Here is a 144,179-nt window from a genome sequence, read left to right on the forward strand (position 1 = left end):
CGCTCTGGGAGGGGAGCAACCTGCTGCCCTGCAGCTGGAGGGGAAGAGTCCTCATGTGTCTAAGGAACACAGTCAGGGCTGCGCTGGGAGTAGCAGGTACCCCCACAAATAAGGAAAAGTCCCATGAGCAGAGTGATAATATCACTACTCCTTGGATGCATAAGACCTGGGAGGCCAGCCCCCCTCCTTTTTTCTGCTTGCTTATGTTGCTATGCATGAAGAGATATTTCCGAATGATGAAAGTGTTTGCCAGGAGTAGACAGGTTGTTATGAATGGCATTGCTTTTGAATTCTGTTTATAATTAGCCTCCTTCCTTGTGCACTTTTCCTCTTTCTATTTTTTATTTTTAGGACCTGTATCTAGTACATTTCTTTTCTTTCCGCAGAAGACTTAATAGTCCGTTGCTTGATTTCCATGTTAATTAGGCACGTGACTTCTCTAAATAACTGCCACATGCCTATTTACTTAATATGTACTTTTGCACCCTTGACAATGATCTGATAAAGAACATTATCAGAACAAAATACATAGAACAAGAAACCATGGGGATTAGATATCAAGGAGGACACTGTGGGGACCATGTTAATTGAGCTGATCAGCAAGATTACGATAAGTCTTACTGCTTTCTCATATTGGTCTTAATGTCACAATGCAGAGCCCAAAGCACCTTACCTGGTGTACAATGTATTTAAGTTGCTTTCTTCCCTAGGGTGAGTAATCTAATCCTTTAGATAAAACACTTAGCTGAGTGAAACCAGCTGGTGTTAAAAGCTGTATTTCTAAGATACAACACTTGTGTAAGGTTTTAAAAACTACTAAAAATAGTGAGGGCTAATAAAAGTTGTAATCTGGTGCATATATGTATCATAGGTAGAGACACACATAAGTGCATGTGTGCATGAGTGTGTATGTAAGCACACCAGCTGGCCTGATCTAGCATTGGTGCTAGTCCAGCTTCAAGAGGGAGAGTTGGCTAGGTGACCACCAGCAGCCTCTCCTAAACCACAGCTCTCTGATTCAACAATACAAATCCATAGGAATAGGGGGTGCACAGGGACGTGAGGGGCTACAGTTTAACATTATTGCTTCAGAAAATGATTCCTACTTGAAGAATATTGTTTTTTTCCTTACAATGGCTGTCATCAGCAAGGAAAATGAAGATATGATTTTGCATAAATGGATTTTGAATAATGGAGCTATTTTCAAGGAAAAAAAATATATATATAGCCCCTACCCAGACCTTTCTCAAATCAATTCTTGATGGAGTTCTTCCAACAGGGATAAGCGTTGCTAGCATAATGATTTGCCACATGACCTTGCACTTGAAATACTAAGCAAGGTGAAAAACAGCACATCCAAACATAAAGTGCTGATTTTGATTCCCAAAATATTATTTTTCTAGTCTATTGGATGTTAAGATTTTTCTTCGTCAATATGTGACATTTCCCACTCAACTAGATAGCTGAGAGGCTATTTGGGCTTGCTAAAAACAGTTCTGTACATCTGGGAGCAATGTAGCTCGAAAGCAATTCAAGGGGAAGGAGAGCTTTTTGCAATTGAGGCAAAAGATTAAGCATCAGTGTTGGGTTCTGCCGAAGCCATGGCTACTTATTTTGGAATGACAGGCATCTCAGAGGCAGCAAATCTTGACTGTGTGTGGATCAGTGAGCTAGTTTATGAATTGCACTAAATTATGAAGCCAAATTAATGCGCTTTAGAGAGGTGAGATCTTTAGCACCCCAAGCTCAGGTACAGACTGATGTCCTCCTTAAGCCTCGGTCTGTGCAGCAAGGAAAATTGTGTTCTTCTGTCTGTTGAAAACAGAAAGTGCAGGTTGCCTAAGGACAGATATCATTATCTGACAACTTCTGTAACTAAAAGTAATGTATATACCTTGAACTTAAAAGTGCTGTTTTTCCAAACTGAGGAAAGTTACAAGAGAACTGAGTGTAAAAACAGAGGCAAATAGAGAAGTGTACATGAGAAAACAAAGATCGTGAAGAAGCATACATTAAATGCCCAAAAAGCTATTATTTCATAATGAAGGAGCTGAATAATATTGGTGAAAAGCTCGTTTTCTTTCAGTGGAAGAATGGAGACAGGAATAACAAATTAAAAAGCAATATGCAACATATGGGGAAAAGGGGAAAGTAATAAAAAAATCCATATAAATAAGAGCTTATGAAGTGTAGAAAATTGATAAAGGATACTAAAGACATCAGAAAAAAATCCATGGCTGTTAAGGCTATAAGAAAAAGAGTTTTTTCCAAACCATATTAGTAACAGTAGAAAAGCTATCAAAGCTGTAGTCTTATTACTAGAAGGAGAGAGCCAAGTCTTTAATAATGATGAAGAAAAAGGCAAAATTGTTCAACAATTTTTTTCGGTTCTTGATTTGGGGCAATGTATTTTCTGATATATTAATAATTAAGAAAGATATTGAAGTACTTGTAGTAGGGTTAAGCTTTTTTTTAAATCAGGCGGCCTACAAAAGTTCCCTCTCCCCTCCTCCCCCAAGAGTGATAAAAGAGTTGACTTGGGATGTTTTTAGCTTTTGAATGTAAATTTTTAATAAATCATGAAATGGTGGGGAAATTCTCACAGGCCAATGTTAATATTGTGCAAAAAATTCCAAGACAAATGAAAGCACCCAGGTAAATATAGTCCAATTAAGCTGATATCAGTCCCAGGCAGAATAATGGAGAAGTTGCCATAGGATTTAATTAATAAAGAATTAAAAGATAGGAGTATAATTAATACGGCCTTCCTGAGAAGTGGTTTGTGATTTCAGCCTGATCACTGGAGATCAGATGTTTGGTTGATAAAGGGCAAATGGCAGGTGTCGAATATTCAAAGCCGAAGGCACAAGTGTGCCAGACGCCCAAGATCTAGATATCAAAGACAAAAGCGCCATTCCCCCTTGGCTGCCAAGCCAGATGCACCTCCAGGCACCCTGCATCCCTGCAGCTGGGGGCCATGCCGTGACCAAAGGTGACACCCTGAAGTGGAAAAGCAATGCAAGAGCCAGGAGAAAAGCATATGAACTGTCTCAGGGTCGGCGTCTGGGCTGGAGGTCCATGGAAGGCAGAAGCAGCTGAGGAGCCCGGTGGTGCAGCAGAAGCCACGGCCCAGCCGACTTAGGCCACTGACTTCTGCAAGCATAGAGATATTTTGAATAGCTTTTCTGTTTTGATTTCTGGTTCTTTAACACAGTAAATTAATACAGTCAGATAAATAAATAAGGCAATTATACTGTAGCCTGCAAAGAAATATGTGAAAGGGGGGAAAGTATGGCAGTACAGGCTGCTTCAGGAAGTGAGGGGAGCAGCTAGACTGTGGGACATTCAGCTAGCAAAGGGAGAGACAAAAAGGGGCAAATGATATAGACTTTAGAGGCTTCATCAAATGCCCTTAGTGGGCTTTCATGAAATGATGAGTGTGTGACTGAACTCCCCTCCTGAAGGAGAGCTCCAGCAGATTGGCAGGGAATACAATGAAGGGTCATTTTTCTCTTGGAGCTATTGAATTCCTTCCTTTTATTGTGCCAGTGAATTGCAGATTTTGCTTATCAAAGGTCCCTGTTCCTCTGGAGCTGTTTGATGATGAGCCATATTCTTCCTTGACTTCTGTTCCAGGCATCCCCACCAACTTCAATGACATCTCGTGGAGAGTAAAGCAGGACAGACGTTAGCCTGATGTTTTTAATGGTACTGGGGCTGCTAATGAAGCATGATCTGATTTAGTACATGTTCAGAGACTGTCGTCAGTGTCTGCCATGGCATAGACTGCCTTTAATGTGAATATGGACTTGATTCATCAGTAAGTTGTGTATACAGGAAAGTAGAACAAGTATTCTCTTTCATTTGGCTTTGTTCCCATTAAAGAGTCATTCGGATAAAGGGTGCAGAAAATAGTTTGGCAATTTTTGGCAACGAAAGAATTTCCTCCCTTCCTCAGTTCCTCTGTGGCCTCTGTGGCCCCCTCCCCGCCCCCCCCCCCCCCCCCAGTAATGGAGCTGTCTTGTTTATTAGATAGCAAAGGCAAGTTTAAAGACTCCCATTATAAAATAAAGGATGAGTATGTTGCTTTTATAGGGAAGAATTGTAGAATTGGAAATGATCCATATTTGGGACATAATGCAAGCTGTTATGCAGATCAAAGTATCTATTTGGAGCTGAATTACTCAACAGCATCTATCTATGCCTCTTCAACACCTGCGGATTAGCAATGTAATCTTGTGGAGGTTGCTATAGCTACATCTCTAGAGCAGGTGGAGTTCTTCATCTCTTGGAGCACCATTATGTTCATTCCTTGCAAATAAACCATATAAGAATATACTTGAAATGTCACCCTAGTGTTGTCAGCCCCTGTCTCTGGCTGACACTGTCATGTCAAATCTGTCCTTATCCTATTAGTCCTTATTGTTTTCTCCAGAAACAATGCTACTTCCGTTTTAGCATGCTGCTACTCTGTAAGTACATGCAAACGGGCATCGGAGCCTTGCAAACCCTGCTCTAGTAAGATGCTTGAGTTTAAGCTGGGAAGGGCTGCTCAAGCTTATCTTGCATATATGTAGGCTTGCTTGAGGGCTGATGATATACAAGACAGCTGGAGCTAGGTACATGTCGCGGGGAGTGGGGGCTGGTATTATTAACTCTGAGTTTATTGCAAACAAATTTATTGAAGATGGCTATACAGTGTAGTCACAGCAAGCGAACCTTACTGCACATTTGTTATTGCCCAAGTCTCAGTTTCTTACCTCTCCAATGGTTTCTTGTCAGAGGTTCTCTTAACTCCTGGATAGTAACTTTGAGAGGCGTCGCAACTCAGGGGGAGCTTCACCGCCGTGCAGCCCACTGCCATGCGGGAGAGCTCAGTGGGCTCTAGGCTGCAGTGCTATTTATGGGCACAGAGTTTGACTGACAGTCATACAGTACTTGGTGTGGAGATGTACCTTTTTTTGCTGACCTCATGCCGAGTTGGGGAAAATATATCCCTTTTTGCTCATCTCGTGCGCGTTTCTGGCCTCACCGGTTGCAACCAGTATTGCTTAGTTCTTCCTGGTCAGCACTGGGTGCTGTCAGTTATTTGCAGTCAGCTGGGGCCTAAGATAAGGGGCGGGGGGGGGGGGGGGGGGCTGTTGCACTCCACCACACTTTTGGCCCAAGATGGGGGGGGGGGGGGTAGTTGCTCTCCAACTCAGTATGGTATACAGCAGAAGTACCAGCCTTTGGCAACACACAGCAGTGTCCAAGGTCTAAACGACTGCTCAGATTGCGGTCAGGCAGGAGGAGCACTGACTGTGATGGTTTTCAGCTAGTTGTATGCCTAAATCTCTTCCTGAATAAGAGCATCACTCAGTTTTGTATCAAATACTTCAGCCTTCCTGTTGGGGCTCCTCTGCTATTTACTATACCAAAGGGTTGGCAAGAAGACCTTCCCTTCTGGCTGTCTGGCCACAATGACTAGCACAAGCTGTTGGCCTTAACCCTCTGCCAGTCAGACTCACAACATGCTAGTCCATGTGAAAATTTAGTAACAATCCCTACACAAAAAGCTGATAGCCTAAAAGAAGAGCCCTGACAATCAAAAAAACAAAACAAAACAAAATAAAAAAAAAGAGAAGAAGCTAGGAAGAGAAGGTACCAAGGAGTAGACAATAAACAAATCAGGACACTTTGACTTGTTTAATTTTGTCATTCTCTTCGTTCGTCTTTCCCTTTTCTTCTACATCAAGTGCAAGCTTTTCATTCTCCTCACTAAGAGCAGGCAAGGAGAGATTTCCTGCTAAAACTTGTCAACAACAGCAACAACAACAGTAGAAGATGTTTTCCCTTCCTGGCAAATGTTAATTTCTTCAGTAGACAGCTGGTCCAAACCAGCAATACTTCAGCATCTTTTTTCAATAGAAAGCTCCATTTTTCCCCAGAAAAGAGACAATTTTGGAAAAGAAAGGCATTTAGTAAAAAAAATAGAAATTGCTGCCAAGCAGTGGAATGACCAGCTTTAACCTCAGCATCTCTGTCTCTACATATTCCTTTTCCCTTCAGTTTGTTTGTCCCTTATATAGTGCCCCTGCTGCACTGGCTCTTTACTGTAACTTCTTCCAAGTTGCTAAAATGAGTGTGCTCCTCAGAGCCTACTAACTTTTGCCCATTCCAGAAAGCAGTGCTGTTAAATTTATCTCCAAAAGTTCAGGCAAATAAAAAATATGCCATGTTGCTTTGAGACAAATCCATCTTCAAGTCAACTGGTGCGTTGCATGTTGTAACTGCATTTCTCTTTCTCTCTAGCTCTTTTTAGACTATTATCCTTGAGGCAGTCTCTCTATGTGGTCTCCAGACTGCTAGTACCAAAGAAAATAATGAAGATGCTACTTGTTATGAGACAGGCTGTTTAGTGACCGGTCTTCCCACTTATTTCAGAAAGGGCTGTTGAAGAGAAAGGTGAGTTGGACAAAGGCAGTCTGGAGGAAATCATGTCAGTCTTGCCTTTCCTTTCTTCTGATGCGATCTTGTTTGTAGTCTATAATCAAAAAGTTGCCAAAAGCAGTAATGTACATTCTGGCTTTGAAAAGGATATCAGCTTAAAACACAAAAATGAAGGCAGCTACAGAGCCATGTGTTGCAAAAGAAGGTTCCTCTCACTTGGATGCAGAATTCCCATTAGTACCAAGTGAGAACGAAGTGAGAATTAAGTCATAGTAAACATACAGCTTGTGGAAGGTGTGCCCAGTTGATAGCTATGAAAATGGACATGCTGTGTTTTTTTGGGCTTTGAGTCCAGAGTGAGGGGTTTTGTTTTGTGTGCTGATTTTTTTCCTCTCAACATGGCCATTTTAATTTTTAAATTGTTAATTTTGTAGTACACCAAATTAATAATAACATTTGTTCATAATTTAGCTGCCAGGAACTTGAGTTTGCTCATTGTAGTCTGCCAAACAAGCAAACAAAAGGTGCATACAAATTTACTGTATACATGCATACATTAACAGGGTTTCCAAAAGAGCAGCTAGCAGCTTGGGAGATTGTGGTTTCCCACCCTGAGGCACCTTGAGTGGGCCTGCTTTGCTGAAAGCAAGCCTTCTTTATGACACCTCCAATCAGATAAATAAAATTTGAAATACACTCCGTATCATTAGTCACTTTTGAAACAAGCAACCTTAAACATCAAAAATGAAGAACGTTATCATAATAATCGCCAGTGTGTCCTTATTACCTACACTGCTTGCAGAGGTTTTTCTAATGGCAAGAAACTCTTGCTTGGAAGTCTCCTGGATGATTTTGTTATGGCAAAAATAAAAGAAAGTCACTCTGTTTGAAGTGGTAGCAATCAGCTCTTACACTGAGGCACAGTCTTGTTTCTTACCTACGAGAAAAGACATGCAGAGGGAAGAGAAAAAAATACAAAATATCATTTTTTTAATTTTTCTTTGGAGGCGGGGGTGAGGAAGTTCATCTGCACCCTACACTACAGCACTGTGCTAGCAACCCCTTGGCCTGGCTGAGCTGGTCACACAGCTCATGAAGTGCCCTGCACAGCAATGGGCCTGGCCAGTCGGAAAATAATCCTGTACTAACCTGGCATCTCCACGCCCCACTGCTGGAGCGAGCCCCGGGCAGGCTGGCCAGCACCTCACTGCAGGCATCGACATGCCCGGCCATTCCCACAGCTCTGGGAGGCCAGAGAACCACGCCAGGTCCTCCACAATTCACAGCACAGGTGCTGTCTCCAGCTTGCTCTATTCCCATTGCTATGGAAATTGCTTCTCCAGGCAGCTCTAATTTTCCTTTCATCAATCAATTAGGGGCAGACTTTGGGTTGGTTTGCTTGTTTGCCCAGCACTGCTCTGTTTGATATTATTTTCTCCATGACAAATTAACCACAGCTCGACCTGTCTCAAATTGCTAAGGATGCTCTAATGTAAAGTGAAGAAAAAAAGCAAAAAAAAGAGCTATGAGAAATGAGAAACAGGAAGAAATTGATATTTTGAAGGGTAAGGAGTGGAAATCACAGATACCTGAGTTCCTTCCTCTGACAGTTGCCCTGAGGAAGGGGATGTCCTCTGATCATCTCTCAGGATCAGGCAGGTTTAGTGTGCTACAAAATCCATAGCTCCTGGATATATTAGTGGTGACACTCCAAAACTCCTTGTTACACAGAACTATGTTAGCAGCCAAGGGCTTTCTGGAAAAGTGCAGTAATGAGGTTTTCCCCTGTCCCATTGCCACAGCCTCAGTTAGGCCGAGACATCAGTGATCTATGTAGGAACATGTCGTTTCAGGGAATAAAAAAAAGGCAAAAAAAATTAAAATGATTCTTTTCTGCTGCTGTAACAAGCTCGTACCAAGAGCTTTAAAATTCTCACATCATGTACTCTTCTAGTTCAAATAAATTTATTTTACATTTTTCCTCTGCCTTCCCCCACCTTCATATGCTTCGTTGCAGTGGCGGTCTCCCATAACACATTAGCAGATTAAAAATAACCTTCTGCCACCCGTCATCTACGCTGGCCAGTTTAAAACTAGACAAACTACCCCAGGCACAGCAGAGTAGAGGAAGCAATGTGTGCACGTGTGTGTGCATATGGGCTCTGACTTAAAGAAAACAATACTAGTAGCAAGAGGCGAAAGGTTATTTGTATTTCTAAGATGAGTCTGATTTTGCACCCTCCTCCCCCTTTTTTTCTTTTTTTTTTTTTCTGCTAAGACAATCACCCGAAGGTCCAGCAAACTAATAATTACAGTTATTGTGTGACAGAAGCAATGATCCCTGAACAACAGGCCAAAAAAAAAGTCAATGCATTCATCTTTCCTGAAGTGATCAGATCCTAATGACTGGAGCTGAGGGAGCAGCAGGGAGAGTTATGCATAGAGAGGCAGACCTGTGTTTTGAATTGGCCCTGGGTGCAGATGTTTCTTGAAGACTTGTGTGAAAAGGGCTGTTAACTGCTGACTTGCATCCACTCTGCCTCCATATGCGGTACTTTGAGAGGACCTTTGATTCATAGGCATCTGCAAGTGAACTAGCACAGCAACGTGTGCAGAAGCAGTTATTGCCCTGGAGCAACTGCAGGCTGCACCCTGGTTGTATGTGTTTGTGGGAAAATATGTAAGGAAGCAGAGGAACACAGGGACAGGGAGTTACATCATGGGTGTTCTTGGGAAAACAAAATAACTGGAGGGGGTAGGACAGGAGTGAAAAACTGTGGGGAACTGGGGAAAGAGGAACTGTGAACATTAGCAGTGGCATAGCCTCGCTGGTACCTGGTGAAGAGCTCAGGCTGCCCGAGGTCTGGCTGTGGTGAGAGCTGAGGAGGAACTCTGGCCAAGAGCATCTCCAGAGTCCCCCGACACAAGGCCCTCCCTCATCCGCAGAAAGAGCTGTGTAGATGGGCAGCTGCCATCCCACCTGCTGGTCACTGGAGGAGAGGAAGAGCTGCCCTATCTCCACCACAGTGGAAGACCAGGAGTGCCACAAGTGGCTGCACTGTAGAGGGGAAGAGGAGGAGGCAAAGCTGTAGCTGCAACGGCAGGCGGCAGCACTGCAGCCATGCTGGGGAGCCTCTGGCCCCTGCCTCAGCTGCTGGGTGATCACTGTTTTTATTTTGTTTCTGACACAGAAGAGAGAGAGCAGGACAATCACAGACCTGCACAGAGGTGATGCCTGTCCTACCTGAGTGAGGCAATGAAGGGCACATTGGTGCTATGCTTACCTTATATCAAAGGCAAAAGCACATCTCCATGGAGGAGAGGGACTACCTGGGAGAGAAGATGACCCTGACTTTTATCACTGCTTAAATCCTTTGATTTTCCCTCTTGGATTTGCCTCCTCCAGTTTGGGCCAGTATCACTCCCCATGCCTCTGCCCAAGGCCATGGAGCTGGGAGTGGGGGTGGTCTGCAGGCTCCAGAAATTCCTGACAGAAATTCTGGCTGAGAAATTCCTAGCTGTTTTGCAAGTTTTCTTACACTTGAACACAAATGTCTTTTTCCAAGACCTTTTGACAGTCCATCAAAATGTATTTAGTGACCCACTAATTATTTTCTGCCATCTCAAGAGCCACTGTTTCCAATTTCCTAACTGTTTTACTCCTGTTAGGTATCTCAGAAACAACAGTACTCAGACAAAATGTTGTGTGTAGCAACTTAATCTACAAACACTTTCACCAAGGATTTGTAGCTGTTTTTCAAAGTTTTAATAATTTACTTCAAAAAACATCTGTGCTGATTACTAGGCAGTGTTAACCAGGTTCAATCAATCTAGGTTGGCACCTGGGCTGGATGGCAAATGACAGAAATTTCTGCATAACCTGATCTGACCCAAAAAATCTGTTTCCCCATTGTGCTTCCCTGAACACATGTGAAAATCAATAGTTCAGAAAGCCCTTCATTACCTCTGTGCCTGCACGAACTCCATTTTTTTCCAGCTGCTATTCACTTACCTACCAAGTGAGTCAGATACTTTTCTGAGGATCACTGTCAGTGTTGCACTGTCAAAGGCAGGTAAATTGATGTCAAGGCATTACAGAGTAAATGTTGAGAGACTGAGCTTATTGGGGAGCCATGGTTTATTTCTCCAGCTCTTCACACACATGTGCACATATTCACCCATACACACAATGCTAAAAGAGCAGCTCTCATGGAGAGAATCATCTCCTCAGACTACTACAGATTCGGAAATCTGACTCAGTTTTGCGTCCTGTTTGCATCCTCGCCACATCCCACACTTTCTGCCTGCCTCCCTCTTTGAGATACACCCAATTTCAGGGCAGATCAAGTAACCCTATTAATTTGGACCTATCCAAGAACAGAGCTTGAGCAGGAAGGCATCCCAGCCCAACCTGTAAAGCTCTGAGGATTTGAAGACTCGCCTTCTCCTCTGACTCACTAGACAGCTGCTCTTAGCACGTGGAAAAACATATAACATCCTGTTAGACTAGTCCTGCCACATCCCATCCTCTTTACCACTGCAGTGTTAAATCTGTCGTAAATCAAGGAGACTAAGACAATCGAATGTCCTTTTTGTTTACAAAGCAGAGTTTTTAATGGTTTATTTAGTATTATTTTTTCCCCTCATCTGAATTTGAAAACAGTTCCTGGCAACAGAGTATTGAACAAAAACTTTGAGATTGATGGATTTTGTTGGTTTTGTTTGGGGAAGTAAAGGACATTTCAGTTCTGACAGTTGCACTTTAGAATTCCTACTTAACAAAGCAGTAATTTTCTTTAAGATTTAAGTACTCTCCAGAATGGAATTAAAATTGTACTTTTCAAATTTAGTGTACATTAGGACTTGTAAATTCTCCAGTGATACACTGGCTTGTTCATTAATATCTGTTATTTTCCTACTACCAATAATTCTTAAGCCCTTCTCCACAAATACTTTGGGTAAAATGCTTAGTGGCAATTTCCTCAGAGCACTTAGTATCATTAGGGGTGGCAACATAAAATAGTTATGGCCTTGGCTTTTTTAATCTACTCTACCAAATGATTTAGCAAAAAATATCAGCATCAACATGGGTGCAGTCATCTCCCATTCCCCTGCTTTCCAGTTCTGAACCAATAACCCTTGTGTTTCCTCCATTTAGGAACCAATTATTTTGTGTTATATGTTCTTTTAAAATTAAGCCTTTCTCTCTAAAAAAAACCCCCCCACATCTAACCTTTTGTGCACAAAAATTTCGGCACAATATTTCTCAGTTTTCTGCATTCCTGAGCAACAACTACCATTCACAGCAATACCACTTTGAACAGCCATATGTGTGGGCAGAACTAGGTGAGGGAGCTCAATATTCAACACAACAAGGGGGGGAGCAGCTGTCGCAGATGAGGGGACTGGAGAAGAAATGCCCAGGCTCCCCCAGGGAGGCGCCTTACCTGAGGCCAGCTCCCTGTGTGCAGGCAAATCCCTCAGCTTCACCTGAGCTGGTGGAAACCCAATCTCCATGTCCACACAGATCATTTCACAGATCTGTAGTTTAATTTTCTTGGAATAAAACACATTTTTTTTTTCCTATTGGACACTGCCATGTTCTCTTTCCCCAGCAAGCATGAGCACAGCCTCAACTCAGTAAACTTTTCCCATTGCTGGGGTATCAGCTCACCCCAAGTACTAAAGAGCTGGATGGTGAAATGTCTGATCTGTGGCTGTCCACAATGCAATTATTTCTCTGAAATAATGCTCCAGCACTGACATTCATTTCCTTATATAAGCACGGGCTAGCATTTTGTCTGTTTTCTCTAAGCTGCTCTAGGTTTTGTTTCTAGTAGGTGTATTATTTGATTAATGATCTTTATGTTAACACTTGCTCATATTCCATATGGGATCTTCTTGAGTTATCTAAAAGATCAGATTAAAACAGTCTTCTTTCTCAATTCAGTTCTGCTTTTAATAGTGCAGTATCTTTTTTTAAATTTTTTAAAAATGAGCATTTTCTAGCTTGTCCAAACTTGACAGTTTGAATGTTACTTGTGATTCACATTGTCACCTTGTGCAGTATTCCAAGAAAACAGACCATGGACAGGCTCTGTCAGGGAGGGTTTATAATGTATTTGTCATTTCTCTTCTGTCTAAATTAAGGGCTAAATTCTGTGGTGGTAGATGAATATGTAGACCTCATCTCTCTCAAATCACACCAGCTGTTCAAAAGAGGGAGGCTGCTTTTCTTTCAACCAATGACAATAGCACATTCCTGGATGCAGGTCAAAAAAATATTTACATCAATATAAATAAGCAGCATGTAACTATAAATAAAGAACACAGATAATAAAATGTTATCATTGAACTTGAAATTAAAATTGAATCCTGCCAAACCCAAAACATAGATCATGACAGAAAAATTCGATACACCTTTTTCTTAGAGGTACTGTAATTATAGACTAAGTAAAGGAAAAAAAGATTATGCAGCAAACAATTTGTAATGATTTCAGTAACATTTCTGATGAATGCTGTAAAAAGAGTGACTATTTGTGCATGCATCGCCATGCGCATCTACCCCCCCACCCACACTAAGCAGTGCTATCTGCAACACACTTTCCTCTTAATCAGAACTATTGCCATGGGCTGTAGAGCGAGGGGCCTATTTACAGAAAGGATGAAATGCTGCTGTTTTGGTGATTTCAGCCAGGGCTCTCCCCTATCTTCATCAGTTGCAGCCCAATCCCCCTGCTTAGGGGAGCCCCTGGTGTAAGAGTCAACGACAAACTGGAAGGAAGTTCCCAAAACGGGAAAGAAGGTCCACGTAGCTGAAACTGGGTGACAGACCACAGCCTGTGATGGCATGAAGACACAAGTGTGTGGATGTCTGCGGCGGATAACAGGGACAATGTGAGAAAGTAACTTCCTAATTTTTGGCAGTTCTGTGAAGAAAAGGGGGTCAGTTTTTGAGGCTGCTAAACTAGAACTGAATTCTTTCCTTACGCTCAGCCAGAAAGCATATACTGCAGACTCCGTGTGGATGGAAAACGGAGATTTTGTTAGCAAAAAGAGCACCGACACGAGGTGGTCGCAGACGCTGGAGCAGCTGGCTGCCCTCCTCACTGTTCTTGTGGGCTGTTTCTCCATCACATAACTAACTGCTTGCTGGATAGTGATTTTACTGAGAGAGCTAAACAAAAAAGCCCTAAGGTGGAGGGATATATTGACTGCACCTAAAACTAACCCTTTAATCTCCAAGGAAGCTGATTTATCACTAGGGCTTGGTCTTAGCTCTGTGTCTTCCTCTAGCAGAACAGGAAACAGATTTGCATTTACTAGGAGTATGGATCAGCATGGAGAAGAGCAGGTGGGCCAAGAAACACCCTCAAAGCCATTCATGCCGAAGTAGAAAATATTTCTTTTATGTTACCAGGAGTGGAATCTCATGTTGCCCTTCTAGAAAGTAAGGCTTCAGGCCAAAAGCAATTTCTTCTAGTTCAATAGCAGAAAATAAAGCTTTAAAAAATAAGAAGAACATGCCATGGGATTAAATGAGAACCACAAATTTAGCAGGGCTAGTGATAGCCCAAGAGAATATTGAGAAGAAATGTATAGAAAAGGGATTTTTTTTTTGAGACATAGTTAAGTGAATTACCAGTCTCTTCCATAACATCTGTTACACTCCTGGCTGCTCAGTATTTACTTTCAAAGAAATCTACTTCCACTACTGTCTCCTGAACAATCCTAAATCAAGTGGGCAGATACAATTACTGAAAATGAATCTGTCAGAGAAAATCTTGTGTAATCAAGGAGCCCTGTTCGGGCTTGCCTCCCGACTCCACCTCTGCCTGAGAGACAGTCTAAATCAATACTCTTCAAATCCAGTGGGAATGAACAAGTTAGGTGCAAGGAAGACTTACTAAGAAGGTTAGTGAAACTCCAAAGCATTAACTGCAAGCTGGTAATGGTGTCTGGGAGTCAGCCATCCAGAGAGAAAGTCATAAGGTGTTATTTTTGGGTCTTCATAAAAAAACCAGGATTATTTTAGTGCCCAATAGAAGGTACAGCCTGGTGCCATTTCAGAAGCACCAGCAGCTCCTGATGGACAGCAAATGTCTGCAGCTTCTTACTCCTCCATGCACTCATGCATGCTTGTCTTGGCAGGGTTTCAGTGCATAGTGCATCACCAATGTTCTTTAAAGTGAGCAGACGTGGGAAATGGGCATGGGATCCTCATTTTGCTACTCTGAGTTGAGCCCACTGACTTGGGTTTGACTCAGAGCAATGAGATCTGTCTTTCTTTAACTAGACCTCTGCTTAATTCTATCTCCCTTTTCATAGTAGATGGGAACTTCCGCCCCCTCCCCACTCCTGCCCCCACTCTTGCCCTTTCTTTTTGATCAGTGCAAATTTCTGTAAGGAATTACACACAAATATTACAAAGGTTATTAACAATATCAAGAACCGAGTGTGCTAATATTCCTGTTTATTCACACATGGGTTTTGGAAGTAAAATTTCCAGGAGCATCTTGAAGTTAGAAACCAGGCGCTGAAAACTAGGGACCAATGAAGTCAACTGCAAAATTCCCTTTGATTTGCAGGAGATAAGAGCTTCAGCCGGAATTCTGCATTCAGTTTCCATCTCTTCAGCACACTTATACTGTGCTTTGAGTAAGTCACTTACAGCCAGGTACCCAGGTGCCTAAATTCAATAGCTTGAAAATTTTGCTCGGGGGAGTGCTATTCCTTGAAATTCTGCAGCATATGCTTCTTCAGTCCCTATTCAGCACAGCAAAAACACACTGAAGGCCACTGAACTGTGGCACTTGATTAACTTTAGGCAAACGTTTCAGAGCTTTCCTGAAAAAGGATGAACTGCTAATCAGAGCACTGGTTTATGCACTATCCCTTCTGTGAAATAGGCAGGAACTACAGCATTGCCCTCTCACAGCCTGTGTCAGAATTACCCAGAATACTTTTACCCCCAAAAGTATGGCTTAAATGAAAATACTCACATAAAAGTTAGGGTTTGTCAAAGATTTCCAACTCTTTTTTTTTTTTTTTTTTTTTTTTTTTTTAAGAATATATTTGGTTTTGTTTCTTTAGCTTCTTTCTCTTCCTTCAAGTTCAGGTAAGGAGGAAATTTAAATTAGAGGATTTGAATTATGAGAAAAGCTTGTATTTTTCTTGCTTCTCTAAAAATCATACTTTCAACTTTCCAATTATTAATCGAAATATTTTTATTCCCCACTGTAATCTGAACATTTGGTCTGTGTGAGACAATGCTGTGTTTAACCTTTCTGATACTGAAAACAATAAAATATAAAATAGATAGACAGAAAGGGGTGGTAAATCCCCATTGCAGAATTATCTGGCAAGTTCTGAGTCATGGGAACATATCAACAAAATGAAATTTATTTAATATTGATAAATGTGACAGTAGTGCACCTAGGGAGAAATAATAACAATCAACACAGACATAAAATGGGAGATTGCTATTTAGAAAGCATTAATATAGAAAAAGACCTTGGGGTTGTAATGGATAATAAAGTGCATAGGAGCTCACATTGCAAAACAAGCAATTGCTATCCCAGGGTGTATAGAGTAAAGAGGGATCCGTTGTATGACAAAGGAAGTGATAAGTGCAGCATTATGCAGTTGCGGTAAGGCCTGAGTGGGAATACTGCATGCATTTTCAAGCCTCCCATTCTAAAAAGAACACTGAAGAGTGGCAGAGAACTTACTTACTTAAAGAAGGGCAGCTGAAAAGATACAGGGAATTGCGGGTGCAGCATATGAAGAGAGCGATGGAATGTAATTTATACAGCAGGGGGGAAAGGAAGTTAATGTTAGAAAGAATGCTAATATTTCTGTGGTATTAGAATGGACTTCCCCTGCAGCAGAAATAGTAAAAGGGTCTCAAATTAAAAGTGGAACAATGCACTCAAGATACAAGAAAAATGACTTAATAATAACAGCTGTTACACAGACAATAGAATAAGCTGTCTGGTGAGTAACTGAACATGAGTCACCATCGATAGAAGATTTCCAAAACAAGAGTGGAAAAAGTACCAGTGGGATTACCATGGAAGAGGCTTCTCAGCATCTTTTGAGGATGGGTGATCCAAAAGGTCCTTTGCTGTCATTTTCATCTGCGATTCTGGGATCTCAAAGGCTGCAGGAAAATGACTTTACACACAGCAGAATAGATGATACATCCAGTTTATTAATTAAATCCATCTGCCGCACTCCGTAAGCCTACACTGCAATTGGGACAGAAGGTCCAGCCCTGCAAGCTTCACCCCAGCTCTCCCATCTGCTTTATAAGCATTTGCAAGATCAGATCCAGAAGCTGAAGACGCTGCATCCTGCATCAGCCGCAGAGGTGGTTTTTACCATATGCATTTTCAAAAGAAATGGCACAGCTCCTGTCTATTTTGAAACGTTTGCTTCTGGAATTTGCAATGCTTGTACCAGTTAAATACTAAATTATCATAAATGTAATTTACATGTTTCCCAAATAAGGGAATGCAAGCAGAGAAGAGGATTTCTGAACATTCATATTTCCAAATTAAAGGAATGCAAATGAGCCTGCTGTTCAATTCAGTGTATAATGTGTTATTTCATGGTTGTCTCCTTGATATTGCAGGCCCCTTTTACATTAGGCAATGTCACATCCCACCCAAATCACCATGAGATAAAGATGTTCTCCCATAATGTAATAAAGGACAATGACAATATTCCAACAGAGAAAAGAGCATGCATATTGATTTGTTACAAATACACCATCCCTTGCTGGAAATACTCCGTTATATTCCCTCTATCATGGCATGTAGCATCTTTCATGAAAGTGCGCTTCATGGACCAGCTCCTGTTCATTCCTTGTCCCTCCTTCCAAGAGCCCACGCCTTCTCCAGGAAGCTGCTGCTTCAGCTTCCCGCACAGTGATCTGCCTCTTTACAGCACACATTCAGTACCCAGGAGCCCGGCTCAGCCTAATTCCTTCCTGAGGACTTCTGCTGTGCTTGTTTTCCATGTGTCCTTATAACCATGTAGAGGAAAATTATAGGCTGGTTCAAATTTCATTCATCAGGTGCTTTGACAGCTGTCCCCTCCCACCCATGTTATCTTTAAAGGAAAAGCGAATGCTATGTGTAGTGTGGTTAAAAGACCAGTGGGAGGAGAGGAAAGGAATGATTTGTTAGACTTTAAGTCAATCATAGCTCAGTCTGGACAACCATAAAACATCTTTACTTCTACCAATAGATGAAATTTATAGTGCTGCTCACTGGAAAGTGAAATGCTCCCACAGGGCGAAAGGAAGTCTTGAGAGTTTCCTATTCATTTAAAGAGAAATGTGTTGCTCCTTGCTCTTCTCTCTCCAGCTGAACTTTCCAGCAGACAGCCCTGTAAATTTGTTTTGGTGACAGCCTTTCAGTGATATATTGAAATACACAGCAATCCCGAACACACAATGCTTTTAGGGACCAGGCAGGGGAGCGCTCTTATTGCTGTTAGTGCCTAAGTCAGTATTGCAGGGCTGACATGACCTGGGTCTGCTCTGCCATCCCTGTTGGAGTCTGAGGGTTTTGCGAGGGTTGCTGAGGGTGGCCCAGATGACCTCTCTGGGCATGGGGCAAGCAGTTAGAGGCTATTTCTTTACCTCTGCTCTGACTTGGCTGGATCTCTCGGGGTGCTTGCACACGGCTGTGCAGCCAACTTTGACATGATGCCCTCAGCACAAAGAGCATTGCAGCTGCTCTCTGCCTGCCTCTGGTACTCCCAGCTGGCTCTCTGCTGGGGTCACTGAGAGAGGTCCCCAAGAAAGCTTTTTTGCCTGAGGAAAGTGGGAGAGGAGCTTTACGGGGCATTTCTCCCTCCTGGATCCACTAGCCTCCTCCCACCCTCCGCTGCCATACACTAGGGAAAAGCCCATCAGCTGGACAAGCATGTGCATATCCTCCTTGAAGAGACTGACTCAGTACACTGATTCCCTCGGCACTCCCAGGGCCTCCATAAAAGACCACGTTTCAGGGAGGCGTTTGGCTTCCCAGCCCAGCAGGTCAGGAAGCATGATGCTTTCACCCCAGTGGGCAGAGCAAATCCCTGAATTACTTCCTTCAGCTCCCGACACAAGCGGTAAGCTGAATGGGATCTTTCCCTGCAAGGAAAGAGGTGGCATCCCGGCAGCTTCCAGCTGGAAGCTAGCCTCCCACAGTCCCTTGGACCTTTTAAATTCAGCTGGTGGAGAGTCATCCATCCAGTTTGTGGGAGCCAGGACTCCCTCATTTCTCAGCAGGCGCCACCTCAGAGTGAAGGGTTCCTGTTACTGCGGATCCCTTCCAATTTCTAACATTTGCTTTTAACTGCATAAATATAACTTTACAAGGATACCATTCCTGCATGTGATCTTCCAGCTTCCTTTGACTGTATCAACAGTGCATTTATCTAAATGACAGGGGCTCAGAGGGCACAGCCTACGAAGAGGTAAAACTACATCACACACTACAAGCCAAATTCTGACCAGGTGACCCTCGTGTGAACGTAGCCCTATGCACCTATATTCATGCTGTCTTCCAGATTCACGGCATTATCTCTGAAAATGCTCACTGCTTTTAATAGTGCTATTTTTCTCCAGAGTCAAGAGTAAGGCAATACACTGAGAGGCTGAGCACTTACGTCTTACTCCCAGTTCTGCCACTGGTTTATAACCTTGGACAAATCACTTGAGCTTATTGTGTCTTGGCCTTCCTGTCTGAGAAAATGATGCTGAGATGCTGACTTGGGAGTTGGCCGGTTGATAACATAATTTCCTCTGGCCGTAAAATGGTGATATGACAAAACTGAAGCCTTTCCTAGGAATGCTTCAGCCATAAAAATTTGTCCATGGCAGGCAAGTTTTCCTGGTCCAGAGGGAGATGTCTCATCTTGTGACAGTGTGCTTTACTTCAGTAGTGGAGGTGTAAACTGAAAACAACTGAACGGACTCACCTGTTTGCTGCTCCATGCAAGGCAACAGGGAGTTGGTAAATGTTGTAATTCTCGAAGTAGAAGCTGGTAGACAGCATCTACCCTCCACAATAACACTGTGCTGGACAGACCGGGAGCATGTCCTCTTGCAAAACATGACAGGCCCAGCTCAAACCTGCATGAGTCAAAACAGGGATTTGGAATTGCAGCTTCCACATTGCAGCCAACCACTCAGTCACAAACCCACGGAGCCCATCTCGTCCCACTTGGTGCAAACAACTAAATGTCCCTAGGCAAGAGCAAAATGACTGTATGTAATTCAGTAGTTAAGGCACTCAAGTAGAACTTGAGACATTCAAATACAAGACCTACTCTGGGCTTGAAGGCAAATTGCCCTCATCCTGGATGAGTAAAACACATAGTGCACTAATGGTCTCTGTCTGATTTTTATTAGCATTTTTGAAAGGGCACATTTGCTTCTGCTTCAGAAAGGAAAAGTAAAAACAAAAAAAGAGACTTTTTTAATGAGCCCCTGTCTGGCGATCCTTCATGTTCATCAGCATAAAATGTTTTGTGATCTACTGATAAAGAACACTACATAAGAAGTAGGTATTATTCCTCAGGCATCCTGGAAGATTTAAGCTTTACTCTGTGTACTCTACATTGCTGTTAGTTTGCAAATTTTAAATCCAAACTATTTCAGACAGAACAAAGGCAGTTCTCAGCAAGTACTAATTTCACAGGAAGTTTTAACTTCCAAGATTTATCCATATTTTAGCATAAGTCTCATTTGCAGTTATTTCATGCAGTTTTCTGCATGAAAAAACAGACTTTGCTTTAGGAGATAGTATATCTTGTCATCCTTCATAATGCAAAAATGGTTAAAGCTATTACTTGGCTTAAATGCCTGGGCAGAAAATTTCTCCCCAAAGAAGTTGTTTCATGAAACTTAAAAGAAAAATGGAAACTGAAGTTTAAAATGGAAATAATTTTGCATTCTGAACTGCCATGGAGGTGAACGATATTTGCTGGAACATAAAATCCTTATTTCTGCTATTACAATGCTGGGAGACAGATGTTATTCACCAGAAAAAGTAACATAATGAACAACATAAGCTCCAGCTAGTTTAAAAAAAAGCGGGGGGGCTGATTTCTAAAAGGAGGTTCACTTTTATAAACAGTGCCATCATGGATAAGTTATTCCGTCGCACCGATTCACTGAAGCGCTCGGTTGCTCCATTCCCTATGGCAGCATGAATGCCATTGGACAATCAAGGGAAAGTGAGCAATTGCTAGTCTAACCCAGGAGCTGCAGTCAGACGAAGCATGTTCCCACTGCAACAGAGCCACCTTGAGAGTTGTGCCTCCGAAACCTATATAGGGGGAGCAGGCCAAACCTGATTGAATCTGCTGTCCCTCATTCTTTTAACAAAATGGAAATAAAGATATCTAAATAGAAGCATGTCCCAGGGTCAATGCCTCCTGCTTTAAAAATAAACATTCCAGCTTTCCTTCTGTATTTACTGCATTTACCATTTATGCAGCAGCAGGAGACCATTATCCTGTGACAATGTTCTGCTCCACTGACATTACCTCTTAATTATACCTTCATTAAAACCAAATTAGAAAGCGGTCAGGAAAGTTAAGCCAACTGAATTGCTCATTTGACTGAACATTCTGACACCTTTTTTTTTAGAAAAGTGATGCTGGCTCATGCAACAAAATGTTTAATGATGTACCTCACTGCTGGGAAGCATCGATTTTCATTTTAAATGGTGAACTTGCTGCTCAGTCACACTGCACTCATTCCGAGAGGCCCTGCTTAGTTAAATACTAGTATGATGGTGTAACTGTTTTTGCTTGGACATTTAAGGTGATGATGTTAGACCGGATTTGCCACTGCTGTCTCTTGCCTTCATTTCTTCATTAAAGCCAAGGGCAGAAATAACCTGTACCTGATCAATGCAGAAAGAGGTAGGAAATTGTGCACCCCAGCAACAGCTCTCAACAACGGCATCAGCACCTGCCCTTCACCCTTCCCTCTCCTGCCCTGTGCTGTGAGAGAAGCAGACACAGAAGATGTGTGGCCAGACATCAGCTCACAGTCAGCTGGCTGTTGAAAACCATCCCCTTTTCCTGGAGAGCAGAGGACAGGGTTTGCTGCCAGGCTGGCTGCTGTGCCATCTCCTGTACATCTTCTGCTATTTGCTACCTGTTGAGAGCTCTCCAGAGAAGGTGCAACTTGCTGCCACTGTTGCCCACTAACATCTGACACAGGTGAGTCTGACTGCCTGCACACTTCCTGCATGCATGCTGGAGCAGGTCAAGGGGTAGTCTGGCTTCTGTGAAGTCCTTCTGGGCAACCAACATCTTCTGCACATATGGGCAACCTCTCATGCATGTCAGATACTGTGGGAGTCAAATGAGGGAGGTTCATGCTTCATGCTGAGACCAGAGAGGTCTGTGCCACCAGCATCAGGCTCAGACCTCAGGCATCCAGTCCTTCAGCTTTAGCATTTCTTGAGTACAGCCCTTCTCCCCCTGCCTGCTGCATCCTCTAATAAAGATTTCTCCATAGCCTACAACAGTCAGGTCCTTCAGGAATATGTGGCTGGATCTGAATGTATTAGCTCAGGGACTACCTGACAAGTGCACTCACAAGCCATATCACAAATATCAACAGACAGATGAACCTCTCTTGCACCAGGATGCGAGTTTGACAGAGATAACACACATCATGAATCTACAGATACTGGAAAAAGTCTGAAGATAAGAAAAGACACTAAGTGACAAGGTACTAGTATTTAACAGCATGAGGACACAGTGCTTATTATCCAGTGTTCTTGCCATCACAGTTACTTAACTTCTAGGGAACAACTAATTAGCAGTTGAAATGTAGGGAAAAATGTTTAGGGAACAGTGTGTTTTTTGAAGAGCTATTCCACATGAAGGTAGATAGGAGAGAAATATAAATAGTCCACCTTAAGCAGACAGTAGAGATTAGATTCCTTGCAGTGAGTTTTGCAAGCAGAGTTTGCAGAGTTTCAATGAGGAAAGTCAGAGGCCAAGTCTATCTGCAAACCTGGATGATTCAATATAGTTCATGCCTAGCAGCTTCAATAGCCAGTCACACAGGGAAATAGAAATATTAGAATCATGGGTTCCTCAGTTCCAGTGATCTGATATGTACTTGCCGCTGGAGTTTAAATGCAGAAAAGTTACTTTTTCATGTGTGAAAATTGGAATTGAAAGGAGGAAGGAGAAGTTAAGCACATGCCAAGCTCTCCCTTGTTAAGATTTTAGGGTAGGGGAATTATCAATGATATTACATAGATGCTACAATGCAGACCATAGAAGAAAAGAAACCTTGCCTTTAAAAAAAAAAAAAAAAAAAAAAGCATTCAGCTCCCATTACACCTTTGAAAGGCTATTTAATGTGGAACTTGCTAAAAATGATCAATGCTGGCACTAACATTGGCCATCAACAACAGCACCATGTACTTATGCCAGACATAAGCAGAAATCCCTCTGCAATTTGGAGCACCTGTTCCCATCCCATCTGGTCCCTCTGCTCCTGAGTTGCATCGCTGCAAGGAAGTGGCTCCAGCTATTGCTGAATGTGGCAGGGGAAGTCATCCTTGAAAGCTGTTGATCTGGTGTCTGCCTAGTATACACTGAATGGATTGCACTGCATCTAGGGGGGGAAATAACCAGAAGAAAAATGAGCAAATGCAGGACGATACAAATCTACCAGCCAAGGAGTTATAATGAATCTCTTTGGTTTGGGTACACTAAAGTAGAGGAGAAACACTCTGTGTTCAGCCAAGCTTCTGTTTCTGTACAGGTTGTACCTTATGCTTAGTAGCTAGGTTTTTATAGATAATCTATGATGCTTCATTTTCAGTTCAAAATGAACATAAATTAGAAGGAAAAAAAGAGAGAGAGACAGAGAAAGAGAGCAGGCAGCAAAAGTGAAGCTGATGCAAACATTTCCAGTTCCAAAGCAGGACAAGTAGGATGAGGATGTGGCTGGTTTAGTGATCACTGTAATCAGCACAACTGACTGCTTACAGACGACTAATCTTTAAGTTCGAGGGAGGTAAATTGAGACATGTATTTCAGCTTTATCCTAGCACTACAGGTAACGTAAGACACATGATCTGTGATTTCCTAATACCAAAGAGATTTGTGGATTGTAAAAGAGCACAGAATATAGACATGGGGTAAAGTTACAGAAATACAGATTTGGATTCAGATGTAATTTTTAAAAAGCCTTGAGGTGTGTTCTCTTTCATTTTAATTATTCCTCAACTCCATTCAGGCCCATCTATATTTTAATCAAAAGTGATCATAGCGGTTTCATGGGTAAATGGCAAATGGATCTTGTTAGATGCTCATTATACCTCATTTTGTTAACAGCTGAAGAACCAACAAGAGAAATGAACTTAATACAGCAAGAAATGAGGTTCTGAGAAAGAGAAATGAAGAGCAAGATAAAAGATGATTAAATTAAAGGAACTAAAGCTGTGCCGGACATCCTAATTAAAATGTATAGAGGAATGATACAGCAGGGGAGGCATGAGTATCAACAGACCTGGATAAATAGTACAGAGGAGGAGAGCGTGGGAAGATTTGAAGGTATCCTAGGAGAAGAGAGGTAAGGCAAAACATAAAGAGGAGGTGCCTGGACAGAATCTATTTCTCCTGTTTAACAAGAACAACGATGCAGGGAGCAGAAAGACATAGGAAGGGACGCAAGCCCCACATACGTGACCCTAAGAATGAAACAGTAGGTTGCCCCTTTTCCATCAAAATGAGGCAGGCTGGAGGTAGGTCTATGTACTGGCAGCTTGCAGAGTCCTCTGACCGAAATAAAACACCACAACTATTTTGCTCTCGTTCCACACTGACATCACAACCATCTAACCAGGAGAGGTTGCCACAGATTCATCCGAGTGAAAGGAAGAAATTCAGCTCTGTGTCTTGTGGAAGTACCTCACAGCAAAATATACCAATGCATTTTTCTATGCCTTTCCAGAGAAACCATGCTGTTCCAGAGGCAAACACAATTCTGCTAACAAAGAGAAACATAAGCCTCCCTGTTGGACTCTAAAGGCCCTAGTCACCATGCATCTACATTGGGTTTCTGGGTGGCCTCTGCACAAGAACATGTCAAAGAAAATTACAGACATATACTGTCATTTACAGTCTCTCCCTCACTAAGGCAATGTCTAGCCTTAAACAATGACACTTCTCAGCAGAGGTGAGATTACAACAGAAAGGGACCACCACTTCAGCCCTTACCAGGTGCTGTCTATGACTGCTCACTGGCAACAGATGGTTGGCTGGGCTTTGGCATGAAGGAGCTGCAGAAGCACACAAAATATGCCATTTCTGAGCTCAAAAACCCACTTCCAAAGAGGCAAAGTGTCACATGCTACAACAGCAACAGCAGAAAGGGCCACAGTACTAACTCCATGCCAGAAAAACACAGGCCAGCTGGGGAGGGAAGACAGGGAATGGCTGTTCCTCGAAAGCACACAAACCTCTGCAACTCACAAAGAAAGACTGGTGTTAGCCAAGTAATGTTGTACCACCGTGGAGGAGGATCAGCCCAGCTGCAGGCACCCCATAGAGAGCAAGAAACAACATGAAAGGGAGGAGCTAAACATGCCAACATTAAAATAGAAGCAGGGGGAGCAGGACTGGTCCCTGAGTGAGGTTAGAGTATGGTCACGGAGCTGGGGGCAAGAGGAAACGGGCTACCATGCATTTGCCTTACAACTGCCATCCTTACCTTGAGATGCTGGCGGAGAAGAGCAATTCGAGTTAAGAGGAGAATCTGTATCAGGCAGTGCTGAACTTTCAATACAATGGGGAATGCTTCAGAAATAGAGACAAAATCCACAGAAGAGAGGGATGCAGAGAAGTAGCAAAGCAATGAAAAAGACACATAATAGTTACAGACAAAAGAAAAATTAAAACAATTAAGTAAAAATGTTGCAAAGTGGTGTTTAATGATTCCATCTTCTGAGTTGAGAAGGAAATAGAGTCTACGTGCAGCTGGTAAGAAATAAACAGATGAATAAACTTGAGCTATCAACACATCTTTAGCAGGATGGCTCTATGAAACCCTTTTTTTCCCCCTACTATCTTCTCCACTAAATTCGTAGGCCCCAGGAAAAATAATTAGGCTGCACTGCCAAAGCACATACCTAGATTTTAGCTGTTGTTTGCACTGATGTCACTGAAGCCAAAGCAGTTATTCCAGCAAAGCATCTGGCTCTTGTTGCCGAGCAGCTTACTTCCTACATTGGTTTTCTCCTGTTTTCAGATGAAGTGCCTGAAATATCACAGATTTATATCAAAACCATTAGTATATTAGTACCTTTAGCAGTGATAAATGTCTACATTATCCTCTCTCCTGAGGAAGGCATTGCAGCCATGATTTTTGTCATGTCAAAGCTAGTATAGTCACCCATGGATTACATTACACTGCTGACAAAAAAACAGATTAAAGGAAAATTATATATTTATATTTTAAATAAAGTTACCTTCAAAAACATGGTGAAGCTGAGGGACTGAGTGATAGAATGCCATCACAAACAATTCTGCACACACTAGATGACCAAGGTAACCACTGCTACTATTTATTTTATTTATTTACACAGAGAATTGCACCTTTAAAGAACTTCATGCAGAAGAAAGCGGTGGCAATACCATGATCATCATCCTCTGTGGATGGTATGTAACACAGCCCTGTCAGTCTGCCTTGGGTGTTGTGCAAGGTGGGGAGGGAAAGGATTTCCCCTCAATAGGCTCTCTTCTGCCTTCAAATCCAGCAGGGTGGTCCACAGTGCTTGCAGAGTTGAGGGCTGGGGCAGAAAAGGGACTGTCCTTGGTATTGTTCTTGCTTCAAGCCCATGAACAAAACCTGTTTCACTGGGGGAGGAAACTCAGGGCTCACAGCAGGTCCATAAGGAAACTGTGAGCCTTGCTTCATATCAGCTTTGCCTAGCTCACGTGGGCAGAATGGAGTTGAGTTAATAACCGAGTGAGCCCAATGGTCACAATATGTGTAAAGAAGATGCAGTCCTTAGTTCTTGGCTCGTGACCGCAAGAGCAGGTGAAGCAGCAGCACCCCACAACCGACCTGCAAACAGAGACAGTGTAAGTTGTCTCTTCTCAGCCCTATATTATTCTCCTGACAAATCCTGCTTGCCTAAAATTTGGGCAAGGTTGACAGAGCGACCCCTTTTTTCTTTTTGTCCGGAACAGTTCAGTATAAGAGTAAAAAGTTAGAATTTGCATATATGGCACTTCTACGCCCTCTTTTTCATGTTCCCCACCAAGCAACCTCTGCCTCTTCAAACCAGAACCCTAGGCCTCTGCATCGCCATGCCTCCTGAGACATGCTCATCCAAGGCTTCCTATTTTTCAAGCCTGCTCCACCTTGGCCCCATTCTTTGGTCCTTCATCACATAATGAGAACGTACTTCCTACTGAATTCCTGTAGGCTCATTGGTAAAAGAGCCTTTGCATTACCTGGAGGCAAGATGCCAACAACCAAGTAATCAGTGCCAGCTTTTTCATTTGACACTATTCCACAGGACCTGAAGGAATTCAGCAGGACCTAGGTGTTCTGGCGACATCTTTTTTCTGTATTAGGCAGAGGTTCCTGACTGTTCACAAAAATACTTGAAAGTTAATCCATTGCTTTATAATTGAGTAAACATGGTGTATTTTTAGCCAGGCTACAACCCAACGTTGTTGCTTGCAGCACCTTGACGGAAGGTTCTGTCATATTTCTGCACACATTTTTATTCCTACAGAATTAATTATAGCATCAAATCAAATTAGACTCTCCTTTAACACCTGATTTGCACCCATAATCCAGCAGCTAGACACGACAGTCCAGGTGAAGGGACAAAAGCCCAAGTAAAGCTTGACCTGACAAACAGGAACCTGCATTTTTGACACGGTGTATCGCAGCCGACAGCGCTGCACTCCCTTTAGCAAAAGAAAGTCCTGAAAAATAATTTATCTAGTGACTGACAGGCAGCAGTGTGCTATGAGCCTAGAAGATAATATTTTGGCTGCATCAATTTCTTCTCCTCGGAAAGTCTCTCCCCAACAGCTCTGCGCTGCACAGTACTTCGGAAGGTAACCAGTAATGAGGTTGCATTTTGATCTTATTTATACTTTGTAGAGCTCTTCCCTGTAAATAAACCTACTTTTATAGGCTACTACTCTCTGCTCATTCAGCTGAGAGGATTTTCTTGTAATACTGAGCCTTCCTGTGGTGCTCACACCACATCTGGTCAAGACCCACATCTGACTTTGTATCTGGTTACCTCGGAATAATTGTGCTTTAAGCACTATCACACCTGTGTGGTTGTTAAACCTGCAGTTCTTCAGAGGTTTTGTTTGTTATCCCAATTATAATGATGGGAAAACTGAGGCTCACCCAGAGAGTGACAGTGGATATCTTCATACCTACTCATTTTGAAACACTCACAATAGAGATTCAGATGTGGTGACTGTCCACCAAAGGCTGGCGATGAGCCAAGAGGAAGGAACCACATGGGGAAGGGAACCAAAGCAGGACTTCAGACAGCAAAGTATGCACCCTCACCATATGACATAGCCCATAATAAGAAATGAAGCTGAGCATGTTTGGTTAGACACCAGCAATGTCATATGGGCATGACTCTCTCTGCTGATGACTGTTTGCTAACCCGGACAGCAGTAACTGCCTATTGAAAAAATATCGTAAGTTATAACTATCTGCCAAGTTTCTAACAAAAATGTTGCAGATGTTTAAAGAAAATAAAGAGATGGGAGTAGGTATTCTTTTACTGACTCGTTGCCTAGATCTGGGCTGAGGGGAAAACCATTTCCAGCACAGCTATGCTAAAATTTGGGCAGGTGTTTCCAAGGGTTACCTACCTGCCCAACTGTGCTTTCATTTCCATCTTCGTGCTGAGGCCTGAGCAGAGCCTGTAAGTATACGAGTTGATGAACTGTGTCTTGTGACCCAAGCAAAATTAGCTGAGGAAGCTGAAAGAGCTGGATCTTTTTTTTCTGTCAAAGTGCTAAATTATTAGTGCTGTGCTAATAAGCTTATCTGAACAAATCTTTTTGTTACTTCATAAATGACTTAACAAATGTGTGAACTCAGCTGTGGTATTAACCGTTAGTTAAAACATATAACAGCTGACCAATATGCAGGCAAGTAACACTGCTAGTTAATGTAGATTTAAATCCAAAAGGCATGTGGGTAAAGAAGTCAGCTGAGGAGCAAAGGCGTTAGAATAGAAGATGCCCATCAGCTGATGCAAATTTATGAGGGCATGGGAGTAGGTTAAGTGAGGGATTTAGCCCCTTCAAAATATCTTCCATTAGCACAAAGTAAAGCCTCTGTGAGGGCATCACAGCAGAGTCTAAATTGCCTGATCTGAAAGCACGGCTTCCTCTTAGCTGTCACCGTTTCCTCTAGCTTTACTTCAGTAGCAATTCAACAGTGAGCACATCTTGACAGCCTTTACTGAATTCAACTCAGTATGTGTATGTGTGTGCGCATTAATCATGTGTCTTCTTCAGCTTGCTCCAGCTGAACTGCCATTTTGGGACTGGGAGTGAACAAGGAGGAATAGTTGATAATACTGAAGGTGCTGGTTTGCTGAGACCACTATTTCCCCTGCTGTCTCATAGCATCTCATTGTTGCTTTATACTCCTCCCAGCTGCTCCTCAATAAAAATTGCACCAGTGTAGAAAAACTCGACTGTGGCAAATAGTGTCCCAGTTTCTGGGTCAGGTTCAGCAAGCAGAGATTTAAATATGGCTTTGGCCTGTAGGATTAGCTATAGGGAAGAGAAAAGGACAGTTAGATGATCTTTATCCATCCCTTAATCTCTTCCTATTCCTCCAAAACTGTCAGAAAACTCCATGCTGAGATGATGAGTTGCAGAATGACATGAGTGGACAGAGACTGCTATGCTGAAGCAATGTTTAACTTGCCTAATCCGGGCACCAGTCTCTCTTCACAGGACAGAGTATTATCTCAAAGGTGAATTCAACTGTGGCAACAAGCAAGAGAGACAGCTGACTGTCATCCCCCTGATAAAATAGAAAGCCTCTTCCTTTTAAGGACTCTTTTTCAGTGTCAAATCAAGGAGAGAGAAAACCTCTCATGGGGTGCCATTGCCTCAATGTGTACAAAGCCACTGTTGAAAAATAGGTTAAGTGACTTTTCAAATCCCACTTCAAGATGATTTAATAAGTCAAGGGAGCCATGCCTAGGTACGCAAACATGACATGGTGCACTTGATGCAAAACTAGATGGCTAGTTTCCTGAGGAAGGTTATTAAATTGGCCAGAATGGAGTGGTAGGAAAGAAGATACTTTAATAGCTGGCAAGGGGCATGTTGATAGGCAGACAGACCCCTCAGGGCCTTACAGCAATGCTGTGGTGATGGGTTGGTTCTGGGCTGGCATGAAAAGGGTGATATGCTCTGAGGCAGGCTCACACCTATCCTAGACCTTTCTACAGCCAAGAAGATGCCTCATAAAACTATTATTATACACCTGCATAGAAGTGATTTGGGATATTATTAAGAGGCTAACTTAATCACCAGGATTTAGGGCATAGCTAGGATTTCTCCAAGGTGATAAGCCAGAGGGTACCAATTAGAAAGAATCGTGTATGGCACCAGCTTGATTCAGAAATCATCTTAAGTGAATCAGAAAGCAGATAAGTATTTAGTTGATAACAGCAAGGAAATTAAGTCTCTAAGACCTCAGCTAGGGAGGGCAGGTGGGGAAGCAACAGAATTAACTAGTGTCAACACCTTGTGGCAAATCTCTAGGGTAAAAGCTCTTCTTCCAAAAATACATTCAGTTGCCAGAAATTGAAAGCAAAGAAAGTCTGGGGGAGGTCCATGCGGGATCTGAAGTCTCCTACAATCAAACATGTATTTTGTCAGGCTACCTTAACCCTGGTACAAGGATAGAAGAACAATCCTCCCTGCAACACACACACACACACACACACACCCCTACCTCTCCAGAAGAACAATCAGATGAGAGAGTAGCTGAAATGCATGGATTCCCCCTCTCTGCTTGGGGATGGTCAATAAACTAGTTGAGCACTCACAGGTCAGGATTAGTGGGCAGACCAGTGTGTATGACATTGTTGTGGGTGTCTGCTACAGACCAGCTGAACAAGAAGAAGTAGATAAGACCTTCTTCAGGCAGCTGGAAGAAGCCTCACATTCACAGGCACTGGTCCACATGGGGGATTTTAACCACCCCAATATCTGCTGAAGGGACAATGCAGTAGGGCACAAGCAATCCAGGAGAGTTCTGGAATGCATTGATGACAACTTTATGACACAGACGATAGACAACCTGACGAGGTCAGAGGCCTTGCTGTACCTGATGCTTCCAAACCAGTAAGAACTGATGGGGATGTGATGGTTGGGGCAGCCTTTGACCCAGTGACCATGGGATTGTGGAGTTCAGGATAAGGAGAGGAGGAAGACAAGCAAATAGCAGGTTTGCAACCCTGGGCTTCAAGAAAACATACATTGACCTCTTCAGGGATCCAGGTCCAGGATAATTTTTCAAGGATCATCTCCTCTAAGCTCAAGAATGGTCCATTCTGATGTGCAGAAAATCAAGCAGAGGTGGCAGTAGACCTGCACAGATGAACAAGAAGTTTCTGAGAAAACTCAAACATAAAAAGAAAGACTACAAGAAGTGGAAGTAGAGCCAGGTGACCCAAGAGGAATATAGAAGTATGGGGTTAGGAAAGCCAAAGCCCACCTGGAGTTGAATCTGGAGCAAGACATGAAGGGCAACAAGAGCTTCTACAGGTAGATCAGTAGCAAGAGGAAAACTAGGGAAAATGGGGGGCCTGCTGCCAAATGGAGTAGGTGACATAGTGACAAAGGATATGGAGAAGGTCAAGATACTCAGTGCCCTCTTTATGTTGATCTTTAGTGGTAAGATTTGTCTTCAGGAATCCCAGGCTCCTGAAACCAGTGGACAAGTGTGGAGCAAGGAAGATTTACTGTCAGAGGAAGACAATCAGATTTAAACAGATTGAAGATACACAAGTCCCTGACACCTGGTGGGATGCACCCATGAGTCAGGAGGGAACTGGTCAATGTCATTGTGAGGCCACTTTCGATAATCTTTGAAAGGTCATGGCAATCAGGAGAGGTTCCTGAGGACTGGAAGAAAGCAAATGTCACTCCTATCTTCAAGAAGGGCAAGAAGAATGGTCTGGGAAGCTACATACTGTCAGCCTTACTTTGATCCCTGGGAAGATGACAAAGCAAATCCTTCTGGGAGCCATTTCTAAACACGTGAAGGATAGGAAGGTGATTAGGAGTAGTCAGAATGAATTTATGAAGCAGAAATCATACTTAGCCAACCTGATAGTCTTCTACAATGAAATGACTAGCTCAGTGGGTGAGGGGAGAGCAGTGGATGTGGTTTATCTTGACTTTAGCAAGGCCTTCGATGCTGTCTCCCATAGTACCCTCATTGACATATGGATGAACTACAGCCAGAGCTTTGAGCAGGGCAGTTGGACTTGGACGATCTCGAGCGGTCCGTTCCAACCTCAATGATTCTGCGATTCTGTGTCCTCAGGGCCCTGACAGAGGGAAAGCTGACACAGCCCTCCAAAGAGAAGAGAGCCTTAACGAAAAATGATATGTGTTTTCTACAGCGTTCTGTCAAGTGATATTCCCAGCTAAGTTATCACAGTGGTGGCCTAATTAAACCACATCCTTTCCATCTTGTTTTTCTTCCTCTTCCTGGTTATGAAAGTCTGTGCCCTCATCTGAGTATTACCATTCCAGTTCTATATCTGCTCCCTAAATCCCTTCAAGTGCTATATACAATATTCCCTGCTGCCAGAGGCGGATACCTGAAAATGCAATTTTAATTAGCAGAGTTCATTTCCTAGGGTACACATTTCCCTAGTGTTTGTCCTGCATCTCTAAGGGCATCTATCTATCCATTATTTACAACCATTCAGGCTCAGGCACCTCCAGTCAGGATCATGGGTCCAGTGAAGCAGGGTGTTCACAAAACCTTTGATGGCAAATTAAAAGACTCCAAAGAAAAGATTACACTTGAGATGACCTGAGAGCTTTAGAGCCTGCCTTTCAAAACAGCAAGGCCAGCCTTGCAAACACAAAAAGGGTCTGGAAGGGTACAATTCATATGAGGTTGGATCCACACTCACTATACATCAGTGTGACCTCACTGAAGGTAATACAGCAGTGATGATACACAGAGATCTGCTTGTTTTCCCATATAATTTATGTTTTAGTGTTAATAACTGCACCCACTTTTACAGATTTCAGTTCCACCTGCAAGGTCAAGATGATGCCTCTTTGTAAAATACGGCTTCTGACTTCATCAACAGCACATAGCCAAAAAAGGAGAAGAATGGTGCAGAATGTAGGAACTCTTAGAATATATTAACCTGTTAATAACCAAAGGACACACTTCTGATGGAAGGTGGAGGAAGCCCAAATTTGACTGGCAGTTTGTCCCAAAACATCAGATGCTCTTTCTGGACACAGCACTCTTCCTGCCACACCACAGGACAGACAGTCATGGATCATATGGAACAAGCAATAGAAAATGTGCAGCTGAAGCAGCATGTTCTTGCCTGTGGGAGGGCAGTGATACTACACGTTTGTGTTAGATCACAGAATCAGATCATTGGCTCTTGAGGTGCGTCTCGCTTCCCTGCAAAGTTTCACAGAGGCTGGGGGGTTTTGTTGACTCGTGTTAGGTAAAAATGGCAAGGCTTCCTGCTGCACAATAACATTTCCTCTGAATGCATGTAAGCAATACCCTCCGCTTTCGGTGAGCGCAGAGTACTTAAGTAGCATTTGCAAGCAAACGTGAGAACGCTAGGAGCCTTTTGCTTTGCAGGCATTGTTTCATCAGTTCATTAGCTATTTATAGCTCTTGCCTTTGATCGATGTTTGTATTTAACCTTGCATTTCTTAATTTGTAGGTCAGTCTACATTTAGCACGGTTAATTTATTAGGGCAGATTCTTCTTCTCAGTCAGCTTGTTGGGGGAGGAAAGTGTGTTTAGGAGCTGTAAATCATTACAAACAGATCTCATCTAGTAACCTTAGTAACCAAGTTATATACTGGAACAAGCAATATTTTTATGGTGATATTTTTTCAGTGTGAATAATAGGAGAACAATGATAAAATAACACATTTGGGGGTGCACTTGCCACTAAAAATTGCTATACAAATGGCTCTCTAATTTCAGCGCAAAATTCTAGCCGTTCCTCTTTCAGAATCTCTATGAACTGTCCCAAAGTGAAGCTTTTCTCCTGTGTACACAGTAAGCTAATTCCTATATTAATGAATCTAATAATGCAGAATCCAAGCGTACTTTATAGAGCCTTGAGTCACAAGCTTCATTAAGCTATAATGCTGCTGCTGTGATTGAAAAGAACACTTGGTTTGGCACTTTCACTAAATATCACTTTCTATGACAAAGAGGTGCCAAATGTTTTAAAAGACACCAGAATACCTCCTTGCCATATCAAGATAATTCTGAAAGGCTGGATGGGCACCAATTTTCTAAATGGTACCAACACCTAATACTGCAGTTAGAAAAATCCTCACGTGGCCTGGAGGCACTCAGACTTCTGACTTTGGAGGTTTGATTACTTCCTCACCTGAATGTCTCGGGTGCCAAAAGCTGTTTTTTGAAACTCTGTTGGGGAAACAGCTGTAGCCATCACCTCTGGGGCCTCTGTTTGTTTTTGGAGGCAAAGCCACAGGCCTTTAGAAGCAGCTTCTGGGCTATGAACACCAGCACCCCCAAGGGATGGAGGTGCCACCCTACGGCCCCAGAGGCACGCTCCTACGCACAGCTACCCTTTGGGTCAGTGTGAGCTCTCTGCTCAGCATGCCAGCCTGAGAGCCAGCCAAAGGCGCAGGACTTCCCTTGCATGTGGACATCTAACAGAGGGCTCCAGGTCCTGGACCGCACGCCTCAAAGTTGTATGCTGCAGCCTCTAACTTTAGACACATCAATGCCTTTTTGAGTCTAGCCTGACGATGTTTTTCTCACTGTACTGTGAGGGTTTCAATACAAACCACAGCCACTGTGGCTTTTCACAGACACAGGTACTCTGCTAAATCAGTGCTTGAGCTAACGTTTCATCACCAGTCCTGCTGTACCACTATGTCTGGCAAGAAACATTCTGCTATTCGATACCACGAATGAAGCAACTATGTGGGGCAAGAACAGCAAAATGCCATGGAAACTGAAGTAGAACATTATGCATTCACACAGGGCAAGAGTCAGTGGTTTTCACTGTACAGAAAGTGCCATCAGCTCTTGAAAAACAACAGACAGTCAGGACTTCATCTCCTGCCTCATCAGAAAAATAGACCCTCAAGCAGCATTAGCATCCTGATACCATGCTCATCGAGGCAGGCTGAATGGCTTGTCAAGAGAGCACAGGGAGAGACTCAGATCTACTTTTGATAGCATTCAAGATTACCCCCTACATGAAGATCAAGTCACTTGTGACTCATGTAGCAAAATATCAATTTATGCATTCTCTTGGTCACTGGCTTTTGCCTTTTAGCCCATATCTGTGCCATCTCCTGGGTCAATATGCTTCAGAAAGACATTCAAACCCACTTATCTTCTCTGAGAGGCGATAACTAGTTCCAATAGACACATCCTATATGAATCATAATTATAACACAAGGCCTCTGCTAGCTGGTGAGATTTCAGTGGCTCAGCAGGAGGACTGAACTTTCCTCAGAAAAGCCACCTCATGTTCCTGTCACTTTCTGGTTTCCTACACCTGTTATACCCAGTGTGAGAACATCAATAGTGTCCTAGGCACTGTCTGCAGCAGAGGATATCATCAAACTCTTCCAGGACTTTTTGCTACTACAGATTTACAGAATGGCCTTTTCATCTTTTTTTATTGCTAATTTCACTTTCTATTCATGCTGTCTGTCTATATGGTTAGTCTTTGTGGTCTTCTCTGAGCACGAGGTGAGCATCATTTTTGAAAACTGAAGCAGGTAGCAGGCTCCATGTCCTATCTCTTTAAACAGATAGCAGGTGAGACCAAGGAAGGCTCTCCTCAAGAGTTCCACGACAAAGAAGGAGAAGACAGAACAGCCTTAGAGCTAATGCAGGTTTTCTAGTTTGAATAGGGTGCCTTGCTTTGTGGTAGAAGTAAGCAGGTACATCTATCATTTCTTAGGTGCTACCCAAGAAATGGTACTTGAGCAAACAGAAATCTTGAGGGCTCAGGGCATTCGGTATCTCAAAAAAATTGATTCTTTGAGCTTCAAAGCCAGCTATGTAAATCTGTCTTTGCACTAGAATGGAATTCAGGGCGTTCTCTCAGACAACTGTAGCAAAAATGAAGGTTATCACAAATAACTTCTAAATGTTGGTCATGAACAACAAAACTTCCCTAAGAGGTTTTATTTTGTTTACTTTTTTTTTTCCATGAAACACTGGAACTGAATTATCTTCTACCGTTCAAATGTCAGAAAAGTCTTTCATCAGCCTTCTTGAAGCATAGCTCTCCCATGATATCAAGGATGTGAAATAAAGCTTGCTTTTGGCTAGTTTGCAAAGTCTTGGCCCATATCTGCTAAATACATTAGGATTCCAAAGAATTTCACAAGCTGTTCCAGATAAGCACACAGTAAGTAGGTGAGGCCAATAGACTTATGTCTTTTCTCAGCCAAGTTTTTCATCTCAGAAGTTACAGCACAAAATCACTTGGGCATTTCTGTTACCAGCAACTTCTAAACTGTGCTGCTTTTCAGCAACAGGCCAGTGGATTATTGAAGGACAAATCAGCATTGGTGTGGCTGGTCTAAAGTCACAGTACCACAGAAAGCAGTAACGACCTCGCACAGCTTTAGTGAACAGGCCAGTGAAGACATCTGGGTTTTTATGTTGTTTTCAGAGCTCACAAGTCAGGCTAGAATATTGACAGTTATTTAATTGCTACAGCTGGGGAGTCAGAGGAGGGGAGGTGGGAATCAATGGAGGTGTGATTTCTAAATGTGAGCTGACCACAGTTGTTGGCGATTTCACTTTGCCTATAGTACAGTACGCTGACAACAGAGAAAGCTACTGCAGCCTGGAATTTTTCCTTCCTAAATTCATTCACTCGTGATAAGCCCTGAGACCACAGAGGTTACATTTATATTAGTTTAATATTTATGAGCCATGAAACAAGATGGTTCTGATGAATAAAAGGTGAACTTTTACGTACGCATGTAAAACTCAACTCTGTTTGGCCTTGATATTTCGAAGATAAAGTGGTGAACTCAAACCCGGAAGAGGGATTTGTGGAGACCCTCCTGCCTAGAAAGGTGACAGACACTTGCCCAAGTGAATTAAATTACAGTCTTTAACGTCTCGGTGCTGATACTGACACTGACATCACTGCTTTGCTCCAAACCGTATATCTCCTTTGTCAAGAAACTCCGGCTCCTGTCATCAAGGGGTTCATTAGTTTGAAATGACGAGCTCTGACCTGGTTCAGGCTTCTTCATCACCCTGACCTCATTGTCCGCTATGAAGCAATCCCATTATTTTAAGTGCTCCTTTCTTGTCAAATTGCCTCCCCCATTGCTCTGACGTGCCTGTTTTAGGACATGTCCTTCATATTAGGAGTCAAATACTTCTTGTTAATTTAGACACCTACTATGATCTCCCTTCCCCTTTCCTTTTCATATCTCCCAGAAAAAGCAAAACCAAAGCAAAGCAAAATCGGTGCTACCTGCACACAGCTCTGCCCCCATTGTAAGTCACACTCACCTTTAGCGAGGGAGGGTAGGGTTTTTCCTGCTATATGCTGACAGAACCACACACCCTCCTGCCTGAAAGCTCATTTTAGCAGAGCAGCTGGGGCCTCAGGCTTCCTCTCACAGCACAGCAGTGCCTGCTGGGGACCGACTGGTGCTTGTCCGTACACAGCTCAGGAGCGTGTTTCCATGGCTTTTGTACCGATTTTGGCTTCTTGAAAGGAGCCAGTGACAAAATGTAAAATGTATGTAAGCCCAGTCTTATTAAGACTGGATTATTGATTGCTACATGTTTCTCCTGGCATAAACTGAGCTTAAGGCTGCCAACCTCTATTCCCCATAAGCATATGCTCAAATAGGCATGGATCTCTCGCTAAGCACATGGGTGCTGGCTGACAACGACCCGCAGCCTATACCTCTTTTGCCCAGCTAGTGTGGCAGCTGCACTAAGTATTTGCACTCAGTGCTCCACACCTAATAATACTTCAGCATCTTTTTAACTGCTTTATCCGTTTTTACCCATTTGCAAGCCTTAGGTTCCCAACAACATGTAGATGCTAAGTGGAGCTTGTAAATTAGAGACCTACATGCTGCTGGCTTTTAGTATTAAAAGACTCAAAAGTTCCCTTACTTCATCCCCTGTCTTCCATTAACATCAATTCCATTCTCAGCAGGTAGATCTACCGGTATTGTTTGCCCATAAAAGTCTATTGTGGGCTTCAGTTGACTAGCACTATCACCTTCCAGTGTCAGAGAGCAGGTATAGAGGACTACAAAACTTCTAAAAGTGGTCTGCCAAAGCAAGATAAGTGTTTTTAAATTAATTTTTGGTGACAGAGAACTAGAAACAACTTCAGAAGAAATTCAATCCCTTTGTCCTGGGATAAATGGGTTGCTCTTAATGGGCTTTTCCGGTAACACAGAAAAGGCAGTTCTTTCAAGTCCCAGGATGTAAGACTATATTCTAATCTTAAGGCATCTGTGGGTTGGCTGGGTGGCCTGGGGGTAGTTAACATCTCTAACTCCCACATCTCTCGGCTCATGACAGGACCAAGAACCAGAAAAAAAAAAAAGTATTTGAACAGCAAGGACAGCCATCAACATGGTCATCTTTAAAACACAGATCAAAACCCTAATATTCCAGCTTCCTTCTGGACTAGGTCATTACTTGGGAGAGACTGTTTTTCTTGTAAGTATTAGCCAAATAAGTTTATGATGGTGAATAAAAAGGTGATACCATTTTATTTCTGGTATCTCTCACATTTTTGAGGAAAATGGAGTGAACACTTGGAACAGTTTTGAAACAATGAAAACCAGGGTCATACTGAATGCCTGGTATGTAAACAAGCACTTCAAAGCTTTCCACTTTAAATCTTAAATTTTCTGACCAGCTGCACTGGGAATATTATATATCTTACAGCAATATTATGAAGACTACCCAGATCACCAGGGACTGTCAACAGTTTTTATGGTTGGGCCATGTTTTGTTAGTCACTTTGTAGGTTTAAATTACCATACAAGTACAAAGTATTATTGAAATGCAGAACAGGTGTGCCATTTTAGGCAGGGTGGACTGATACCAAGGCACAGGATAGAACACTTCTGGAGTGCAGAAGTAACGTTTGGTGCTTAAGGGCTTGTAGAAAGTACAAAATAAAACCCAATTCAAGTAAATAAGATGATCTTTCTTATGAAAGAGAAAGTGATATTTAGTATTTCTCCCTCAAGGCTTAGAAACGGCTGCCACTCAGGCAGAACAGATAATACAACTTTCAGACTAATCCGTGAAATCAAGAATTAGAATAAGAACCTTTCCAAGTGTTGTTTTTCCTTGTGGGTACCTTCACTGCTCAGGCTGACTGCTCCACTGCAAAAGAGGGCTGTGAGCTCTCTGCAAGAGGTTTTCATAAATTACAGAGAAAGAGTCTATAGAGGAAGAGAGGGATACAGAAGGACACGTTAGATAGCTAGAGATGCAGACACAAAAATCACTGAGGATCAGTTTCTGAATATGGTCTGGTATTATTAAAGCATTACAGGTATTAATGGCATCTCATGCTAAAACTGGCTAGATTTTGTCTTTGCTGGCAAGGATCAAACTCACTTACTGAGTAAATTAGGAAGCTTCAAAAGCCATGCAGATCTTTGCTGACTACTGTTTTTTCTCAGTAATATTGCACATGCTCCAGAACTGGTCAGAAGCCTGCCCCAGGTAAGAGGGTGAACTCCTTGATGCTGAGCAACTTCAGGGATGGGTACAGGGAGCTCCCTTGAACTGTGGCAAACCACCTTCCAGGGCCACGGGGGAGCTTTTAGGGTTTGGGTGGGACTGCGGAGGGTGGGGGGTGACAAAGCTTATGTATCTGGCAGCCAACCCACATGGAGAAGCACCGTGGCAGTGACCGCTGGGAACACTGTCGTCCTCATGTTATCACCTGGGGATCTGAATTCTGGATATGCCTCTGTTCTCCAGAAAGTTACAAACACAGAGAAAGAGAAAGCAGCCTGTGAAGTTCCCTAGCTGACTACAGAGCTAAACTAATAGGGCTTCAGAGAGAATCACAGCCTTCAGGGTGAGACTGAAGGCGAGCAGCATAAGAAGAAGTGGTGAAGGAAGATTTTCCATAAGAAAACTCGTTTGCAATCATGCTAATAATGCATAGTGTCATTGCAACATTCATTCAAATTGCTTCCCTCTGACTGTGGAGCAAGCAAGCAGGAAGAGGTTTGGTCACCATTTTCACTGTAGACAGATGCAGATAGGGTTTTTTTCCCACGTCAGGTTTGAAGAACTGCAGTAGAGGAAGGTGCCATAGTAGAAGTGAATTCAAGAGTCTACATTTGGTGTCAGAGCAGCCATTTTTGTGCCTCAAATTTCTGTCCATCTAATATGCAGTAGGTCTTGCTTGACTGTGATTTGTTAATATGGATTTTAGAGAAATTTGGGTTGGTTTTCGTAAAACTTGAGTTTATGCAGGAACCAGAATACCTGAGAATGCACAATATCATTTATTATGCAGTGTTCATTTGTCTCATGATGAAAACCAGCAGTCATTCCCTGAGGGATCTGAAACCTCACATTGAAAGTTAGGTGACCCATCACAGCCTGGGAAGAATGAATAGTGAATCAATGAAGTCTGCAGAAAACTGCCAGGTGAGACTTGGTCAGATTTTCCAACAAGGAGAGACTACAGATGAATTCATAAAAATAGGTCTGTGCATAACTCATGAATAAGAAGGGAAGTAAATTCATTAGTTTGCTTATTTGCATCATAGTTCAAACAAACCTGACACAGTCATGGAGGTAGAGGAAAACCCCTCATCTTTTTCTTGCAAACTGAGCAAGTTAAATCTGGGAATTATCAAGAACGTATAAATGCAGCAACCAATGTGGCATGGAAAAGGAGAAACTTCTAGGATTAGCATTGTACTTTGCATATAAAATTTCAGAACTTCCACATTTCTGTTTTCTTTCTTTTTCATATTTGGCTACAAACTTTTTGGCTCTGTTACCTGTGGCTTTGTTACTGGCAGCCAAAAAAGAAGCACCGCAGCAAACTTCAGAGGGCTTCCTTAGAATACGTTCCTTTAAATAAGATGAGAGTTTACTTTTAACTATGAATTAGCAAGGCCTGAGTCCTGTGGGGTGGTCTTTAAAAAAATAAAAAAGTAAAAGCCATTAACACTAGAAAAACATTTTACACACACTGGTTGCAGCTGACTTTAGGTATTATCCTCTAAACTGCACTTTAATCTGCAATGTGCACCATATTCAATACATATTGAGAGAATGTCAGTGAACACTGAGGCTCTTGTACAGAAATCTCAGCATTGCACTGGCAAAGTGCAGCATTACTAGAAAATTGGAACAGCTGTATACTGACTCCAGACAATGGGTGCCATTCAGAAAAGAGAGCAGTATTTACTTTTACTCAGGAGGTTTACCTTAGCTGTTCTGAGGAGGAAAGGAAAAAAGAAATACAGTGGCAAATTGAGCTACTGCAGGTAGGCCATTTTTTAGTGCTATGTGCCTAACACTGACTTGGCAGTTCTGTCTTCCTGCTGTGTACAGGTGTTACGCGTATTATTCCTACAGGAGATTGCAGCTTCAGGAATGCAGATTGCAGATAACCTGGAAACACACTGAGCCAGGAGGAAGGGAAAGGCATTTAGAACCACTGGAGCAAATCCTCAAGCAGGTGCTCACCAGCAAATTTTATTTTTTAAAAATGACTTCCTTAAATAGTTAGCTATTAGAAGGACAATCACATCTGTCAAAAAAAGATCAGGACTGAAAGGCTGAAACCTCATCTTTCAATGAACTTTGCTTGTGGAAGTTCCTAATTGTGACTGGAACAGTGGAGGCTGGATTGGATGCGTTTAAAGAAGGAAGTGAGAGCATGCTAACTAACTCTCCAAGCATTTATTTTCACTATCTGAAATCAGTGGGCTACTACCACAGTGTAGTTTTCCTTTCTTGTTTCATACAGTATATGCTTTTTTTGGTGCTAAGGTTTTCTGGGGTACCTTAGCATCAGAAAGTTTTAGAGACAAAGAGCTCTCTGCTGGGCACATCTGAAACTGCTGGCCTAGAAACAAAATAACTGGGACTTCTTAAGCATTGGCTTCTCTGGCAAACTCATGCTAGAAGTTGGCATGCTGTTTCAGCAAAAATATGTAGCTTGTCCCAGGCCTGCAAGACTGGGTTTCTGCTGTGTTTTACTTGTTTTGATCATTTAAGGATGATCCCAGGCATAGCAGTAGATTAAGAAAATATTAAAACTCAAGCACGTGAACCTGCGTCTCTAATAGCTGATGTTTCAGAGGCCTATAATTACATGCCAGCAGGTACTCTGCTAGTGATAGTACTATTGTTCATTACTCTTCTGATGTGTCCAAAATTCCATGATAAAATAATATACTCAGTAATTGTTATTTAGAAAGGCCTAAATACCCTAATACATTATACAGGGGAGATTGTTTCAAAATATCAAGTCTTCTCAAAACTGGATTCTTATATAACTTGAGATTCAGAACCACATTAGATTTAAGATGATCTTGCAGTGGATCAACGCATTTTCATATAACTATTTTAAACATTCAGAATTGTCATCAGTGCTATTATTATTATTCATCACTTGGACTAGTAGGAGCTCCAAGCTCCTGCCAAGGTTACAGAGCCAGTACAAAAGGAACTTTACAGTTATCATATATCTATACAGTTCAACTCTGCCAAAATCTTTCAAAACTACCTTTAAAACATGACAGTCAATTTTCTTCAAATTTAGGTTTTTTTTCATTGTTGTTCTTTAAAAAGATTAAAGAGTCAAATTTCAAAAGATTTTGAAATCAGACCAAGACCAAGACTGAAAATAAATGTGGGGTTGTAACCTGCTGTAAGACAGCAGGCGTAAGAAATTATTTCCTGAGTAGTGTTATAACAGAGACCAATTTTGGAAAGATAAAGAACTTTCTAAGAATTAAATAACAGGACTAGAGCTTCAACTACTAGAGTTAGCCTGCCTTTCCTTATCTGTACACATTGTCTCAACCTCAGTCTTGGCATTAACACTTGCATTTGGTGTGGAATTGTTATCTTTCAGATAGACCATAGCTACAAAGAGAATTAGAAAGGAAGGCACAGGTGTACCAAAATAAAATATGACATACTTCCATATGGGTTATACACAGAAGGTCGAATGGACCCAGCATCAATGTATGAGTGAGAAAATGTTGCATTAAGGCATCACCCCTCAGATGTAGATTTGATTGTGCAGGGTCTCTGAAAACAGTGGCAATTTTCGAAAAGGAAATGGCCTAAAAGCTGCTAGGTAGGAAGCAAGACTAGGGGTCTGCAAGAGCAGCTGAAAGGAGGTCCTAGCAGATGGGACAAGTCCAGGAGTGAGGGGGTGTCTCAGGAGCTGTGAAAGGCGAAAAAAGCCTTTGGGAAATGATACCAGCAGGGGAGGAGCATCAAAATGTCTTGCTACTATTCTGCCTTCTCCGAAAATCAGAGTATAGAATTTCATCTGTTAGGGCCTGTGCTAAATCCAGCTGTAGGTATGAGGCAAAGGTGTCCAAATGATTAGCTACCCTCATTGCTAGAAATATGTTTCTTATCTCTGATCTGAACTCACACAGTTTCACCGTTCCAATACTAGGCTTCATTTATTATTCCTTCATTAAATTTAAGAGACCCCTGCTATCAGCAGTCTTCTCCTCAAGTATATATTAACAGATGATGTTCAGATCACATCTTAGCCTTCTCTTTGATAACTACACTCTTAGAGGATTGTAAGTGTTTCACATATGGAAACTGGATACAACACGTATTTTTTTCTTCCCTTCTTGCAGGTTTTTGTCATCCCTTCAGCAGCAGGGACAATAGAGCCAGAAACAAATGCCAGGGCTGTCTTCCAAACCACTGCATGCGGAGGTAAAACACATCCTCCATGACACTGGTGCACATCTTCCTAAATATTTACCCAAAGACAGATTTGGTTTCCTCTCTGAGCCGCCTTAGCTCTTTGGGACCTTAAGTTCCCTTGATCAGCCTCCATAACACCTCATTCATTTCAGGTGGGAGTATTTAACAACTGCGTATTTTTCAAGCATAGATGATAGCTAAGTACGAAGCAACTTGGCTAATATTAATTGGGATCCTCTTCTTGAGCATCTTGAGCAAGGAATAAAGAACAGAGTCAGAATGGGCAAACTGCCTGGAAGCAAAAGATGCTGCCACCAACTACAGCAAACATCCTAGTGTGTTAACATGATGGACTTTTATTTTTATGCATGGAAGAAATTCCTGCTACTCTCTTAAAAATAAAAAAATAATTTTAGTAATGCAAGAAAGAGGAAGGTGCCCTAGTTCATCCGTTCTTTTCAGCACAATACAGATGCCCACCTGATGCTAATAGAGTCCTGCTCACAAAATAGCTGAAGAGCAGAAGTTTGGAAGTATGGCTAGGGACCCCTTTATCAGGGTCATGAAACACTCAGCTTCCTCTTTTGGGTAGTGACGAAATTTGAGTAATGTGAGAGGAAATGTCTGTGAGTAAGGAAAGCATTAACTGGGGGAATGGACCTTTTGTCAGAGGAAGAAGCACAACATGCATAAAACAGGTACGAGACACTAGTCTTCTGGAGCACTACAATGAAAGGAACTAGCCAGAAAGATCAGGACAGTGTACAAAAGAAATCTGGGGGCCTGTTTTTTTCTGTTGTTGTTGCTTTTTTCTTTTTTTGATTAAGCACCTTGTTCCAACTATACCATCTGTGGTATCATGTTTGGTCTTTATAAGATACTCTCAGAAGAAGAATTACGAATTTAGTAACAAAATAGTATATTCAGTGTTTCCTATAATATGATTCTAAAGTCTTACCCATATGTTTTCAGAAGATCTTATCAGAGATAATCAGTCTGCAACCAGGAAAGTGGTAATAAAGATGTGTGGTAGAAAAGTTAATCAAAGGATCTTAGAAGAAGAAAGGAAATAATGGCCTTACCCCATGCTCCCCCTTTTCTTTAGTCCTCTCTCCCAAAGACACAGTAACTTGTGATGTCCACTTATCTGCTCACAGGAGCAAAGACGGCAACCTCCACCATGAAGAAACTGAACAAAATAGAGGCATATGAACATGGAACAACATCAAAGAAGAGAATAAACAATTTTCTCTCCTTAAACTCAGAGTTTTAGGATGGGAAGCAAGGCATGACCACTGCCCAACACCCTACTTAGGGTACTCTGAGGGTAATGTGATAACCCGCAATACAAATTGCACCGGCCACTTTGAGAGACAGTATCTGTCTCTCAGCAGGAGAGGGAGCAGGAGGGAAAGGGTGACCAAAAGTAGCTGGGAAATATCTCTGACCCGCAACCTCTGAATCTGGAAGGAGTTTGTGACAATTATCTATTCAGAAATACTTCAAGCCTGACAAGAATAGCATTCAAAGCACAACTTGTAAATCGCCGTCGTTTATTACAGTGAGGGCATTTTGAGAGCCAAGAAGTATAAAACTGAGCCTCTGGAAATAAGAAACGACCAAGGAATGAAGGAGTCAGAGAGAGCTGCTGTAAAAGGAAAATTATTTCGAAGAAGTTAAAGATGGAAAAGTCCTGTTAGGTCATGTAACTCAGTGCCTCTACCAGTGCACAAGAGAGAGACAATGACCAAAGAGCTCTGGGCTCTAACATCATACAGCAGACCACTGTTCACCGCTAAAAATTACAGAGAAAATGGCCAACCACTTGCAGAGACATTCTCTACCTTGACCTTGCAGGAACCCACAGCACAAGGTTTTCTTCATTTTGGCACATGCCTATTACCTCTCTTGATAGCGTCTTGGAAAGTCAGTCATAAATATCTGCCCCAAAGCTATCCTCTATCCATTGCTGAAAAATAAATAAAAGTGAAAAAAAAATCCAGCTGTGAGAGGACACAGGGTCAACATGGGAGATGTGGGACAAAACTGGGTGATGGATTGGATCTTTTTGGGAACAGCTACATTTCTAATTGTTTGTGGCAATAGGTCAGTGACAGTGGTACAAGCTGCCTCATTTACAGGTAACAAAACCCAGAAATGAGCGTCAGGAAATAGAAGAGAAATTGGAGAAAACAGAGGAGAAATGACAAGGACAGCAGAAACCTAGCTGAGTTTATGTGAACCCAAGCAGTACTGGGGAATAAGAATGGCTTTCACAAAGATATTATAGGAGAAAAAAAAGCCAACCAGAAACTAGTTTCATTAGCAAGTGAGAGGAAGATGAAACCACCAGTATTCCTTCAAAGGCTGAATCTGCTTTTGAAAAAAGAAAAAAAAGATGTGGCAATTGGGAAATAATGAAAATCCTATAAAAATAGCCATTAACGTACTGCAGGTTAAAAGAATGGTTGGAAATTTTGAATATCCACTGTACAGATCAGTCAGCTGATCTGGTTGCACTCATGCTAAGGTGATGAGGGAATTAGCCAATTAATTTACTGAACCATTGGTAATTATTTTTGAAAGTCATAGAGAACTGTGAAAGTCCCAAAGGCTGGAATAAAGCAAATATAGTATTGATTTACACAGAAGCAAGAATGATCTTGGCAATTACTGCCCAGCACTTTTATCTTCAATCTCCAGTAAAATAATGGACCAAACAGTACAGAAAGAACTATTAGAAAACTTCAAGAGGGCATTGGAAACATGAGCAACAAGTGACATGAGATAAAGAAAGAATCCATTCTAGAGAGAATTATTGGTGTTTTATACATATAAGACTACAATCGAAAGGTAAGGGATAAAAAGAATGGAATAGAAACAGAGGCCTCCCTTCAGCAGAGCACTTAAACACAAATCCATCTAAATAAGTTTTGAGCAACGACTAGATAAAAGGACAAAATTGTTTGCATACTTAGGGTTAGGCAGTGAGCATAAATTATTTGTTTAGAGAAGACCTACATGAAGAGCAATAGCACAACGGAAGCTTATGAAGAGCCCTATGCAAAACTGCAGGAGAGAGAGGAATGAAGGAGGAGCACCAAAATGTTCACAGGTTCCTCTCAATTTTGGCTCTAAGTAGTACCTTCATTAGTGACATAAAAGAGGTTGCAAAGTGCACACTCAGGTACAGAAAGGAAAGAACAGAAACACAGCAACAAAAATGGATTTAGAGAATTACGCGCAAGAAATAAAAAGGAAATTCACTCCAAAACAGAACCTGTATTCTACTAATACATCTAGAGAGAAATAACCCAAACTGGAGTCATCTGCGGAGAAGGAAAAACCTGGAGTAATCAGTGTTAGACTCTTAGGAAGAACATAACTGGACAGCAAATGGGATACTGCTTGCAAATGACAGATAAAAAGCCACTGCAAAGCCAGCAGATCACAGCAAAGAGGGATGACAGACTTTGTTGCCTGCTCCGTGCTGGGGGGCCCACACTGAGAACCCTCTTTCTGTGCCGAACAACCTAATTAGAAAAACTGGAGAGGGTTCAAAGAACAAAAGGCAAAAATGATTAAGGCACCAAGGTACTGCATTTGAGGAGCCATTCTGACATTAAAGTTGCATTATACAGTTTGGCTGTGTTATGATAAGACTTCAATCCTGCCATTCATTGCATGTTGTACACAGAGAAAATTGCAGAACGGAGCCTGGGGGCTGGTGGAACACGATCACTTTTCTGATGCCTGTAGCTCCATTACTGGCACAGAAACAACTCTCTGACAAAACTTACGAGTTTGCTACAGCCCAAATACCTCCTTTGAAAATGAAAAAGGGCAAGGAGTGAGACTCACTGCTGCGCTGCTTGAAAAAGCAGAGCTCAGACTTCGCATCTCAGAGAAAAGGGGACTAACACAGATCTGAGCCACACATTTGTGCTTCTAAATCTGGATGGCTCCAGCATTTTATCTGAGGTCTACATAAATTAAACTACTTTGAAATTGTCCAAAGGACCATAGATTGGCATATAATCTCCCCAGTCCTACACGATGCCACTGCTAATGGCTCTTTGGATGTGTCCTTGCATCACAACTCGGGGTGGGCTTCCCCAGAGGACAGCCCTGGCCTCATGCTCTTTGTAAACCATCTGCCAGTGTGCAGCACACGAGGAACCTTTGCCATCCCAGCACCACCAGGAGTGTGTTCACCCCAGCCCCACCACTGCCCTTTGGTCTGGGGTGAACCTGGGACCCTTTCACAAAATGCCTTCTGCAAGAAATGAGAAGCCAGGGTGACTAGCAATCTCCCCACCATGTCTGTATGCACCTCCTGTTCACAGGGTTTAGCTGTGCCTGGGGTCTAAGTGAGCCTGAACTGCCTTGCCCAGTGGTGGGTACCATCTCAAGCTAAACAGGGCAACCTCACAACCCAGATTGCATCATCAGGAACACACGTCCCTGCTAGGGCAATCTAGGACAAAACTTTGACATTTCTGTCCCTGGCCTCATTGCTACACTGCAATGCTGGCTCCAAAAGAAAGGTTCCCTGCCCTTAATGCCTGAGCCATGAGCTGGCAGAATAGAAATAACTTCTTTGTAGTATGAAGACTAACGGGTATGGTACAGGTGTCCATGTTTGACTACTGATTTAAAAATTAAATAAAAAATTGCCCTCAAGAATATTATGCATAACTTCTGCAATTATTTTCTTACTTTACTTCATCTTACTGATGCAAATAGATTTTTTTTTCTATTAAATTATTTCCTTCATGTCTTGTCATCTCTCCCTCAGATCATCCCAATTATTCATCATTACTCTTTGCCATTTTTAATGCTTAACATCTGCTTAAAGAATGCTTACTCCAGCCTTGAAAATGAGTAAGAAAGTAATTTTGCTAGTTTACTGAAGAAAATTATAGGTAAAGGTGAGGAAATAATGACAGAATAACATAGAAATAAGGGAACATACATATTTGGAAAAATCTGAAATAAATTAAATGATGATATCACTGCTTGGCATGAAGTAACAGAGGTGATCGGCTCCCATTTCAAGACCACAGATTTAAATCAAACACAGGTCAGAGTTGACTGAAATCTTAACATCCACTAATGACCTTTACGCTATGAGCTCAGCTCAGTTTGTTAATGGTTAACCATCCAAAAGAGGTGCAGGCTCACATACGCACAGAGAGCAACAGATCGTCTGGTTGGCCGCAGGAGCCAAGAACTAAACAGTTGGGGACAGGTATTACACATCATTTGATGGCTAAACATCAGCTCTGAATTCAGGACTAAGACCTGCCGTTTGAATGATTTACCAGGGACACTACAAAAACTACAACAGCACCTCCGTTCACTTGCCATATCACCACACAAGGCGGGAAAAGCAGATGTGCTCTTGCAGGGGCCCCCATCCCCATTGTACCTGCTGGCCCCATTTCACCTCTTTCAAAAGTCCTATCAATCCACCAGCTTTCCTAAACACCTAATTGTCTCCTCCCACATAATAATTAAAGCCACAATAGCAATCCACACTTACGGCTGCCACAGAGTTACCTTTCCAAGATCCTGTTTTCATTTTCTCATAAATATCTGTATCTTGGGCCCAAACTTCCCAACACTGCTTTATACCTGAGGGAGAATTTTATTTTGTTTTCTGAAAGTTTGATCGAATATTCTACAGCCAGGTTTTTAGAAAAAGAAGGTGAAAAGAAAAAGATGTGTTTTTTATAGCAAAAAGAGATGCAACTTTATTTGAGCTTTCTTTATAGTTTCAGCAGCAAAGGAAAGCAACAACAAAAAATTTAAGTTTGACGAGATGGTAGCTTTTATGAAAGATATTATGAGGTTTTGAAAAATCATATTTAGTGCCAATGCAGGGAATTTTGTGCACACTCTTTCTTGTTTCAGTGACATAACTTTTAATGATACCACTTTTAAACAACATTCTTTAAGTGTATGCCTTACCATCACAACCTTTTTCACTTTGCCTTTCTTTAATTTTGAAAGGCTTCATTTTCAATTCAGGTGGCTTTTGTGAGCAAAGGCAATGCTCGTATAACCAATCTGCATTCAAAACAAAGGGGTGAAAATGGGAAGAAGACCAAAAACTCCATCTCATGGAATTTATTCAAATCCCCCAACATTTTTAAGGTAACATTATCCCAGTGGGTTAGCTATTTCCATTTGACATTTTTTGGCTTATTCTCAGCCTGGATGAAACACTAGCTTGTGACCACTTACAGTTCTGAACTATTGCTTGGGGGGGGAGGGGGGGGAATCAGGCAATAGTTATTTTATTAACATAAAAGCAAGCAATGAGTTATTTGCCATCATCTCAGCTGCAGTATTTCTTCAAAACCAAAACACCTGACACAGCAGCCATCGCATTTCTGAGAAAATCTCTAAAGATTTACAGCAGTTTATTCTCCCAAAAATTAAAATCCAGAGAAACAAAATCTGATTTTAGCAGCAAGAGATGGGGGAAATATTGCCTGAAGGATTAAAAGAAAAAACCTCACTGAAAGTCTGGGCAATAAAGTCAGAGTCTTTCAGCTTTGGCCATTCATCAGTGGCATGCTTCAAATACATACATATTTTAATATTTCTACAGGTTTGTAAGGTATTACTGATTCTGCCATTGTTTCCCATTATAGGTGCAGCTTTCCTGAAGATGCAGTCTCAGGTGCCTGCAACAGGCTTCAACTGCTACATGGGGAGAGCTTCAAACTCACAGAGATGAATTAGACACACAGCAGCAATAGTCTTAAGATCCCCCTTGAAAATCTGCCCTTCTGTTATAGCAATATAACACTCAGGAACACCTTCAGAGTCCCGGTCTGAAAATCCCTAGGCAGTCTTATTTCCTTACGTCTTTCTGAGCTGGCTACTTCCTTCCCTCAAACTTCCTGAGACAAGCACGTAAGCTCCATGAGATGGCTCTGAGCTGTAATAAATACTTGGGATACCTGCTCAGCCCAGCAGCCTCTGATGTGCTGACAAACCAGCAGTGCTGAAATGAAGGATGAAAAATTTGTAATTGCATTTGCTGAACCATTTTAGTTTTGAATCCTTTTTTATATCTTAAGCGATATTTTAACTAATGCTGCTGTGAGGAACAATCTAAAAAAGCAAGTTCTTCATGGATTCTTTTTGGCTTTGCTCTGATTTTAGGATTGAGCTAAATGTTATCCCTATGGCCAAGTCACAAAGGACTACAATTATTTCCTACCAGAGTTCCTTTACATTTAGGATGGGGAATAACATTATTTCACTCCCCTCTACTTGGAGCTTACTAGACTGCGTCAGGAATACCGCTGTCAGTTTTGTGTCCCCAGATAGAGGAAGAGAGTTGATCAAGTGGTATGCGTTCAGCAAAGGGCCACCAAGTTGGTGAGTGGGCTGGAGCACTTGCCCTGAGCGCAGAGGCTGAGGGAATGGGACTCATTGAGAGAGAAGAGAAAAGGTGGCTTTGGGGGCACTCGGAGATTCAGATCTTGGAGATCCTTGAAGATTTTCAAGACTCGACCGCCTCATCCAGGCCCTGAGCAGCCTGGTCTGACCTCAAAGCTGACCCTGCTTTGAGCAGGGGGTCGGACTAGAGACCTTCCCTCCCAACCTACGTGGTTTTAATACATCCTGTACCCTACTACTTGGCAGACACTGACGTGGTCATCGTGGCCACTGAACATGGTGGCTATATACAGTGGTTATCTTGACAGAACGTAAGAAGGTGGAGACAGGGGGAAATCATTTTTTTGCTGATAGCATTCAAGTCTTACTGCTCCTACAGATATCCTGGGTGAGCCTGAATCTTTTTGATCCTCAGATTATGTTCTGTAATGCAGAAGCAGCCACAAAAAGAAACAAAACTTTCAGGAATTTTTTAATACAGTGTCTCACAATAGAAAGCTGCTTCATCCTCCTTTTCATTGATCCAGCCTGTTTAGCCTGCACACTCTTAGACGCATAGTGTCCCATATAGATGAGCAGCTGGTGCTTGCAGGTACTACCATTTCTGTAAGTATTTGCTGATGTGCCTTATTGCCCTGTTTGAAACCATAGACCATTTAAAGATACCATTATTACACGGAGTTACTCACACAGTGAACCAGTTCTGCAAAAGGTGCTTCTCCAGCCATAACAATTCTACACTGAAATATCTAATGATCCACACAAAACACTTCTATGGTTACTAAGCTGACACAACAACACACCTGCCTGAAATGGCATATTGAAAAGCTGGAGATTTCCTCTCAATTGATTCTTTCTTTTCATGCCTGCTTTGGGGGAGGAAGGGAAAACATCAGAGACTTCTCCATTTAAACTGGGAAAGTTTTTTTCAGCACCACCACTCTGCCACACTTGAGTGTGGAGGTGGCAGTGTGCAGGACTTACAGAATTAGCTTCCCCATACTCCCCTCTGTTGGATGGGACTCAAATATTTTAGCATCCTACCCTGTATTTCAAAACTACTGTTTCTCCACATAGAAATCCACGGCAATAGTTTTAACTATGAAACTAAAGTCACGAGGCTGGGGAGACAATCCTGAGGACCTCAGAAATTGCCACTGGGTTCCTCCTCACAGGGTGCGGGGGTGAGAGCAGGAGGACCTGAGCACCAAGGACAGACAGACCTTGCGAGCAAAACCCCCATAGCAGCCACTGCAACTTTGAGGCAAGCTTTGACAAAAGTTCCTGGTGTTTCCCACTGTGGTGGCCTCCCTGCCAGGCAACAAGGGCAGAAATAGGTTTGGACCATGCCATTACAAAGTTTCAGGCCCAAGGGGACCATGAAATTGTTTGTTTTGACCACCCATATATCAAAATCACACCTTTTGTACCAAATACAAAATGGATTTGGTTCAAGGAGACTTCCTTGAAAGGTCCACATCAGAGATGTCTGGACACAGACATTGCTCAGAGCTTGGGCATTCAAAACAGAGCTCTACCCCTGTCTATCTGGGACAGCAAATGGCCTGCTATATTGGAAAGAAGAGGGAACAACCTCAGCCTTTCCTTCCCCTCTGCTGTTAGAAAGAAGAGAAGTATCATAGCCTGGTGCTCACCCTGCGCCTGCAGAGCTGGATGCCTCATACCACCTTCAGTAAAGGACATGTAGCTAAAAACAGCCGTATGGATTTTTTCTCTTATTCACTTTTTTTTTTTTTTTTTTTTAATTTACCTCCTTTGGCAGACTCTTCCTATGCAGTTGTTTAGATTAGAACAAATGTTTACAGCCCAGTTATACACTCTTGACAACAGGATTTTATAATGAATAGACTTGACAGACCCCTAACTATTGACTCTCACATTAAAAAAATGGAGTGAGATTTCCAGCCGAATAATTATACACATGTACATTCGGTGATTAATGACCTTTTTGAGGAGAGCTAAAACCACTGCATCATAGCATGCGACTTTCATATCAAGGGCAAGAATCATAGCTTCTGGAATTTGTGGCCCTGCATAAAAACAATAGGCCAAAATCTGTACTCTTCTACAATCCACGAAAGCCATCAATTTCTCTGAAGTGGCATGGGGCATAAGTAAGGGGAAATTTATCCTGCACAGTTTCATATTACTTTTACCCTTATATCACCTCTGCATTACGAGGCTGCCAGTTGGTGTGGCTACCCCTTTATAACTAAGTCTGCTCACATAAAGTAGTTATTTACCCTCTGTGTGCTTCATCCCCCAAACTCCAAAAGAGCCCAAAACATTCTTGTAAGGCTAAAGAAGGACACTTGGTTGATTGGGATTGTTGTTGTTTACAGGCCAGGCCCTTCAATAAGCCACTAAGAAAAGATAAAGGTTCCCTCTACTCACATTAGCTGAAGAAAGGGGAAATGGGGAATCTGTTCCTACCTATTTAAATCACCAGGCGCTTCTGTGAATTCTCACTAATATTGGACTGGAAAGGGAAATATGGAAATAATGTAGGAAAGGTCATTCTCAAGCTACTTCAAACCTAGCCGAAACTCTGATCCTATCAACTTACAAGTGAGTTGTTTTTTTTCTCATGAGACTCCATCTCAATTTCCACACCAAAGAGGTTCAGATAAGCTTATGCCTCTATCTGAACCTCTGAACCTTTTGAAGTTTGCCATTACTGTCATTTTCCCTGCATACTGCTGTCTTCTCTTGCACTGACTGAACTCTTGCAGAACTACCCAGCCCTGATAACCCGCAAGGAAATGATAGGAAATGCAACACAAAAATAGAAGCAAAAGTAGTGTTTTCACAAATTACAGGCTGGTACATAGAGAAAAATGGCCACAGATTCCAGGGCATTCCTAACACAGAATATTTGGTAAATACGACTCTGAGTATATATCATTACAACCACAAAACTACAGTTCTAGCCCAATGCAGAGATTCACTTGTGTTATTTTATAACTCAGCTCACACTGACCTGTAGCACTCAGCCATTTAATTTGAGATGACAGAAGAAAGATCTGGAAGCAGAAACTTGTGGACCTGGAGGTCCAGCATCTACTTCTGACTCTGTTATCAGCTGCCTACTGCTCTGGGCAAGTCACTCACCTCTTATTTTCCCCACCTGTAAACAGAGGAATTAGAGGACCTCTCTGCTTCAAAGGCCATGGGGAGCCTTGGTTCATTAAGATACAGAAAACAGCTGAGACCTTCTTGGCCTGAAGGTGTTTTGTCTCTATGAATGTCTGTTACTGTTCTTTATTAGCGCTCATGTTTGGAGAAATGTGAAGGTGAGCATTTGGTGTTCTTATCCATTTTGGAACTTGGTAAGCCCCATTTCCTTCCCCCTTCCTCTGCAAATCTAGGCATATGGGGTGGGTAGAATCACCACTTTTTCCTTTGGGATTGTAAATGATAGGGTAAATTGAAAGGACATAGGTAAAGTTTTAAATATTCAAAATAATACAAGAAGTTGGATGATTGCCTGTGAACAGGATGCACATTTCCCTACACTGTTTTTTTCTGCGACTGGGGACACAATATTTATTTGTTATTGGTGATGGTGTTCTGCTGCCAGAGTAATTAAAACACACTGCTCCTTCCAGGGACACAAAGCACAAGTGATTTTACCAGGAGGGAGGGCTAGTCAAGTGAGGGAGAACAGAAAAAAATCATGCAAGCTACAGATATAAGTACCCACCTGGAGCTGAAAGCAGGACGTCATCGCTTTCAGTGTCACTCCTGGAGGTGAAACAACAAACGCAGTAATGCTACCACTGACAGATCAGCAATGGCTGTTTTCCTATAGACATGCCACAGTTTTACATCCAAAGGAAAAGCTCTCGCCTTTTTGCTGACAGAGCAATCCCTGCAGGCTGATAAGCTTGACAATCGCAGCTTAGTCCCTCTAACAATTTCTCCCTTGAGGTGTCTCCTGGAATGATGCAGTGAAGCAGTCCTGGTGTCTCCTGAGGTTCCCCCACTCTGCAGTGCCCAGCTATGGCTCTGTCTGTGGTGTCGAATTAGCTGTGGATCATGGGGAAAACATGTATGGGTGGAAGACAAAAGCCAGATTTGCTTCTTGGCTCTTCTATGGCCAGGGTAAAGTTGGACAGTGTTGTGTTGCTAGCACAGGTTTTATTCTGTTCTTTTACTATATTCCCCAAATTGATGCTCTGTAATTTCTCTCTTTGTAGAAAAGGGCTGTGGGTTTCCATCAGCTCTTTACTGATATCTGTATAAAACCATTGGAGAAACAAGCTGGTCTGGACTGAGTACCAGAATATGCACTCTTGACACTTTCTTCTGCTGTTATTAATTGGGACTGTGGTTACAGCACAGTATCACAGAGGCATCCAAAACTTGCCGGTTGTTGGGCAGCAAGAAGCACAAGCACAGCTCCAACCCAAAGTGAGCACGATCTTGGACAATATGCAACAGTCTGTGAGCTGAGATTCAGAATTGGGCTTTGACAGGTGATTTGGATCTCTCCATGCCGCATTGCTAAAGCCTGGAGTTGGATATACACTTCACATCTCATGATATCCATGTTAAAAAAGTAAATTGCTCCTGTGATGCTCAGACCAAAGAAATAGCAGTGAATAATCTTAGTGTTTGCAATATTTCATGAGATCTTGCAAGAGGCCTCAGATGCTAAATTCCCACTTCCTTAACAAAGGCCGTTGCAGGAACTCATTGGTGGAGCAATGATGAAAGAAAAGCAGTTTATTTCATCTTTTGGACTTCTAAAGTGGCCATAACAAAGCCCTGGGCTTCTGTTGCACAGTAGCTCCAAATGGACAATACTTGTTTTGCAGCCACTAAGCTGGGGATTTGCTGCCTCATGCTGCTCTGGAAACTCACCAAGAGGTTGAGAACCAGGCTGGGTTTTTTTCCACCTCTCACATCTTTACTAGTAATAAATATTTTACAGGCCAAATTCAGGACTGCTACGTCCTTGTAACCACACCACCTGTTAGGCATATGCAAGCCCACATCTCCCATGGAAGTGGGGTATCTGTGATGCTAAGAGGCTATCTCAATTACCAAAGGCAGAACACATTTGGAGGACAGATCCAAAGTTTACTGACTTAAGCAGGCTTTTGATCAGACATCCAGTTAAGGAATATGATGTTACTGCTGCTTAGCCACTTCCTGCTGTACGCTAATAGACCACTGTGTTTCTCGCTTATCTCGGAGTTGGCCCACAGACCAGCCTGGCCAGAAACTCTGGCTCCTTGCCTATTGTGTTCGTGCTGTCTTTTACATCCTCTCTCAATTTTCCCTGCTGCTGTTTCTGGCTGCCCTGTGTTGTTTTCACCGACTCCCAGGAGAAGAGTTGGATGTTTTACAGTGGAGCAATGAAGTTGAATGTCTGCTAGGGAAAAAGAAATCCCTGAATCACATAGCAGTGCAGAGCTGCTGAAATGTACAATCAAGATGAGAGCAGTGAAGGATTTATAAAAATGAAAATGCCTTTGAAGGGCCCAGCAGGCTGAAATTGCTTCTGAATCAGGAGGGACCACCTCTATCAGTGGCACCAGCAGTGAGTTTCTCTACCCTGCAAGAGCACCCTGTCCTCCCCAGGGAGTCTGCGGGGGACCATTTCTGTAAATTGCAATCCGAAAGCCTGTCACCTGATGCTACTCAGGGTGGGGAGGGCAAAAGTTGAATTACTTCAGTGCAATCCCAGCATGAAAAAGTTAATAAAATATATGTCACTGAGAAACCAATTGTACCTGCAGCATTAAAAAAAAAAAAGGTCAAACATGAATGCATGAAAACTAGGCTTGCTGCATAAGCTGTTGATTGAAATCCACTTTCTGCTTATATGTGACTCCTCTGAGCATAAACAGGACCAGCACCCAAAGAGAAGTAAGAGCTACTATTTTTCAGCTTAATAGACTTTGGCTGGATTTTCTTTCGTTCTCATTTTCCTACAGAACACTGGCTACTTAATTAGATTTTAGGCAGATCAGACACTCTTTCTCCTTTTTCTGTGAATTAAAAAACTCAGTTCATTTTTTTTTAAAGGAGTAAAGTAGTAGGGGCTGCTTTTTTTTTTTTTTAAACATAATGCAAAGTCCCAGAAGAATTTGACAACCTGTCCTCTGAATTTCAAAACAAACATTATTTGGTTCCAGAAGTCGGATCAATCTGTTCTGTAAATGTTCACAAACACAACTACAACACATGTTGATTTTATAAAATGAGTTCTTATAGAACTGTATCAAATGTTTTATGGTCTTACAAATGACGATTCTTTAAGCACAGCCTGCAGTGCCTGCTATTGTATATTTCCTTAACAAACAGAAAGTGAAGTATTCGTTAGTACCATACATTTCAGTAATGACATAGGGAATTATTCCATCTAGAATAACATTTTGTGGTCCATGGCTTTGATTTTTTTAAAGTTCCTATCATATCAGGAGAGAGAGTGTCCTTTAATTAAGAATTTATATAGCTTTTGTTGAAAAAGCTTTATCGAATCAAACTGTCTTTTCTATCAAAACCAAGGGGTTTCGTGAAGTTTCTTCAATTTTCTCGAATTTCATTTTTAAAGCAAGTTGTGGAAAAGTCATGCTTAAAATATGGAAACATGCCCTTTCCATATTTTCAGAATGATACCGCAGTCATTCCGTTTTGCCATCCTGTTCCGATATAATTTTCTGTTTAATTTTTTACAAGTTTCATATTATATAATATAGTATGCTACACAATCATATGCATATTCATAACGTGCCAATGTACCTTTTGTATATTTCCTACATTGCATAGTGTTATCTAATGGAAAATGAGAAGTCAAAATTGTGAGCAAATAGATCTAACTGCTTGTAAAACATTTCTTTCTGTGGGGACTTTCAACCTTTTTTAAGATGGGTTCTTATTCATAAGCGTGATGTTCTTTGGCAGATGAAAGGCTTAGATTCAAATGAGATGAAAAACGAAGAACAGAAAGTCAGGAAAGCTGTTTAACAAGACAGGAAAGATAGAGAAAGCGTTTTTACCTTGACATTGACAAAGCTGGGAAGGGACAGAGAAGGTTGCTAGGGAGAGAGGAAGCATGTATGGGTGCATGTGCATATATTCATATACACATAAATGTACAGAATAGTATAACTCTTACTTGGTCTCCATATATTTGGTCCCTGGCTGCATTTTGCTAGCTGATTAAGTGAAAGGCACTGAAAGACAGTGCTTTTTAACCAAAGCTTGCAATCAAAATAGACAGGACATCAAAGGAGCACCATCACCTGATGGAGAATAGATCCAAAAAGACTGAGGCCCACATAGTCACTAAAGTCCCTTTCTCTTTAGTCCATGCCAAAATGTCGTTAAAAATTTGCTCCTAAAGGACTGACCCAAGGCCTTGTAGGAAAGCTATAGCTGAGGAACATACACAAAACAGATTTTTAAATGTCCTAATTAAGTGCTTTGCCCACAAAAATCACTGTTCCTTGCCCCTATGGGTGTTTGTTTTTCACATGGCATTCAATGCCTTCTGTTCCTGTGCGATAATAGGTCCGAATTGTACGCATAGTATTCCAAGCTATTTCTGCTGCTCTCGAACAACAAAAAAGATCAAAACCCAAATAATTCTCACCACCACAGTTTGCTTCAATAGCTGTAATCATAGGAACAAAAGAAATCCTCTTCTGTACCTTATTAAATGGTTTCAAAGTATTAGAAGAATGTTCCACTTTTCTTTATTTATCCTGTTGTATTGATAAAGCAGGGAATTTTAGAGAACTGAACAACTTTAGAGAAATTCCTTTAAATCCCAAACCAGAAAAGATTTTTGGGAATAAGCATAAAGATATAATTTAAAATGACCACAGCAGAGTCAATGTACACTCTTATTAGTGGCACTCAGACAGTGCAAGGCAACTGCTGAGTAACCCACGGCTGTTAAGGGCCAGAGTTTGCTCAGAGTAAGGTCTTTATCAGAGCCAGAAGAAACTTGTAAATACCTGCAAAGCACATAGAGATGGTATGATAGCAACTGGCCCTAAAATATTTCTCCTGGTTTACCACATGTCATGTTATTTGAAGGTCAGCCCCTTTTCAGCTAACAGCAGAAAAAGTAATTCCTTTAACAGAGGAATTAAGATCCAACTGAGAGGTGAGCTTTCATTGATCACTCAGAAACCATTGACTCTTCCTGAGCCATCCTACAGGTATGTGAAGAGGTTGTTAGACATTTCTTAAGTCAAAATTGCTTAAGTTGCCTTGACAGCATTGACAGGACCATCCTGAAGTCTCTTTTTTTTAACTAAAGCACACTGTTATTTCTCATTGAATTCATGCCAAAAGTGCATGGAATCATGTCCAAACAAATTAAACAGGGAAAGGAGGAAGCCCTGATCCTTTCATGATCAATTGCAGTACCTGCACAAGCATCAGTATGTCCAGGCTGGTCTTTGCTCAAGAAAGTTAGAATTGAAAGTTATATTTATTCTCTACCACATACATTGGGGGGAGGTGGAGAGAAAAAAAAACCTTTTCCAAGGCAATTTTTTGCCTGAAAGTCATTATTAAAAATACAGCTAAGTATCCCCAGGACTTCAGTCCTGGAGGCCGGATGCAAAAGTTACTTCTCAGGCATGGTATCACCCAAGCAACATTTATATTTGGAAATTTCAGCATTCCTGAGGAAGAAATGTTGTGCAGCAGTGAACACCTCATGCTTTGCACTGCTCTGTGAAGGCTTGTTCCAGGCAGCACTCTGGCTCAGGCCCCTGCCCTGGCTCTGACCTTCCTGAGGTGGCATTTCCTTTCTTTCCCAAAGTGGACAGACTTCTCCAGAGAATCCTTTGACTCTTATAGGGAATCTTGATTGCAAAGCTGATGGAGCTGTCTGTGCTGGGAAACTATGCATGTTCCCCAAGGTTGAGTCAGATTGGATCGAGAGAGGATAAAGTGTTACGCAAAAGTATTGTAGAGGAAGGGTGTTCAGGAAGGACATTGCAGCTTATCTCTGTTCACCAATGATTCACGCCAACATTTTCAACTGTGCAGAATAGGCTATGGTAATATGCAAAGGAGTTTCAGCCCACATCAGTGTTAATGGGGAGAGGAGGAAGAAAAAGATATTCTAGCTGCTCACAAAGCCCCAATTAAAATTAGATTTTAAAGTAATCCTAAGTTTGCCACTGAATCAAAATTCTGTGTACACAGTTAAAATGCAACCTCATTTCATGCAACTGAGCTGAGGAAGCAAGATAAATCCTTAGAGTGCTTCATATTTAAGGACAGCATTTTCATCTGCTAATGAAAACATCATGAAATTACAAGGCATGGGACAGCATTTTCAAAACATCTCAGATAAAACTCCAAGAAGCCTAGAATTCTCAATTCCCAGCAGGCTTCTGGGATAAAATTTATGCTTCGCTATTAACACGTGTTGAAATCTGCATATATTCAACACATTATTCATGCGCATGATGAGTTTTCCGATGCAGGAGTTACAGGCCTTGTTGCATCAATATCACATGGCTTCAAGGAGAGACTTCGTGGTGCTCACAAGAGACAAACAACAGGCTCTTACGAGTGCACATTGCTGTACCTGTCAGTCATAGCCATAATACATGAAGCACAGTAAACTGCCTTTTATCTCGTACCCTCTCACCGCAATGCTTTCAGCTCCTCAGTCTGCGACATGGTGTCACAGTGTGTCTGCCACTTGGGAGCATGCTAGATGCTGGTGATCCAACTAGCAGAAAGCATGTTCTTCGCTGCTGCTGCCTTCGCTGTCACCTTCTCCCACCGTCTGCTCCTCCATCACATGCCCCAGCAAGCAAGGTGTCACACACCAGCTCACTGCTGAGACAGAGGCAGCAAATTTGCTTCCTTCTTCCTAGTTACTAGACACTTTCTAACATTTTTTTTAAATTTAGAAAGCATCTGCACCTTAGTGGGACATAGCCCTGGGGCGCTGGGGTGACCTGCAGGAGGAGGAGGACCAAGTGTGCTCCCTACCATTATGACTGATGACCACATCAGTGCTCACCACTGCTAGAGGTGATTTCTCTACCCCTGTGGGGAACAGATTTGAAAGAGATTTTTAAGTGAAATAAAGGAAGTGAACAGGTACAGTCTGACCTAAAAAACATTCCACACTTCAAAAGAAAACAAAAAGAGTTTCTTTCTTTAATGGACAGCCATGCAGGAAATTGGTTAAGACTGGTCCAGCTGAATTTGAACGTTGAAAAATACTAGCATGCACCTTTCCAAAACAAACACCTTTGACTTCATTCAGGAATTGTAAGAAGTGAAACTGAAATATGAAAACTTTCCAGGCCTGACACTTTAAAATAGAAGAAAATCCTTATCCATTCTTACTTCAGCAAATATGCCTGTGAATGCCTTTACAGGAGAAGTCTTCCATCAAACATTGACTTCTAGGATATTGATTGAGAACGGGATTTAAAATGTAGTTGAGTAGTCACACAAGAAATTGATCTGGAAAGCTGAGACCATCCAATCAGGGAATAGACACATGCTATGTACCTTATGAATGCAAATAAAATTCAAGGAAATTTGAATTTCAAATACATTCAATGACTTGTTTTTGAACACCCACCTATAGCTTGAGAATCTCTTACAGATTATTTTCTCTCTATATATAAAAATAGGAATGAAAACAGTAAACTTAGAAATAGAAATAATTTCAAGCACCTGTGGAGTTGAATTGATATTTTCCTTTTTGTAAAAATAAGTTCACAAACGTTTACATTCTGTGGTACTGTAAAATTCTCTTTTAAATTCTCTTTCATGACTACACATCCTGCCAAATTTGATGACATTTTTCCTGATCAGATATTTTGCTAATAATTTCTGTAAATTATTTCAAATGACAACTAAATGAGTCACAATCTATTAGTAGGCAAACTGGTAAAGAGAAACAGAAGAGGACTTAATTGAATAAATTATTCATTACAATTTATTCAGTCAGCTTTGATTTAAATGCTTGTTAATCTTTTGAGGGTTCATGTGGTACAATCTTACAGTAGCCCTGGTCAGGCATTCCGAAATATGAAGTGTGATCCCCCCTTGCCCCCCCCCCCCCCCCCAAAAAAAGCTACATTCTCAGATTTCCCATGAAATGCAAAAGTTGGGAAAAAAATGCTTTGGAGCCCTCAGAACATTTTGTTTCACTGATCATATTCTCCAGTAAGAAAGTAATCATTTGTTTCAATAACATAAAAACATTACAGTATAAAATACTGATATAATACAACAGTATAATGCAGTACCATAGAAAATAGATGTATAATTAATATGACAGATTTTCTCACATCCAAAATGTTATCAAAACTGGTAAGTGTTCTCTGAGAGATTCAGCCAGGCTAAACTGTTTCCTGATTGTTAGCATCTTTCTGGGGCATGCTGAATTGCTTATGCACTCCTCCCATTTCCATACGGCATGCCAAGGAGCCACTAGCCAGTGCTAATCAGCACCTACAGCCTGGACACCATGAATTATTGTATCTAAACTTTTAACTATGAGGCTTTGCCAAGAAACCTCTCCAGCTCCCCAGGCACCTATGAAAATGATATTACCTTGGCTGGAGAGCTGTAGGAACAGTCAAATATCTTGTTTCTGTAGGAGCTGCCACACACCTGAACATGGAGCTCTTAGTTGTGGGTCCATTACCATGAAAATGTCTGAAAATTGGAAAAAAACAAGAGTTAAGGTAAAAGTAGAGGAAGACCAGAGTTACACAGATTTAAATACAGACCACGTGTTAAAGCCCAGGAACAAGTATAAAAAAGAACACAAAACTAAATTTATGCATCCGTGTGGGGTTTTAATCAGCTCCAAGAGAGTTCCCTCCATTTCATTTCATCAACAAGCTGTCCAAACACTTACAAAGCCTCACAGCGGGGACTCAGCTCCTAAGCACAGCTCTCTTCCTGGGCACATATCTCCTGGTGGAAACACTTGATCGGGGGATGCATGTGCCCTGTCCACATAAACTTCCCCTTGGCTGTCATTACATTCAGACCTCCTCCCTCTGATTTGTTCTGGTCTGTAACTTGAGCAAGATGTTAGTTTTAACTCTTCTCGCACAGGTTTGCTGCCTGCCCTCGCCTAAAAAATGGGAAATGCTAGTGCCCTTTGGATCTAACCATGTGAAATCATCTCCTGGCAAAATGAAGAAGTGCTTAGCTAACTACAAACCTTTGAGTTACTGTGCAGCTAAACACCCCCTTCCACCCGTGAAGGCAAAGTCTGGCTATCTCAGAACCAGTGTCTAGCTTCTTTGACACATTCTGCATAAAGTAAGCATGGAGAACCGTATTCTACAGAAGTCCATGTAAAAGTAATGCCCGGCATTCATTATTTAGGTCTGGCTACTAAATGTGGTATTAGTAGACACCTGCAGTGACTGAATGGCATGACTCCAGCCTGGGTGCTACTGTGACACTTGCAGAAAATTTCCTTATCCCCTCCAAAAAGAGGGAGAGATCTCACAGCTTGCTGCATGAACCCTACAAAAAGGCAAACAGACAAACTTCAGAGGCAGCCAGAATTCCTCTCAAAAGCAGTAGAGACAGGGTCGTAACACTCTTTTTCCAGGAAGACAATATTTCTCCCCTCTCTTTCCCTTTTGGGCCTGCTTATGTGGTCCAGCTAGGCTGACGCAGGACAGCGATAAAACATGGTTGGTGTGGGCAAGCCCTCACCTTCTGCATTTATAACCTGGCGCCAGCTGGGGCCTACAGCCCGTGGCATAAAGTCTTGTCTTTTTGGCCTGAGATCAGGTCACAGATAGTGCCTGTTCCCTAATCCAGACAGAAGTGCTGTGATGTTTAAGCTCTGATGTGCATTCTGTATAATTAGGGCCTGATGGCATCTGTTTTTTTAAAAGCTCACTTATGCAATTCAGTTAATTTTAATAGCTAATTTATATCTTTTATTGTTTTATGAACTTGAAGCTTATATTTCAATGGGAACAGTGCAACAGCTGATGCAAAATGTGCTCTTGTAAATAAACATGGGTTGCAGCAAATGGAGGAAAGATATTCAACAGTAACAATCATTCTCAGTTAGGATATTGGGGGAAAAAATTGCAGCACATTAAGAAAGCAATAACACTCAACAGGGTGTGCATTCATCAGTCAATATGTATGCACTGGGAGTGCCCAGAAGCAGGGAGAGCAGCCAGCCGTGTATGCTTATGTAACAACTATTCGGATGCAATGCATCATGCCCTACTGACGGATAACGTGAACGGGTGGCACAAAGAAATGGCTGGGACCTTGGCTCTCACAAATGCTCAGCCCTAATACGGATTCACCATGTCAGCTTGGGCAGTTCACGTGCCTTCTCTGGGGTCCTATTTTCCTTAAGGGTGAAATGGATTATAGCGACTGACTTTCCCAGGGGAGTCACTTGTTCTGTAAAAGGAAAGAACAGCAGTACTTATGCCACCACTCACTGTAAAATGAGGATAATATGTCCCCGCAGAGGATGGTTTGAGGACTCCTTGTTAACACAAATGAGTCACTGCTTGGGGCTAGTAGGAAGGTAGAGCAGGACCCTCAGTTTAATCAAAGCAGGGTTAATACTCAATGCCAGAAGGGGACTCGCAAGGACCAGAAGACAGAGCAGGCCACCGATGTCTACATGAAGCACCTGTTGGGGTGGTACTCTCTTGTACTTCCCCAAGATCTTGCATCTCATGGTCATCCCCAGAAGCTGGCTCTGAGACCATATGGCCAGGGTGTGCATGCACTCTGCTCCCTAGCAAAGGACCCCCCTGCAACAACAACATCGTCCAAGGCCCGTGAAGACCTTTCCACAGTCTGGTCCCCAGCTAAAACACTCATCCCTGACATCAAAATTCACCTTCAAAACATAACATCAGACTCAAAAATGATCCATTTCAAGGTTCTACTCCCATTGCATTTGCAATCATGCTGATTCTTTAAACAAATATATTTCTTAAGTGCTGGGTTTTCTTTCTTTTTCTTTAAATAACAAATATATTGTTCTTGCAAGGAAAAGAAAATTTAGTAAGGCAAGCCTCAGGGAATTGGGCAGGCAATCCACAAACAGCGCCTGCCATGTCACAGCTTTCAAAAGTTCCAGTTAATTACTTATTGTATGTGCACATGATATACATAAACCCACTTGCCTAATGCAGCAAAAACAAAAAGGAGCAAGTTCATGGGCTGCTTTTCATTCATTTACCACACATGTGTTTCATTGCTGACTGTATATATGCACGGCACACACATAGAAAATAGCAACTATTACATACAGTGCCTACCATTGTTAAGAGCCTGTCACACTGTATTTTTGAGTGTTTAAACTGGGGTATGGTCATTTGGAAAGATTTTGCAAAACACCCAGACTTTCATTTTGGAGGGGATGTATAGGAGAAGGCAGGTCTTAATGCTCTTTTTATGCACAATCATGAAGCAAAGTTCCCATTCTTTCCCTCCCTCTCTCCACTCCAGCTGACATCTTAGTAGCTACTTGACAGCACAAATTGACCATGAGTCTCCATCTACCAAGTGCTTTTTTTTTTTCTAAAACCATATTCATTACTTCTCCCTTTAGCCACTCTTCCCCTTCCTTTCAGGAACTGATTCAATATATTCCTTTCCACTGAATACTTTTGTTTACTTTAAGTAAAGGTAAGCCACCATCTTGAACCAGGAAGAGGAAACTCCTCCTTCTACTGTCCTACTGATAGCCTGGCACAAGTAGATCAAGAGTGTGTAAGAATACAGATATAGGTATTGTAATCAGGGCGTGACCAGATTTTAGCATGCAGTCTTCACTTGCACATCCATTTTGTTTCTCTATTCCTTCTTTTCCAAAGCTAGTTTTTCAGCCTATTCTGTATTCTATTTTAACCCTGTTTCTTCCACCAGCCAAGTTTCCACCTGCTCTTTTTCTCACCCTCTCTTCCCTAGCACTAAGGGACTATTGCAAGGCTCAGGATGGGGCCCACGGCACATGGCCCACTCTTACTTTAAAACTGGATGTAAGCAGATTCCCACCCACTGTATCCATGCATCAGTAAAATGATACAAAATTGGGGTAGAACATGAATACAGCAATTTTGCTTTATTTTTAAACAGATCTATCTGTTGTCTTTTTATTTTTAAAAAAAAAGAGCAAGCAGCATGAACTAAAATCCTCTGCAGAGTCAGCATATATTACGCACGGAAGCTAATCTCACCATAGTTAAGTAGAAAATATCCTGTCATTATAAGCCTGATCTTGTCTCCCTGTCACTATTTAGCCTCGCAAAAGCTAAACCAAACTCCCTGAATTTTCACAGGCCAGATCTGATGAGAATATGTAATTTTTGTCAGAAAGTTTGGAGACAAATGGGACAGGACATCTAGGAGAAGTGAATATCTGGTCTTCTTCCTCTCGTTCTCTTTGGTCACCTTTGGATTATCATGTTGTGAAGGACCATCAGTCCCCACTTTCCTGGGACAACTAGCAGCGCTCCAAAGGAAAGGAAAAGAAGCTGGTCCCACATTCTGCAAAGAGATTTTGACTTGGCCCAAATTTGTCAGCTTCTGTTCAGAGAAGGACAAGCACTGCTTTGTTTCTGTGTGCGTTACAGACTCTGCACATGCAAAATGCACATTTGCTATGTGCTTTACAGACATGTTGCCCCAGTACAGACTTTAGAAAGACCCCACAGATGCAGATGGCTGTGTAGCAGGGAGCCAGCAGCAAGGCATCCTACTGCAGGTGTATATGGGAAGGAGGGTTTGATCACACCAGTCACTGGTCCGTAACTGGTCGCCACTTTTGTTTGGTGAGCTATCATGATGTAATCACATTGAGTATGTTGGTGATTTGTTTTAGATTGAATTCAAAATGAAACAGCAACATTATTTTGATACCAGGACTGGCATTTACAGTTATGTTAGTTAAGAGGTTGGCAGCTGCTAAAAGACCCTCCAACCCAAATCCATGCAACAGCTTCAGAGGATGGGGGCTGGCAAGGGTGCAACAGAAGGAAAGGGATGGAAGTGAGGAAGCAGACCCATGACACGATTGCAGCTCAGCCTCTGTTCCTATATGTACTCAACAGCATGATCCCTTCATCTCCTTCAGTTTTGGATAAGGTTTAGCCCAGATTTCTATTTCTGCAGTTCAGGCCCTTGCTCTTTGCTTCTCAGTGCCATAAAGTGCAATGTTCTACTACTCCATAAGCTTTTTAATTTTCTGAGCATTTAAAAAGTACTTCACATATGGTTTGGAATGCTTGAAATTTATATTATATGTAAATCATTTTATATAAAACATCTATGTGATGCCATTTCTTTGCAAATCACTGGTTTGGCTATGAACAAAACTTAAACCCAGGGTTTGAACATACCAAGCACAGCTTCAGTTTTGTATGAAGCCTTCTGAAAATCCCCTGGAAAAGAAGATACTTTAAGTTATGGTCCACCAAAGGGTTAAGCTGAAGTACAGGAAAAGAAATAAAAATGTAACTCTACATATTTTTGCTAGCTATCCCAGTAGCTTCTGCCTCATAAATTCTCATGACAATTGCATAATGCTGAATCTGTTCACTGGGAATCCCGAAAGGATGTCTTAACCCTTTTGCTTTCTTGAAGTTTGATAATTAATGCTATTTCTTTCAGACGGAGGAGACAGCTTACCCAAACAGCCAATGCTGAAACAAACACGGATGTAGGTACTGTACTGTACGTGCTCTGTGTTTTCAATTTCCCTGCCTGGGCCACACTGGAATAGGCAAACAGGTAGAGGCAAAATTAGATCTGACCCAAACCTTGCCACTTAGGTAGGTCTTTGAGACATTAGAGCCTGTTAATCACTGCTTCACAGGGCAAATTCTGGGGCTTGTATTTAAGCCAGTCTCCCACTGAAGTCACTATGCAGAGGGTAGAATTAGACCCTGGATTGTTTGTTTTCCCCAGCAGTGGCTGCCTGCTAATTGCAACTGTTGAATGTATGCATATTCATTACACCACAGAGCTCGGGAAGCTGCAGTCTGCAGCTAATGTGCTGAATCAGATAGTAAATCAGACTGATTAAGATACAATGCTCAGGCTTAAGAGAAACACTAATTACGCAGCCTTTTCTTTAGAATTGACTTTCAAATCATGTCAATATGAGGGATGATATAGAGAAGAGTGGGATCTGAGTACAGGTCTGACCATGGTCTCCAGCAGCAGTGGGGCAGGCTGTGTAGCTGCAGTGGGACTGACAGGCTGCCAACATAACAACCACAAGGCAAAGAGACACTGCCAGTGCTCCTGGTGGGGAGCACGAGTTGAGCGAGATCCTCAGCAGCCCCTCCAGGCTGTTACCAAGCTCCAGCCACAGTTCAGACCTTCCCTCCACAAGCAGAAGCTCTTGGGAGGTGAGCAATGGCAGGATCCCACAGAGTAATCTCCACCACCTGGGAGCCAATTCAGCCCAGTGTTTCCCATTCTCATTACTTTTAACAGTATTCACCAGGGTTCTGAATATGACAAAGCTTTGCTTTCTGCTAAGCTAGAGGGAGCCAGCTGGAGAAGGCTTAACCCTGTCACAGAAATGGCTACTCCAGAAAACATACATATATCTGATATTGGAAGCCATGCCTAGTGGATGGAAGCTGTGGGGACTTGATAGTATGAGATATTTGGGAGCACGTGTAGGCACAGGCTTACTGGGACCAATTTCTGCTCCCCTTGCCCTTGCTCTGTGCCACAGCCATTGACATGCATGAAGGTGCTCTGATAAATGCCAGCGTGACAAAAAAATTAAGGCTCCTTTTCAGCTTAATATGCTTTTCTGTATTCAGCTCTCAGGTATGCTGTGGGAGTAAATGCAGTCTCAAGACATGACTGAGGGGAACACTTGGGGTTTCATTATAGAACTCTGTTGGAATAATACCTATATTCATCATTGGCCCTTTCACATCTCTCCTGTCCTGTAGTAAAGGAGGCCTTCCTTACAAAAATGCATCTGAATCTGCCTGGAAGCCATGTGTAGGGAAAGAATGAGACCTCTATAAATGTGCTCAGCGAGTGAAGCTGTTTGCTTTGTGACAGTGTGCTATGCTGATACCCTCAAGTATTTGACATCCATGATTCACAATTTACAGCCTAAATTATGTAATGGTGTTTGCTTCCTGGTTTAACTTTCTGAAACTGCTTTTGCTTGTGCTCCAGACTGGATTATTTTAACAGTTATGTGAATTGAAGCCATTGGCCTAAAATTTCTATCCTGGTTTGCATGAACAATACATTCCTTTTGCACAGCCACAACCTGTGGAAAGGTACAGGCACACAGAAAACACAAACTTTGATTCCAAAGTCCGCCAAATGTTTGCAAAGGAGATCATTTTCATCTGGGTCATCCTCAGCCTTCTCTGCATGGAAATGAAAGAAGTGGGATGAAGCATTCTTCCCCAACTCATTTTTCTGGCTTTGTCACCACCAACAAACACCATGGCATTAATGTCTGTAAGGCAGGATCTGAAGGAGACAGAGGGACTACCTCATTCTGCCATGAGTTTCCTCAGAAATGACTGCTTTCCTTCACCTTCCTCTGGCTCCTTCTGACACATGAAAATCAGTCATCTGGGTGAACTTGTTGCATTTGTGCAGAACAGAGCCATGCGCTAATAGAAGCGTGATTGCAAAGCCCAGTTTCCAGAGAGAACTCCAAGGTATCATCAAAACCACTGCAATTACTGCAGATTAAACCCTGGATCAGAAGAATCTGCACTTGGGAAGAATTTAGGTCTCGTTCTGAATGTTAATACTTCTCTTCATTCTGGTTTTCTGACACCAAACTCCAGCCTTAGACTTCCTTAAAAGTCGCAACAGTTCAGAGCTATACTTTAGCATCTCAAGTCCACGTCTAGTAAATACAAATGCTCCTGCTCCATCATCATCTATCCCCAAATAATCACCATGTTCACTGCCTTTATGTCAATCACTTTCACTCAAACTACCCTTCGTGTCAGGCTAGGAAGACAGAGGAGATGCAAGTGAATGAAAGAAAGGCAAGATCACTAAATGTCAGGGCACATTACAGTTTACAATTAATTCACCTGAAGCAAAGGCAATAAAAGCGCAAGCTCAAACATTTTGGACAGTGTCAGCTTAGCAATCATCTCCAAACAGGGCCTGGACTCCATCACAGCCATTCAGCCATTACCCGTCAGGAGTATATGGAGGGGTGAAAGCTAAAGCAAGAGAGGCATCGGAGACTAGAGTTTCTTTCCTATTCTTACTAGTACTAAATCAAAGGCAATTTTGCAACAAAATTCAATATCTCTTCATCAGACATTTTCAAAGAAACCGTATTTGAAACTGCTTTATACAGTTAAATATAACTATTGTGGACCAGTGGATGCCTGAGAATGTGCACACACACAGGGACACTGCTTTCACCAAAATTGCTAACTGCATTGAGACATTGAAACAGATGCAATGCATTAGTCATCCTAATAACAATAACCAAGGGAGGAGGAAATGAATGAGAAAAAAGAGGTGAGGAAACATGTTTCAGCTGAGGTTTGAATGTGCAGGAGACAGGAAGGCATGAGGTCAACAGGAGACAGACCTCTCACCAGACAAAGTCAAGCTGTGTTGCAGGTCAGAGATACAGCCAGAAATAGAGAGACAGAGAAGAAAAGGTAGCCTGGAGGAAGGAGAGCAACTTGGTGGTGATAAAACACAGCATGAATGGGCAGGCAGTGGAATTGTGGGGAATCTCAAATTAAGCAGAGAACTCAGCTTGGAAATGTGTGAGCATGCTGGCACAAAAATGGTGAACAGCAGCATTCAGCGCATACTTCCCATGTTGCAGAGGAGACAACAGGGATAGCCAGAGAGGAAAGAAGGCAGAAAGCACGGTGACAGGATCGTAGAGCTGCAAACAGGCAGGAAAGGAAATCTGTACATCTGGCTGGTGCCACTGAGCGAGCAAAAACTTGTGACTGAGGAACATATGAATCTGTGAATATGAATGTGACTTAGAATTTCAATTATCTCTTGATTGCTACAGAGACTCTTCGTAGTTACCGGGAGGTGCCACTATTGATGTCCTACCTGCCATCTCTACCACCTACAACACAGAATCCCCTTCTTTATCAACCACAAGAAACCTTCCTGCACCTGCAGTTTTACCATTTGTTTCACTTTTAAATGACATCTCTGTGGATGCTAATGTCCTGAGCAGTCTCTCCTCCTCAGCGCTGACACCTTGAACTTCAATCCAAGGACAGAAAGCATGACAGGTTTCAGAGAAAGATAACAGATACAGAACACCTTTTGCGCCTTCAAAGCCTCCCCTGAAAATTTCTGGGGATTCATATCGGCCACTGCCAGATATATCTCACACCACAGAGAAATACACCTTCTTATCTAGCTCAGTGACAGACTCTACCTTCAAACCAGATTCTTGTACTTTCTTGCATGTTGTACTCCTCTTTGTAAATCACCTTTGGTGTTCATTGGATCGCATTTAGGACACCATTATATTAAGGCATGCAACCTCACTGCCACATGGAAAGTATGTTAGGTATCTGTAGGAGGGGAAGGATATCTCTTAAAGGAACCTGAAGAGCAGGGTATCAAAGTAGTAAATGTCACTTGCTTTTTAAGAAGAAAGTAAGTGTTCCAGAGGAATTGGCTTTCAATGACACAGCCTTATTTTATTGTCAACACCAGCATTTGTAGGCTGATAGAGGTAATCTGAGTTAATAAGATCTCATCTTAAGCCTGGGGCAGGAAAAGAGGAAGGAGAAGCATGCTGCATAGACAGATGCCTTGACAACAGCAGAGATTAACTAGCATGCAGATATACTTTATACGGGTCCAAATGGATGCTGAGCCACCAATAGAGACTGCAGTTAGGTGCAAATAAGTTTTGCTGAATACATGAAACACCAAAGGATCTGCAGAGGAACTCCTAGCAGAAAGGGCCATTAATCACTGTAGCCAGCTGCATCCCATGTACAATGCTCACCTTGTGAACCTGAAAAATATTACTGTAATAAGAAAAAAAAAAGACACCCTTCAAAAGATTCTTCAGGTGCCCTATGCAGAAACTGCAGTAACTCTTTGGGACAGATTATTTTCTGGCTGTATTTCTTAGTAGGCAGATTCTTCAGCTCTGATTCCAACAGCAGCTGATACAACTAACACTGTTTTCATTTGTCACAGTCACCTTCCCCTATCTTTTCTCCAGAAAAAGGCTCATACCAGTGTGGGAATGGGGCAAAGGAGAAGAGTGGGAAATGTACTGGCTGGTTTAGGTATAAACTTTGCTGCCTCACCTATGCCATAAGTAGACTGAAAACTTCCACAGGTCTTTCGTGAAGGGCAAAAATCATGCCTTGTTTTTTTCCTTCTCCAACACTTTTGATGTGGCTGTGATCCTAGTCAAGCAACAAAAAATAAAACCCCATGCATGGAAGCAAGATCACCTCTGACTTCAGTCTAGCTTGCATTTCCATCTCCTGGAGTTGCGTCAGCATCAGTTGCATCCACTGCTTAAAAAAGAAAAAGGTAAGCAGCAAATATTAGTCACAGGCAGAGGCAGCAGCAGGCAGGGACAAATGATTGAATTCCCAGGTGGCTCCAAGAGCGCCTGTCATCCTCTCTAAGTCAGCACATTTTTAAGTAGGCTCAACATGACCTTGTGAATTCCACCCTTACGTCACCACAGGGGCTTTCAGGACCTCCTCCTTCTTTACAGTTCTACTCTCATCCCTCTACCCGTCTCATGCATATTGCATTTTATAAGACACTTGCTCTAAAAAAGCAACAAAAATCTGCATGTGTGTGTCAAGATGCCCACAGACAGGGAGCTTTTCTAAGTAAGGGCTGTCCAGCTGGGACTATTCACATTAAATAGGAGGCTGACTCCTGAGGATCCCAGCACCACATGCACTTAATTTGCTAAAAATAAATAAATTGCCGTTACTGCAAGACTGACTTCCAGGTGAGATGAGTCTGACACTGGCATAGATAGACCACACAGGGGAGGGCCCAGCTGGTTGTGCCATTGCCTTGGGATAATCAAGTGCGCTGGGATGGTTCCAATTTAAAAATTCACGGGGCATTAGACAGAGCAAAAAGCTGAAATACCTCAACAGCCTGGCATCCAGAATACCCAAAGCAGCTGCAGATAAGTGTTGCAAGCACTCCAGTGTGCTCCATAACTGCACAATCCTTGCAGGAAGGGGTGGAAATTGCTATCACTTTTTGTTCTTTCCCTGGGAGGTAGCTCAGGTTGCTGTGAGCTTGTACCCTTTCAAAACACAGTTCCTCAGCTGTTGTAAATTACTTGGCATTGTCTAGCTTTCGCAGAACAAATCCAGTTTATATCAATGGAAGCCTGAGACAACTTTCCACATATGTCACAGAAGAAGAATAAAAAAAACTCTAAACCAATGGCTTGCCAAGTGGCAGAAACTTTAAAAATGATAGAGCTTTTGCTGTCTCTCTGTAAACATATTTATCTATTTTTGTGCCTTATGCTGTACTTCTCAAACTATACATCTAGTGTTGTCTGCTGTCTAAGGCAGTCCTTGAAATGCCTTCTATTTCTTGTTAAGTCTCCCACAGAGATTTTGCTCTAAATACGTTCTGTAGTTGTATGAGCTTCATAACACAGGAGACCAGACCTGTCTCACCCACACAGGTATTAACATATACTTTCAGAAACAGGATCATCTGGTGAATGTGGAAACCTGGGTTTTGTTTCCCTTACTGACAGGTACCCTGACACTCTATTAATCAGTCACTAATTTCCCTCCCTCCTAGCTACTTATAGTGCTAATCCTCAGGGGCATAAGCTATATCTTGTTTGGAGTTTGTTGGCCCTTCCGTGCACTCCTTTAAAACAAACAGTAACATATTAGAGAGATTAACCTGTGTCCACTGAGCTTATGGTGATGACTTGATAGAAATACCTGAAGGAGGGTAACAAATGTTTTATTCACAAGAATCATTTCATACCTACCTGTGGTAGCTGAAATCACCACTTTGCTGTACACTTCCCCTGGATGAATCCTCAAAAAGTGATTTAATAACCAAGATGATTGCTTCTATCAATTAAAATCTCTAGGATCTATTCCAAACTCATTTTGTTGCCAAGTTAACAATATGGTAGGGAAAGCAATTTAGAGATATTAAATGTGTTTCACTTACCATTTTCCTTTGACTCTCTATTTTCATAGCACTCTGAGGACACCTTGTCCTGGTATGGAAGCTGAAGCAATCAGGCAAAGGAAAGGGTGGGATAACATTTCCCTAATAGGAGTGCTGAAGGGTACTATTACCTTGGCTGATGTGGAGAACAGCTGCTTGCTTCCCTTGGACAGAGCTAACACCTTCCTTGGTTCAAATTCTGCTGCCCTTCAGGACTGTAATTTTCCCACTTCATGTTGCAAGACTGGAACAAACATAGCACAACCCAGCCTCTGAAAATCAATTGACATTTTCATCACATATACATGCTTCCCCCCCCCCCCCCCCTTAGGAGAAACACACAAAAAATCTAAGGTGCCTCATAGGTTTGAAGGAGGAAAATCTTTCCCCAAAAGTGGGGAAAGCCATCTCTCTTCGATAAAACTAGACCTGTTGACCAGAAACCCAGAATTGCATTGTAGCATTTTGCTACAATCTTTAAAGTATCTTTGAATCCTCAGTCTTTGAAGTAGAGCTGACTTGGAAATAAAAAACATACATTTCCTCACAAAAATTCAAAAGGAACTTTCCAAACTGCGTGTAGCTTGATTTTTTTGTTGTTGTTCAAATTTACAGTTATTGAGAGGAAGTTAATCAAAAACTGGGGAAAGTTTCAGCCCTGAGAAATTGATCTTGTTTTGAGGGAAGATATTACTGGAAAAAGCTTAAAAACAAAATTTCAAGTAGGTCTACGTTTAGATGCTTGAAAAAGCCACTTTTGTGTGGCATTGTAACAACATGGAGACTTGCAAGCTGATTATGAAGGTAACAATTCGAGCTATTCAGACTTGGAATTTTTCAGTTAAATTTCCACATCGCATGGACAAAAGGAGTATATTATTCACATAAATAGTATGCTGTGAAAACTGTGAAAGAGGCTGGAAAATCTCATCTTTTTACAAAAATGTTATAAAAAATATAATTTTAATGAGGGGAAAAGGACACACTCTTCTGTAACTCTAAACTTACCAAGCTTTGTTGAGAAAAATGTGTTCCAAAAGGAAAAATACGCAACTTGTCAAATCAGAGAAATAAAAAAAAGAAAGAATCTCTAAAATAAGGCTGCCACATCTGCAAGTTAATTAGATTTTTAACACCACCCTGGCTTTCAGCCCTCACCCTTTCCCATCCATCTCACCCTCACCAGGTTTTGAACATAGTAAACACTTAGCTGGGCTGACTTAAGCTCAGTGCTGTGGCCTAGTATTTCTGGAAAAATAATGACACAGCTAGGCCGCTCAGCTCAGTTCTGCAAAGCACAGTGCTATCTATTTTATGGCAGTAGTAATACAATGAGAACTTGGGACTCATATAAATACAGACATAACTTCACTTGTTACTCCACTCTCAGTTTCATTTACTTTTTAAACTGCTCTATTGCTTTGTTCTTCAGGCTGTTTGAACCAGAACAAAACAAGCACGTACACTTTCCACCACTGGGGCACGATTTTTGGACCCTATTATAGGAAAATAGGAAATACTGGATTAATTGCCACCCCCACGTCCCCTCCCAGTGATTTCAAAGAACACAAGCTGTCTGTTACACTCACATAACTGAGATGAGTCTTTACCGACTATTCCATTCACCAATTTAACACATCACAGTGTAATAGTCTTTGACAACTTCTTGCTTCTGTGGCTTTATGAAGGCTAGATTTACACTACTTTGCAATTAAAAGAAGGCTAACTTTGTGCCAAATGCACACTTTTCAACCCCAGTCATGGCAGTTCTGCAGCTGTTCAAATAAAGCTAAATATCCCTAATAATTCGGAAAGCACTTTAAATATTCTAATGGTAAAATGTCTTCACTGTAGGTTCGGGACTACTTAGACTATAAATGAGTTAATCAGTAAAAATCCTCATAACGGAGAAGTGAACCTGTGCAGCTGATCACGTAGACCATATATATGAAGTAAAACAGAAAGAGCACTGGCACTAATGACATTGACAGGTTTGAGTACTCCAAGAGAGGAACCAGCAGTAATGGGATACTTGTATTTTCACAAGGCCAGAAAACTTTTCCAGAAAACAGTGAGAATAGCTTTGTGAAGGGGTGGCCATGAGAGAAGAATGATTTGGGTTTGCTCAACATGCAATGCATACTGCATTAAAAAAAAAAAAAAAAAGAGCTCAGTTATGGGTCTATACATGGATGGCATCAAGTTAGTCCCATGATCACATGTGGACAAAAATTTATGAAGCCTTCAGTTTTGGGTCTGAAAGAAACAATGTGTCTAGTCTGAGATATTCAAAAAGATCTAATGATTTTTTGGTATCTTCAGAAAATCATTGAGCAGCTATGCTCTGAAAAGGTTTTCTTTTCATGACAGCAGTACTGCAAGTTGTATAGTGCTAGACTACTGCTGGACCCCTACTAAAAACAGGAACAACTGCCAATTGGCAGAAGACCTTGGCTCCTCATAACTGAGGGACTTGGTTCAAGGGCAGAGTTGCCCTCTGTAGTCAGAGGACAGAGCTGGGTCTCTGAGCTACTCAGCTCCCTGGAGAATTGAACTGCCTTCTGTAGGTGTCCCATATGGGGGTTAGATAAATGTAGGCCAAAATTTAACTTGGGATATCTTAGATGTAGAAGTCCATGACACAAACACACTGGGAAGAGGAAAAAAACAAAAAATAAAACTCTTGCGGAAGTCCACTCAATGCTTCTTTCCAGATGGTTAACTTTGCCCCACAGCTACTCTTTATGGGACCTCATCTTTCTGCCACATGTTTTTGAAAATCTAGAGACTACAGGTCATGAATGTGCCTGATCTTTCAGTAAGAAAGGTGTGAAAATGGTGCTGGCAGTAGAGAGAGAAGTAGGCAAGGATTAAAAGAAAAAGTCAGTGTACAGGCTTTCCAAACAGTCTCATACTTCATCAATCATCTGCTGCGAAGGCATTTGAGGGAGAAAAAGTCTTTATGTGCACTTTGCCCTCTAATCCGCTACTCAAATCCAGTATTGACATGAGCTGCTACCAGGGTAAGTGTGCACATTTAAGAAGAACTCAACCTGTAGGGCTTCTTCTGGCATCTGTCCCCTGTGCAGGAAGGGCTACAAGGTACCATCTAGGAAGCTAGAAAGATGCAAATGGCAAATAATCCTGGCTTCAGGCAAACGCTAAGGAGAATTACAGCGCAAGCACCTTGTGACCAACTCTGCCTGCCAGGTGCAAGCACCATCCCTCCCTACTGGAGAAAGACTCAGCATTACACAACAACAGCCCCAATCACAAGTGATTTGTTCATGCCATCTGCTAACCACATATCTAGAGTCAGTTCTTCCTCTATTACTTATGAGAAGAAATGTAACAGATCAAATTCATTTCCAGCACAACTGTACTGACGCCAATCAAGTTGCACCAGGATACGTCACTCTGTGCATTCGTTCTCTGCATAAAAGACATCTCAGCAACCCAAATGGCACCACATACGTAAATAAAAAAGGATGTAAGGGAACACAAAGCAACTGACATTTCCAATATTGGTTCATTTGTCCTAAAGCAGAGAATGGCACAGCTTTGCCTAGTCTCTAGAAAGGTGAGCAACAGTTTCAACAACAAGTCTGAGAAATAGTTCATAATAATACGTACGGTATCTAAAACAATTTGACATTTTCACTAGTACCCCAAATGTCCCTATAGTTTAGGAAAAAACTGCCTGTAAGCTTAAAAAACCAAAACCAAACATAAAAGCCTAGGAAGGTAAATTCATCAAGCCTTGTTAAACAGAGTCTGAAGGTCAAGAAAAGCAGGCTGCTGCTGCGACTTCTGAAATTGAACGAGGTGCCTACCAAATATGCCAATTAAATGGGAACATTTAAGCTAATTCTTTTAACATTTCTAAATTAAGTGTATTTCCATGACAGAATTTAGCCAAGTTCCCATTTTGTTCTGCAGACGGTTTTCAAATACTTACTGAAGGGGTATAATAGAAAGAACGACAGTGTTTTTCAACACCGCCATAAAGGCCTCCATCAGCAATCATCGAAGAAAAACCTTTGACAAAGTGCCCGCTCCAGAATGTGATATGATTTATGCTGTAGCGCATTCCTTTTCAAGCTATAATGTGCACAGATGAGCACTATCCATAGAAGTAATCTACATCCCAACACAGCCTCAGTTAGATTGCTCACCCACAGGAACATACACAGGTACAAAAGCATTCAGAGAGCAGGACCCAACTGAGACATTTTATTGCTCACTGAAATACTAATGCTTGTAAAGCAAGTTTAACTTCCTTCTACCTGTGCACTCTTCCACTCCTGCTTCCCTTTCTCTTGCTCCTATCACCTTGCCACAATTTACGATGACTCTGTAACAGGAAGAGCTAAATTCATGCTACCAGTCAGTGCCACACCCCAATCCTCTCAATAGTGAGACCAGACTGTAGATTTGTATTTTAATTTTGTCCAGAAAATGTGCATGGATTCTGCTTCCTGGCTTCACTTGAATGAGTCTTGAGACACAGAGGCTATCTGTGAAACTTCCTGAAATCATGAGGACTGTGCTGGGAGAAATGTGGCATACTTAGAAAGGTGTCAAATGTGTTTATTTAAAGAGCCAAGGAGTGTCTCTGTGCCCCTGAACTTGCTGGTAAAATCTAACTTGAGAAAAGTTCCAGAAAAATAGTTAATTATATTTTGAGCATTGTCATTTTCTTTAAAAGTTTTTGAAACCAACTACATCAGAGAAAGGAGATGTCATGCAATTTAATGCAAGTTCTTCTAGTTTTCCAGCTGAAACAAACAAGTTCATATCCCCTTACTAATAAAAAGGGAAAGAAACTGGGGACAAGTTTCTTCAGGAACAGGTCACCAGTGAGCCCTGCAGCACCACCCTGAGACCCAGTCAGTCCCCTGTTCCTTTAGGTGATCCACATAAGAACAACTTAAGAAAGGGCCCAGACCTCAGGGAGAGGCACTTGACTGGTACTCGGAAGAGGACAGGATCACTGAAGACCAAAAACCACCTCAGTGAACTTCTCAAGAGGGAATGTGTCATACATGGACCTGTGTGGTATTGTGCAAATGTGGCTTCGCTAGAGAAGGTGAAGGACTAGGTGCTCCCCCTTCCACCCCCTCTCCCTCCCCACTTGCCCCGCCCTGCTGTGCTCAGAGCAGGGCTGCACCCACTGCGAGTGACCCATCTTCTACCCAGCAAGGCTCAAATGAATTATTTGTGTCTTAAAAATAAAAGCAGCTGCAGTAGGTCAGGTCAATAGTCCATTCAGCCTAATATCCTCCTTCCAACACTGGCCAAAAGCAGTCACCTGGAGAGGACTATAGGGATGGGCCACGAGACTTCCCCCGAGTACTCTCCCACAAGCAGTACATGGTTCAGGCATTTCCTGAGCCAGACATGGTTTCTAGGTATTTAGATCTACTTTGTGACTTACCAAAGTATGTGTGCCATGCTGGTATTCTTCTATCTTCTCTGTGAAAGAAGAGGTTTCCTCTGAAACAAATCAGTATGGCTGTGCTGACGAACTTCATACATTCTCTACAGGCTGAAATGAGAAAGCAGAACAAGCATCTCATTTATCGAATGTAACTCCAGCGCTGCTTCCAATTAGAAAAGAGCTTCCAGAAGTGTCTGAAGTGGAGAAAAACTCTTCTCTACTTCAGAAGAAGAATTTGACTCAAATGATAGATGTTGAGTTCACCTCAGTAGAACGCCTTGTAATGAAATGTAGACGTGGTGTAAAGCAGGATCAAGACAAATGTCGTAGGGTGGGGGTTTGTGGAAAGGAAACCACAGGTGTGAGAGGGAATGCCTGCTAACCATGAGATGGCAGGCTGTTCTGGGAAGAAGCAGGTTTGAGGTTTAGCCATTCCTTGCTTACCACATGAAGTACTAAAAGGCCATGCTAAGAGAAGCTGGAGGAGAGAACATGATAGACAGAGTAGGGCTTTTCAGCTTGGAAGCAAGCTAGCTTGGAGTCTTAATGAGCAGTCTGAAAAAAGTGAACAGGGACAGGTATTCATTAGTCTTTGTAATATATCTTATACAAGAAGTAGGAAGAACCCTGGGAAATTACCACGTAGCAGTTCTAAAAACAGACACAGGGAATTGCTCTTTAACACACGTACATTTAAGCTGTGAAACTCATTGACCCAAGACATTGTTGATACCAAAAATACAACTGGTAATATAAAAAGAACAATTAGATGAATAAAAAATAGGTCCAAGGAAGGCTATTAAATACATGATGAAAATACAGAAAGTCCATGAACCACAGGTTGCTAAAAAGTAGGACAAGATCAGGAAAAATATCACTCTGTACTCTCCCTCTTCTGATATGTTTCCCTAAACATCTACGACCAGCCATTAGGAAGAGGGGATACTGAGCTAGATGAACTTTCAGAGTGACCCAGAATTGCTGTTCTTATTCCTCAAATTCAATAGAGTTTTTCAGCAACCACTTCTAACAGCCTTTTCTTCTGCTGTCACTATTCTAATGGAATGTGCCAAGATGTATGGAAATTAATTATCCTTTTTTATTTCTGGAATGTAGGCTGTGGGGATCTGACATTTAATGCATCAAATGCTCTGCATACATTCTATATCTGGTGAGCGCACTTTTCACAACTTCATCAACAAGTTATGGTTCACAGTCCTTATATGATTATAACATTAATTCCTACTGTCAGAGTGTATTTACTGCACCAGTTTCATGAAGATGGCTCAGAGCCACTGAGTGCAAAGAAGTTCTGGTTCTTCTAATCAGTGACAAACTGCAATCTAAACTTGGAGGAAAAAGTCCTACTTTTTCACTATCTCACATGTCAAGGGAAAAAATAACACATTCTTCTGAAACGACTGCACTTAAGAAATCCTCCAAAAGGATTTAATAATGGAAGATGATAATATCTTTATCTTGCTGTTGTGCTCTGGTCCCAAATCATTTGACAAATGTTATCTGGCAGGCTGGCAGAATGGAGGAAGGTCATATTTTTCTGTAGGACAAGCTCTTTGCAAGGCAAAGTGCATTCGTTCTTGGTGTGCGTTCTTGTTTCGCTCCCATCCCCTGCCATGCCACTTCAGGGCCTCTCTGCCTCTCCTCAGTCCCCCCCCTGTGCCCTCCAGCCCCTGCATCCTGCACACCCCTTTCTGTCCTTCTCCTTGCGTCTTCCTTGCTGTCTGCCCAGCGACACAGTCTCACCCCTTCCACAACCACTCTGCCTGGGGCTGGATCCCCCTGTCCATGCAAGCAAGCTCAGGCCCACCGCTTCCCCATAGAGCCAACAGGAAAGCTGGGACAGAGCAGAAGTTAAGATGTTCAGGCCAGGGAGTTAAGCTCAGGACATGGTCCAGCACTAGCCACTGCCTCAGTTAAGGCAGCTATAATGTGGTATATGGGTTTAGGAGCCAGATAGGACATTGCAAGGCATCTCTGTCTATGTCTCCATTGACATGGTAATCACGCTAGTCCAATGTGCCCCTAAAGTTTAGGCTGGACATTTGAATTTGACCTCATACCCAAATGTTTCCACTCCTCCTTTTCACTCCCTTTTCCACGAGCTTTGCATTACATTGCCCTATGTCCCCTCACCTTTGAGGGACCCCTCAGTCTTTCTCCTTTCTCCCCTGACAGCTCTGTAGACCCCACCTTCCCCTAGCAAAATTATTTTTCTTCTCTCCACTGAGAAGCCATGTTACGCAGGGTGCAGCGTGATATATTACTCAACAGACCTTAGATAAGATGATGGTAATAGTCAGAGAGTATTAATTGGGGTCACTGATCCTCCAACCTCTTAAAAAAGGGAAAAAAAAGAACTGTAGACAATTAAGTAGAGAGGTTTAAAGCTGTGCATGTGCTAAAAGGATTAACCTCTTTCCCCTTTTTCACTTTGCAGTTCACCCCCCAAAATCATTTCAGTTCTGTCCAGGAGCACCTAGATTTTCCCTGCAAATTCTGGAGTTAATTGTACACAACTTTTAAAGCAAATCACCACCAGTGTGCCTCACAGTCAGGGCCAGTTAGCCCTGAGAAGCACTCGCTGTGGTGTTCCTAGAAGTGGGGTGCAATGAAAACCAGTCTGTGCTTTATATGGACCTTTATCATAGATGGGAACAGAGCCTAAAATGCCTTTTCTTCCAAGCCCATGTTCAGCTACTGCCACCTGCTTCAGCTATTTTCAAAAGCTAGGCCATTTGCTCATGAAATAGCTACAGACATTTTGTGCACATTTCATATTTATCAGCAGGTTGCTAACAATGCAGAAATGAGCAGAACAGCAATTTGTAGCTGTGCTCTGATCCTGCAGCTCTCCTCCCTTGATTTATGATCTTTTTTCTATATAGATCTATCTTAATGACACTCATTTATTGACAAAAATCCACCTTTTATAGACTTGGAATTATTTAGAGGTCAAAAGAATAATTCTTTTAATAATATAGTTTCTGCTCCCTCAGCAATAGTATTTATGAAACCATCTTTCTTTTGCTAGGTTATTTCCCTATCTTTAGAATAGCCCATTTCCCTTTTGCTCTGTTAGGCATATTTTAGGAGAAGCAAATGGATTATTCCCTCGTCACACCTGATCATTCTTCTTGGCCTGATCTCTGAAAGTAAAAAAGTTATGGGGAAGAGGACACTTAGAGTTTGACTGATAATCCTTGCTAGAATCTGATTTTTCCCTATTCAGGAACTGGAATGGCTTAAATAGTTTAGATAAACCCTCCACAAGCCCTTAAAGACACATGGAGTGTGTCCACACGCTGTCAGTAGCCTCAAGAGGAAACTAGGTGTACCAGCATGGAGACCTGGGCTGGCCTTCCCCAGAGCTTCATGTTACTAAGGCTCTCACACTTGAACAAAGCTCATTTCAAACCAACCATTGTCCTCCAACATACAAAATACGGGTATGACCCAGAAGCATCAAGATGAATGCTATCACACACATGAGAAGTAGCAGAAATTTTATGTTAAAATACTTAAAATTTTATAGTTCACAAAGTACTTCCCCCTTCTCCCCCCAAACAGACATTCTTGCAGATACAGAGCCTAGTTGTGGGCCCACTACACTCGGGGAACGTTTTGACTTTGGAGCTGGGGCTTGGCCCACAACCATTTATGTGGTATAACCCACAACTAATGCTTTACTATTAATAGTCATCTCTAGTTTTACCATCTACCCAGTGAAAGCCAAAGAAGAACAGAAAGAGTATAGCAAACTTGTGAAGTCAGCCACCACCTGCTATGGGACACCTTTAATTTTGTCTCAGTCACTCCCACAAGCTGTTAAAGGAACAAGCCAAGAAAGCAGAAACCTCTTTCATAAATTTTGAGGTGGCATGGACTTGTGCACCACTTTTCAGCCTGCCTCACCTTTGTTTAATTCCTGTTCAGAGTTCATCTCGGTGCCTTGCACTCTTGGCTGCAGGGCACATCTTACGGGATAAGAAGCGCCGGACTAAAACGGCCCCACTTCATGGCGAGTCTGACTGCTGTCTCTGAACTGCTGTATCTCAGTCACCTCTCTCAACAAGTTGCACGTCTCAATCAAGTGCTTCATCTCTCCAGGCTACTCCTTCCCCTCTCTGTTCAGAGTATAGGCCATCTGCAGTGCTAATGCCTCATCCTGTATTTGTAATTGTATGGGCGTAGGCAAAGAGATCTCAGACCTCAATTTTATAGCAGCTATTGTCATACAAATAATATTGTCATACAGATAATACTAGAGCAGTCTAACAACAAACACTACATCATGCTAAAGAGAATATGTCTATTGCCAGCAGAATAAACGAAGGAAGTATTCTGAGGAAAAAGAATATCTAAGAACATGCCAAGAGCCTCCATAAAGTCTAATAACCCAAAAAGCCAGAACTAGAGATAACACATATAACAAATGAGGTACTCTTGAAAACAGCATTTTTATTCCCAGCTTTTGACTAACAAAAACTCTTTCAGTCTATAGGTTAGAATAGCTAAATTCTTAATGTTTTCTATGAGTCATGTGGCTTCTATACAGAGATCGTTACTCCATCTGGAAGGCTTGAATTTATCACATAGTAATAACTCCCCTTTCAAACCTATCATATCAGAAAGTAGGCTGAAAGCAGCAAACTTGATCTTTCAAGAAATGAGCTGTTTAAAACCGAAGTTTTTACAAAATGCACATTAAAAAAAAAAATCTAGATTCTGTGTTTTATTTGGTCAGATATAGAGGCAGTGGGTTTTTCATTTGTTTTTTAGAAAGAAGCAAAACAATAGTGTTAGTCACACTCTCCCACCCCCTTCCCAACCCAACTCAGGGAGACAAGGTGGCAATGGGGCTCCAAGGGGTCCATACAGGAGCCAGGGCTGGGCCCTGGCCCACTGACGCACAGGGCAGGGCAGGACGGGGCGTCCCCACCGAGCCACAATGGGGCCCGAGACCGTGGCAGGTCCTGGTGAGGCTGCTCAAGGCCACTAAGACCCAGAGGTACACTCAGGACCCTGACGTTTTTCTAGAGATGGTACAGTGATGTGATCATCCAGCTCATTAGCATGACCCATAGTGTTTCTTTTCATTGCCTTTGTTGTGGAAAACTAGGGGAAAAAATACAAACCATCTTTGCAATCAATTCTTCCTGGGCTAGACCTGGCCATGAAATACAAAGCTCGCGGAGATAGGTCTGAATTCCCTAAAGTGTCAGTATATTAAGACCAGGATTTAGGTTTAGGCCTACTTCTCTTTTATCTGTTGACTTTTCTTCAAGGGCTGTCCTGATTTAGGAAAAAAAAACCCCAACCTCTGAGGTTACTTAACCTCAATCTGAATTCAGATCTTTTGTCTAATTTTTCTTCTCCATCCTTTGAAAACCCCTTCCTTCTCTCTTAATATGAAATAGCCTAATAAATTCATTTTTCACTTATTCTTTTTTCTATTACACTCCACCACTTCACACCTGACACCTTCTGACTGAATGGCCCTTCTTAGCTTAACATTTGACAAAGGAATCAGAAAGAAAAGGACATAAGTGAGAACATATCTCAGGAATTCCAGTCAGGTTAATACGGCATGGAGCATAATCAGGAACCGCCACTGAAGAGCTGATTAATAATGAGAGGAATAAAAGTCTTAATTTCGCAGACGTACATTATTTCTTGTTCAGCTCTAAAATTTAGGACTTGGGGCTGTAGAGCAGCAGCTAAGAGAGCAGAACAACCCATAAAGCAGACAGAGGTTATAGCTAGTTATTGACAGCACAATCATCATACACCATTATAAAGCAACTGAATCCAGTTATAAAAACTCATCCGTCACACACCCAAGGCCACAGACCCTCTGTTAGGATTATATTGAAGGTGAGATATGATGATACCACAGTGTTTCCAATTTTTATTGACATCCTGGCCCTGAGGATTAGGAGGTGTCAGAATGCATCTGTATATTCAGAGAAAGACAATAATATGCCCTGCTCTATCTCGGTTGTGTTTAACAGCTTCCTTGGACTGCAGTGCAGGTGAAAATGAGAAAAGCAAAGGAATGCCACATCAAGATATTGGCAGTCCAAAGTTGTCACCTACCAGAGCATGGCCTAGGAAACTAATCATTAACTACATGACATTAACCATTATTATTGAGATCATTAACATGATCTCAATTCACAGTAGTAGGTACTGCACGTATGCATAACACAAGCAGTCATGCACCCACAGGGCTTGAAATACAAATATTAGAGGAAAAACAACAGGTGAACATGAAAAAAGATAATGAAGTGCAATATCGCAGCAGGATAACATGGACCTAAATACTAAGTAGCATCAGCACTTCTGCTGCTCACCTGTCAAGGGGGTCCTGAGCATTGCAAGCATAAAGGCAAGTTTTAAGGATGTTCTTAAATGGGGCAAAGGATGAAAGAAGTTACTCTGGAAGAAGTTACTATTATCTAAACAGTATTCCAACAACATTACTAAACATTATCTTCAAGTATTGCTAATCCTATTTGATTTTTAATATTTTTTACTTCTGGGTCCCCTGCATATTCAATTATTTTAAAACAAAAATAAAAGCAGACAGGTTATACATATATAGCACTTTTCACTTGAGAGTCAAAATTACTTGCAATACTCAAAGGCTTATACTCCACTGTTTTTTAATACAGGACACCTCCAGTAAGCCAGGGACATCAGAACCCACATTTACATAGTACCTACTCTCTTGAAAAAACCATGATTATCAAATGCTTTTTATAGTGAAGTCAAAACATGGGTCTAAACTACTTGCCCACAGCTATTAACAGGGCCAAAAATTGAATTATGAATCCTGCCCACCAGTTCTTAATTAAAAATCACTTGACCACGTTCACCCTCAAAGGTTGAGGCTCAGTATTATTTTCTGCTCGTAACTATTCCAAGCCTTGTGCTGCTCTATACATTATCATGGTCCATGTGGAGGGAGCTGAGACCACTTTTCTTGGGGCTCTCATTGCTGAAAAGGCTCAGGTAACCCAACACATTAGTTTTTGTTTGATGTCAGAACTGATGAATGCTTTTTTCTCTTGAAAAAGTTGTAACAAGTAGAGAAAGCACAACAGCATAAATCTGCTGCAGTGACAGTGACTGTGGCCAGAATCAGGAACAGCTCACACTTAACCCAAGCTTGATAGAGTCTTTGCAGTCATTCCTTTCTCCAACTGGCAGCCCAGTGCACACTTCCTAGCTTCCATCAACATCTTCTCGTTATCCAGAGAGATGAAAAATAACCTTATTGACTCTAAAGACCTCTTGGTGTTGGGAGGGGGAAGGGGAAGGAAAGAAGAGACAAGTTTAACTGTGCATTGGGATATTAATTTTAAAAAGACTACTTCAAAGGCTTGCAGGCACACTGCATGACCCAGAGCAATCAGTTTTCTTCTCTTCTTTGAGGAAATTGCTAACCTGATTTCAATCCCGCGGATAAAAGTATCTTAGCGTTCCAGAAAGTATCTCTTTCAAGTGGAGTTTAAGCACTGGCAAATTCACTCATTACTTGTTGTATTTTTGAGTTTAAAAAAATGGAAAATTATTTAATCAGCAACTTAGGTGTTTTGTTAACATCAAAATGGAGAGCAAGCAAAGTTAATCCCCAATGAAACAAGTCCATGGAATTTGGAAGGAAAAGTTTAGCCCAGGGACCAGGAAGCCGGTCATTTCTGGCTGGAACACTAACTGCTGAGGCAAAATTTCTGTAACTCTTCTAATATTGAATGGTCTTCTCATAGTAATTACCTAGTATGCAGTACATGAAACACACTGTTTTGTATTAGAGGGGTTTGAGGCCAGATTGTTCTTGTATAGAAATCCACAGGTAAAGCTGAAGTGGAACTGAGAATTTTATTATTACTGTTATTATTATTACTATTATTAAAGTTTTTGGAATATTGTCCCAACTCCTGAGATAGGACAGGACTGCAGGGAGGCCTGACAAATTGCCACAGAAAAGTGCTTATCACTCTCCTCAGAGCTTTCAGGAAGCAAGAGAAGCTCGCTTTCAGAGCCACAGCGGCAAGTGCATTTCTGCGTAGATGGTTACCACCTCCTTTTGTGGCCTACAGCTGGCTTTAACCTTCAGCAAAATGGTCCTTGAGCTGGGGAACATCCTGTGAACTCTGAACAGAGAAAATTTCTGTGAAAAGCTCAATGCAAAGTAGCCCTAGAGGGCAGCAAGGGGCTATCAAAACTTCAGACCATACTTCAACCAAGAGCAGAGGAGAAAATAAAGCTAAAACTATGGAGGGGTCAGTTCTCTGCTCCTTTCCCACCATTCATTCACTTGTGGAAACAAATGCATAGGAAAGGCTTCCTGGGAAGCTGTGGAGCAGAGGACCAGTGCTGTATAAGCTGCCTTAGTGATCCCAAGGCTTTGCTTGTATTTCTTGCCTCCTCAGTGCATGAAATAAGAGGCTCTGTATTTATCAGCCTCTTGGGAGTACCATGCAACACTCTTCAAGTCATTACAGATTCTCATTAGTCACATGATGGTGCACAGGATTTTAATGTAACCTGTTCACTGAACACCCTGACAGATAATGATTTGGCATTGTAGCAGAAACTTAAAGAAGACGTGAAAGCCAAACATCCATCCTTGCTGCCAACCCAGCAGTATTCCTATGACAGGTTAGTGGAGGCTGCAAGAAGAGCCACCTTGCCTTTAAAACCTTTCCCGTCAAACAGATGCCAGTTCCATTCACAAAACTACATGCTGCTGCCTAAAGCCGTCTGTACAACTCTGCCGCAATCCTGTTATTAACTAGTATCTCTCATTAGCCACTGCTGATTCATGACTTTGTGCTGACAAAATAAAATGATCACAGCAATGTTGATCATCATATCTCGAGTATTGCTGAGATGGTCACACTGAAGATATTGGCTCTCATCAATACCTCCTTTGCCTCTAAATTGCAGTAGTGCAGACTGCAAAGTAACACCTTAAAACAGTGTTGTGACTAGATTGCTATCTCAAATTAATGCCATTTTTGCCTGGCAGTTAAACTCACAATGCTTCCCAGGAACTCTCATGCACACAATTGTATATCTGACACAATTACACCAACCATACCGTTTTTTAATATTTTCCTGAAGCTTTGTGAGCAGCACAGTCCATGCCAGCTTGAAGCTGTTCTTCCAGCTTGTCTTGCTTCCAAAATGGCTGAAATACCTTTTAGAGCCAAAGTAAGTGCAGTCCTGGCTCCAGTCTGCCTTGGAGCAAACAACTGGGATGCTCTTTTGGAATCCACAGCACAGAGCTCATCTGCACTTATGGAGGGATTTCAGTTTTCCAATTTTGTTTTTACGACAGGCCGAAAGCGTGCCAAATAGGAAGCTTTACTTCAGTGGGGGATTCACAGACAGCCCATCCAGGCTTCCTCTGTTAGCTATAAGCAATTGGATGCCCCGAGGCTACGGCTGAGCGGCCGCTGCAGTTACCAAGCCATGGCAGCCAGAGGGGGAGCGCATGCCACCTGCCCTGTCTCCACATGGCCATGTGGTAGAGAGACCCAACCTGTGCACTGTTGGGTTTTCTTTTCTGAGTCAGAGACAGTACTTCGTTTTCCTCCTTCATCGACTCCCACTGAAAATATATCAACAGACAGACCTCTCACTTCATAGCCCGACTTTTTTGTATCCTGTTTCCAGAATCACCAGTACACAACTAACTTGGAAGCTTCCAGCCTCATTTCCCTTGGGTTAGTGCCACCATGTATCACACACCTTATTCCTCAACCACATGTCTTCTTTTACACAGCAAGGCTTCTCTTCACCTGACCCTCTCCCTCTGAGAGGTGCTTGCTGCCTCGCTTTCCTTCCACTGCGGCAGCACAGTGGGTAGCGCTGGGCCTGGGGGCTGCCCTCTGCCTTGAGTCGGGATTTTGGATGCTGGCTTGCCACACCGTGTCCTGCAAGGCTCTGAACCTCTGCCACAACAGCAGGGTGCCGCGGCTTGCGGGTAAGAGCAGTTATTCACTTCACTTTCCCCCATTTACCTCAATTCCCTCATCTGTAAAACACAGATAACATTTCCCTAGCTCATGGAAGACTATGATCATATTATTTATATCCAGATTCACATTCAGACTACGCAGCTATTAACATCTAACGATATTACATGAATGTCATTATCGTAGCTACGCACTAGAAGGTAGAAGGATTTGTGTAAGGGCACAAACAGTGACTTTTGGTGGGAGAGGAACACATTTCTATTCTACATGGATCTAAACACAACATACATGGCAAAAATTAATCCTGGAATGCCTTTTTTAGATCCCTGCCCCAAAATATTTCAAGAAACTATTTCTGTTGGAAAGTTTAACATTTACATTAGTCTTTGATTTGAACGAGGGGCAGAAACTAGAAAGTAAGGAGGGCAAATGGCTCTCTGATATTTGCCACTTCTGTTCCTAACGTCTTGTCTAGCTTAAAATAATAGGCAGATTTTTTCCTCCCTCAGAAATCCCCTTTGATCCCTTTAAAAACAGCAATGATGACTACCAAAGGTTTGAATCATGGGCACCTGTCTCCAGTCTCAGAGCTTTTGAGACTGCTCAACCAGAGGCAGGTAAATAGATTTACCAGGTTGTGCCCAATTTATTCAAAACATTTTCTGCAGAGACTCCAGAAAGATAGGAATTGCTCTATTGGATCAAACCAATGGGGCATGTAGTCCAGGATCCTGTTTTCCAGCAGTGGCCAATACCAGATGCTTCAGAGGTTAGATGCCATTTAAGCCTCAGTGACTTCTTTGTACAATAAATGTGAATGGTGTGGAATTATATTGCAACATGCTGAGAAGAAAATTGAAGATATGGAAATTGCATTTTGTGGCTGAAATACAATTCAGACTGAAGATATTACAAACTAGAGGGCCATGAGAAATGGTTTGAAGGTCTGGAAAAGCCATTGTGAAATCCTGCGCAGTAGTGTAGCCATCTAGCGACCATTTGTAAAAGTCTGGTTTTTTCCTTTTCGGGGAAATGTGATGCAGCACCTTGAGAGTTGGGAAAGATGCTGCTGTTTGGACTGAGGAAGTGACAGTGAAGATCTGAGAGCAACAAGAAGCTCTGTGCATGGGGTAATATATACAGATCTGGAAAACAAGATCACAAGAGCCTGGTGATTCTGAAGGATCAAAAGGGCTCTCTCTAGCATGCTCACCACCTGCAAGAGTATCGCAATATGGCGAATCAAGTGAGTAGCTTCCAGAGAAGGGAGAGCTCACATACCTGAGGGCATTCAGAAGCACTTGCAAATTGCTGAGACTCACTCAGTAGGGCCAAAAGTCTGTGTCTTGCTGCTCATGGGGTACCTATTCAATCTCACCTGAAAAAAAACAGAAACAAACACCCTTCTCCTGGATCTCAGGTGGAAAATATTTTTTAGAATGTTAGGAAAGATGAGAGATTTCCCTGGTGCCAACTCTCTTGGGATATAAGGAAAAAGGGACTAGTTCATTTGACTGATGGAGCAGGAAGAATTACCAGATCGATGCACTAGTCTAGACAAAACATGGGCCAGAGCCTCTGGTCCAAATCAGTAGCTTGCCATTGAGACCAAGAGCACTCTTCTGCTTTATACCATGCAAAGAAGGAGAAAATGGCAAGATCTTTACTGAAAGTCCAGAACTAAGAAATGAGCACACTAGATCAGAACCAAGGTCAAACCGTTCCAATAACTCAGCTCTGGCAACAGCCTCTTCCCAGCAACAGGTTTCTTTCGAGCCACATTCTGTTCCCTCCTGATCTCTAGTGGCTGGAGATTAGTGGAAGCCCTGAAGTGCGAGTCTTAAGAGATCTACCCATCCATAAACATTTTTAACAACATTCATTATGACCACTATGGATATTCTTGAGGTGCATACATAAGAATATCAAGAGAATGCAGAGCTATAGTAATTAACATAATGGAATTCAAACACACATTTTTTAATAAAGTATTTCAGTATCACCCTGTGGCAATTTGCCATACAGTTTAATTATAGGCAGGCAGAGAAAAAAATATTTTCTTTTTTCAGTATTGAATTCCCCCTTCTTAGTTTCCTCAATCTTATTTTATGAAACAGGGAAAACAGAAGCACTGCTCTGTCTTATACCTGGGTTATTCTTTATTTTACATACATTTACCAGGTCCCCTTTCATTCATCTTCCTCCTGAGGCACATACAGACCCTGTCCTATTCATGCCATTTTCTCTGTGCCCACAGATCATTGTAATTGCTATTTCTTCTCTTGTTCTGCACTTTAGCATGACATACAGAGCAAACTTCACTCAGGTTTAACATCACCAGCTATAGTGATGCTATAGCAGCTGCACTGCTGCTATACCAGACCTTTTCTTTTTGAGGTAGGATCACAAGTCATCTGTAGATTATGAGGACACTCAGACCCAGTTGCAGCTCTGATTTTTCCTTGCTCATTCCTAGACTACTGTGTGGTCAGGTCATATATAACAAAACCACTGAAGTGGCAATGATTGTGCAATTTCACTGCACAATCACAATGTTCAGAAGATAGCTACATCCGCAGAGATCTCGACTACTCAGCTGGTTATTACATGCTTTCTCAGTCTGTCCTATCTGTAGTTCTTATAACCTAGTAGAGACTTTGTGACGCAAAGCTCCTCAGCGGGTTGTGTCAGGCGTTGAAACTCCTGGGGGTTTGTCTAGAAGGTTTTGACTTTCAGCTGGTGCATAGCAGCCAGTGACATCTTGTTCCAGTCTTAGAAAAGAGAAAGAAAGTAGGTATTACAGTCTGGAGATAAAAAGAATAAATGTATGCAGGGGCATGCAGGCTTACTTAAAATTAGAGATAGGGATCATGTTTATCCACTGCTGAACAATATAACAGCTAGCAATGTTAAACCTGAGATTAACTTCCATCCCCCTCCTCTGCTCATGAATTACATCAAAATGTGGAGCAAACACATGAAGTAATAAAGGAAAAACAAACAATTGGGTAGAATTCAAGTTTGAAGTCAATCCTGTATTTTTTCTTTATAAATGCCTTCTGCTTCCTCAGATTTTCTCCAGAAACATTGCTCACAGACTTCCACAAAGAGGCTCACCACAGTCCTGCATGTGGCACTGAAACTACTGAATGTGCTTATTAATTTTCTCAGTACACATCCAAGGTTAGCTTTCAGCCTTTTCAGTGAGATCCCACTAGGGACTCATGTTCCATGGGTTTTCTTCCATGTGTCCTCTTCATAGTTGCTATTTATCAGGAAACAGCCCCTAATCCAGTAAGTGTGACCTAATTTCTCCACTTCTGGCTGTATGACCTTGAATCTGGCTGCATCAAAAAGAATTCTGCTCACAAATCCAGCCTGACCAAGTGATCCAGTTCATTTTGTAGAACTAAACTGTCCTTATTATTTTTCACCTCTATGTGCACAAACTTTGTCAGCAGTGATTTTATACGTTCTTCTGAGAGATTGAAAAACATGAAAGGAACTGAGCCAAGAAGAGATCCCTGGGGGATCCTAGCTGAAAATGCTTCTTTTGCAAGATGATTCCCTGTTCACAATTACTATTTGAGATTTATCGGTCAGCCAGTTTTAATCCATTTTATGTGTGCTACATTTAGTTTACCCACTGCTAACCCTTAATTAGAATCTTACGTGGCACCAAGTCTTAGAGAAGTATATCATGTCAACATCTACTATCATGGACAACTCGCAATTCCATCAAAAAACTGTCCAAATTTCACAGCACACACTTTCAGTAAAACAATACTGAAAGGCATGAAGTGTGTTCCTGTTTCTTTCCTCTTCAAATTTTATGTTGGGGGGGGGGGTTGACCAAATTTAATGTTAGCCAAATCAGCCTTTTAGTTACCTGTGGTTTCAAAGTACCCTTTCAAAAAGCTGATATAATCTTAGAGTCAATGCATCCCCAAGCTCTCTCAACCACACACACACTCACACACCCTCCTCTTAGGGGTCCTTCGCAATTTGCTCACAGTCAATGTGCGCACTTCTTGGTCAAAACTTTTTAAACTCCTAGGTGTGAATTATTTTGTCTTGCATATTTTAAAGTATCTGATCATAGCAATGACCCTTTAACATCCTTCTTACTTGCTTTTAAAACAGAAAGAATTTCAGTATCACTTTGTCTTTGGAATGTATCATCTGGCACCTTTCTATACCCATAATAAATATTCATTTAACGGTTCAATTTTTCTCTGCAGTATTACCAACTCTAGCAAATAAAGTACCTATGTCTTCTTAAGGGATGTCTTTCATTTCAGTATTCTAAATTCTTATTTTTCTTAACCTCCTTGGCATAGAAATGGTAATTATTCTGCACCAGTTTTGACTGACTTGGCTGTATACAATTTGGACAATTCCAAAACTGAAGTAAAAATCAAAGTCAAAACTTACATGTTTCTTCTCAGCTTTCACAGGCATTTTTGCATGGCACTCAAAATATCTGCTACTCTAATTATTTTCAATTCAAAGCACTGTACACACTTGTAATATTTTGCTAGCATCTCCACAGAAATGATGTCATCCTAGCAGGAAAATGAAGTGTACCTTTGCTATTGTATGGGGAGCAGCAAATTTATTTATTTGGTTTGACTTGCTTATAGGGCACATCTTTTACTGAGAATATACTCTAAGCATTAATGCTAGTGAAATAACCATAAACAACATCTAATACATGGCCCTGTAAATAGTTGGGAGTAAATATACATAGGATCATATCATTACTTTAGCTATCCTGACAGCTGGGCTTGACTGTCACATCATCCCCAGGCATTTCCGTTCCCTGCCTTGTTAAATTCCAGCCGTACCACCCAGATGCACCTGCCTTGGACCAAGCAGCTCTCATGAGCTGTCAGCTATGGGGTTGACCTCCACTGTAGCTCCCACGTGCTCTCTTGCCCACCCGTTGTGCAGGGCGATACAACCTCCTGGCTGGCAGGATGGGAGGGTAGGAATTTCACCGGCAGCAAGTCCTCCACTTACTGTTGCCATCCTTTTACCTTTCATGCCTTCTACCCCTCTGCATCATTGCTTTACTGTCCCCAAAGAAAACAAAGTCAGCAGGCAAGGCAGGATAATCCTCAGCAGGGCCTCAGCTCGTGTGCTTCAGGCTGGTGGAGGTCAATAGCAAGACTGACCCTACAAGTCAGCATAGAAACCTGCTTCCCCTCCCCCACAAGTTATAAGAAGATATGGGTATCCAGCACCCCAGAGCAGAGAAGTAAAAGCACAGGAAGATGCAGGTGCATAATCCAAGCTGAAGGAACCAAAAATGCAATAAGCCAGCATGTAGCACGACTGCAGGGAGGTCTGACGTGCAGCACAGCATAAGTGAAAGTGCGCTGTTACTACTTTTTGGATGAATACCTTGCACATGGGCAGCACTTTTGCTGCTCAGTGCACTAAGGTATGAAAAGGCAGCAGAGGTCACATAGGAGTATTGCTGACACTAAATACAGAGAGAAGAGCTAGATGTAGAAGGATGGCAAAAGCTGATAATAAATAACAGCTTCCAATAAAGATCACTTCTTCTCTTCCATTTAATCTCTGCACCATCTAGGGGACATTTTACTGGTTGGGGAACTGAGGGTTAAATACACCTGTTTCCCAACCTGCTAGCAGATTCCAATGCCCTGAAAAGCAATTCAGGGAAATTCAAGTATCATGAACTCCTGGTCACCATTTTCCTATTTGAGCCACACTTCCCAGGTGAGAAATGAGGCACTCTGGTCAGTGAACCCATTTATCAATGATGAGGTACTCAAGGTAATGTTTGTCACAGACACATCTCTCCCGTTTCATCTCCAGCTTATGGGCAGAAATATTAATCTGTTCTGTCTTCCCTTGACTGCTTCAAGCCCTTTGCTCAGCTGATCTCCTTTAACATCTCTGTGTTGCTGGAGTGGGGCATGAAAAGCCAAACAGTGCTGAACAAAAAGCATTATTTCCATACTCCCACTGCAATGACAGCTCAAAAAACAAACAGTTCTGTTACATAGACGATGACCACATCAGTCACTGATTTTATCATTCAGTTTATGATATTCCTTGTCTTCACACTTGAGCTGGGATATACACAATCCTGAGGACACAGTATTCAACTTTATTTCTGCATTTAATACTAGAAATGGTCCTGAATGTCAGATTCAGACTCAGACTGCCAACTCCCACCGTAGTTGAAAGGGTTTGGCTACAAAGTTCTGATTCAGGCATCTCTCTAGTACTGTGGAAGATTAACAGCCTGCTGGGTTTAACAGCAACTCTGTTTTCTTTTAATACACAAAACCCTTCCCCATTGCCTAAAAAAAAAAAAAAAAAAAAAAAAAAAAAAAAAAAAAAAAGTGAGAAAGAAAAATCAATGTGATAATTTATCTACACCGCCAGAAAACTCACAACAAACACACACCACAAATAACCAAGTAGAGTAAAGACAGAAAGAGAGAACTTAACAGCAATAGAAGAAACTCATGGGCAGTTTATTTAGTACAGTCTACATTCCCATTTCCCACTACAGCCCAACAAGCCAACATCCTGATCTGGCTATATTTCCTCATGAAGACTACTCCCTTTTTAAAAAACAAATGTTTCTCCTTTCTTCCTCTAGTCTTCTGTCACATTTGACTTTCTCATGATTTTCTGTGCACTCATTTGAATGTGTTTCTTTCCCTGATTTGCCTTTTTTTTTTCAAATCAATCTCTAAGCCTACACATATTTGTTAATCTAACCCATCTATCAACAGTTTTTGAGCCATCCCTTCCACCTCTGCAGCCAGGGATTTTAGCCAGACTTTTATCATTTTTATGTGCGCTGCTGCCCGCTGTCACAAGGTCACCCTTGGAAATGACACTATGCTTCAGTGGGTACTTTTTCACTTAATAAAATATACAGCACACTGTATATCAATCATATTGTCTAGGGACCGAATACTGAAGAGTCAAAGAGAGGTGAATGCTTCCCTCTAGATCCATTTTTGAGTGCATAGAGATGGTAGCCTCTTTACCAACATGTGCTGAGTGAGTGACCAGCGAGGCCAGGGACAGACTGTGGGAATGCTCTGGAGGTTGCTTTGGAGGCATGGGCCTCTCTGCTGTCGTACATTCAAGGCAGCAAACAAAAAGTTATGAGTGAGGAAAAAGACAGAGCCATGTGTCAGAAGGAATTTCAGAGGGAGTAACTTGAAGGCTTGTTAGTGCAGCACATGGAGCATGGTTTGGGGAGGTCACTGCAGAGTTTGGAGCAGACAGATGCTGAACTCAGGTAGTATAATTCACCAGATGATATGTACCCAGCGAGACTACCCATCTGGAGAAATACTCCGCATTTCAGAGCTCCCCTCACTCAGAGACCACAGCTCTGGAGTCAGCCTCTGCTCTTCATAAGGAACTGGGAAGTAACTATGGGCAAATTTGCTTTAGCCACTGTTTGTTCTAGGATCTCCCTGGACACAGAGAAGGCTGCTTGATAGACATGCAGTCCGGTTTCTGGGGGCCTCTTTTTCATCTAAATTAACACCTGTCTCTCTTCTTTTTTCTTTTTGGCTGTAAGGCAGCTCCAAAAGCCATTAAGACAGAAAGGAAAGAACGCCAGGAAGCTGTACCAGCCGATTTATATAAATCACAGTGAAATGAAATCTTTTAAAGTGACAGAATTAAAAAAAAAAAAAAAAGTCCAAATCTGTTCAGCACTTTTGGTTCAAATTCAATTCAAGGACCACACAGGGGAGAAAAGACAAGAATGGAGCTTTTGCTGCCACCACTCATTACATAAGGCCACAGCTCACATGAGCGTTGTGAATGAGCAAGCCTGGTACCTCTGTACATCATGAGCAAGCACAGCCCACGAGCTCACCCACATCTACAAAACAATTTGTGCTAAGCATACACTGAACTCAAGCCTCCTTCCCAGCTTCAGCTCTGGATACCTAGACTAAATGCTAGCCACCGGTGGCCAGCGCTCTGCTTGCCTGTGTCCCCATCTCTGTTCAGTGCTCATCCCAACACTTCCAGCCCCACACACAGTGCTGCTAAGACAATAGTAGCAGTCCACACATGGTAAGTCCACACACAAGGCTCCTTCCTCTTTCTCTGGATGTCAGCTCGACCTCCCCTACTACTTCCCAGCTCCAGGAAAGTAATGAGTTCCCTACCTCCCAGAGCCAGCAGAATTTATTTAACCCCTTCCCAGTAGGATCAACACCTACTAACAGCACGAGATATTTCTCACGAGCGTTGCCAGCCAGCTCCATGCTGCTTTAAATGAAACACTTCTGTTAATCTTACAGATGGGCTCCAGCTACAAAGTTAACCTCCGGATCTTGAATGAAATTCCAGTTTGGGAGCAGCCTGTTACAAAGATGGGCCCAAACTAATACATCCTTTCCTTAACTAAACACAAATCCCTTCTCCTCTGTCTAACAGAGAGGAAGGGCCTTTACAAGCAGAAAGCCAAGTTCAGGTTCATTACAGCAGGAGCACTCTGCAATCAGTCCCAGAAATCTAGCTAGCCCAATGCTGAGGGCCCTGGTAGTCAGTACAAGTCTCTAAACAGTAGACACAGACCAGCTTTTGACACAGGCAAAGCAAAAGGTAGCCTAGGAGAGTAGCCTGATGAAGGCCGCAAAATCACTGGCTTGAATTCAGTCAGCGCTGGCTCTTAGCTTTTCCTGGTCCTTGAGGATGGCAAAATTCAATCTTGTGAGAGTATATCCACTAGGTCCTCTCCTCCTTGCTTGGCCCCAGGAATGGGTTATTGGGGTGCTCAGCCAAAATTTACCTATCTTCAGCACTGTTGGCTGCAGAGGGAGAAGGGATCATGCTCAACCCCTAGTCATTCTTACAGCTGGCTGGAGAGGCCACATGACAGAGAGGTGAATGGGAAGCCAGGGAAAGAGGGCTGGAGGCTGACCGCACTCCTGCTCACCCACCAGCAGTACCTGCTGTCCCGGGGATGTGCACCCAGTGCCGACAGATAGGAAAGGCCAAGGCCAACCTCACCTCCTTGGTTTTCCCTCCATCACCAAAAGCCTTGTGCAGACAACATCCACAGATTGGGCATAGGGAGATGTTGGAGATATTCCTCTTCTTCAGCTTGCTTTTGGCTGGGAACAGAAATGAGAAAGAGATAATGGTCTAGGAGGGAAGCAGAGCAAGCAGGAGAAGTTTATCTCAGATGCGGTACTCATAACAAGGATGCAGACAAAAAAGTTTCTACATGCCGAAAAGAAATGAGCAGCTCAGCCTACTCATTAGAGAGAGGAGGGGACAGCTCCAGAAAATAGCACCTTTGTGCCTGTTTCTGGCACAAAATACAAATCATGACAAAAGTAAGGAAGCAAATAAAAAAGTCAGATTTTTAGCCAAGCACTCAAACAAATAAGTCAGTATAATGCTTCAAATTTAGCCCATTCAGAAGGCAAATTCACTTCAAATTCACTTTCATTTTCAGGGTTAGATGATACCCCTCTCACCACTACTCCCCTCCTAATAATTAATTGAGTTTATTCAGTGAATTTTCTATGAAGGAAGACTTAGAGGTATAAACTCTTTCGAGTAAGGAACACTTCTTATCTAAGTTTGCAAAGCGTCATGTAAATTCACAGTGCAATATAAGCTGTTAATAATATAAACAGACCACTTTTCCCTTCCCCCCATATCTGACACTGCATGTACTAAGGAAACTGCACAGAATGAGGCAAGTCACCTCCCTGGGGTTTTATCACTGTGCACTGAGCACTACTGACTGATATCTTCAGCTGCAGCCCCTTATGCCAGTCATTAGCCATCAAACTCATTACAGTAAGAAGCTCTCCTCCAGCACAAACACAATAGCGTTGATTCACAAAGCTTCTGCCTTTTCCTGTGACCTGAAATGGGAGTCGCTGGAATCTTAAAACAGCATCTCCATGTTTTTCTCTTTGAGGCTGAATCTTACTCTATCATCCTCTTCATCTTGCCTAAAGTGACCGCAGAGACTGGCGTACTCCAGGCATTAGCCAAAGCAAAAACATAGAGGAAAAGAGGTGAGGAGCACACCAGTGAACCACAGTGAGAAATGCCCTGCGTGTCTCTCCAAAGGCAGGAGAAACCACCATGGGCTGCATGTGTATCAAATGTTTGCTAGTATTACATTTGCCATTTAAATTTCATGCTTCTCCCACAAAAGCATTGAGGACCCCTTGGTCCCCCTCTCCACTACTGGCCTCTAGCAGCACTATAAAGAGAAACCAAAGACACCAGGATGACAGCAAACCTCGGACCACTTCTGCTGGACTAAGGGAAGGGGCTTGGACCAGGATTCTCAGCTTTTCGGGAGAGTGACATTACCATCGCGGCACTGGGCATTCAGGGATAAATTTTCCTCATTTTCTCCTGCTGGAATTGATATAATTTCCACAAAGACTAAAACATTTGATGAGCCAGATATGCAGTCAGCTGGTGAAGGCACTCAAGCTCAGAGGAGAAACCCTTATGTTCGAGCCTTTGTTCCAATAAACATTAGAGTGTTTTATAGACACTGGAAAGCATCAACAGGAGAGATGGCATTTTTCCATCCCAAGATACTGCCTGTTTCATTGTGTTAGGGGATTTTTCCTGGCGCATGAGGATGCAGACCTCCACCAATCAAAGATGATGTTAAACCAGGTTCTCCGAGGGCTCCCTGAAATGACTGCTCCAAGCACCAGAGGAGGTGTCTTCACATTCAGTTATGTGGGCTAAAAGACAATTCCCAACAACCTGTGAAATGTGCCTAAACCCAGCATTGGCTGCAACTGCCTTCCACTTGCCAGGGGATGCTCAAAATGGTAATAAAATTAAATGACTTGAGTAGAACAATTCTTTTCTTCCAATCTAAAATGAAACATTTTCAATTCAATAGGAGGATAACAAAATATTGTCATTCTCAGTTGGATCAAGCTTTTTTTTTTTTTCTTTCTTCCTTCGACTCCTCTCTTATTTTGGCAACTGAAGTAAAACTCTCACTATTCTCTCAGGAAAGGGAACGCCTCTGGCAGAGGCAGCGTCCTCATCTACTTCTGTAAAGATGCAATGCTGAATATGGTGTACTACCGACCCAAAAGTAAACCAGACAAAAAGCATCAACAAAATAGTTCTCTGATGAAAAAATACATTTTGGCCAAAATGGAAATATGTTCAAGGGAACAGAATAACTTCAGCTAAGTTTGGCAGAGGAAAAAAAAAAAAAATCTGAGATGATCAGAACTCATGAGTATTTCTGAACTGACTTTTTGCTTAATTTACATTCCAAAGAAATATTTTGAACTTTCTGCTTTTCTCTCCAACTTAAAACAGAAGAAATTTTAAGCTATTTCCCAAGGGATAGGATTTCCAAAATCCATAATGCTCTAATAGAAATGTGGCATTAATGCTCTTCATCTAATGGATTATGATATGTTCTAACTGCCAGGGTGGCAGGGAATGATCTCAGTGAAGATTTATGGCAGGGAGCGATACCTGCAGACAAGACAGAGAGCCATGCAAGCACTGCACTGTGCCCTCTGATGAGGAGGATGCATCTTCTAGACAGTCGGAAATTCTCTCGTATGAATTCCTGTGCCATCTGCTGGCCTCTCCACAAAACACAGCTGCACATTTTGGAAACTTCACACACTTCACAGGAGTGACACTCTTCAAGCAAACCACACAAGTAGTGGTTCTCCTGCAAAAGCAAACACACAGAACAGACCATTCACAGTGAAGAGGAAGCCACGCTACATGGCATATTTTAAAAAGGAGCCATGCAATGGGGCATTTTTCTGGTTGAAATTTTGCCATCCCAGTGATAAATGCCAAATTGCAACAGATTTCAATAAATTTATTAGTAGCCTCAACTCCAGATCCTTCTACTGAGCCTTGCTGTTATACTGCCCCGCTGCCCCCCTACCCCTCCAAAACTAGGACCCCACATTACAGCATCATTGAATGTGGCCTGAACATTTTTCAATGGCCCAGCTTGTTTTTGAAAGCATCCAATGTACATTAGATCCTCACCCAAGCTCTAGCTTCCAGCAGAAATTGCTACTGGAGACCATCCCAGGAACCTCTGGGCTCTGGCTTTGGTCACCAGGAATTTGCTGGTCCCATTTTCAACTTGGTCTGTTGACACATACTCTCTCTGTGGCATTGTAGCATCACCAGTTTGACAGGATTGCCAGTCAAGGCACAGCCTCGGCTCAGGAATGGGTGCTCAGGTAGACTCCCCACCCAAATAAGCAATAGCCAGAGCATTTGTGCAGATGAGGGAAACCTGGGTCCTAGCCTCAGGAGAGTCCAACCAACATGGGAGAGCCTTCGTTTGCTGCAGGGCTGTCCAAGCCACAGACAGCTCTGGAGCCTCTGTCTCCTCTGTCTCCTCTCTGCCAGCGGCACCTAGCGCCCCTCCCGCCCAGCTGTTCTCCTCTGCAAGGCAGATGTTACTTCAATATGGATAAACTTTGTGTCAAACCCCAGGACTGGAACCATAGCAGGAGACTGGGTTGTTTTGTTTTGTTTTTTCCCCAAGAACACTCAGTCTCTAAAATGATCTGTAAATGGCAACAAGAATGACAATGGAGATAGAGAAAAATAATACCTACCATTTTCTGTACCCAGTGAATTTATTTATTTTTTTCAACTTCCATCCTGACCGCTACTCTGACGCTGCTTGTGAAAACATACAACCAAGCATAAGAGTTGATCCCCAACAGGTTGGGATAGGAGCTGGGAAAAATGGTAGTTTGCACCAGAGAGATTCTGCAGGGTAAGAGGAGGTTCTAAATACAAAAAAGGTGAAGAGGAAAAGAATGAAGTCTGGAAACCAGGAATGGATGGAAAAGAATATCTCATCATTTTAAGTAGCTAGCAAGCACAGTAAGGTGAAAGCAAACAAAGATGAGAGGGAATTTATGAAGAGCTCTAAGTATTAAAATATTCACCAAGTAGAAAATCATTCTTTGTTTTATAAGGTGAGACAGTGAATGCTCTTCACCTAAACTTGAAAAGTAGTGTGCAAAGTGCTTCCAGTTTCTTTTTAAAATGTATTTTATGCCCCATTTACATTTTCATTATTTATGGAGCTTTCCAGTAATCCCTCCTGCTGGGAAGGAGATGACCACAGTCCCACGCCTGTTTACCTTTGTTTACAGCTGGGAACACAGACACAGATTTGTTCTGCTTCAGCAACAAGCCAGACTGATTTGATTATTGCTTTCTAACACACAAAAAGGTTGTTGCTAAGAGTCTCGCTTAGGAAAAAAAAATTATGGAAAGCTGTTTTTAGCTGTACTTGCAAGTTATCAGAATGGTAGATGTGAAGGAAGCTAAAGGCCAAATAATCCTTTCACATGTAAAACCATAGTCAGGCCTCTGATATCTGGGGTGCCACTGATAAGCTCTGTCAGCTGAGCTGAGACTAGAAGGAGGCCCAGTTGCTCCCAGCAAGACTCTGGATCCCACCACTGCGAGAAAGGTTTGCCCTGGTTTTGGCAAAGATGGCACCTGCACACATTGCTCTGCTCTGCAGTGGGAAGCTGCAGTTTGCCAGGGGAGGTATTTTTGTGTGCTTCAGAGGTGCGAGGGGTGCAGGCAAGGCTCTCGTGTGGCATATCCACAAAGCTATACATGAGACTCCCCAGTGCAGAGAAATTCCCCTTTGGAGCTGATGTGGGCACTTCTGTGCAACCTCTGATGGAAGGTCTTTCAGCTTGCTTTTAAATTTAAGTCTCCTCTTCAAATTATTTAGTCAACCACATGTCGTCCTTGTTCACTCAGGCCTGCTTCTGTCAGTCTGGTTTATCCCAGGCAGTTTCTGGTCCAAAAGCAAGCTCACCGGTGTGCTGGGGAGTGACCCCGGACCAGGGAGGGCTCTTTGGGACCAAGGGTCATTACCATGCTTAGCAGGCCTGTGTCACTACTCAGGCTTTTCTCCCATTGATTGTAGCTGGGGTTTAAGCTGAGAAATCACACTGGGATGCCCTTAGCTTTAAGAAAGGGATGTGGTCTTTTTCAAGATGTCTGGGAAGTAATGCAGCCTTTCAGCAAAGGCTGCTTTGAATAATCACAAGACAGAGGAGAGAAATTTTAAGCACTCCCAGTTCAGCTATCATCCACTACCCTCTTACGGTGCTAGGAGAGGCTGTAGGTCAAAATCTGCCAGTGGGCTTTTGACAAACTTCAAGCACCTGCAGAAAAAGGTCCTGATGGCCCTGAGCGAGCAGAGGCGGTGATCCATATCCCGCTGCCGGGGTGACGGGTTCTCCTCTGCTCCCCCTCCTCCTCGCCATACCCACCTTTTTCTACTGCACACTGCACACTGTTATGAAGGTTACACATAGAAGAGAATTTTAGCTGAGGAATAAACACTGCACAAGGAAGAGGCAGGTAGCATCACATCGTAGCAATTTGGAAGGATCAAAGCAAAAAAGGAAGCAGGGGTGAGTGTAACTCACCCAATAACGCGGTATTGCCATTGCTAGTAAAAAGCCCCAGGCTTTGTGCTGAGCTTGCAAGGCCTCAGGACTGACGCTTGTCCAGCTTGCTCTGAGCTTTTCCTGACCTGCCGACAGCTCTGTTTTACTTGGTTTAGCTGTAACAGCAGTTTTTCTGATGACCAGGTGGCTGTGGCTGATTCGTTTTACTTTTGTTTGTCTTTGTACGATACAACCACGGTTTTATATAGACAGCAGTGACAAGCAGTTATTCTATGTAGAATGAGATATTTATGACTGGAGCATAACGATGCCACGTAGAGCAATACCGGCCCAAGGGAAGACCCCAGACACGAGGCAGAGGAGCGCAGGCAGGGCGGGACAGGAGACAGGGCACAGGTTGGTGCTGAAGACCCCCCTCCCCTGGCTATGGCCAACTCATCAGTGGGCAGCTAAGGAAATGGAAACCTGGAGCTGAACAAAACTGGTTTTAGGGGTAAGAGGAGAACACAGCAATAGCATCTAACATAAATGAAGGGCGCCATAGAGAGTAAATTCAGATGTAAAGCAGAGCTTTAGGCCAATGAAAAAAGAGCAAGATCTAAAAGCATGTTAAAAAACTAGTCCAAAACGGGGGGAGAGAAAGAAGGGAAGAGTGAGGAAGAAGCAGCTGTCAACGTCATGTTCCTCCCAGCACAAGACTCCAGATACTGATGACCGCCCAGGACACCCCCTTCTCCACTCCCAGACTGAAGCTACTGACCTTGGGGCCCAGAGGAGTGGTGGAAGAGCAGCATAATGCCAAGAAAGAGGTGTAGAAAATAAGACATGCGTGAATAAGAACTTCAGCTGCATTGTTACTATTGTTATTGAGACTTTTTCTGCATTTTTTTGTATTTTCTGAAGCATTCCTTTTTCTGTAATAATTATTTCTAATAACGATCTTTCTTTAGATTCAACTATGGACTTCAATTATACTACTAAAATTCTTGCCTTTACCTGTGAAGTATGTTTCCTTTTTGCCCATAAACAAGTTTTAGAGTGTAACAAGAGGGAGCAGCAATCATATCCAAGTAGCTGAGAAAGAGAGCCCTGCCAAGCCAACAAGCTGAAAACACCCTGCGCGGCATTTGGCTAGCAATTGGAGCATTACAAAGCTATACTGCAATGAGGGAAAGAGGAATGAGCAAGAAAAGGTCTTGAGCTGAGAGTAACGGCTGCAGCAATTGCCGGTGCAAGTGTACCTGCTGGGCATGTTTCCACATCTTATCACCAGAGCGGGAGAAGCCTATGTTTTGTTTCCCTTTCCATGCTTTTTGTTTGTGTTTTACATCAGGAAAACTTGGTCTCCAAATGCAATCTCAAACTAACAACACTGATTTTTTTCTTTCCTGAGAAAGTTAAACAACTTTACATTGTGGAAAATTCTCAATTTTTGCCAAATCTGACCAAAATTCAAAAAACAGCATTGGTTGAACTGAGCCTTGTTTTTCAGGCAATACACTATTTGAACAAAAATGATAAAAACAAACTAGCTTGGAGAGACTTGCCTAACTCCAAACGCAATATAATGTTTCTAACCGGACTACTTCTACATGATAAGGCAGCCTTCACATTTTCAATGCATTGGGTTTCTGCAGGAATCTCCGCCAGCTTCCTTTGCTGGGAAGGGTGGGTGGTGGAGAAGTTACAGCAAGTCAAATATTTTTTATTGCTTTTGAGGAAGACATTCTCTACAGAGAGACAAGGGAGGGGACAAGGGAGATGGGGAATGTTGATATATTACAGTCATTCTATGAAATGACGAAAATGAGCCTTCATTTCCATTATCAAGGCATATGAAATCATTATTGAAGTTGAAAAAAATGAGATCTATTCACTGAAAAAACATCAAATTTTAGTCAAAGCCAAGGATAAGACAACTGGAGGATACTAGCCAAGAATTTAAAATTTTACAGGGTTTTGTTTGAGGATTTGGAGGCTTGGAGGGGCAGGGCGTCATATTCTGTTTTTAGAGGGAAAGCAGACACTTTTCTTTCTTTTTTTTTTTTTTTGAACCAGGGGATGAAAAGCTCATGAGTTCCTATAGTTATTCTTAATTAATTCTTAGTTGTTCTTCTTAACTTAATTCTTAGTTGTTCCTAAGTTATTACCCTTTGGAAGTCTTTGCACAAGCTGCTGCAGATGCCTGAATTTCTGCAAAAGCTTGCATAAATTCAAGGAGAGAATAGAAAAGTTCATGACAGAAAAAAAAATCCACCAAGGTTTATTAAATACAGAGAAATTGCATTTGGCTCAGGAAGGCCCTAAATGGAAAATGGCTGGCAGCTGGGAGAGCATTTGGGGAAAACGTGACATGTGTTTGTCCCTCACTGGTGCCTAGTCATCTGTGTGGGGCCACTGCCAGAGGGCACTGTAGGATATGGGGCTACTTGCAGCTTTGGCCTGAGCCAGTACATCTGCCCTCATGTTGAGTGGAAAGTACCGTTACCCCATTTCAGAGAAATGAGGTGCAGAGGAATAAGTCCACACAGAAAATCTGTGCTAAATTGGGATTACAAATGGCCTGTCCAAAGCCTGCACAAGGACCCAAGTCATCCTTCCTCGCTCAATGTACTGCACAAACGGATTTCAGGAAAGCAGAGATTCCAGAAATATACAACTCTACCTCAGAAGACACTGAAATCCTTAGTAAAAGTGAAGCAAGCATTGCTCCTGCAGTAATCTTACTGCAGCTTGTTTGCTCCAAGGTATTTGCCGTCAGCACCAGGTTTTTGCACACCAGTTGCTGCTGCTCCTTCAGGCAGTTAGTCATTTGTCTGCACTCCAAATACTATTTATTACTGACTCATTCCCAAAGTGATTCAATTAAGAAGTCAGAGAAGCAGTCACATTGCTCACAAGGCAATAAAGAATTTCTTTTACAGTATAGCTTGCCATGTGTTCTCTCCTGTTTGTAATGGGAATAATAAGATGCAGTAAACTGCACTAGGCAATAAACATCTGTTATAATTATTTAAAAGTCTTAGATTGGCTTCATTGTTTAATTGCCTGCAAAAAGCCATTTAATGCCCCTATATAGTCTTTCCCTGCCAGAAACACTATCCCTTAAACATAAGGTAAAACATTTTAAAACACAAACATTTCTTATGATCTTTCATTGTAACTGCTATGCTGTAAAATATACCATAGCTTCAGGTTTCCTGTATTCATCATCACTCCCTCCTGCGGGAGCAGGGGACTCCGCAGCCACGAGAAGTGCAGTAGTGGGGTGGCGTGGAGGCAGCCAGTATGGTCCCTGAGCATCCCCCCCTCCAGCGACCCACTCAAGAAGGGAACCAGAGAGAGAAATCACGCAGCATTGTAACAAATCACAGCTGGACGAAAGCAATGCACATGGAGAAAACAACACAAAACAAGCCGGATCCCCCCCACACTCCAGTGGGATTAAATGTGGGCCTCCAGGAGCCTTTGAGGCAAAGCCAAGGGAAGAATCAAAGCCATCACTCTGTAAGATTACATCTAGGGAGATGAATGTCTGTTTTAAAACAAGATGTGTGCTGTTAGTGCAATGTTAAGCTTATGCTGTATACGTTATTACCGTGCCATTACAGACACAACTGTATCTGAAAAGCCACCTATTAAAGCAGAAGCTCAATGACTAAGAAATATCGGAGCTCTACTCACACAGCTCCCTTCCTTCAGCTTCTTCAAGTTAAAATACAGGCTTTAATTACACAACTGTAGACTATATTTTTATACAAAAACCCTGTCTTCCTCAGTGAACAGCTATTTCTATTTGCTTTTATCTTGCTACTATAACATGTGCCCCTTATCCTTATGTATCTCACATCATCTAAACCCTTCCTAAACATAAAATTGATGTTTTCTCCCCAGCTGTTCCCACTGCAGCGTCTTATACCTCACAAATACCAGTGATTCCTTACAGTCTGGTTCAGATAGCTAGGAATACTTTCCTCATTTTACGAACACGAAACAGAGATGGGGAGGTTTAAGGCAGGTCTATCAAAAGCATCTGCTAATTTTGAAAGTCCGGTCTGAGACCATGGGTTCATTTCCCAGGGTGCTGAGCTTTTCTCTTGCCCATCATATAGACAAAGCTCCCAACAACTTCATCTGCAGTCAGCTCCTCTCTAAACATGGTCCTATCTGCCTCACATTGGACATGCAGAAAATGAGAAGCACACGCTTAGTGGCCAACTTTTCAGCTTAAAGGATAGAAACCAAGTCTGTGCCTGAGAAAGATACAGGACCTAGTTCTCCACAATGGTGTCACAGCTCCCCACTGAGACCATTTTATGACTTTCCACAATATTCTGCCTCATTCATTATACATTTCCAGACTCCTCCAGCAAGCAAAGCCAGAGTCCTCCAGACAACAAACTCCCTCGCTATACAGTCCTGTTCCATTTCATTAGTCGTTCTGCTGTTCTCTTGGGCACCCACTGAGGCAGCCATCTGCAGAAAAGATAACAGAATGTGGTATTTTAATTAAAGCCTACGTTACTATGCACACAAAGGACTGAGTTACAGCGGTATTATATTGCTGTGTCCCGGCTCCTGAGAGTTAGAAATTGAGATCAAAACATTCTTCACATCCTGGTTTGTGCAAAAAGAACAGATCCTAAAGTAGGAAAAAAAAACAGAAAACCAGGAATTTGACTATGCAGAAAGGTATTCATGCTTGCATGGTCCCTCAGCCTACATGAAGCTGTTTCGCACCAGGAGGATTGTGCGCTGAAGCTAACAGGGAGCCTCCGTCACTTCGCAGCAAGTGCATTATGCAGCGTATAGCTGGAAGGGACTCACATGCACAGAAACTGGCAGTAGATTTCAGATATATTTGCTGTCAAGCACAAGAATCTGGGCAATAAATGTCCCCATGCTCAGGAAATGAGGCATACACCTACGTACGTCTATAAAAACAGGTAAATACAATCTTCAAGTACATTCAAGGACTGCAACGCTGGGCAACACAACTGCAGCTTGAATTAAGAGATGAGCAACTACATGACCCTGGGACTGCTGTGACTTCCTCCCCAGGGTCAGCACTGTTGCAGCTCTCGCAGTAGTTCCATTCACATCCATCAGCCCAACCCTTGCAGAAAACCTTTTCCTCAGCCAGCAGCCTGTTGGCTTGCTCTCTCTGTTATGAGCACTTCACAGGAAAGGGGAGCTGTCTGGAAAATGCAGAAGGGAAAGCTGGTGAAAAAAAAAATACTCCTGATTTGCTCAACTTTTCTAACATTTAACCCTGAATACACTAATCGGTAAACAAACAAACAATCAAAACAATTCAGAAACTTTCTAAAGAAAAAAAACACCTAAATATACAAACTGTTCCATGAGCAGCAGAAGTAATGACGCTTTGTTTCCAAGGGATGTGTGTCGGACGTCCCGTAAACTCCCTTCTCCTTCTGGGTGCAATAACTTCTACTGCCTACTTTCATTTGCCTTTGATAGTGCCAGGAAAGGGAAACATCTGTGGTGACCAATTTAAAACCATTTTGTAAGCAAGTCAGCCAGCCAAAATGCATGCTTGGGCCCTGTCAGTTGTTGACAAAGAGGTTTGCTAAGATCTGACACCTTCTTGTCTTTTCCTCATTGGTTCTCCCCTAGACAGCCAACAAGGACTTTGCATTGCTGGGACTTTTATCTCCCTTTCAAATAAGGTTGAAACTAGGCAACAGAAAGGACAGTCGCTCAGGGACATGCATCATGTAAACCTTAGGAAACCAGACTAAAACACTAACCAACCGGCCAATCAGCTGAATTGCCAGAAGCATTTCTTCCGTTCAGCTCTGTGTGTAGGTATGTATCTGCACGGCTTACCTGGGGAGGTGCTGATAGTGCATGTATTAATGTAAACATGAAATTAATAAATCCAGGTTAATTCCCATGTCTTCTCTCCACTATAAGCTTAGCTCACCACAACATACTTGAAAACAAAAACCCATAATGATGAATTCATGCTGTAATTTGAACTCATATTTAAGACAACAAACCTCTTTCAGTGAAGTGGTCCTCAAAGCTTTTGGGTGTATTTGACACAGGCCCTTCTTTTATGGTGCTGCATTTCAATATGCGCAAAGGACACAGCATAAATGTCTAGTCCGACCGGCTTTGCATCTCTCCCGAGCATCAAGATTTGCTGCTTTGCTTAATGGTGCTCATGCTTTTTATCCTCTCCCTAAGCAATCTTGCGTTTTCAGGCAGAAGAGGCTATAATGGCCTCCCCATGCATTGCAGGACCTTGGCAGCCATGCAAAACCATACTCAGAGCTTGTCTCCTGGTGCAATCAATACCACAAAAGCACACATTAGAGACAGATTCAAATCAGAGGGAAAATAACTTGTTAACCAAAGCAAACCCTATGAAAACTACTGCTTTTGCAAACACAGAGGAACTACTGCTGTGCTCCCCCCATCTGGTAGAAACAATAAATCAATAGATATTCAATTTGCCCTGAAAAAGGAAAGGTTTCCAGCATGAACATGTCTATTACTTTATCAGCTATTCTGTTTGTGTATTTCAGACAGAAACTTGGCCAGAGCAGTATGAAAGCTCTGAGTACTGTCAGTTTTGCTAGAGTGCATTTAGCCACAAAAAAACCCTGACAAAGCAGGATCCTAGTCAGCTAATTAAATCAGGTTGCCATGTTTAGAATAGCTACAGCCCCCAAAATGAGCAAAACCTCATTCAGACAAACATAGGCTCTAGACCAAATGTTGTTTTTCTTTCCCATCTGTTAAAAATAAAACCTACTGAATAACATGCCAGCTTATCAAAGTCCATCCCACTGGAATATTAATCAGTGCATTGTATTTGATTTTTATCTGCCTATAAAATTCCTTAACATTTTGCCTGCCTGCCTTTGTGTGTTTCCTGCTGTTGGAAGAACACTGATTTTTGCAGTCTCATCACCTTCTTGTAAAAATAGTCTTTGTTACTAATAAACAAACACACAACATTATAGCTTTGCAGTGTTTTAAAGCAATGCAGTCTCTGCTCCTATATGAGATACAGAGGAGATTTAATGTACGTGGTTAAACTGACTATGAAAAGAGGGTAGGTCACACTGTAAAGAGGGCAAAACAACTTTGTCTAGATATTCACTGGCATCTGAAGTAAGGGGAGAAAAGCAGAGCAGCAAACACCCCACTGCAAGATAAAAGAAATGGGAATTCAGGAAGGAGGTGAAGAAGGAAAATACTGAGCATTTAGGAAAAAGGACTTGATTACTCATAAAGCAGTAGCAGAACAAAGTGAAGGAGAAAAGCCAGAGTCAGTGGAGAACAAGCCCATAGAGAGAAGTGGAGGAGAGTGTGAATTTTGGTAGGAAGGGATGCTGAAGCAGCAGAGGTCCTTGGTGGTGCAAGGAGGTGGCCAGAACCTTAAAGAAAGATGAGTGTTTCAGGCGATAAATGTCAGCTAAGCAAGAAACAGAGAGGTTCAATCAATCCAAGCAGGAATGTGTGGTGGTGCGAGCCTGAGCATAAGCCCCGGTAACAGACAGGAAGAGACAGACTGCAGGAACTTTTGGGGGGAAAAGCAAAACATCCCAGTGAGGTTCAGTGATAGGTGTAATATGAGGAACTGTACATGTTCAGAGAGACTTAAACCTCAGCAGCAGGGAGAGCAATAGACTTATCGGTGGCAATGAGGAGAGGCCATGCTGAGACACCACATTATCTCACATTCAGGCTGCTCTGTGAAGTATCGCTGGAGTTGAAAAGAAATGATGGGAGAGAATAGAGCAGGGTGGGATCTGGTTGGAGAGATGTCAATACTTCACCAATACAAGTGAGACGGGGTTTGTGCAGGAACCCGCCAGATCAGCATCCACCTGCAAGAGGCTGCTCTGTCCAGAAACAGAGTACCTCTGCTTCATGAGTTATGGCTTAATTGCCAGTTTTCCCACCACTTGACTGCTTCCTCTAACCTTAACTTAATGAATGTGTTAATGGCTCTATCAAAAGAGCAGACTATAGTTATGAAAGGCCCAAATTGCCAGTTTACCTGCTTTACACACCTCCAAAAATCTGTCCTTTTAATAGAATTATGTATTTACACTATCACACCGTTCTGGGCAATATGTCAACCATAGGAAATTCATGAGGTAAAAAGAAAACTTATGACTTTCACTAAATTTTAATGAGTCAGTCAGCTTACCTGAGCTCTTATTTCCTCCATCAGGCATAGGCTGTCAGATACTCAAAGCTGGCTTGGAGCCTGTATTATACCTGTAAAAATTCAATTACAAACCTGAGATTCCCCATACTTCCTCATTGCACTCCTAAAATACACAGTGTATAAATTAAAGATAAGGTTAGGTGAGAATTTTAAGTAGAAGCAGCAAAGGAGAAACATTAATCAATTACAAAAAAATATGTTGCCTGGCACCAATGCAAAATGAAAGAAAAGGGAAGTCATGGGATAAATCTTTTGGAAGCGCGTATGGTTCCTAAGTCATTCATACATTTAGGAGCCTAAGTTTCACTGTAAATCTTTATTGTTTTAAATAAGTGCTGAACTACAGGCATGTCCAGAGTCCAGACAGACTAGCTCCCTCAGGGCTGAGCCATGGCGAGGCTCACGGCCAGCTATGCTCAGCCTGGGGCTCTCCCACTGCTCTCCTCTGCTGGGAACCCTGCAGACGCGCCGGGTGCTTTTTAGAGGCGAGTAGGTCTGCAGCTCCACCTCGCCCTCTGAATGTTTCCTCCCGTTTCACCGTTCTTCCTTGGGGTGTCCTTCCATTTCCCAGGGCTGAACCATCTCAGAGCCTTCCCTGGGCAGCTGAGGGAAACTCATTGTATTCCATCCAGAGTTTCAAACACCAATAGCCATGTCATGCCAGGAACAGGATGAGTTTCACCTTATTTCCTCAGATAAATTTGTATCATCAGTTTTGAATGAGGGCTTATACATTTTGAGCAGGCACCAATGAACTGCAGGAAAAAAAAAAAAAGCTGTTTTTCACTTAGCAGATTACTTAGTCAAGCCTCCCTATTCCCATCAATAACAGCACATACTAAAAAGCAAGTATGTATTTAGTTGTGCTTGTTTGAGACAGGCTTCCTTCCAGCCCCCTGTGGCAAGGAAACTGTTGTGAAAGGGCTGTCCATCCACACACGCAATCAAAAATGCGCAGGAGCTTCCCTCCTTCATGCTTGTCCGAGGCACAAAGAGCTGGAGGATTTTGACAGGCAGCTAGAAGGAAACCTGGTGACTCACTGGGTGACTGATAGGGTGGTGTTTGCCCAGCCTCATCCTGCATCAAGAACAGAGTGCCAGCAGTTTTAATAAAAAGCACTAGATGGGAGTAAAACATCAAGCTAAGTCTGCCTGACAGCAGCAGGATGGTATTTGCAGTCAGGGCAAGCAAACAGAAGGTGCTGATGGGAAGCTGTATCTTATTCCAACTTCACTCCAGCAAGCCCAAGTGCTCTAAGTTAAAGAACTTAAAATAAATGTGTCTGGAAGTGCTGTAATAAAGCTCTGTGCACAGATAAATAGGTGGACCTTCCCTGTTGGTGCGGAGAGAGCTGGCCATCTCACCAACATACAGTTGCTGTAATTAGAGGAAAATACAGGGGTTACTTTATAGTATATAAATGTTATATTTTCTTTTCTTTGGTAAGTTTCTAGGTGATGGTAGGTGGTGCCATTTTTCTCAAAGCAGGTGGAATCTATCATTTAACAATCACTTGAAATTACTGAACAGTAATCACACACCTGGGCCAGGAGGCCAGAAACTCAGCAGTAAGAGAATTCTGCAGGTTTTGTTTTAAAAGAAGAATCAGCATGTAGAAACGCACATGTAGAGAATAAGCAATGCCTCCTCCTCCTCCTATAAGCCCATTACCAGGGGAGAGCAGTGCTTTCTCTACCTTTCAGAAATGATGAAACGAGTTTAAATGAACCCTCTCAATGCCCGCCCACCTGCACAGCAGAGGATGAACTTATCCCTAAGGTGAGCATTAGAAACACCATTTACTCCCCCTCTCTCCTTTCTGCTCTCCCTTTCGCCTGCATTCAGCAGGAAGTTGCATTTCCCCAGTGCACGCAGTGCAGGTGAGTGTATTAGAACATGTCACATACCATACGTATCACTATGTTCGAAATCATGCACCCAGGCTGAATGCAGCAAGTGCTGGCAGGAAGACCTTTCTGCTTTGGTTTTAATTTCCCTTAAAAGAAAAAAAATCTAGCAACTTTAGGGTTTTTGATGTGCCTTAGGCTCATTGATGAGAGATGGAGTCTTCCAAGTGGATGCCCAGGACTCAAATTTTGACCAATAAATCCCCCTAAAACATAGTAGCTTAGCACCTCTCTACCCATAGGGACTTATCTAAGCATTGGGAAGCTCACACTAAGTCAGGAACTGAACCCCACAGACTCATCCAAGCCATATACCGTTCATTATCCACTGAGATAAGGCAAAAAGGTACTGTGCATATTTCAGCTTCCTCACACTTTTTCCTCACCAGCTCATAGCAGAAAGCCTCTTTCCTTGCATGTGAGACTAAGCAGGACATCTCATTAGACAGACGTTCCTGATGAAAGGCTCCCAAATCCCACCAGTGCTATGTGGGGGGCCAGTGTGCCGTTGCCACCGGCATGAGGAAACGTGCTGCAAATTCCAACCTCAGGAAAACACTTGGACCAGCACTGTTGCCACATGTTCATCTCCAGGTGCCTGGAGCTGTTTTTGTGTCAAGGTCAGTGCACCAGTGTAATCCCTGCTTTTGGGAATAGCGAGCTTGTGGGGGATGACTTCTCCCCTCTCTGCTGCCTTAGCTGCTCCTTGTTCCTCTCTGCCCTGGCACATTTTCATCTCTCCCTCTCCTCTTCTTTGCTAACTTTCTCTTCCCCTGCACTTTGTCTCCTTCCCTGTAGGTGGTCCTCTACAGCTTCAGCCTTGGGGTTAGCCTGGCAGTGCCACCGTCCCTGCAGAGACACCCACCAAGCCACACTAAAGCAAAGTGCCCTAGCAAATGACTACACTGCGGTACCGACCCACAGCTCGGCACCTGTAACACTCGTCACGCTCTGTCTCCCTTCCCCTTCACTGCAATAAAATGAAACTTGAAATTTTCCAGACAGAAACCACCAGCTGCTTGACCAGTACTTCCTGCAGTAACAGTTACCTACTTGGTAGCAGAGAGCACCTCCATCACCAGCCGAAGCTGAAGGACAGTTTTGTTGCAAAGATTTTCTAAACTTCACAGACAGGCAGCTGGCACATTGAGCACAGAGTACTCTGTCACTGAGAGGCAATATTGGATGAAGTCCTGGAGCAGGGGGAGAGTCAAACAATAACTCACAGGAGATAGAATTAAAGACACAGTAAATAAATAAACCTTCAACATCAAGAATGACATACAGCAAACAGGGCCAGTGTGTTTTTGTTAAACCAGCCTTTCCCAAAGAGATGGGCTGATAAGTAATTTATTCTGTTTGTTTGCTTGGAATTCAATTGTGTCCTACCAATATTAACTATTTATTTAATTTCTCTGTGCGTGAAAGATGAGACATGCTAGCACAAAACAGTGACACTAAAAGCTGTATCCATTAACTGATGCTTTAGGGAGGGGAGAGAATGCTATCATGTATCTTGCATTATCATATAATGTAGGAAATAGAGAGGAAATAGCCCTTTTGATTCTGCAAGGCAGGCAATTTGACAATTCTCAGCAGTCTTATCTTGCACAGAGATTAGAGCCAGGCAAATAAATCAAAGCAGTATAATCAATGAATGCATTCCTTTTTCCTGTTTGAGAAGTGGGAAGGAGGCTGGGATAGCATCAGGCAGTCAAGTTAATGAAGGCATTCAAGGTCCAGAATTACTGAATGAGTATCTGTGCACGCACGTACCAAACTACTGATTACACGTAACCCTATTTATAAAGAATATTCCTCTGAATAGTTTGTAGCTGCAATTAGGCATTGGACCTGTGAGGCTAACTGTGCGGACTGTGATTAAAAATATTTGTACCAGCCTAACTTAACAGTTTATTGGTTCAACTGCACTGGCTTAAGAATTTCTTTGCCACAGGTCATTGAACCTGCATTATGAGTTAGCACTCATATCGTTACATCAGGTCAGCTCAACACAGACAAGGTGCCAAGGAACATTGTTCTGTCTCTGTGACCTGCCTGAATGACCCACCTTCACAGACTACTTCAGACCCTGCCCAAAAATCACATGTTCTTCAATGGGAAGACTGGTCTCAGCTATGAGTTCAAATATTGCATTCAAAAATCAAAGATAACAGGGTGGGGAAAAGCCAATAGACAGAAACATGGGTGCAAAGAGCTTAGTTGAAGAGTTGCTGACATGTTTGCAAGTGAACCACATTTTGCAGTTTTAGCACCACTGGTTTGCAAAAATCATCCAAGAAAATCCACGCTACCCCAGATAGTCAGACAACAGATTTATTACTGCAGCTGAACTATCTGATCTGGCTAGTTGGTGTGCCTCTTCCCGTGGGAGTGAAGATTATTTCCTCTTTCATCTCTTTCCCTAACCTGCCAATTGCTACTTGCAACCATGAACCTTTTGGTCTAGCCTTAAGCTGCTAGCTATTCACACCAGGGCCCTGCCTTTCATTTGCTTACAAAACACCTTGCACATTTTGGCACTGCATAAGTAAAAGGAGACTCCATATGATGTGTTTTTCTTTGTTGGCAGTAGCTTCCTCTGGTTACCCTTTTGATGGAGGAATGAGGGCTCTTTTCATGCCTGGGATAAATGCAATCCAGTTCTCTTAGCATTCCTCTCATGTCTGCAAAGTTCACTTCATCTGTATGGCCTGGGATGCGTCCAGCTATTTTCAGTGTCTTTCTGTAGCCCTTTATAGTCATGTCTTTGTCTTTTACAGTACGATGCCCAATGTAACACAGAGCAGGGGTTGACTGCTTTGGTGCTGAAAAGCGTCAAGTTTTCAGATAGAAGGATCACCAGAACGAGGAGCAGGAGACACAGTCAAGCAACTAGAGGCCCATTTCTTTTTCCCCTCTCACACCCCAGGCCATCAACATCTCTCTCAAAGCCACCTCGCAGGCTGTCCCTCCCCACTGCCTTTTGCTATCACTGACTGTAGGGGCCCGGCCAGCCGAGTCACTGCAGTTTTGCATAGGGGAGTGACTGGACAGGACCTCGCTGGGGCAGGGGCCACCTAAGCACGCATGGGTTCATGTTCTCACCAGCAACATAAAAGAGCTGAATTAGTTACCGGGGCTGTACAAAGCTTCAGGAGTTTCAGTTCATGAGTATGGATTCTGCTCTCTCATTTGCGATACCACATAATATATTTCTAGAGGGAGCCGTTACAGTAACTCTTAAAACTGACCAATTTCACCCCCCCCCCCAAGAGCAGATGCAATGCTACAAGGACAAACCCATCAGAAAGGGTTTAGTCATGCATAAAATCTTTTCATTTTGTATTCTTGTTAAATCTAGTTGGAAGCTACTGTTATCCAAACACAAGCTTTACAGTATGTTATGACGACATCAAATTTTATCATATGCCAAGTTTTACATCATATTGCCACACAGCCAGCTGAGAAAGAGTCCTCCTGAAGGATATTTGGTAGCATGACTTCATGTAGCATACCAGAAAAAAAAAAATACAGTGCTTTTCAAATGAATTCCTAATGTCCTATAACATATCTGAAAAAAAGCAGGGACATAGTAAGAAGGAAATCAAAAGCAAACCACAGTGTGCAAACTCCTCCCCCGAACCACACTGAAACAGTAAAAACACTTCGTATTTGTATGAACTAGAAAGGAAAATCTGCCACACTCTTCCCAAGGAAATTTTTCAAGGGAAAGCTACTGAATTCACAATAGTTATAGCATCATTATGTAACCTAAACACAGTTTTACCTTCATTTTGGCCTTCACATCTCAGAGGAGCCAAAAAAACGGCCATCTCTCAGTGGAAAGTAGCAGTGCTCAGCTACGCCCCAGAGAGCACAGGGAAAACTTTGGATAACTGTTCACAAACAAAGCCCTATTCTAGGAAGGAGAGCTTTAAAATGCTGCTGGATCTTTACTGCAGCAGACAGCCTTTGATTAACCAGGTCTCATCCAAAAGATCATCAACTATTAGCACCGTTAATAATTTATACTGAAGATAAAAGCACAAACACACCCAGGCCTACCTCAGGCTCATTAAGGCAGGGGAGAAAAACTACAGAGCTGTGTGACAAGAGGAGATAGGAGACCTGCTCCTGCTCAGAGTTGAAGTCAACAGTCATTGACTGTAACAGAAATAAAAATAGGCCCAAGCTTATTTGCATTGTTTAATGTTTCCTTCTGAAGGGGGGAGAGGGCTGAGAGAAATATATAGGTGCCAAAACCTTCTGTTAAGATGCACTCTGTTATTGCTGCCCTGCGGCTTTCTTTGCAGCACTGGCATCCCTGAATAAATTACTTATCCAGGCCTTTTACACCTGAATTTATTCTTCATCATGCTTTGATTGGGTTTCTCTCTCTAGCCAATAGTTTGGCTGGAGACAGTCAGGGAACCAAGTGCCCACAGCAATGAAGGTCCAAAGCACTTCTCATAACACCACCGATCCGCACCTAGGTAAGTAGATTTACTTTGTTGCTGTTGTTTGCTTGCTTGCTTTTAAAGCTGACAAGAGTCTCTCAGCTTCTGTCGTGAAGGTGCGGAGACAAAGGAAAATTCTGAGAGGTGTTTTGCTCTTTAGCCATGATGCTCCAGGGCAAGTTCTCTCTTATATTTACTGTATATGAAGCATTATTTTAGAAACAAATCAGGAAATTTTCATCCGAATCACTACAGTTTACATGTAGAAATTGGCCCATCTGTTTCATCAGGCCCATAAAAATGTTTGTTTAAAGAGTTCCGTATAAAATCACCTGAACCTCATGATGGGGGCATAATAATATTTCGGTTGTTACTATAATATATATATTGCTGAAAACTCGCTGTTTTACTGCAGTGTCTCGAGATACCATTTCCCACAGATAGCCCCCCCCCCCCCCCCAAGTAAAGAAAGGGAATGCTGCGTTACCCACTTTTTTAAATTCCTGGTCATAACAGATCCGAGGTCAAGAAATAGTGCAGTGAGGTCATTGAGAAATTCTGTATAACTGAAATCAGAGCAGTTTTCATGACTTCTGGATTTGTGCTTTCCTCACAGTGTTATCATCTTCTCCCCTCATAGAACAGAGGATTTTCAGTCAGGTAAACCGCAAATGTGGCCCAGGCCTCTTCTCCTCCCCAAACTGGCTCCATGGCCCCCATGGTCCCTATGTGCCTACACACAACAGTGTGTTGCTTAAAGCTACACAGGTGCTAATCATGCACCACAGCACTAAGTTGGATTATGGTATCAGGAGCCTGTGGGTCATACAGATGGAAATACAGCTGTGAGTGCTGAGGAGAGTGTAGAGGGGTCCAGACAGCCGCGTGGGGGTCTCTGGCCACGAAGGACACGGGTGAGGGAGAGTAGAAAGGTGCTTTCAGGAGGACACTTTGCTGGAGGAAGATTGACAGAAGAGAACACGGAGAAAAAGAGTGGAAATTAATAAACAAAAGAAGGAATTTCTGGTGACAACTGGCCCTGATGTTTTGAAAAATACTTCAAATTAGAAAACCATTTGAACTGGAAAATCATTACAGACAACCAGAGCAATCTGGGAGATGTACCATAAAGTGCGCAGCTTACCAGACAACAACATATACAAGAAATTCAGATCTGTATGAGAGCCCTGTCAGGATGCCAAGATGGTTTCCTCATGCTGATACAATTACTACTTTGCAGGTAAAGGAACCCAGCGGCTGCACTCATTTCCTTAGTAGTTATTTTGTTGGAACTCAGAGTGGTTTTCTGGCTTTTTTGTCCCCAAAAGAAAAGTATGTGATGTTATTTAATGTGACAAGCCAGCTTTCCCATCATTTTAATTTCTTTTAAGGAGAACTACCCCACAAAGAAATACACAATACTACACAATAGCATGTCAAAGGGTCTAACTGAGGAGCAGGGAACTCTTTCAGAGCATGTCTCAGAGTGACATGTAATGCAGTTTTCATCGTTTTCTTTCATTTCCCCCTCCTTGCAAGGCTTCTAATCAAGTGACATTTTGTTTGATATTCACATCATTTCCCAATTACAGTTTTTCTAAAATTCTTGTGAATAGCTGAAGAATTCCTGTCACGGCTTTGTTACAGCTCATTTCCCTACATTAGCTTCCACTACCTCTCCTCTTTGGACACTGAGTCAGGAGATTTAGTTCCAGTCGGCCTCTCATGCATCTCTTCCTCTCCACTTTCTCCTTTACTGAAGTAGAGTTCCCTTATCTCAGCTCCTATTTTGCAACATTGTTATTATGATCTGCTTTAGTTTAAACCTCCCAGCATATGACAGCTAAAAGAAAGATTAAAACATATCGTTATAATTGCCACAGTGATTCAGCACACATTCACCAGCTGAAGAGTAATAGTATGTTTGGGGTGAGATATTAAAAGGCAAAAGAAAAAGGAGTAATCCGTCTTTTATGCCTTTGAAAGATCCTTCTTGGATACTACTCCTGCAAATACTTCTACACACTGACGACTTTATGCATATGAGGCAGCCCACTGAATCTCCACTAAGGCTGTTCTCTCAGGCTAGGTTATTCACATGGGGAAGTTTTTCCCCCAGACAGAGAAATACAGAGTTTGTTAGCCTAGAGGCTGCCTAACCGGACACTGGAGTCCTGCCTCTGCAGATAAAGTGCTTATCAGTCTAACCCCCACCATCCTACCCCTCCAATTAAATAGCCTGAAGATGTAAGCCATGCAAAAGCAGAGGAAAACAACAAGCTCACGGAGAAGTCTGTGGTTACTGGTGAGTTCACTAGCAGTCATAACCACCAAACACAGATTTTTGTGTTAGTCAGACATACTTTTAAAGGATGTTTCCATTGCAAGTGAAGACTGTTTTGCCTGCCGTGACATCACATCAGTGGAGCTGGAGTGACAGTTCCTGAATCACCTGCTATTCAAAGTAGTTTAACACCTAGAAACAGACCTAACAAGCAGAAAGGGACATTATCTTGTTAGAAGGAGGAAAAGCTTCGGCACCCCAGGAGACTCATCAGGAAAGGGTGTCCCAGGGTGGTATCCATCACAGCCTCGCAACCCACAGACCTCTGAAGACAAGCTGCAGTTATGCCAACCCCATCCCTGCTGACATTCAAAGCAGTAACACACGGGTAAACAAGAGAAGAAACTGGAGCTAAAACAGAGGGCAGAGTTTCTGCGGTCTCTGTGCAGAATATGCTGGTTTTCGACTACGTGGTCTTTCATTCTGTCCTTGAACAGGATCTTGTGTCAAGGAGTCCCCCCCATCCCTGAGATGATCTCAGTACAGAAGTTATCACCAACTCTTTCATTTTCACTTCCCTCATTACTCTCAGGGAATGAATTGCTTAACCCAAAAGCCATGTCCCAGCTGACATCTGAGCTGAGAGTTTGTGAGATCTCCTTCCCTTCCTAGTCCAAAAGCTGAGGAAAGATTATCCTTAGGACACCTCTGCAGTAAAAGTCGTATTTCTGAGAATGCTCCTGACCACAAAGCCTCCACCATGCTTTGTCTCTGCTGCATTGAGCCAGGAATATATAGATTTCCTGCTCTTAAAATACATTAATGTAATAAAAGTCAGAATTACACAGCCTGATATTTGTGATTTACAGCCCTAGGCTAAATACAACAAGAAATAAGTACATCCTGTGGCAACGCAAACAATCCAAGTCTATTAGGCAGAGTTGAACTTTTTACCTACGATGGAGGAGAAGAGCTATTGTGTCCATTAAAGCCAAAACAAAAGTGGCAGAGAAACATCTGCAATACTTTTTTTTTTTTTTTAATCAAATAGATCAACATTACTAATGACTGGCCCTAGCAGCTGTCATGTCTAATTACCAGCTGCACTCTGACATTATCGTCTAATATTAATACTAGTGGAAACGCTTAATTACATTCAGTTTATCATGATATCGTGTCTGGCTTCTTGTCCTTCTCCTCTAAGTCTGAATGAGCAATATCACTCCCTGCTTCCAGACTGAACTAGCATTTTCAGCCTAAGTATTAAACTGCTACTCATCTGAGGCATCAAAACACAATGAAGAGGTTCATGGGGGTGCCAACTCAGGGTCTGTGTGCTCTCCTGAGGGCAAAATAGGGTTTGAATGTCACATTCAGACCACAGAAAACCAAAATCTTGTACTAATTTCTAGGTTAAGCACAAGACAGAAAACAGGAGCTTGTTTTCTCACCCAGCATGCTTCAGTCAGATGCACACGTGATGCACCTGTGGGAATGAGAGGGAGAGTCAGATGTCTCCTCTGAGGCTGAGATATATTGGCTTCTTGTTGGAATTGGGGTCCTTGTGAAATTCCTAGGAAGTGGACTCTGTTTCCACAAAGATGGATATAAACAGGGCATTTTCCACAGGCTACTTGGTCCATTGTCACTGCATAAGAGTTTCTTTTCTGCCTGGTGAGGCTGCTGAAGAGACAAGCCCCACATCCCTTCAGGTCTGTCACTTCAGCCCTACTTATAGGGTGGTTGCAGTGCTGCCACTTTGCTTCAGAAAACAGATGCTTCTACCCCAGGGTATAAACTGCACGGCTCCATGCTGTAAAAGAGGGCCACGTTAGTCAGGGCAAGCGCTCCTAAGAAGGCTAATGGCAGGAAATGGAGCCAGGCATCGATGCTTTGCATATAGGGTGTATATTACTGTAACAATCTTCCCTGCTGTTCAATTAAATAATATTCAGAGGAAGTACTGCTCACAAACCTTCTTTTTAATAGCTGGAAAAGCAGTTACTTTGACCCCTTGATGATGTTACATGACCACAAAAGCAATGGAAGAATGGATACTGTCATCAGGCACAGTAAGCCAGAAATGACTGTATTTTACCAAGCATGCTCGAAGTTCTCCTACAGACACCTGCTTTGCGCTCCTTAGCTCCTGTGCACCTCTCAGCCACCTTCCATCACAGTCAGCTGTAGGAAAACCAGCAGTTACTATGGTGAAGAGAACTTAACTCAGAAGCAGAAATCATGAGTATGCTCCTAATATATACAAGGACTCTCATTCCAGAAAAAGGCGGATTCAAGTCCAGAGTCATCAAACCCAGATTTGGCCATAATCTAATACAAATGAAAACATTGTCTTTTCACCATACCTTTATGTATAATACCAGGCCTAAATCTGAACTAAGTAACCCAAATTTTAAAAGGGAATAAGCTACAAGTGAACATACACATCACCTCCTATACTGAGGATCCTTTGAAATCAAAAATCAAGTTTATGTACTTGAGACATAAATATGCATGCATACATACATGCATAGCTGATCAATAACAAGATCTTTTGCCATCTATTCTGCTGTTTTAAGTTTTGTATGGGATGGGAAGGAAGAAAGAATTAGATTTTTCAGCTAAAGCAAGTGTATTTGTTCTTTTCCTCTTTAGGGCAAATGGCAAGAAGAGGAGTAGTTACTGTTTCTACCCTGTTTGCATTATTTTTTAAGTAGATTAAGCAATATAAGATTATGCATGCCACGAGCAAGAGACAGCTGAGCATGGCCAAAAGAAAATCAAAAGCATGTTTGTATCTGGATGCACTTATTTTAACTATTTCTTGCTTGCACAATAGGTACTAGGATCCACATATATAATATAAACAGCATGGAGTGTGGGAATTACAGAGAGGAAAATGGAGAAGCAGAAACAAAGACAAATAGAAATTGCTTAAAATATTTCTGTGTGCATAACCAGATAATATAAATTTTAACATTTTGAGTTTTTCTTAAAACACAAAACAATCCTCCAAAAGCAGAAAGCAGGGGTTTTTGTGTTTTTTAAACCCTATTTTCTGAAGTGAAATACCTAGAGAAAAATTGCTGTGTGATGGTGACAGAAAACCAAAACATAAAGCTGGTAGCAGCTGGGAAGTTCAACAAATCAGGCAAGGGTTTGAGCTGGGCAAAACTCAAATGGGACTAAATAATACAAAGCTGGAGGCTGCTGGCTCTGCAGCTGGTATGCAGCAGTAACACAGACCTCCACAATTTTCCTGGACCTACATGTGTAACAGAGACTCACCCATTGCTGTTTGCTGCCTTGATTCAATCACACTCTCTCCTTGGTTGGTTGCCTTCCACCCATCTCTAGGAGCATGTGCTTTTTAATGTTAATACCCACTGAAGAAGCTTCAAGAGTAAAAAACAATCCTTTTGCTCCTTCCAGGGGGATACAATTTTCTTTAAATTTATGAGTTCAGGAGACTACCTGGGATTCTTGGTGGTGATGGTTGTCTCTTTTCTTGCAGAGCAAGCAAGAGAGCTAAACAGCTCTGCAATTACTTCAGACCCAATCACTGGTGTTTTACAGCAGTTTCACTCTTTTGGATTTCATTCAAGTGAATGTTCTCATTGCTGTTGGGTGCATTTTCTTAAGACCCATAGAACTACACTTTTGTAAGAAGTCTCACAAAATTGCAGTGCTCCTCAGCTGGCTGCTTGCTCTCTCAAAATAAAAGTGTATCCCTTACATAAACAAAGCTGTTCTCAGTCCACCTGGAATCCGTAAGGAATCCTTAATTGCTTGTTTGAATGTTGAAATGACACCAGGGATCCGTGTAGGCAAGACACCAAAATGTGCCAAATGGAGAGGTCAGGATACCACAATCTAATTTACAGGAGTCCAAACCACGTTTGTTTTGTTTTCTTACTTCAGCTTAGGAATCCTAGCTGTATCTTGTTTGCTGGTGATGAAGCATCTAGCAGTGAGAAGAGAAGCAAGATGCCAAGGTGGGATCATCGTTTCATCCCCCAAAATTCATCTGACTCTGACCGAGGCTAGGGACTCATGGCCCCAGCAGGTCCCCAGTGGTGAGGTGTGAGGAGAAATGCTGCGTCTCTGGGCAGACTGGGAATCCTCCCCTACAAGCTTCTATGTTTGGACCTTGCACGTGGTAGCCATAAGGAAAATGTGAGCAGGCGGGTGCTAGCTACGGCACACAATGGAGCTAGGGCATTAACAATTTTCTGTGCTGATGGATCAGGACAATTTCCAAAGCCAAAGCAACATAAAGACCATGAGTGTATTGACTCAACCATGGGGGAACACACTGAAAAATACATTCTTTTTATGGCAGTTAGACTTGTTAAATTTGATGTAGCTACAAGTCCTGGAATACAAGCGCAATACTGTCCTGCACTGCTTATTGAAAAGCAATCATGTCTTAAAGTCCATGAGTTTGGGGGAAGAGCATATTGTTCCCTGATAAATCTCCAGCTCTAACTGCCCTTCCTTCCCTCCAACCCACAAGCCAGCTGCATGAAAAAAAGCACTCCCTCTTCCCCCCCAATATTGCAGGTGTCTCTTTTGCTGTTATTCTAAATATTAGTTCCTCATGAACTCCACCATATGAAACACCAAACTAGATCATAAAAAGCAGCAGCATGTGCACAGCACAGTTAAAGGTCACTCCTGCATGTGAATTCACTTTAAAAAATAATTAATTGAACAAGAGCCTGACATTTACCCTGCAAAGGGATTTTTGAAAATTTGCTTGCTGAAGCCTGGTGCTCACAGGCTGCAATGTTTACTGCTGGGGCAGCGGAGGATCATTGTTATTCTAGAGCAAATAAAAGAAAATGGATCAAATTCAGCTCCTGGTAAAGGAAAAAAACTCCTGTAGAGAAACCTTACTTTGGATTCACTCAGCTTTGCTCCTTCTTCCCACTTTGTTTCATAGGACTGATGACTACCATTAAAGCTGTACCAACATTTCCAATGCAAAAAGTAATTTCCGGTTGCATGTAACATCTTTCATCAGGACTCAAATTTCACATTCATTTTCTTGCCTTAACAATATTCTTTTATTAATGTTATTTGTAGGAAGGAGAGTTTGAGTAATGGTAATGCAGCATCTTAAAGGATAAAAGTAATAGACAAAGAAGGAATAAAAGAGATAAAATTATATTCTTCTCTTTTTGCTTCTTTTTAACTGGTACCTCAGCTGTAGGTGGGCTGAGCTGGGTGGCCTGATCAGCATCAGCTGTGAGGGACCAGCCAACTAAAATGATTCTTTTTAAGCACTTGGCTCCTGTGCATCCATGGACCATCAATTTCCTGCTGACTGTATGTGCAGTTTTAAGCCCTGGAAAGGATAGGCAATAGCCTCATTATTGATGACATAGAACTCGACAGTTGCTATCATCTCAGAAGCTTGTTCAACACAATGTTCATTAAGTATTTTGTCTCACAGGAAAGCTAAAATGTGAATTTTCATTGCAGGCTTGCGTCAGAGTCGATTCCATTTCCAAAGCATCTGAAGTTTGAATGGAGAGAGTGTGAGGGCATCTCATCCTTTAACCAGTCCATGGACTTCAGTCCATGAAAGGACCTTTCCTCCAGTCCCACAGCACCTTAGGCTCTTTAGTAACCTCTGGCATGGACCCTTGCACAATGCTGTTCAGAAATCCACATATATTCCCTCCTCCAAGACCTCCTTATGCATGTACTTATTTGACACCCCCATAGGACTCCAGGAGGCTGACCGGGTAGGATTTCCCTTCAAAAAAAAAAAAAAAAAAAAAAAAAAAAAAAAAAATGCTGACTGCCTCCCACAGACTGTGTTTAAATCTAGGTGCCCAAGGTTCCTATTCCTTACTACAGATCCTATCATCTTACCAGGGCTGGGAATGGACTTGCTGCTCTAGAGTTCCCAGGCTGCCTGCTAAAGTCTCATCTGTAAAGGGAGTTACAAGAAGGGTTCAGCTCTTTAGGAAACAATCCCTTTATGTGCAGTTATACCAATTTTAAATTTTGGCAATGGTAATCCCAGTTCTGGTGACTGTATGGTCTTTTAGTCATAGCCAAGTCTGTGGTTCTCAGCATTGTACCAGTTGCAAGGGCAGACTTAATTTCTCTTTATGTACTGTGTGAGCTTGTCAGATCACTTGCTATTTGTCTAGTAATATACAGTTTAAAAAGAACTTCGTATCTACATTAGCACATTGTAGCAACTGGTATCAAAATGCATATGTAGAGACAACACCTACATCTCAGAAGTCACGATATGTAACTAACACTTTTACTTAAACAGCATATGATAGTTAACAGTTTCTACCATATTTGCATTATTACCTTTTGTATGATTTGCCACATAAATCACAATTACAGCCTTTCTGATTGAACATCAATATACACTGCATCATACTGCATATTGTGGTGTAATGTAAAGATACTCAAGCTTGACTTTCAAGCTGTGTTGCTGGGATTATGTGAATACCAGGGAAAACAAGAGATGTAGCTGCTGTGACAGGATGGTCCCTGCAGTCACATGAGACTGGATAATTGACCTCATTAGTTTACATCTCAATCTGAAATTAATGATATGACCCTTATTACAGCCTAATAGGCCAAGTTTAAGAAGCAGGTAGATTTGCAGGTTAATTGCAAGTGCATTTAAGTAAATTATTTTTTAAAAATCACTTTAGATTCCTAAAGTTATAGTTATTAAGCCAGTTAAATTCTTATAGCTGGCAGGCACAATACAGGTTCACAGATGTGGCCTTGGACCTCTTGTACATCTGGTCTCTGGGTCCCAACTTCTCTCTCTGCTGCTCAGAGCTATTTGTGCTCAAGCCTTGTGCACATGAAATAATCTGGGTGAGGTACCCAGTAATTAGGGCTGGGTCCTTCACAGGCCCTTTGTTTCTCAAGCACAGCTAAGGCACAGACATACCTGGCAAGTTTCTCAGCATCTAGTACCAACGTTTGGCAATTCTTTTATCTACCCATTTTATCGGGAGAGTTTCTTCTGTTTACAAATGTTAATCAATCAAGTCAGAGCAAGTTAAGAACTTTGCTTCTTACCATGGATTGCTCTGGCCATGCTGTTTTGGGTGCTGGCTGGCTGCTTTGGCTGCACTTCAGCTCAGCAGAACAAAATGCGGCAGTAACATTCAGGCACTTGACAGGGCTGCACAGACCTTTTACATCAGGGAGCCTCTGGACTCCTTGCAGACAGCAGTGCTGACATAACTGTAGTCAGACACAGCATGGGAAGTGACTTGTGCTTCCCTCTCCTCTTGAGCAGGGCGGGGGGTGGGGTGGGGAATCCAGTAGATATAAGCAATGTCTATTTTCAAAAGCCTTGGGCAAGGCTCCATACCAAAGGAAAGAGACAGGGTTCACCTGGGATTGGAAAAAAAGGCTTTTTTATGGACTGCAAATAGATGAATAGATAGGAAGGGTAGACTTTAATGGCCAATTTTCAAGACAGAGAAGAGTCAGCAGAGAGGTCTCCCAGGAACTGGTGCTAAATCTGGTTCTAATCAACAACTTTCATCAGTGACCTAGAGATGGGAGCAAAGAGTGAAACAGCCACATTTTTGCATGATATTGAGCTTTTTTTTGCATGTCCATGGCAGAGTTTCAGGAGGACCTGAACAGATCTGAGTAGGTAGAAAGCTGGCAGGTGAGCTTCAGTGTCAACAGACACAAGGAAATGCAGCTAGGGAAAAATAGCTTACCCATGCCTACGTGATGTGGAACTTGGAAGAGGCAGTTACAGCTCAGAAAAAGAGACCTTGGAGTCATTATTGACAGCTCTGAAATTGCCCTTTAAGCACACAGGGGCAGCCAAAAAGAAAACACCAATAAGTCATGGGCATCATTGGGAAGGGTAATGAGAATAAGATAGAAAGCACTGTTTTGCCACTGCATAAAACTCTGACAGCCCACATCTTAAGAACTGTGAGTAGTCTGGGTCTCTGCATCTCAAGAAGGACACAGCAAAGTTGAAGAAAGCACAGAGAAGGACAACTAAAGTGACTAAGGAGACAGTGCCATTGCCTTATGAGAAGGGATTGTAATAGACGGGGACTCTTCAGCTTGCAGAGAAGGCTGAGGGATAGCATACAACACAACATCAATATCACAACACATCATGAAGGTGGTGGCCAAGCTGAACGCCAAACTGTTGTCCACCAGATCCCACAATACAGAAACTAGGAAGCACTCAATGAAACTGGCCAGAAATCAGCTTAAAAAAGATAAAAGAAAGTAATTCCTTACGTGGTAGGTAGTGAACTTCTGGGACTTGCTGCCACAGGAGACCGTAGATGCAAGTAATATCAGCAGGTTTAAAAAGGAATTAAACAAATTCATGAACAATCCATAAATGAATTCTGAATGGACTGGGCAAAGCTGCATGCTGTAAAATTCTTAATCAGTGACTGTGGATGTTGGATAAGTGCAAGGGGAATGGACCACCACAAATGGCAGGGCTTGCATGACCTTTGACACTTTTGGAGGCATCCTGACAGATCATTCGCCTCGACTTATTAGGGCATTTCTTGCGAACTTTATTCTTATCTCAATTAAAATCTATACAATTTTTGCAATTGTCTTCAGTGAGGCCAAGATATCACAGAACCGATGTATCATGATCAAGACTTTTGGGAATCCAGTACCTAAAGACCATGATGAATTAAACTTTGTTTGGTAAGGGGGCTTGCTCTCAAGAAAGTTTAGAGGATTTCTATGGTTTAGACTGGCTAATCCAGCTCTATCACACACGGCACAGAGTGGATCTCATCAGATTATTTTAAGCAAAATCAATGTAAATACATGCTTACCAAAATTCAAGAAATACGTTGCTGACATTCCGCAATACACATCATTGTAAGTGAATACTACAAAGCCCCATGTTTCTCTGTCAACATCCTAAAGATACAGTATCTTGTCCTTTGAATTTTAGGACAGAGATAAAACAACTCATTATTAGATAAAGAGGCATGAATAAACTGGGATTCCTTGGGCTTCATTAAGGTCTTTCTGAGCTTTTTGTTTTGTTGTTTTAGGGGAACATTTGGGAGTGTACCATAAGGACATTCTCAAGATCAATGCTCTCATTTATAAGTATCTGCAAAATATCTCCTAGCCTCACTACCTTTATATCACATGTTTTTAAACAGTGGGAAATCCAGACTACAATCAAAAAACTGCATGCTCAGCTCTTCCAGCAAAATGCCAAATCCCGTTATAGCTTATTCAGCTGGTTTGAGTTGAGCCTGTCACAGAGGATGAACAAAACTGAAGGAAGGGGCCATTTATGCCAGTTTACTAAATCCATCCTAGGCCATTTTTCAGTTTCAGGGATAACACCAGTCATAGTACAGTGCTGAAGTCATACACTGTGTGTCAGCTGATGATCTCAAAGGGACCATGGTGAGACTTAAGTCCCAGGTTACTGTTGTGAAAAAAGATGTCTGGCAGTGAGAGGACGAGGCTAGAGCCTGAAAAGCATTGCTGGTAAGGAAAAGGCCATCGAGAAATACCACAGCTAAACCTCGAACAACTTATTTATCCCAGGGTGTAAGGACCATGGTAAATTATAGTCTGCTCACTAAGGTGTCTCAGTCTCAGACACTGGGTAGACACCTCTCTAGATCTTCTATAATTCAGGTTGGTTAACTAGCAACTACTGGCTTCAGTTTTGCTATCTCACAGCCTGCAAAGGTAGCAGTAATTTTCCAGTTTTAACTTGTATGGGCCATCCTATAATTTGTTGCCAATATCTGTGGGTAAGAAGATCTGAGAGGAGGCTTGAAGAAATGCACAGGCATTGTATCTTGGGAATCAAAGCTAAAATTACACACTTATTTCACTTTTAAAGCTTGTTCCTCATTACAACAGAAGTAATCACCTCTATGATACTGCTAAATAAGACCTGGTGCCCCAGTTAATATATTGTATCACCCAGTCTATTTAGATACCTATAGATTAGCTATCTCTACCACTCAAAAATAAGGCTAAGTTATTTCTCAGTTACCTGATGCACTAATCACAGGTACTGAAATACAAGTAAACTGGTAATGATATTTGTTTCCAGAACCGTCAGCTTTTTACCAAGACACACAACTTTCACTGCACGTGAATTTTTATGACTAACAAAACTGTCTGCCTCATTCCAAAAAAAGCTCTTTTTTGCATAAGCCAAATACTGTTAATGATTGGCTGCAGAACATTTCATCTCCTTGCCACAACAATGCATTTGTGTGGGAGCAATATTCTCAACATTTAAGTTTCAAATCACACAAACTCCCCCTTTACTCAGCAGCCAAAATACTTCCTGAGGAATTTCTTAGGAGATGAACAAAGAAACAGGTCAAAACAGGCTGCTGTCCAATGCCATCCTAGATAAACCCAGCTGTACATATTTACCTAGAAAATCTAGGCAGAAATCATTGGTTTGTATCATCATGGCTTTTTGATATGGTTGTGTATTATGGCATCCTGAACGCTGGCTGCCTCAAAGCCTCAGAGGCAAAGAGGCTGAGCTGCAACTTTCTATTTCTTTGATGGAAATTTGGATACACACTTTTTGCAGGGGGAGAGGGAATGGCAAAAGAGTATGAACTGCCAGATCAAGAGAGAGTTACATCTGTGGTAACTGACATTTCCACCTGTAAGCCTTTAGTCTTTTCATTGTTTTACTTCCTTGAACAGGTTACCTCTGATTAACAATTGCCTTTTGCAGCTTGTGTTATAACATTCACATGCCTTTCAGTTTTCCTTCTCCATTTACTTGTTCAAAAAAATATTAACTCCTGACTAATGCTAGCTTCTAACCTTCACTCCCTTCATGTTGAGGCAAGAGATCCCATATGCCTTAGTGCCCTTGGAGGTACCTGGCTGAAGCCTCTAACCCCACTTTGTTGGCTCTGGAGTTCTTCCACTGTTTAAGTGATCAAACTGCAAGCTTTGCAAAGCATCTCTCCATCACACCGCAGCAGGGCAACAAGGTATTATACATGCCTTTAATGGAACTTGCTCCACATGGATTCTGAGCCTCATGTTCTGATACCTGTATTCCCAAACACACAACCCGCCCCCTAAGATACTGCATAAAAAATCAGAGGCAGAGATGGAGAAACATAACAATTCACAAAAACATCCTCTAAGAGCTAAAGGCAGAAGGGGCTACTACAGGAAAAGAAGCTTTGCAATAAACTTTTCTTTGCCTTGTCTGTATGCTCACATCCCACCCCACCCCCCGACACTACTCCTGACCTCAGGAGGGTTGTTTTGTTTTGTTTTTTAAAAAGCTAATCAGTAGGTTACACATGTGAAAGATGCACAGCTTTTCACTGCTTCTCCACCTTCTCTTGTGCTCTGCTACCACCTTAAACTGTCTGCAAAAGGGGGTCCAAACTAAATGCTAAACTCCTTCAGCTGGAAAAAGCTGGAAGGCACTAACCCAACCTGTGTACAGCAGTAGTCATTATCATCCATAAACATGCATGTGCTGCTGCTTGTACAGATACCCCCTGTGTGATCACTTCAGTGTGCTGCACAGTACTGGTTCAGAAGACATAAGCTTCAAGTCTGGTCTATTTAAACAAAAATAAATTCAAACATTACACCTGCTCTTGATTTTTCCATCATTTTTTCTACACTTATGAGCATGTTTTTGCAGTTTGTTAAGCTTCCTTTCCCTGGTTATACCTCTTGCCTTCTGACTGACTTGCTCAAATCCCTGGACAAGTCACATCAATGTGTATTTAAGTTACCCTACCACCCAGGCAGGGTAAAGAATTGGCAAATTGCAGAATAAGGTCTTGACAAGAATAAGGAGGAAAATGGACAAAGAAATGACATTTTCCCCAACTTATTCTTGCCAATGTTCAAAGAAAAACATGAGATTTATGGGCGCTGTTTGGGGATGGAAAAAAATGGGGATTGAGCATTAGCTAAATGGAAATGCACATTGTCACTTATGTTCAGACATACAGTCTGTGTGAAGCAGATGATGTGCATTTGACACAGCTATATGCTTCATCTATTGACATGTATTGACATGCATATACTCCTACTCATGGGCCTTGCCTTGATGGAGGAAATGTAATCCAAACTGCATTTTAATAATGCAATTGCACTTTCAGAAAGGTATCGATAAGTTTGAGTGTTCTCATTATTCAAAATCATTGCCATCTCTGGAGACTTTCATTTAATGTGAGACCAGAGCTGATTTGCAACTGACTTCATTCTCTTCATGTCAGGCCAAGATGCCTTATCTAGTTAAAAGTAGATTTGCCTCCAGGATTAGCCATCTGATTTCATTAAGGCTTCTGAAAGCATTTAATTAAGGAGTCCTCCTCTTTCCACATTCCTGCTATCACAGAATATTGAAGACATCAAGTGATTTGCTCATTTTAATTCTGTCCCCAGTGCCTTTCAACACCAGCTCCTGGAGCTGGAAGTCCTTCTGCTGGGGCCTAGCCACAATACTCTAATAGCAGCAATGTCATGGCACAGGCCCTTGTCTCTGGCATGCAACCAGAAGCAGCAAGGAACTGCAGCTCAGGGGCTGTGGGGCACAATAAGGAGGACTGGGCCATTCAGGTCTGGAGCCTATCTCCAATTGATAGCCTGTCTTCTGAGGTTGTGATACTCATGTAATAAAGGTAATAGGACAGGAAACACAGTGGTCAAAGGAAAAATTTGATTTCAGTTCAGACTGGTAGACATCTGTACTTAAACATGTAGACAAAGAGAACCTAAGCACTGAGAAAAACAATACCTGATTTAATCCAGTATTTTGTTTCTGATTTTTAAGGACTATTTATAATTCTGGCCAAAGGCACGGTAGTATTCCTGACCAAATATTAGTTCCACAGAAAAAACAAGAAGTGTTTCAAGCTCCAAGACAAGCAACATATTCAGCCTGCAGGCCATTCTCCTGCCCTCACTCCATGATGCTCTCAGCTCCTGCATCTTTTTATCCCACCAGTAAACAGCGTGGCAGCAGCTGCAATGCCAAAGCAGGAAAAAGGAGAGCAAAGGCAGGGTGAAGGACATCGGAGCTAGGTTCCTTGGGCCCCTTACTTAGAGGGACTACTTAGAGGGACTACCACAGGAGACCTCTATTTATCCCTTGATTAAGTAATTCAATCATTGCAAGTTGCACACCACCTAGAATGAAGCACAGGGAATGCAAATAGGATTCCATACTGCAAACTGGACTGTTTATCTACAAAATCCTGTATTGTTGCTAGATCCTAGAGGACTTGTGCCAGCTCTCCCACCTTTCTCCTCAGTGGCTCTATGCAAAACACAGAAGCAAGTTTCCTTTCCTCCTTCACAGCTTGCCACCAATATCACACAGTCTTAACCAAAACTCTGAGAAATGAAGCTCCTGTCGAATATTCCTCAAGTAGGATAGACCAAAATGTATTAATCCATTATCTTCTTGAGAAAACTTAGCTGTATCCAGACACACACACACACAAAGCCAGCAAACTCAGTGGGTGAATGCATTCTAGAGATAGAAGTCCTATGAAGGGTAATTTTTGGTTGCTGGAAGATGGGGGTTGATTAGTGAAGCAGCCCAGCCTGCAAACAGAGGGCAGTTTGCTCCCTAGCCATGCTGCTGTGGTGGTGCCCAGCTGGACTCTGCTGTGACCAGGCTCTGGTCACAGTGGAGCGAGTTGACTACACAGGGCAATAGGCTCTTCAAAATAATATGGCTTCTCTTGCCAAATGCATAAGAAGTCACTAGTAAAATCTACAACTGAATCAACTATACACACAGCACTGACTAGCAAAGTAATTCACTGAAAGATTATGTTCACTCAGTTTGCTTGTGTGCACAAATGCATGCATGTGAGCAGCATCCTAACTGGGAAGGTGCCCATTCAATCAGTACAACATACACAGGTGGACTAACAAAGATTGCAGCTAAACATGCCATATGCATTCAGCTAATACACAGCAGTTTGCCTATGCGGCTATACTTCACTTTATAGGCCATTTACACCTACAGCCTTAGAATGACTGTATTTACAAGCATAAAATTTCAATCAATGAATATGGAAAATTGTTCAGTTTTCTTGCTGTCCATGGAAAATGTGGTTCACGTGACCCTGATCTGTCTGTAAAATAGCCCACCAAAATACCACATTCATGTATATTTTAATCATTTGTATATGCACATGTATAGATATTTAAATACACATACAGAAAAAGCTCACATTAAACAAAGTGTTCTCCAGCCATCTGACATCATAATTGCTCTTTAGGCTTTACTGCATGCAAAAGAAAGGTTTTGGAACTCGCAGAATTAATACTACTTCAATCATATTCATTGAACACATTTAATCCTGACTGAAAGTAGCAGCTAAACCCACGTATGTACGGGGGTCAGAAGGAAAGTGCAAGTCTAGAACTAGGTGGTCTAACTGCTAGAGATCTGATTCTGCCAGGGGGCACGGCAGGCAGATGCCTGCTTGCTGGCACTCAGGCGCCCTTAGACCTGGTCACCAAATACAAAAAGGGTACTTTTCTGCCCACCTTGGGCCCTGTGCAGTTCTCAAACCTCACACAGTACCAAGAACTGAAAAAAAGAATGGCTTCAGTTTAAACACACAGGGAAGAATAGGAGAGGTGAATTTTTCTCTAGCATCAAACCTTCCAGAACACGTGAAATAACTGGAAAATATTTAGGCAGCATTTCATTCTGAACAAAATGAGAAAGTACTAGCAATAATGAAAAGCTAGACCATCAGAAAAGCATCTCATTTGGCAGAATGACATACTCTGGCGTACTTGATATATAACAGTTGTCACATAATTTGGGCAGAGAAAGGTAACTGGAAGGTGTCACTACAAGATGAGCAGCACAATGTTGCTTAAAGTTTGTGACTGATCCAGGGCCAATCCTGACACTTTAAGGGCCTGATAGGAAGTTGGACTACAGTTGGCACCCAAAACAGCAAAATTCAAGACTAGGAGACCCATATTAACCACTCAATAAGGCAATGCAGTTATTGAAGGTTGCACTTGATCTAAAATGAAGTTCAGGCAAGGCAAATATGACTGTGATGCTGCAATCAGGTTTGTCTGCCTACAAACTCCTGTAACTGGAAGTCATGCAGGGCTCAAAACCAGAGCCAAGCAAGCTGTGGTGAGCTCCACAGGCCAAGACAATCGTACTATATGGGAAAAAAGACAAAGGCCTAAATAGATTACTTCATTTTTGGCATATGAACAGCAGACAAAACTGATCATCTCAAGCATCGTTAGGTAAGGGGAATTGACAATCTGTTCATACCCTGCTACAAAGCAATCTGAAAAGCAAGTAAGATTATTAATTTTCAACTGGACACTGTTACACAGTTACAAGTTAGTTGCCAGAAACAACAATATTAAGTGAAAAAAGTTCCAAGCACTGAAATTTTACTAGGAAGGCCAAGATTTATTGTAATTAGTCTTTGCTGCTAGAGGAAAAAGGAAACTTGACACATTGGCGAGTGAACCATCATGAACATTAATGAACTAGAAAATATCTGTAACAGTGCTTGGGAAAATAGTACCTTTACTGGATTGACATATAGGAATACTTGCTTGTCATTGGAGCAAAGCAAAATTCCAAGTGTTTAAACAAGTCCTAAGACCTGATTTAATACACAAAGAGAGAAAATTCCACACCCTGCAAAGCTTGATCATGTCAGGGAAAGCCATTGTCAAATATTTTCCTATTGGAACAATGACTTGATTTGCTTAAAAATATTGGAAAGCATAATCAGGGACAAATGGCAGCTCAGCAAAGAGCCAGAACAAACACAAACTAAAGCAAGTTTCATATAACAGGTACTATATTAAATAATGAAGCAGACATTGACAGTGGCCATTAGGCTAAATTGTATTTAGTGCAGCTAAATTTAGAGTAGGTCTGCAATATAAGGCAGGTTTTCTGATAAACCACATGTTTTCAGACCAAGAATGGGGTGGCTGGAATGCTGAAAGATGAGATCAGAGGAAATGGGGGGTTATGGGTGTTATTATAAAAGGCACATAAAACTTCATACGAAAGCTCTCTGAGTTTTGATTCCAGGCCCTGCCTCCACTTTCTGAGAAATAAGTCTACATCTACTGGAGATATCAGTGATTTCAGACATCAGTCATCATATGAGCTTGCCGCTCCAGAGCAACATGTGTTGAAAAATAAGAGATAACACTGTCTCCAACATCCAGAAAGAAGGAAGATAAGAAAATCTGAGGACTGGGTCCCCTCCTCCCCTCAAGGCTTCAGAAAACTACCAAAGCAGATTAAACAAGTGCCTGAGGCCAGAAGAGGGCTGGAATAAACAGATAAGGACATTCCAACTGCAAGTGCAGGCAGGCATGTAAAGCACATCAGAAGTTATTTGGGCACTAGTGGCAAATTTAGATTCAAGCTGGAGAGCTTCTGTTGCACCAGGGCAGTCTGTGAAGTTGGGTTTGGATGAGAAAAGACGATGTGCTATTGGGATGGACCACCATCCTTTGGAGCCCAGCACCTCTTTCAGAGCCCTAAACAGGATACCAGTTCTGCTTACACTCTACCTTTGCATCCTACAGTATTTATTTTCCTATAAGACGGCATGGGAAATAAGGCAAGAAAGGAGACAGAGGTCAGCTAATACAGCCTGCCCATTAGGAGGAGACAATCCTGGTACATTCCCCTGCCGAATCCCTCATGCAAAACCATCCACAGCTTGATGAAAACATTGCCTGACAGAGCTCAGGAGGCTCACAGAGAAGGAACTGCTGGTATCAGCATAATGCAAACAGATCAAGGAAACATTCACTGAAAGCACTGACTGTAAACAGAGGAAAAAATAACAGAACAAGTTTATTTGCTAGCTGGTGATCAGACTTTCACTGGGAAGTTAGCTACTCCGAGTGGCTCTTGAGATTGAAAAACCCCAAATACTCATAATCCCTCTTTTTTAGCCAAAACTAGATGCATAATATTAAAAAGATTACTAAAAACAAAGTCACTGCACTATAGATTATTTCCATATGAAAGCTCAACTTCAAACAGATATCATCGTTATATGAAGCACACGAGTAAAAATTTCTAAGCAATGAACTCTAAAATCTAATTATTTTAAACAATCTACTTAAATAAATAATCTAGAATACTAAATCCACATTTGGGCATTTATGAAAGCCGAGGTATGGAGCCTGAACACTCACACTTCTGCTCCATGCAGCAGTTATACTGCCCCATCCAATGTGTCAGAGGCTGATTGCACGTCCACATGTTCTGATCCCTCATGCTCCTCTTCTCCATTTGAACGCTGGTATCATCCAAATGCAATTCGTGAACTTTCTGCAACAAAAGCTTGATCTATTTTAAAAAATCATATATATAAAAAAATATATTCAGTATTTTTAGTTTATTGGAAATAATTCAAGATTTACTTGCCTTCTTCAAACAAGAGACAAAGATCATGTCAATTTGAGGCCAATTCTTGAGGTTCAGTAAGATATAAGCATGCAGAGGAAAATCGCCCATGATTCTGCAGATTTCATATTAAGATTTAGAGTAGACAAGACAGGGTTAAAATGTAATATTTGTACATATCATGATCGTCAGTAAAGTTCAGCACTGTGTAGCTAAACAGACAAGCAGATAAGCAGTTTTTTTTTTTTTTTTTTTTTTTTAATCACAAGGAAGTTGTAGTTCATGTACTCCTCTTCCCCTCTTCAAAAGGGGGGGGGGGAGGATGGGCAGGAAATCACTGATATTTTCTATTTGCTTTCCTAGACAGGCACAGGAGAGACCATTTACCAGCAGTGCAGATTAACAACAGGAGCCACCCCTACTCTTTAAATTAGGGCACTTACCATATGTTGATGCAGAATCTGCAAATAAGACTATTCTAGATAAAAGTTACAGAGAACTGCCTGAAAAATTTTTACCCATGTGCTGTTAATTGCAGGTGTTGCATGGCCAGCTGCAAATGGTTTCACTATCATGTAGGAAGCTGTTTGATAGGAGCTTGAAAGATTTGCTTCCTCATTCTCAGCTTTCTGGGCAGGGAATGCAACTGGATATTTCAGACTAGGCTATGCTTGCCCCAGCCTTTAAGCCAACTTGTGACAAAGTTTGATAGGACAGCTAGTAATCACTTCTAACCCTACAAGATCCTAAAATTTCAGATCACAGAACTTGCACTGTTGTTAGTCACAGAAAAGAGGTTTAATTGCTATCATAGGTTCTTACACCTGCTGCTGGCCTTACAGTTTTACTCATGGTAACTGATGCACCTGGCTTTAATGACAAACAAGGGGATGCCAAAAAATCTGTCCAACACAAATGCTTCAAAACTGTTTAAAACCATTTTAAAGTACTTCTATCTAAGATTTAACTGCTTGTGGCTAAGCAGAAATTTTTGCTTGCAGTGCCCAGAAGTTTTCTGAAGGGTTTTCAGTACCCAGAGAGACATCCCCATCCTGTGAGAAACTTGTAAGGCAGTTAGGGAACCGCTAAATAGAGAGAGCTAGCTTTCGCTGCGTCACCTTCTCTTATTTTTAAGTTTGCTCTTCATAGGCACTACCAGTTGGACAAAAAACATGCCAATGACAAGTGGTCATCAGCGAGAGCCCAAGCACCTCTCATAGTGCAAAACAAAATTTTTATACCTCCTCTGAAGCCAATGTTGGCATCAACCCATTGCACCTTTGCCACAAGCTCTGACCTGCCACTTTGAAAAGCATTATATATTACTACTAGGTGTAGGAAAAGCAGTTCATGCCCAGAGGAGTGAACCAATCTGACCCAAACATGAGATCTCTCCGTGGAAAGGGGTGAGGAAGACAAAAGCCCAGGAACCAGCAACAGCTCTGGGGAGCCAGGATCCATGTTAGCGCTGTTTTAGTTGCATCTGCTGCAGTGATATGCAAAAGGCAGTAAAATGAAATTGTGGATGCAGATCTCCTCTCCGAACAAGACTCTGAGTTTAGCTATCGGATGCTTGTTTTTGCAATGGGAAAGGAAAGTAGGCAGATAACACAGGAGATAGATATCTAGGTAAGGGTTTGAAATTTAATGGTGTCTTTAGTTTCTGGATAGAAATCAAAATGAGAGGGTGGGCGGTTGCTCCAAGTGAAACCCACACGAAGCAACTGTAAAATGTGAACAGTGGGAGGCAAAACCACCAGAATAATTAAAACTGAGAAAAGTGCAGTGCCATGGAAGAGCAGCAAGACACCACAGCAGCTTCCCTCCTGTGCTGTCCCAAGCCTAATCCTCTAATGTAATCAGAGTTACACTTTTGGAAATCAAGACAGGAGGGGGGAAAAACATGAATGAAAAGACATGTTCCAGGGTAACAGAATGGGACTAGAGGCAGAAAGGAAAAAAGTGAGGCCTTTTTACTTGTCATCTTATTCAAAATACTTTGCTGATTCTTTACAAAATCATGCACCCTTCTTCAAAGCTAATATTTCTAAATATTCAGCCACAGTTGTTCTAGTGTCTTTTTCTTGAGTATGTTGCTTTATGGATTTTTCTCTTTTTTTCTTTTTTCCCTTCCTCATGGACTAGGATCCCCTGCTGACCACTGAGAAATCCTGACTGGCCAGGATTTCTGCGCTGTTCAGTGGAGACGTTTCTGATCAAAGGCAATGTCACAGACCCTGCTTCCCCATACCTGCGTTCTTGCTCTCACAGAAAGCAAGTCTAACACACAGGTGGTTTCTCTTTGACTATTTAAACTTGCATTTCTTTGAAGAATAACCTATTCTGTGCAAGGGGGGAGGGGGGGAGAAGGATTTAGCACGCTCCATCAGTCAGTGACCTGTCTCTGTGCCCACGAGAATGCTCTGGAGTCAAATCCCTGTTCTGGGCTCAGCAGTGCTGCTGCTGCTCCCTCCCTCCGAGCCAGTTATTCCCAGGCAGACAGTAGGCTTCACTTACCTGTGAGAAGTACGTGAGCTAGCTCACCTGCTTCAGAGGAAGGATTATAAAATAGTAGGTTTAAATTTAGCTGAAAGTTATAGAAGTCTATCTTTTCCCAGTAGTGGTCCAGATATGATTTTTGGCTTGCCTACCTAAAAGAAAAATAATTTGTCTTTCCTGGGACTCAACTTATATGCATTGTGTGTTATTTGAACCAGCAGAATGAATCTTGGGAAAGCATAACTTGCCCCTGCACTGACCCTAAATGTTTCCAATTTAGAGTGCTGATATATACAGCAAAAACTGGTTAAGAAGATAGGCTGGCTTGGACTTTGAAAGAATAAAAATCCTGCCTCCAGTAAGGAGAGAAGCATTAAAAATGATCTTTGAGAAGTTCAGAGAAGCAAAATATTCAATTGTGCACTGAGTATTTTACTATCCCCCAAACTGTGAGAATTTATTAAAATATATTAGGGTCACTAGCAAGACTAGCTTTTTTTGGCTGGTCTTTTTTGACATGCCAGCAAGGAACAGGTCTATTCCGAGTCACATTTACCCCATTACCTTTTACTCCAAACCCCATCATGTAGAACATGATTTTCTATTCCTTTTCTCCTTGATTATATACAGCTGTCTTAAATCCATTTTAGCCAGTTAACATTTGTAAGTCCAGGCACACACTAAAAAAGCTAAGCAGAAATTTAAAGGCATTAAGCTATATCCACAGGATGCAGGAACAACCACTTCATTAACATTTTGCAGCAACTTAGTTTTCAATAAGCTTCATGTCCTATATAATCAATCAAGATGTGCAAGTCGAGGCTCACTTCATCAGTCTAAAAAAACCAAAAACAAACAAAAACAATACATAAGGTTACATTAAAGTGAAATTACCTTTAAACAACATTCTCCAGGTTGCACAGTCCACTTGTACATTAACTTATTGGTTGTACATATGCTGCAGCTCTCTATTTCTAGTATCCATAGTGGAAAAAATAACTCTTCCACTATTCATATTTGGAGCACAGATGTGTCTAGCACCATATAAGTTTCTGCTCAGCTACTCAACTGGTAGTCATGAACTTTAAGGACTTTTATGGAAAGGAAAAGGAGGGAAGAAAGTGAATGTGCACATCTGGAATAAATCTAGTTCTAGGTTAGTAATTATTCTATTATCAAAAGAAAGAACAGATGTATTGCATCACCTATGGTGTTAACACAGTGCTCTAAACAGGAAGATTTACTCAGCTTCTTCTCACAAACAGCAACTTCACAAACACCTTTCCACGTGCCTTGTTAGCTCTAGGTGCTTGCGTTGTCTACTCGGGAAATTACTGGAAGACCACTTAATATAATGTCAGCTGTGGTGAAATACCCTTGAAAGGAGGAAGATACTCCTTGGCACTCTCCTCACTCTTGAAACATTCAATGGTATATACATGGAAGTGGCCATTTCCTTAGGTTTGCCAACTAAGAGTACAGACAGCGCTGGGGGGGCTCATCTAAAGAATGTCGTACCACTGACAAAGACAACACTGCCTATGGTAATACTGTGAAGCACAGCTTTGGAGGTGTGAGGTTTAATGGAAAATACAGTAACATTCATCTCACAATTAAAGTGGAACTCAGTTTATTAGAGGAAGAAATTCAAGCTGAGCTGCTTGAGGACACCATCAACCTCAGAAGACCCCAGAGTAAAGGCTGATGCAGGTAGGATGTTATTATCCATAAGTGCTTTTATCTTTTTTATCTTCCTGGCAGAATTTGTCACGCTTATGAACATCTCTTTCACAGACAGGTTCCATCAAGGTACTGGTGGGATTCATCTAACTTCCTTAAAAAGCTTTAATATGAACACAGCAAAAGATTAACAAAAATACTTACAACGCTGTTGTTGAAGAAACTGAAAAACAAACCAGAATACTTCAGATCCTACAGGCCTAACCAGCAATATTAATGACTGTAGGAGCAACAGTCTGAAAATCATATACAGGCATGTGCTGTGTAGCCCTTTTGCCATTGATGAACACCTCTTGCATGAGGAACCAGGTGTGTATTATTAAGAGAGCTGTCCATGCCCTAGGTCAAGCACAGTTGCACGGTTAGGCATGGTGCTCTAGAGTTTGCCATCACCAGCCATGAGAGAGAGGGACAGAAAGAGGGACAGAGAGATAAAGATATTCAAACTGTCAACGCAGTCTCTGTGAAGTCGCATTAATTATTACCCCATTACCATCATTGCTAGGAGTCTAGTTCTGTTATCTCTTCAGAAAAAATGGAAAGAAATTGCTCATCAGTCTTTCTGGTCCTGCAGCCAGAAACATATCTAATAGACTTCTTTTTCCTTTCCCAGACATCACTAACTTAGTTTGAGAAAACCAGTATTTCTTGTTGCTGTCCAAGTCAAGCAGACAATTAACAGGCAGACTCAGATGGCACTATTTCTGGAAGAAAGCCTATTAAACATTCCTCTGATATTTCTTACATAAGATACAGGAGCATGAATCAATTCAGCGCTGTGCAAGGCTGGTTAACTATGCAGAACAACATAGCCCCTTCCTCCTTCTTTAGGAGCCACCCTCTAAGCAAATGCTTCATATGGAAGCATCCATAACTATCTATCTGGACAAAAATGGGATGGAAGCTGCCACTTTACTGAATACCAGACTCATTCAACCACCAGAGACAAAAGCATTTCAATCAGTAGTTTTGTGACCTTCAAACTGAAACTGTTCATCCAAGTTGTTGCAAGCCAGGTCTGCGATCTTCAGGCACCTGTCCTGGGATGAGGCGATAGATGGTGGATGTTGCCACGTGTCCCAGAAGTGTTGCACAGTGGCAGGGCAGTGGTAGCAGGAGGAGACAGGTACTCAGGTTGTGAGGCTGTTCGCAGGCAGAAGGCTTTCAAGAACATGGATTACACAGCAGACCTGGTGTCCTGCATAGGATCAAATGGTAGCTCTGAAACACCTACACCTGAGCACAGACAATTCAAGAGTTGCATGAACCAAAGTTCTCTCTTGTTACTGTCCTGACAGAGGGGGAAGAAAAAAATCTCTTCTCTTTTGACAAAGTGCATGTTTGTGGGAGGATTTTTGGAAACCTGCTGAAAAAGCTTTCTTTTTAGTCATGTCAGTAACTACCTAAGATCACTTCTAGCATTTGTCATAAACCTGACTGCAT

General features: G+C 42.1%; 2 long non-coding RNA genes across 2 annotated transcripts; both read right to left on the reverse strand.

Annotated features, from left to right (window-relative positions):
- Positions 1 to 26,052: 26,052 nt before the first annotated feature.
- On the reverse strand, positions 26,053 to 72,607 carry LOC135327311 (uncharacterized). The gene is made up of 3 exons (XR_010387417.1): positions 72,406 to 72,607; positions 62,678 to 62,782; positions 26,053 to 26,542 (listed from the first exon to the last, which is right to left on the reverse strand). It is a non-coding gene; the product is annotated as an uncharacterized LOC135327311 (long non-coding RNA).
- Positions 72,608 to 92,268: 19,661 nt separating this feature from the next.
- Positions 92,269 to 101,458, reverse strand: LOC135327312 (uncharacterized). Its single transcript, XR_010387418.1, has 3 exons — positions 101,246 to 101,458; positions 98,768 to 98,871; positions 92,269 to 92,505 (listed from the first exon to the last, which is right to left on the reverse strand). It is a non-coding gene; the product is annotated as an uncharacterized LOC135327312 (long non-coding RNA).
- Positions 101,459 to 144,179: the final 42,721 nt, after the last annotated feature.

Source organism: Dromaius novaehollandiae, chromosome 2 (genome assembly GCF_036370855.1).
Source record: "Dromaius novaehollandiae isolate bDroNov1 chromosome 2, bDroNov1.hap1, whole genome shotgun sequence".
NCBI classification, from domain to species: Eukaryota; Metazoa; Chordata; class Aves; order Casuariiformes; family Dromaiidae; genus Dromaius; species Dromaius novaehollandiae.